General features: G+C 37.5%; 9 protein-coding genes across 17 annotated transcripts in view; 8 read left to right on the top strand and 1 right to left on the bottom strand.

The window, feature by feature from the left end:
* Nucleotides 1-20,048, top strand: part of plcd3a (phospholipase C, delta 3a) — a 36,030-nt gene extending 15,982 nt beyond the window's left edge. For all 6 annotated transcript variants that reach the window (XM_067419229.1, XM_067419188.1, XM_067419222.1 and 3 more), the window contains 13 exons: nucleotides 2,057-2,285; nucleotides 3,507-3,636; nucleotides 3,733-3,958; nucleotides 4,459-4,660; nucleotides 6,099-6,243; nucleotides 6,418-6,570; nucleotides 10,152-10,304; nucleotides 10,575-10,728; nucleotides 12,054-12,170; nucleotides 12,257-12,435; nucleotides 12,572-12,707; nucleotides 16,491-16,640; nucleotides 18,747-20,048. In XM_067419229.1, the coding sequence (XP_067275330.1) occupies nucleotides 2,057-2,285; nucleotides 3,507-3,636; nucleotides 3,733-3,958; nucleotides 4,459-4,660; nucleotides 6,099-6,243; nucleotides 6,418-6,570; nucleotides 10,152-10,304; nucleotides 10,575-10,728; nucleotides 12,054-12,170; nucleotides 12,257-12,435; nucleotides 12,572-12,707; nucleotides 16,491-16,640; nucleotides 18,747-18,877 (2,105 nt within the window). In that variant the 3' untranslated portion in view covers nucleotides 18,878-20,048. The remainder of the gene's footprint in view (nucleotides 1-2,056; nucleotides 2,286-3,506; nucleotides 3,637-3,732; nucleotides 3,959-4,458; nucleotides 4,661-6,098; nucleotides 6,244-6,417; nucleotides 6,571-10,151; nucleotides 10,305-10,574; nucleotides 10,729-12,053; nucleotides 12,171-12,256; nucleotides 12,436-12,571; nucleotides 12,708-16,490; nucleotides 16,641-18,746) is intronic.
* A 135-nt stretch (nucleotides 20,049-20,183) lies between these two features.
* On the top strand, nucleotides 20,184-35,135 carry nmt1a (N-myristoyltransferase 1a). Its single transcript, XM_067419243.1, has 12 exons — nucleotides 20,184-20,337; nucleotides 22,514-22,616; nucleotides 23,889-24,033; nucleotides 24,159-24,277; nucleotides 24,383-24,474; nucleotides 24,620-24,736; nucleotides 26,540-26,710; nucleotides 27,747-27,855; nucleotides 27,939-28,109; nucleotides 30,480-30,647; nucleotides 31,048-31,185; nucleotides 33,776-35,135. The coding sequence occupies exons 1-12, from the start codon at nucleotides 20,228-20,230 to the stop codon at nucleotides 33,794-33,796; spliced, it is 1,464 nt and encodes a 487-aa protein (XP_067275344.1). The 5' UTR covers nucleotides 20,184-20,227; the 3' UTR covers nucleotides 33,797-35,135.
* A 2,539-nt stretch (nucleotides 35,136-37,674) lies between these two features.
* On the top strand, nucleotides 37,675-44,716 carry LOC137053721 (C-type lectin domain family 4 member E-like). The gene is made up of 6 exons (XM_067428971.1): nucleotides 37,675-37,691; nucleotides 42,157-42,258; nucleotides 42,343-42,375; nucleotides 43,828-43,964; nucleotides 44,244-44,368; nucleotides 44,489-44,716. The coding sequence occupies exons 2-6, from the start codon at nucleotides 42,192-42,194 to the stop codon at nucleotides 44,637-44,639; spliced, it is 513 nt and encodes a 170-aa protein (XP_067285072.1). The 5' UTR covers nucleotides 37,675-37,691; nucleotides 42,157-42,191; the 3' UTR covers nucleotides 44,640-44,716.
* A 5,405-nt stretch (nucleotides 44,717-50,121) lies between these two features.
* LOC137053705 (galactose-specific lectin nattectin-like) lies at nucleotides 50,122-57,926 on the top strand. The gene is made up of 7 exons (XM_067428970.1): nucleotides 50,122-50,235; nucleotides 50,343-50,444; nucleotides 56,341-56,403; nucleotides 56,494-56,583; nucleotides 56,820-56,956; nucleotides 57,370-57,488; nucleotides 57,627-57,926. Exons 1-7 carry the CDS (start codon nucleotides 50,169-50,171, stop codon nucleotides 57,778-57,780), a joined length of 732 nt encoding a protein of 243 aa, XP_067285071.1. The 5' UTR covers nucleotides 50,122-50,168; the 3' UTR covers nucleotides 57,781-57,926.
* Nucleotides 57,927-62,752: 4,826 nt separating this feature from the next.
* LOC137053689 (snaclec 27) lies at nucleotides 62,753-66,654 on the top strand. Its single transcript, XM_067428969.1, has 6 exons — nucleotides 62,753-62,842; nucleotides 63,493-63,594; nucleotides 63,705-63,767; nucleotides 64,268-64,333; nucleotides 64,649-64,785; nucleotides 65,095-66,654. Exons 1-6 carry the CDS (start codon nucleotides 62,773-62,775, stop codon nucleotides 65,281-65,283), a joined length of 627 nt encoding a protein of 208 aa, XP_067285070.1. The 5' UTR covers nucleotides 62,753-62,772; the 3' UTR covers nucleotides 65,284-66,654.
* A 2,305-nt stretch (nucleotides 66,655-68,959) lies between these two features.
* Nucleotides 68,960-76,183, top strand: retsat.2 (retinol saturase, tandem duplicate 2). The gene is made up of 11 exons (XM_067418843.1): nucleotides 68,960-69,194; nucleotides 69,629-69,811; nucleotides 69,966-70,207; nucleotides 71,584-71,785; nucleotides 71,944-72,141; nucleotides 72,481-72,600; nucleotides 73,112-73,250; nucleotides 73,358-73,467; nucleotides 73,710-73,876; nucleotides 73,977-74,136; nucleotides 75,539-76,183. The coding sequence occupies exons 1-11, from the start codon at nucleotides 69,038-69,040 to the stop codon at nucleotides 75,682-75,684; spliced, it is 1,824 nt and encodes a 607-aa protein (XP_067274944.1). The 5' UTR covers nucleotides 68,960-69,037; the 3' UTR covers nucleotides 75,685-76,183.
* Nucleotides 76,184-76,531: 348 nt separating this feature from the next.
* Nucleotides 76,532-80,916, top strand: cdk21 (cyclin-dependent kinase 21). Its single transcript, XM_067428968.1, has 8 exons — nucleotides 76,532-76,670; nucleotides 77,158-77,420; nucleotides 77,508-77,640; nucleotides 78,392-78,559; nucleotides 78,638-78,747; nucleotides 79,549-79,599; nucleotides 79,695-79,827; nucleotides 79,936-80,916. Exons 2-8 carry the CDS (start codon nucleotides 77,191-77,193, stop codon nucleotides 80,026-80,028), a joined length of 918 nt encoding a protein of 305 aa, XP_067285069.1. The 5' UTR covers nucleotides 76,532-76,670; nucleotides 77,158-77,190; the 3' UTR covers nucleotides 80,029-80,916.
* A 797-nt stretch (nucleotides 80,917-81,713) lies between these two features.
* On the top strand, nucleotides 81,714-119,781 carry svilc (supervillin c). Of its 4 annotated transcripts, XM_067418837.1 has the most exons (30): nucleotides 81,714-81,764; nucleotides 87,195-87,717; nucleotides 89,015-89,179; nucleotides 91,027-91,203; nucleotides 92,309-92,343; nucleotides 94,379-94,440; nucleotides 99,054-99,199; nucleotides 99,365-99,593; nucleotides 105,379-105,881; nucleotides 107,837-107,939; nucleotides 108,112-108,159; nucleotides 108,559-108,627; nucleotides 109,239-109,313; nucleotides 109,400-109,608; nucleotides 109,813-109,970; nucleotides 110,164-110,265; nucleotides 110,743-110,879; nucleotides 111,117-111,264; nucleotides 111,379-111,524; nucleotides 111,649-111,824; nucleotides 112,220-112,370; nucleotides 112,763-113,069; nucleotides 114,109-114,315; nucleotides 114,398-114,605; nucleotides 114,720-114,853; nucleotides 114,968-115,123; nucleotides 117,895-118,023; nucleotides 118,117-118,229; nucleotides 118,333-118,488; nucleotides 119,347-119,781. In XM_067418837.1, exons 2-30 carry the CDS (start codon nucleotides 87,407-87,409, stop codon nucleotides 119,431-119,433), a joined length of 4,647 nt encoding a protein of 1,548 aa, XP_067274938.1. In that variant the 5' UTR covers nucleotides 81,714-81,764; nucleotides 87,195-87,406; the 3' UTR covers nucleotides 119,434-119,781. The 4 variants fall into 4 exon arrangements, with proteins under 4 accessions (XP_067274938.1, XP_067274939.1, XP_067274941.1 ...); XM_067418838.1 differs by lacking the exon at nucleotides 89,015-89,179; XM_067418840.1 differs by lacking the exons at nucleotides 89,015-89,179; nucleotides 91,027-91,203.
* A 93-nt stretch (nucleotides 119,782-119,874) lies between these two features.
* tmem98 (transmembrane protein 98) lies at nucleotides 119,875-126,980 on the bottom strand. The gene is made up of 7 exons (XM_067418842.1): nucleotides 126,845-126,980; nucleotides 122,905-123,109; nucleotides 122,649-122,780; nucleotides 122,519-122,552; nucleotides 121,829-121,944; nucleotides 121,699-121,758; nucleotides 119,875-121,612 (listed from the first exon to the last, which is right to left on the bottom strand). Exons 2-7 carry the CDS (start codon nucleotides 123,033-123,035, stop codon nucleotides 121,423-121,425), a joined length of 663 nt encoding a protein of 220 aa, XP_067274943.1. The 5' UTR covers nucleotides 123,036-123,109; nucleotides 126,845-126,980; the 3' UTR covers nucleotides 119,875-121,422.
* Nucleotides 126,981-144,179: the final 17,199 nt, after the last annotated feature.

Raw genomic sequence — 144,179 nt, 5'->3', positions numbered from 1 at the left:
CTGTTATAAAATATGTATATTTGAAATGAATGCAAGTTCTTTTGAACTTGACATTCATCAAAAATAATGAAAATAAATGTGGTTTAAACAACAACGATAAGCAGTACAACTGTTTTCAACATTGATAAGAAATATTTCTTGAGCAGCAAATCGTATTAGTATGATTTCTGAAGGGTCACGTGACTCTGAAGACTAAAGTAATGATGGTGAAAATTCTGATGGGACATCACAGGACAAAATGATATTTAAATAATATATTAAAATAGAAAACAGGTTTTTAAAATTGTGATAATATTTCCCAAAATGACTGTTTTACTGTATTTTTTGTCAAATAAATGCATCCATTCATTTACATTTAAATTTTTTTAAAAAAAAAATCTTTCTGACCCCAAACTTTTGAATGGTAGTGTGTAGCATGAAGTTCATTTTATTTGATTGTACTGCTCAACTCGGCAGCAGAGCCGGCCTCTCTTTCTGTTTCTGTCTTGTGCTGTGTCACACTAGGTTCAGGAATGCAGGCTCAGCTGTCCAATCCCAGCATGTCCCTCACAACCCACTGACTGCCACACGCTTGAGGGAATACACATAGTTCACTTACATGACTGTGTGCGTGTTCGCATATCTGTTTGTGCATGTGACATTACATCACGCACCATTTCTCTGTTATTTCGGTTATTTATTAGAATAGATAAAGATAGAAGACTTATGGTTATGGCACAAGTGTCAAATAGGCTGGACTAAATGCCGGTCAGGGTAGGAGACGAGTCTGGGCCCCTCATTGGGCGGCAGATGCAGGGCCGGACCCCTGCAGACTTCATGCTCCCACAGATCTATCGTGCATTAGTGAGGAATGCCGGTGGCAAAGTAAACGCCCATTCACTGCACGTCTCAGCACACACGCTGGAAAAATGAACAAACTTCTTCTCCGTACACGCAAGAATTATGAATGCATGTTTGTCAGATGGCTGTTGGAAGTGGGCAGAGTCTTTGTCATTTAAAAGAGCTTGTGTCTGTCTTTCCTTGTGTCTCTTTGTTTATGTGCAGTGTTGGAGTTTACACAGGTCAAAGACATTATTGTTGTGTCAACTGTGCTAGGATATGATTCCTCATAATAGCTGCCTTGATGTGCACGCTTAAAGAGTATTAGACTCTGAAAAAAAATATTGGGACAAATAGAAGAGAAAAATGTGTGTGTGTGTGTGTGTGTGTGTGTGTGTGTGTGTTTTATCCCAGTGGGGACTTCAACCTGAATGCACACTGACAAATGGGGACTTGTTTTACCTTGAGCTTATAAATCATACAGAATTACTTTTTTTGAAAATGTAAAAATGCAGGAAGTTTTTTGTGATGGGTAGGTTTATGGGGTTGGGTAAGAGGACCGATTGTGCAGATTGTACAGTATACAAATCTTTATGTGATGCCCCACAAAGATAAAGTGTTTGTGTGTGTGTGTGTGTGTGTGTGTGTGTGTGTGTGTGTGTGTGTGTGTGTGTGTGTGTGTGTGTGTGTGTGTGTGTGTGTGTGTGTGTGTTTTAGGAGTAATGAGGGCACATTGAGAACATTTTTTGGCACTCTGTTGCACAGGTCATGTTTTACAAGGGCCGAATTAATCCTCACACACGTCTAGCTTTACACACTGCGATGACGCCTTTGACCTCCTTCTTGCATGGACAATAATAATTTAATAGTTTTCTTTTTTTGCTGTAAGTGTTCCGGTTGCTTGTTTATTATTAATCAGACTGTTTATAGTTTCTTATAACTAATGACAGTCAATTGAAAGAAACATCTGAGAGACTTTATTTAAATAGTTTATTTCTTTTGAATTTTTTTTTTCAGATTTTCTTCTTTTTGTTAGTTTAATTTCTGCGCCGCTAGACACACCACACAGAATTGTAGTTTTGTTTGTTTGAGTGGCCTGACTGAGCCAGATATAAAATCACATCAAAGGCTGATGTTTGAAACTTGTTTGTTTCACTTCTTTATGCTGTTCTATTTGGTGTCGCTATAGCTTCAGCTTGGCCTGAGCACTCATTTGTGTGTGGTTTCTCTCTGTCAGTCTCTGTGACGGAGGTGGAGTGTGTGCGGGAGGGCTGTCAGTCGGAGTGTCTGCGACGGATGGCAGGTCTGGTTCCAGAGACCCATTGCTTCACTGTGGTTTTCCGAGGAGGAAGAAAAAGCCTGGATCTGTGCTGCCCCACACAGGAGGATGCGGAGCGCTGGGTCCGAGGCATCCGCACACTCAAAGACAGAGTCTCCAACATGAGTCAGAAAGAAAAGCTGGACCAATATCCTTAAAGCCATACCTGCAGGGTGAAACCTGAGTAGTAATGCATTACAGCCTTTCCTAACAGCAAGTAATCCACTGCATATTAGTGCTATTTATAGCATTTAATGCACATTTAATTATTGTATTTATACAGAAGCCGTAGGTCAAGTTTCTTTGGCCACCATATTCCAATAAAAGCACACGTAAACACACTCTCTATTACTCACTGAGAGAGCTGACTATATATAGAGCAGAAATAGAAGAGATATCTACACGCACACAAGACCCACATGTCATGCTATCTCTTCTAATCGGAAATACCTTTGTTTAGTTCTCTTTTCCCCAATGTGTTTTATATGCTATCATTTTTTTTTTAACCTGTATTTCCCTTATGATTTTTTTCTCCATTATTTTTGTTTCAGGTGCAATGTTGGTTTCGACTACATGCAGCATCTCATTTTAATTTTAATGCTAAAGTGTGTACATTTTCATTTGTTCAAATACTTTAATCTATCCCTGGTTAATATGCGGAGAGTAAGTCATATGTTGATTACCCTGAAGAAAGAGGGCGGATACAGTTTTTTTATATAATAAGAAGAAGACATATAAACTACTTTGTAAACACATTTACCGAAACAATACCTCGATGCAGAACAAAAAACTTTGTCTTAACAGTGGAAGTGATTGGATAACCGTTTTATTAAACAGCATGTCAAATGTTGGTTTGGTCATTCTGAAATGCCTGAGCAAAAATCTATTATCAGAATAACAGTATTTGGTTTAATTTTCTCCCAGAAATGTTATTGCATTTCATCTGCATGACACAAGTTTTATGATGGTGGAAAAAAGAGCCACATTGGCTTCCCCGATTGCAGCAACTTCCATTTTTATCTTCCATTAGAGATATTTTGCGGCAGTTTGCCAGGAAGTGTCGATTTTGTTCTTTTGAACACACCAAACTGTGCTTTTTTTCGCAAATGTTTATGCGATATTCCAATTTTTCGCACAAGTTAAATTTGCAACTTTGGATGTTTGTTTGAGCCCAACTAGCCTGATGCAATTTAAGAGTGGCAAGTTTTTAAGAAACCAAACAATTCTAATTTTTACAGTTCTGCAAAAATCTATTCAATTAATAAATTAGATTGTTTATACTTATAGATTGTTTTTGTATGCTGTATGGCTGGCATCATGGTGTGTATGCATGTTATCGCTTTGTCTAGTTTTCCCTAACTGTACACACTTGGATTCGAAGCTATCTGAGACGTGCCGATCAGAACCAAGATGGGAAGATGAGCTACGACGAGGTGAAACATCTGCTACAGTTGATCAACATTGACCTGAACGAACAGTATGCTCGCACGCTCTTTAAGGTTTGTGTAAGAGATCCATGTGGCGGGAGTGAAACGTCTTTAAATTAAATGAAGCCTTGAGCAATCTCTCTCTTTTATTCCTCCTCTTGTCTGTAGAAGTGTGATCGTTCCTGTGATGGGCGGCTGGATCATGTGGAGATTGAGGAGTTCTGTCGTGAGCTGATGCGCAGGCCGGAGCTGGACGCGGTGTTCAGGCATTATTCCAGTAACGGATGTGTGCTTACCACCTTGGAGCTGCGGGATTTTCTTGGAGACCAGGGAGAGGATGCATCGCTGGCCCATGCGAAAAGTCTCATACACACCTATGAGCTGAATGACTGGGGTACACAGCCATCTGAACCATACATTATTTGTCATTGAAGGCATGTTTATGGACACACTAGATTTATATATATCAGGGCATATAATATATAGATTATAAGTTTTTTTTTTTTACAGTAATTAGTTTTACAGGATTACTTGATAAATAGCAATTCATGATGAATTCTAGTTGAACAGCCAATTAAAAACTGTTTAAAACGGCTTCATTTTGTTATTGTGTTTGCTAATAATGTATAAAATTTAATCTGTTGAAATCCTGAAGTGAAAACCATGCCTGAAAAACTGACAAAACACGTCTTTCTACTTCCACGAACTAGTGTGAATGCATAGCTTAGTAGTGTGTCATTGGTTATTGTACTAACCTTGGTTATTCCGGGTTTCCCTTACTAGAATTGAGAATAATACGAAAAAAAAGCATTAAACACTTCCTTAGCTAGCTCTATTGAATTGTGTGTGGTAACTGTTAGTTTTTGACCAATAAATGTTCTGTCTGACTCTCAGCCCAGAAGAATCTGTTCATGACCCAGAACGGTTTCACCATGTACATGCTCTCGAAAGAGAACGATGTGTTTAACCCGGATCATGCTCATGTCTATCAGGACATGAGCAGACCACTGGCTCACTACTACATCTCTTCCTCTCATAATACTTACCTGACCAAAGACCAGGTGACCAGCGCCAGCAGCACTGAGCCTTATATCAGGTACAGCACTCACCTACTCATAATCAGCCTCCAGCATATAGAACAAAACACACTTATTCTTTGTTCTGTAAAATCACAATGATTACTTTTGTCTGCATTATATCATTCACTAAGCTTAGCTAATTTTCTAACCATTTATTTTGTGTTCTATTACACTAACAACACAAAGTTTTGCAGGAATTTGTTATGAAAGCAAATTAAACTATTTTTCAGTGTAAAAATGTTTGGTCAGGTCAGGACAAAATTAGCATGAACCCACATCAAGATGTTTGGTCTGGAAACTCACCATAGACAGGGCTCAATCCGAGGGGCGGGATAAACGGTTGTCTTTCAAACTCCATCTGCATGCGATAGGATAGCGCTACACCAACCAGAGCAACAAAGGTGAAACAGAGCTTGTTGATAGATTAAACATTCACCGTATCCGGTCAGCAAAACTCCGAACACATCTTCCCTTTTTAAGGATGACTTCAGTGCCGTTCTTTGTTCTTTTCCCAGAGAAAAGCTTAACTCCAAGTCTTCCAGATTCGCGGTCAAAGCTGATTCGAAAGACCGCCGCCGTTCGCCAGTTTCTGTGTTTACTAGAAGCACGCAAGCGCAACTCGGCCGTCATTATGGCCCCGCCCACCGACTCTATACACGATGTGATTGGCCCGGCAAGAGTTAAGGGAATACAGCTCAGAAGGGTATTGAGAGTTGCTAGAGACATTCGCGGGCAGATTAAATTTGCTGCCGCTAGGGTGCGTCTAGATTTCTAGGCTAGGACAAAATAACTTTAAGAAAAAAAAAAAGACAACAGAAAACTCTTTAAAAATTTTTTTATTTGGGTCTGGTCTTCTGTCAAAAGTGGCTACAATAGTAAGTGCACGAAGGAGAATAACTTAAAGGGTTAGTTCACTCAAAAAGGAAATTGATGTCATTCATGACTAACCCTAATGTCATTCCACACCCGTTAGACCTCCGTTCATCTTCAGACACAGTTTAAGATATTTTGTATTTTGTCCGACAGTGTATCAAAGTGTATACACACTATACTGTCCATGTCCAGAAAGGGAATAAAAACATCATCAAAGTAGTCCATATGTAGGTTGATCCTGATAAGGTCTCATTGTCAATGTTGCAAACATGACAGCTTTCTTCTTCCAGAAGGGAGTTTGAGGTCACAAACGTCAAAAAGACGCGCAGTTAGAAGAGCACGGCACACATGTCTCCCAAAAATCCTGTAGGATTCAACCAAACTCTCATTTTGAGTACCTTATGCATCAGACGTTCAGCTGTGGGAGTGACGTATGATGCTGACACTAGAGGCAGCTATGCAAAATTACAGAACCACTTGATTATGAGATATGACACCCAATGCTAAATCACATACTATGGTGTTAAATATGAAACTCTTTGTTGTGTTAAAATCATAGGTCTTGTGTGTATGTTTGTGTAGAGCTTTGCATCAGGGTTGTCGCTGTGTTGAGCTGGACTGCTGGGACGGGGATAAAGGAGAGCCCATGATCTTCCACGGACACACGCTCACCTCCAAAGTGCTCTTTAAAGAAGTCATCGAGACCATCGCTCAGTATGCCTTCAAGGTGCAGATGCATGAAGCATAACAACAGCCTATAATGAAAATCTTAATTTAATGCAACGATATGGGTTAGTTGTTTCTCTCAAACAATTGTCTCTCTCTCTCTCTCTCTCTCTCTCTCTCTCTCTCTCTCTCTCTCTCTCTCTCTCTCTCTCTCTCTCTCTCTCTCTCTCGATAGGCATCTCCCTATCCTCTGATCTTGTCACTGGAGAATCACTGCTCAGTGGAGCAGCAGGCGGTCATGGCTCATCACCTTCGCTCCATTCTTGGCAAAAAGCTCCTGAGAAAGCCACTCAATGAGCTGCCGCTCAAACAGCTGCCCTCGCCTGAGGTCAGACATGCTTCCAGTTTTCCCCTTCCTTGAATTAATAGTTGATCTATTTGTTGATCAAACAAATTTCTAGGCATACCTGGATTTAAAAAAAGCAAATGAACCAACTTTTCACTTTCATTATGCTAATCAGACACCACTTGCTAAATTTAACATTCCATGTTGTAATTCGTACATGTGACGTCAGTAGCTGTTTCCATCAGCCTGTCTTTATCCGCATTTTTAAGCATTGCATCAGAAAAATTTTTCATGGAAATTATTGCAAATAATGGGAGAGGGAAATGCATTTGCTGAATCACTTCTGACGTAGCAAACATTAAGTCCACGTGACTGTTTTCAGTTGATGGTGTTTTGTTTACTGTTGTTACCACAACAATCCACTTGAAACAACTTGATGGAAACACACCTAATTCATGTTTTGAAGCGCTTAGTGTTGCATATTACTTTTTATGTATGCACTAGGCAGTATGTAGTGTCACTCATTTACATTTACAAATACACCAATCAGGCACAACGATGTGACCACCTTTCTAATATTTTGTTGGTCCCCCTTTTGCTGCCGAAACGGCCTGCCTGAAGCGTCGAGGCATGGACTCCACTAGACCCCTGAAGATGTGCTGTGGTATCTGGCATCAAGATGTTAGAAGCAGATTCTTTAAGTCCTGTAAGTTGCGAGGTGGAGCCTCCATGGATCGGACATGTTTGTTCAGCACATCCCACAGATGCTCGATTGGATTAAGATCTGGGGAATTTTTTTTATTTTTTTTAATTTTTTTTATTTAATAATACATACATTAAGTTATACATAATACATACAGTGAAGGGTAAACAAACAAAACAAAAACAAAACAAAACAAAAAACAAAAAAAAAACAAAACAGAAACAAACAAACAAACAAAAAAAAAAAAAAAAAAAAAAAAATATATATATATATATATATATATATATATAATATATATATATATATATATATATATAATAGATAACTGCTAAATAATAGGTTAAAAAAAATAAAAAAATAAAAACAACAACAGATCTGGGGAATTTGGAGGCCAAGTCAAAACCTCAAAACTAATTGTTGTGTTCCTTAAACCATTCTTGAACCATTTTTGCTTTGTGGCAGGGCACATTATCTTGCTTAAAGAGGCCACAACCACAAGGGGATATCGTTTCCATGAAAGGGTGTACATGGTCTGTAATAATGCTTAGGTAGGTGGTACATGTCAAAGAAACATCCACATGGATGATCAGGACTTAAGGTTTCCCAGCAGAACATTGCCCAAAGCATCACATTGCCTCTGCCGGCTTGCCTTATTTCCATAGTGCACCCTGGTACTACGTGTTCCCCAGGTGAGCAACACACACGGCCACATCCACGTGATGTAAAAGTAAATGTGATTTATCAGACCAGGCCACTTTCTTCCATCGCTCCGTTTTTCAGTTCTGATGCTTACATGCCCACTGTCCACTTTCAGCGGTGGACAGGGGTCAGCATGGGCACCCTGACTGGTCTGCGGTTATGCAGCCCCATACACAGCAAACTTCTAGTCACTGTGTATTCTGACATCTTTCTTTCAGATCCAGCATTTGCTTTTGAGCAATTTGAGCTACAGCAGCTCATTTGTTTGATCGGACCACACGGGCAAGCCTTCGCTCCCCACATGCATCAATGAGCCTTGGCTGACCATGACCCTGTCACCAGTTTACCACGGTGACTTCCTTGGACAAATGTTGATAGATACTGACCATTTCAGACCGGGAACACCCCACAAGAGCTGCAGTTTTGGAGATGCTTTGGTCCAGTCATCTAGCCGTCACAATTTGGCCCTTATTAAACTCGCTCGAACCTTTACGCTTGCCCCTTTTTCTATTTTTGAATATATTTTAAAATGTAATTTATTCTTGTGATCAAAGCCTCATTACTGCAGTCTTTAGTGTCACATTATTCTTCAGAAATAATTTTAATATGATGATTTGCTGTTCAAGTAGCCTGTATTTACCTCGGCATACCATGAGCCTCAAACACCACTGTTTCCTCATTCATATGTAAATCTTGTGCTTTCAAAAGTCCACTGAAAAACAGCATAACACTGACTTTGTTGTAACAGTCACGATCATTAAATATTTATACCTCCCCAAATTTGCATATAAACAGCCCATGTTCAAAGCCAGTTAATTTTTACGTGGACCTACACTGAATCAACAGAAGTTCTGCAGGTATTATGAAGATGAGGACAATATAGTGAAAATGGCAGATCATGGATATAAATGTTATGTTCCAGGCTGTGCAGGGGATGTGAGCACTTTTCATAGCCTTCCCACTGAACAGAAATGTCAACAGGCATGACTGATGTTTATCTGACAGGATACAGGACCAATTGAAATCAAAGTTGTTAGTTGCTCTGACTAGTGTCAATTTTGTTAACGAAAATATGACAAAAATCATTGACAACCTTTTTTTTCATGACTAAGACAAGACGAGATGACACAAATGTCCTTAAAAGATTATTGTGACTATATAAACATGCAAAATGGGAGGGAGGAGATTTTGAACGTCCGTGCTTGTGGTTGCCAGATTCAGTAATTTAAAACCCCCAATCAGAGCTATTCTGCTAAAAGAACAATTATCCTGGGTTTAACTTAAACATTTGCGAGCAAGCTCTCCCATATGCGGGTGATCTGAAAACACCAATAAACAATTAAGCTGCATTTCAGAAATCTCTATTTAAGTCGATCTGTGTTCTGTCAGGACTCATGAGCTGCTTGTGCTGTTTGCAATTGTGTTTGCTGAAAAACTGCACTTGTGTGAGCTACTGAAATAAGCCAATCAGAGCAGAGCTTAACATTTTTATTTATGAGCCTTCCAAAAGGCAAAAACAGCCTTTTTCCTGCTAAAATAAATGTTATTCTATAGGGACAATTTCTAGTGTAATAATGGACCTGTAAAACCATATTTGGACAATGTTTGCTCTTAAATAAGCCACATATACCCTCTATGTAGATATCAGAGAACATTTTAAAAAATTGTTTCAACTCATTCTAGGGCACCTTTAAAACAGTAGTGTGTGTATTTAGGAGATGATTTGCCTAAAATTACTTCCATACATTCTGGAAATCAAACCCAATATTTTGGTGTTGCTAACCCATCCTTTCTTATTCCTGGAAACGTCCTGTTTACTTTCTGAAGATTATCAGAAAAACATCTGACCATTGCTGCTACAAAAAAAAACAAAAAAAAAACAGGAAATGTGCAATTGTATAGTTCTAGGAATCAATTTAAGTCAACATATGTGGTGTAACTTTTCTAACTGTCATGCACTCTTGCCTCTTTTTTCATATTTCAGATGAGATTCTCTCCTCTCTTTCACTCTATGCTGTTTCCAATACTATTTAGTTTTCTTACATACTATTTAAGGTGTGACAGTGTTCAGCCTCTGATATACATTCTTATGTTCACTGTCACTGTGTTATAAAATGGCCATTTTCCAAGAAGGACTAAGTGTTTGTGGTTTGTGATAAGGACAAAGTGTATTGGTGGACATCACTAATGTTCTTTTTCTCATGTGCCTGTTTTACTGTAGGAGTTGATGGGGCGGATCCTGCTGAAGGGAAAGAAGTTGAGCGGCCTGCTGGGGAAGAATGACAGCTGGATTAGTTTCTCAAATAGCTCAGATGAAGATTCTGTTGCGGGAGGGGGCGGGAGCAAAAAGGAATCAAAAAAGGATCCCGGGAAGGTGCGTCCATGTGAATTGCTTACCGGGCCATGTTATTAAATCCTGTTCTCAGTTTTGTAAATTAATGGATGATTATGTGGTTTGATGTGTAATATTTGGGTTTTAACATTTGGCATGTTTGAGATCTTTGGTCTTTGTTTGAGCATGACTGCCGCTCATACAAATATATCAACTATATGTGATACAAGTGTATGTTTATGATTCATGAAAGGCCTAAACGTTCTCTGAAAAATGTTTTACTATGTGTGTACATACACATTGACCCCCCAGTCTGTGAGCACTAAACTGAGTCCAGAGATGTCGGATCTGGTGGTGTATTGTCAGAGCGCTCCCTTCAGTGGTTTCGAGACAGCCAATCAGAGACCTCCAAGCGTGATGTCCTCTTTTTCTGAGAATGAGGCGCTCAAACTCATCAAAGACTCAGGTGAGATGAACAGAACAAATCTTACACTGCATATTCACTCAAGTATCATCATGTTCTCTGTGCTTTTGAACCACAGAACCACTGCAATGAGAAACGCTTCCTGTCTTTTTAAGAAAAAGCGATGGATGGATGGGTGTGTGGGTGGGTGGATGGATGGATGGGTGTGTGGGTGGGTGGATGGATGGATGGATGGATGGATGGATGGATGGATGGATGGATGGATAGATAGAGAGAGAGAGAGAGAGAGAGATAGATAGATAGATAGATAGATAGATAGATAGATAGATAGATAGATAGATAGATAGATAGATAGATAGATAGATAGATAGATAGATAGATAGATAGATAGATAGATAGATAGATAGATAGATAGATAGATAGATAGATAGATAGAATATGTGACATGCAACTTCCCAGAAATACACTGCTGTATGAAAACATTTGACAGATTACTGTGAACTGCATATTGTTTTAATGTTTGCTGATTTTATCAAGACCGGCCTGTTGCCTAGGGCCCCACCAGATGGTTTATAATAAATGAAAAGATCATCAGACCACTTCCAATGCAAAGACTGACAGCCAGGGGAACAACAAATTAACATCAAACTCACATCGTTTCATAATTAGGTCACGTCACACCTCTCAGTTTCAGAGCTACCACACAAACCACAATAACACAATTAGACAAAGGTCAGTTACACTATCCTTTTGGAGAAAACAAAACTACATTGAAACTATAGGCGGAAACTGTCAGCAAAGTAATATTTGCTCTACCGTTCAAACGTGTGGATCATAAAAGAAGTCCCTAATGCCCACCAAAGCTGCATTTTTTTAAATATCAAAAATACAGTAAAAATTGCACAGTGACATTAATATTGTGAAAAAGTATTATAAAAATTTAAAATAACTGCTGAATGTTCCGTCTTTAGTGTCACGTGATTCTTCAGAAATCATTCTAATATGCTGATTTGCTGCTCAAGAATAAAATATTTTTGTTATTATCAATGTTGAAAATGGTTATGCTGATTGATATTCCTGTGGAAACTGGAATGATTAATAGAAATGTCAGGTGTAGAAATGTCTTTGCTACCACTGTTGATCAATATAATCCATCCTTGCTGAATAAAAGTATTATTTTTTTAAATACTAGTAATAGTAAATTATAAATAAGTAGCAACATTATACTAAAGACGAGCAATAATATAGCTGTTTTATATTTATCTGCTAATTGTAAAAAAACACACAAAAAATACATTTATAAATATGTATTTGCTTCTTGCATGAGTATCTGTGTCTGTTCATTGTTTAATGTGTGTCTCCTGTAGGGAAGATGTTTGTTCGACACAACAGTCGGCAGCTGAGCAGGATTTACCCATCAGGCCAAAGATTACAGTCCTCCAACTACGACCCCCAGGACATGTGGAATGGTGGATGCCAAATGGGTGAGCCGAACGAGCACTCGGACATTCCTGTATGTGTGCATGTCCACCAGTAAATGCTTGAATGCAGCATTCTCTCTGTTCTCCAGTGGCTCTGAACTTCCAGACACCAGGAGAGCAGATGGATCTGAACCAGGGCCGCTTTCTGCCCAATGGGCGCTGTGGATATGTGCTCAAACCTGACTTCCTGTGTCACCCAAAGTCCAATTTTGACCCTGAAAACACAGGTGGAGGACCAGGCCATATACCCACACAGCTTACCATACGGGTTAGTAACAGCTCGTTTTCTCTTGTGTAGCTTTTCGTGGTAGTCTGACTGGAAATACTGCTCAGCTTTACATGTACCCTGTAAATATTTATAGTTTTTAACTGTACTTAAACTGGCTGTTTTGTTTCTCCCACAGGTGATTTCAGCTCAGCAACTTCCTAAAATAAACACTGACAATCCCAACTCCATTGTGGACCCGCAGGTTTGGGTGGAGATTCACGGAGTTTCCATCGATAAGGCTCGTGCCAAAACCCAGCGCATTGACAACAATGGTGAGGCCACTGAGATTTTCAGTAATCTAAAAGTATTATGTTGTGGTGTATGATCATTTAATCCATTAAAAAACTATTAAAATATATTATGGATTGGAAATAGGAACATCACTGATGTTTTAATGGTGTGTATATTAATTTTGTTTCATGTATAATTAGGGTTGTCAATAGATTACAACTTTTAATCACGATTAATCGTACACTTGTCGTGACATTAAGTATACTCCATTTATCTTATTAAACACATTAATTTTTAAAAAAATGTTCATAAAAACGATCAGACTGAATGGTGATTCTCAGAAAACAATTTTCTGCAAGCTTCTAGGATCATTGGAGACTCCAAAATGACACCAAATAACCAAATATAAGGAATCCATATAATTATATTATATAATGAATGTATACACACCTAAGCACCCATGAGAAAAAAATCCTTTACGGTTTTCACAGTGTATAGTATGACATCACTAACCCTGAAATTTTAAAAATGTTAGATTATCATGACAGAATATGCTATTGCTAATCAATGACTCTACATCAGCTACATGAATTCATCAACTAACCATTCAAAAAACACCATGTTGCATTCTACATGTTCCTCATCGTTGTCCGACTCCAGTTTGAACATTAAAGGTTTCATTGCCTGTCTGCATGAGATTATCAGAGCTGCTAAGGAGCTCTTGAAGCTCCACCCCATGAGGAGCAGCTTATTTGCATTTAAAGGGGCACACATAAACGGCACCTTTTTGCTCACCCTAAAAAAGTGACAATTTTAACATGCTATAAAAATGACGTGGGGTATTATGAGTTAAACCTTCACATACACACTCTGGAAACATCAGAGACTTATTTTACATCTTGTAAAAAGGGGCAATCAACCCCTCTTTAAAGGGTTAGTTCACCCAAAAATGAAATTGATGTCTCACCCTAATGTTGTTCCACACCCGTAAGACCTCCATTCATCTTCAGACAGAGTTTAAGATATTTTATATTTAATCACTCACATTAATGCACGACAAAGATTAACTGCACATTTGGAAAAAATAGGTGCATTCAATATAAAAATTAGCCTGACAAGCCAGACCCACATCAAGATGTTTGGTCTGGAAACTCACCATTGACAGGGCTCAATCCGAGGGGCGGGATAAACAGTTGTCTTTCAAACTCCCTCTGCATGCGATAGGATAGCGCTACACCAACCAGAGTAACGAAGGTGAAACAGAGCTTGTTGATAGATTAAACATTCACCGTATCCGGTCGGCTAAACTCTGAACACATCTTCCCTTTTTAAGAATGACTTCAGTGCCGCTCTTTGTTCTTTTCTCAGAGAAAAGCTCAACTCCAAGTCTTCCAGAATCACGGTCAAAGCTGATTCGAAAGACCGCCTCCGTTCACCAGCCTCTGTGTTTACTAGAAGCACGCAAACACAACTCGGCCGTCGTCATTATGGCCCCGCCCACCAACTCTATACACAATGGCCCTCATTTATCAAAAGTGCGTAGACCAAATTTCCAGCGTACACCTTGCGTACACCCAAACCCACGGTGACTTTGAGATTTATCAATATGGACGTTGGCGTACGGCACGCTCAAATCCTACGCCAGCTCAGGAGGTGGTGTACACACGTTTGAGTTAGTGGGAAAATGCGCAGAAAAACAATTCCTAACACCACAAAACACACTGACAATATATGCTATATTATGACCCACTGTTAAAAACCACAACAACATTCAGTGTTTATTTTTGTGCAACATGAACGTCAATGTTTAATTTGTGTGACTTTACCAAAGCGTTTGATTTTTAGGCATATGTATTCCTCCAGTCGCGAGCCTGTGCGCTACGTTTCAGGCCCGCCTGGCCCGGCAGCTGCACGGACTGGGACTAAAATAATTCAGACTGACAAAATAATAAAAATTACCTTCTTCTTTTAAATAATAATAAAATCAATAAAAACGACATTCTTCTTCTGAATAACAAGCGTCATTAAGAATAATAATCATAATAATAAGAAGAAGAATCTTACAAATTGTAATGTAATTATTAATGTGAATGAATCTTACTCCACATCACATCATCATCACTATTGTACACCCCAATACATGCCGTGATACGAAATTAAATGCTATTTTTTTCAAAACGTGCTGTAAAATAATGCAGTGATAGTAATTATCATCCAAACAGCTATTTAAACTGCGGGAGTGCGCTTCTCAACCCCCACACTATTAACAGTAGCCTACTCGTTATTTGTGTCCATATTTTGTTATTGTAGGTGCCTTTAATCCCACTCTTTAAACTCCCAAATAAAACAATTTCGGGTTTTTTTTCACTTCCCTGGTGATGGTCTCGATGGGCACGTCTCAATCATCTCACTAGTTCAGTAGTCAGAGCACTGATCAGGGAGTCAGCCCATTGACTTATGCCCTAATCACTTCCCTGACTAGTGGACTAGTGAGATGATTGAGCGCGCCCGATCTCCACGTCGGAGAAGTTTCGCTTCTTTGCCATCTTCTGTTTGTCCATGGCGTAAAATGAGGGCGTGGGAGAGCCGGAGACTTGAATATATAGGGGCGTGTTATTCTAATGACGATCGTTTTCAGCCGCCGCATTTATCAAGGGCAAGTATTGCGTAGACCTGGATTGCAGAGGTACGCACAGCTTCATAAATCAGGCGGTGAGAGGAGTGTAAGCATAATCTTACGCCAACATAAACACCAGTTTCTACGCAAGATTGATAAATGAGGGCCAATGTGATTGGTCCGGCAAGAGTTAGGGGAATACAGCTCAGAAGGGTATTGAGAGTTCCTAGACGACACTCGCGGACAAATTAAATTTGCTGCCGCTAGGGTGCGTCTAGATTTCTAGGCTATATAAAAATAGATCTCTCTTCTATAATAATTGGTATGAAAACAACATTGTGTTAGTTAAACAACTTTTACATTCAAACTGTATTTTATTATCTTATAGTGAATTTTTGGATACATTTGGGTTTCCAGTTACACCAAAACAGTATGCTGTTGTATTTAGTGCCATACCTCAACAAGTTATACAATTTGTAAGAGCGTGTGGAAGTGATTCTTCTGAGGCAGTATATGTTCAAGACAGCATGTTTTTAGGAGACATTGAGATTCTGAAACACAGTTGTACTAATGGATATTATAACAGGTGAAACAGCTACTCATAAAAGTTTATTGTGGAACAGTGTGTTTAGGAATATAAACTGGAATAAAGCTTGGTGTATTTGTGAAGCATACTGCTTAAATAATAAAGTATAAGAAGTTACATTTAAAATTTGACATGGTATATATCCAGCAAAAAATGTTAGATATTAATTATTCATGTGATTTTTGTTCAATAGAAAAATAATCTATTATTCATCTCTTTTGTTAACTCTTTGTCATCTCAGTGTATCTAAGTGAATGCACACTATACTGTCCATGTCCAGAAAGGGAATAAAAACATCATCAAAGTAGTCCATATGTGACATCAGTTGGTTAATTAGAATCTCTTGAAGGATCGAAAATACATTATTACTTTAATGATGTTTTTATTCCCTTTCTGGACATGGACAGTATAGTGTGCATACAATTAGATACACTGTCAGACTAAATATAAAATATCTTAAACTGTGTTCTGAAGATGAACGGAGGTCTTACGGGTGTGGAACGACATAAGGGTTAGTCATGAATGACATCAATTTCATTTTTAAGTGAACTAACCCTTTAAGATAAGAGATGTTCCTTTCAGGACTAAATATAGAGAGTGTGTGTTTGTCTCCCCCTACAGGTTTCAACCCCCGTTGGGATTGTACTGTGAGCTTTCAGCTGCAGGTGCCTGAACTGGCCTTGGTGCGTTTCATGGTGGAAGATCACGATCACAAATCTAGAAACGATTTTATTGGCCAATTTACCCTCCCCTTCACCAGCCTGCGCACAGGTGTGTGTGTGTGTGTGTGTGTGTGTGTGTGTGTTTGTGTGTGTGTGTGTGTGTGTTTGCTTTACACTATATAATGTGTTCATAAGACATATACAATATTTAACATGGATTTGTAGTTGAAGTACTGTTTGTATTTTATATTTTCCAACATCAAATGTAGTTCAAAAGTTTTATGCCATTACGATTTTTTTTAATACTTTTGTCCAGCAAGGATACATTAAATTGATCAGACATATTAATAAAGTTACAAAATGATTTCTATTTCAAGTAAATGTTGCTCTTATGAATCCTGAAAAAAAGGTTTCCACAAAAAAAATATTAAGCAGCACAACTGTTTTCCACATTGACAATAATAAAATGTTTCTTGAGATCACGTGACACTGAAGATAATGTAATGATGCTGAAAATTCAGGCTCTCCATCACGTAAACATTTTTAATATATTAAAATATTTTTAATTATTTACATTTTTACAATTTAATTTGTAATAATATTTATTTTCAAATAATTGCAGCAAAATTGTACTGACCCCAAACTTTTAAACAATAGAGAAAATGATTTTACAGAAGACTGAAAACATCTAACAATATCAAGTATATAAGAAGGATATAATAAAAAGTCAGATTAAACTTTGCCTTCAAAAAAGCTCTAGTCGTTTTTGGAATGTGGTAGTTCAAGACTCTACCTGTAGATTGGGATTTGCACCATTCCTGAAGAAGAATAGTTTCCAGATCACTGAGGAGTCAATGAGATGGAAATATGTTTCAAAGACTGTGGCCTAGATCATGTAATGTATAAAAAAAGGCCTAGATCTGAAGTTCAAGAAGGACATGAAATGCATTTAAAATCTTGATGTTCATGAAACTTTGACTTTGATCGTATGGAAAAACATTGAGAAGAAATTCCAAATTTTAAATTTTTTTAACATTAAACATTTCAAACACACACAAAAATGAAGAATTAATTGTTATAACAAGTTTTAATCATTTTAAAATTATGATTTATTTAGTACATATTGCATCTGCTTGTGACACTGCTTTTATTTTAAAGCAGCACTTGGTAGCTTTTGCTCTCGGGGTCCCCCTACAGTTGGGAAAAAACAATGTCCTCAACTACTGTCGTAAGCTCTGTCATCCTACAACAGGGGATGCCATCGCGCGTGCATTTGTTGACATGACAACCCTGATAGCCCTGAACTAGTAAGGCGCGGGTCGTCTCATAACCCGCGGACCCTGTATGTCTATTTAATGGTCGCGGGTGCACGGCGGGTTGTAAAAATATATACAGTGGTGCGGTGCGGGCCAAATAACTTCATAAAGCGTCCCCGCGGGTTGGTGCAGCACTAACAGTTACCCTGAACACTTCAGGAGTTCACATGCAGGTGTTCTTCTGGCGTCGCGTGTGAAATGTCTTCATCCCAGGTACAGTCAGTGGCATGTTTCAGCATGTCATATGAATATAATTTCATGGGTTTTATTTTTTTCAAACGCCAAATAATCACAATGCTCACGTTTACAAGCCAGCATCATTATAATAGTCTATTGGTTAGCGTTTTACAGAATCTATATGATACTTCAGTTCAATGTTTGAGTGGTAGCTCACCGTAACAAGCAGGACAGCATCGGTTGGGCGCGCCTCCTTCAGCTCACGCCGACGAGCAAACGCTGGTCCAATGTTGATCCTCGTCCTGCCTTTAATCCCATCACTTTTTCGTTTCCTCTTATTGCTTTCCTCCAACAAAACCTTTTCTTTCTTATGTGTCTGTGCTGCTTCGGGCATTACTATATTATCTGACGAACAAAGTTGGGCTCGCACGTCCGAATGTAAGGAAGTGTGGGTGTTGGTGGAAGTGACGTATATGCCGTAAAGCAGTCGAATATTGTAGTTCTTTTTGTTCTCGGGTTACTACCCGAAACCCGAAGTTTAAAAGTACGATTAAAAACGATACAGATCCCATCAGGCTATGGCAGACGTGTCATTCAACCTATTGTAAGTCGATGTATCACCACAAGAGTCTTGAAAATATATTATGAAGGTTGAAAAGTTACCTGGTGCTACTTTAAACTACATTTTTCACATATTTGAAGTGTTTTGTTTTCTGCTCCAGGTTATCGTCATGTTCACTTGCTGAAAGCAGATGGCTCCAGTCTCTCTCCTGCCACCCTCTTCATTCACGTCAAGGTGGTACGGCGGGGAGTTCCTATTAAAACCGTTTCTGAGCGGATGGGCAAAGCCTGATGCTTCTGTCATACAGTCGTTCCTGGAAATGTTTATTTCCTGAATTACTTTACTGAAGGAAAAGCCACTGAGCCGAGCTCTTGAGGTGCTGCGACTCTTCAGAATGAGACCACCTGAAAACAAAATGTGACATTGGAAGTACATTCTGAAGAAAGTCAGCTTTGACCTATTGTACATTTGGCTATTTGATTGTTAATCTGTGGTGTTGTCTGCAGAGCAGAGCGTCTAACTTGTTATGGACAAAACTAACTTGTTTTGGTGGAAGCAAAATATGCTATGAAGTCAGTATTGTTAGAAGTTACAAATCAGTGTTGTTTATAGAATTTGTTTCCATGGTGACAGAATTCTATTGAGTCTCTGTGAGCCTTAAATTTAGAATATTTAACACATTTTATGATAATTTAATATTTGAATTGAATTTAAACCAGATGCTGGACAAGAAGTGTACCTGCATGTAGACAGAAGAGATCTGTCTTTAATTATTTTAATGTTTGAATAGTGTAATTGTGTTTGTGGCTTTGATATGCTAAATATTGACAAGATAAAGTGTAGAAAAACACTAAGCATATGCTTATACTGTACTAACACGTTGTTTAGTGAGGTTCTAATTTTTTATGCAAATGTTTTTATTAATTGAAACATCATCTTGTGTTCCAATTAGATAATTATGAGAAATAATATTTCTAAATATTTTTTAAAATAACTAATGACTAATGATATAATCTGTGTAGAACATAATGTCTAAGACAGAAGATTTTATCATAAAAACTTAAAGCAAGCATGTACATGTTCAGTGTCCTCCTAACATGGCCAAATTCAGCCGAATGACACAACTTGATCAGTGAAGATGCAGGCAATAATAGCACTTGCCCCTAGATATTTAATTTTATGGCTAAGATTGTTGAATCACGATTATTGAGCTATAGAGTTCACAGATGTCTGTATTTTGCACTAGGCTATGATATCAATTTTTATAATATTTAATAATATAATATCAACTGCTTCTTCACAAATGTGTTTTACTTTGATTCACAGTAGAAAACAGACCATCCCTTGATCTTAATGTCTTGTTCTCACAGTTCTGTATGTGTATGTGTGTATACAAGCATAGCCTATTTTCCTAGGTTGTATTACAATAGATAATCAATAAATTAATATTCATATTTGTCTAGCTAATTGTATCTATGTATTGTGTGTTTAGATAGCTAGACAGACAGACAGACAGACAGACAGATTGACTGACCGGTACAAAATGAAAGAACTACAGAGACCATCGGGCTTTGCGACAGTCCACCAATGGTTTTGCGGGGTGTGAGAGCGCAAGGCGAGATCCTCACTTCCTGGTTAAAGATGGCGGATGAGAATGAGACAGCACTGCAGCTGGAGAAAGAAACTGAGGTAGAAGAGGATCATGGACATTGCAGCAATTGTGAAAATGAAGAGCATCACTCTGATGACGGGTGAGCGTGCATGCATTTTATTGTTAGCTCGTAAATGTAAAATACTCTCCCTCACGGCCCGAAAAGACAGGGCCCTTTTTCGGCTAGGCTGGGGCACGCTAACTCCATATCAGCCCGCCCTCAGCTTTTACGCAATTGGTTCACTGCATTGATTAACGGACGGATCTCTACAATAATTGGCTCAGACGCCGTCAATCAAAAAAAAAAGGACGGTTCCATATGACCAGTTCTCTAGGATCATTGGCATTTTTGTGTGATATGTTTAACAGCCTCCTTATAATTCTTGCAATGGTAAAAATGAATAAGCAATCACGTTTAAAGTGTCTATTTGATAAGCTGTTCAGTAAATCATAGACTGACTAATATGTAATAAATACCTACCAAAAACCGGGTTCAAACCTTTATGACCACTAGGTTGTAAGTATGGATACAACTATGGATTTGCTGTCACTAACGTTAACCAATAGCTTGTCGTGATTTAGTTAGCTTGCTTGCTGCTAGTTGCAATTGGAGCATCATTAAACGTTTCATTCATCATTAATCTTACTAACGTTACGTGGTAGTAACGTTAGTGCTCTCGATGGAGTTTCTTTTAGTGCTAAAGAGCTAACCCGTTCACTGAAATATAGTCAATAAAGGCCCAATAACCAGCTACTTATCCCTCAAGGTCATGTTCAGAGACCGAATCGAATAAATTAGGCAACAGAGAGTGAAAATTGCACTTTATTGTCATAATGAAGTAAGAGTACGTAACATGAAATATACACCGCCTGTCATGTCGGTTTTCTCCCTTTATAATAATTATACGTAAATTAATATTTTCATGCACGTTTTGTTTAATTGAGTCATGTCTAACTGTTCTGTGACATGTTAGATTGATTTATTGTTTATTAATCTGGGAAATTACAGTTTTACTAAAAGCATTTCTGGCTGTTCACAGCATTTTCTGTTTTATGGAGTGATTAAAACATTTTATGAATTATGTTTCGCTAATTTAATTAGTGTATATTTGGTTAGATGCTGCCTCATTTACATGTTTAAACATAATTCATAAAACTTAAATGTACTGTATTAAATGTACTATGATTAATTAACTGGGAAAGTATGGTGTTATGTAAAACAGACAATTTAAAATTAAAATGGTCTTTTCTGTTCCTCCTACATTGTACCTTATCTATTGTATATCTATTGAAATAGCCTACTATAGAGATAAAGAAGGGAAGCCCTGGTGGATGGAGGAGGATAGATAGCTGTCAAAGCAATAGTCACAGAGGTGTTTGTCTATCCTTCGGTCTTTGTCATATAACCCACCACCACTCAAACACACAAAAACATGCTTTTTCTGCTGATCATGTGATAGACCATCTGTCCCCCATTAACCAATGTAGCTCAGCGCTGTTACCTCTCTCCCTGTGTGGACATTAATAGGATTAGCTGAGCTTCTCAGTAAGTCGCCCCATTCCATCTCGATTAATGGTGTGGGTTGTGACTCTTGTGCCTGTGTAGTTCAAGCATGAGGTGAATTGCATGGTGACATTAGTTATTTGTTTCAGTATGTCCTGTTTTATCTTTAATTGTTTTGTTTGTTTAAGCTCAGATTCAGCTTGATCTTTTTAATTCACATGGTAACTGAAATAAATAGGTTCGTTAAAGGGATAGTTCAGCTAAAAATGTAATTCTGTCCTTTCATCACCATCACGCTGAATTGCACCAGAACACAAAAGAAGATATTGTAAAGAATGTTGGAAACCAAATGGTTTTGTCATTGTCACTATTGACTTTCATTTCTCAAAATGTTTCTCAAAATGTCATCTTGTATGTTCCCTTGAAAAAGAAAACGCATACAGGTTTGGAATTACCTAAGGGTGAGGAAATGATAACAGCATGTCCATTTTAGGGTTAAATTTCCCTGTAAATATTAAACTCTGGACCATCTCTCTTTTTTCTATGTTTTTGTTTATTTGTTAGAAATGTTGAAATAAAATCCATCCTATTACTTGTTATACCCTAGTGAGAGGTTGTCTTCGTAAAATACTGCTGAATGCATCAGGACCAGTGATGTGTTGATTGAGATGATGTGTGCTGCCCTTTCACCTGCATCAGCTGCAGTTAGTGCTGAATGGACAGGAGCTCTCATTATATCTGCCCATGTCAACTGAGTTCATATGACCCGCAGGGAAAAGGGTGACACAGGTGCTAAGAAGAAGAAAAAGAAACAGAAGAAAAAGAACAAGGACAAGGCTGGAGGAAAAGATGCAGCACAGGATCCGCTGGCCAAAGTGAGTGTGTTTGTATTGCTCTGTGTGTTTAACACATGTTTATTTACATTTAGTTCCTTTGAAGTCAATATTTCAGAACATTAATAATTTAATATCACTGTTAAATGTAATCTTATACCATTCTCAAAAATGAATGCCCTTTTTTAAATGCCTATATCATCCATTTATTGTTATCATCCATAGCTATAATTATCAGCTTACAACTGGAATGCAGATTTTAAAACACTAGGCATCATACACTAGCAGACTTTTAAAATGGTTAAATGGTTAGCCTGGTTCACCCAAAATGAAAATTCTTTCATTAGTTACTTACCCTCATGTTGTTCCAAACCCGTAAGGCTTTCATTCATCTTTGGAACACAAATTAAGATCTTTTTGATGGAATCTGAGAGTTCTGTTCCTCCATAGACAGCTACACAACTGACACTTTGACGCTTCAAAAAGGATTGTAAAACTAATCCATATGAATTGAGAAATTTTCTGAAGAGACTTGATCGCTTTATATGATGAAAAGATTGAATTTAGGCTTTTATTCACACACAAAGCATTGATCAACAAATTTAAACAGAAGCTCAACTGTGCAATAACAGAACTCTTGTGGAAGCTCAAACATGGAAATGTACCCCTTTGCTTCACTGTCAGAAAAAAAGATCCCTAAGGCACCCTAAGGTATAAAACCGTAAAGGTACTAATATGCACTCTTAAAGTGCTGATATGTACCTTTTAAGGTACTAATATGTACCATTCCGGGGTGTGGATGTGCCCCAGTGATAGCACTGCACCTTTATTACTAAGAGTGTTCTTAGTAAAAGTTACTAAGTTAGCCTGTTCAGCTAAAACCAAGGTCCAGCTAAAACCATGTCAAATGAACATGCTTGAGCTTCTGTTTCTGTTTTGGATGTTCTAACTAAGAGAAGAACTGAAGACTATATACTAAACAACTGTCCAGACTGCAAAATTGGGACAAAAGTCATGTAGTGTATTTGAGCCTTTAGAAATTTCTGCCAGATATGTAATATCGGTGAGTCACTACTTTTGTGTTGGAACTTTTCTTTACAAGGACTTATCCAACTGCATGGGCTGCTCTTGTACAGTTCAAATTGTTTAATTTAGACCCATATATCAGTGCAGGAAATTGTTTGGCTAGCTACCATGGTATTCTTTGAAATACCTTTCTAAATACCATTGAAATGATAACCATCTGACAATATCACTGCAAAGTAGAATTGAATTAATTTTTCCCCTTTCCACTCATCTTTGTCTCTTTCTCAGGTAAACTCCCTCCCTGCGGATAAGTTACAGGAGATCCAGAAGGCCATTGAGCTGTTCTCAGTGGGACAAGGTCCAGCTAAAACCATGGAGGAGGCCACACGTCGCAGTTATCAGTTCTGGGACACTCAGCCTGTTCCTAAACTTGGTATTGATCATGCAGTTGTACTCGCAGTAGTTTTGTTTTTGTAGTTGTTCCTTTCTCTGAAATCAGTTTTCTTGAAACTCATGACTTGTGACACAGTGCATTCTGAGTCTGTTGTTTGTTTTTAGGAGAGACTGTGACGTCACATGGCTCCATTGAGCCAGATAAAGATAACATAAGAGAGGAGCCGTACAGCCTCCCACAGGGCTTCAGCTGGGACGCTCTCGATTTGGGAAACCCGGCTGTGGTGCGACACTTAAACTACTAAATTTCTCCCTTGATATATTATACATACAAATATACACCTGGAAGCTTTCATTTTCATTTCAAAGTGTCATTTTTTTCTCTAAAGCTGAAAGAGTTGTACACTCTACTGAACGAGAACTACGTGGAGGATGATGACAACATGTTTCGTTTTGATTACTCTCCTGAATTTCTGCTCTGGTAAGAATGATTGGCTTAAAAATGAAAGATGAGTTATTAAACTTGAGTTAAAAAAAAAGTCTTGTATTTGAAAGGCTGTCTATATTTTTTAGTCTAAAAGTCATGTGGTATCTGTCCTCAGTTTTTCTGTATTTGTTTGTCCCAGGGCCCTGCGTCCTCCAGGCTGGTTGCCTCAGTGGCACTGTGGAGTGAGAGTGAACTCTAATCAAAAGCTAGTTGGTTTCATCAGTGCCATTCCAGCCAACATCCGCATCTACGACATGTAAGCAGCCATACGTGTATCTAAAGGATGGTTTAAGTCAACTTTTAATGATCTCAGACAACGCAAACTATATTGGATTGTCAGATTTCTGCCAAGTGGCAGTTACGGTGAACTTTTAAATTGGTTGTCAATCTGCTGTTATGCTATGCTTAAGCCCAAATTACATTTCAGTTTTTACACTTACTCGAGGGTGTGTGTACAGTGTGCATGATGCAGATTTTGTCACCAGAATAGTACATACTGTAGCACATGCACCAACAGATTTTTGTAACCATGCATACTTTGTACAAGTCGCACATACAAATTGAATTAAATTGAAATTGATGCTCCGATCAGCATTTTTGGGGCCGATTACCAGTCACCAAGATCATGATCTGCCGATTGCAGATCACAGAATGGCAGGGGAATGGGAATCTTTTATCTATAATCTTGCAGAGTTTGCACCATTTGTAGAAATTAAACTAACTCTAAATTAACTGTATTGAGAAAAAAAACTGTAGAAATAGGCTAGAGTCAAGATCTTGAAGAACTACCAAGTGTTTATTTAAAAAAAAAAAAAAAAAGATAACTTAAGGCTACTGTAGGCCATCTTTCCCAAATAAAGCAGAGTCAAATAAAATGATTCCAAACAGAGGGGTTAGGCAGGCAGACCAACACACATCAGATCAGCTTAATGGGATGTAGTCTCTTAAAACACTGATTACATTCAATAATTTGCAGCTATATGTAAAACTTTTTACACTAAAACTGGCTACTGTCACAAAGGACAAAACTATGGCAAGTTTTTTTGTCTGTTATTATTATGAACATCTGATGTAGTTAAGGAAACAAATACATCAGGATCCAAAAAATAAAATAATGTAAGCTACTGTATGTCAATGCCATCCTTTCTAAATAATAAGGGTGCTCCGATCAGGATTTTTTGGAGCCGATCGCCGATCACATGAAGCAGTATCTGCCGATCGGATCACAGATACTGACCTATTTGAAGCCTTCTTTTTATCATATAGAATTATTTATAGGGAATTTTACAGACATTCATTTAGGGAATTGATTATTTCTTAAAATGGGGGAATTCACCCCTTATAGATGACTCTTATATTATCTCACCTAAATCTTTGATTATGTAGTGCATTTTTGTTTTTAAAGACAAGGTTTTTTTCAGGTAGGTCTAACATTAGTATTGAGGTAAGAAATACTAAAGAAATGTAATAAATAATCAAATGTAAATTGGTCTTCCTTACAAAAGTTGCAAAAGCTATTCATTACAAAAAAACAAAAACAAAAAAAAGTTAAGTCCTTACAAAGTTGCAAAAGTAAGCCATTCAAGAGCAGTGAGTTCCATTAAGATTCATTAAACAACACGACAAATAGAAATTGAGAGACGGCAGCAGTTTCTACTGTTTTTACTTTAAGAGTGAATACACAGAGACGGTTAGGCTACATGAAGTTACATAAATGTTAACGTTCACTCGCGAGTCACAACGGGGTTTACGTGCATACACGTCATGAGTACGATCATTAGAATATACTCCAGGTTTTCTACTGATACAAAGCCATATGCTAATCACTGAAGTAACCCTTTAACCATAGAATTGCAAATTCATGTCCAAATTAGTGAAAAGCATAATAAGCATTCTGATCCACAGAAAATGAGTGCTGACCATTTACTGCTGTATAATTTGCATATAAAATTCAAATCTGTCCAATTAATATTTTTCTCATATTGTGCAGACTATATTGTAGAGTACTTGTTTTGATCAATTCTATTGTTGATCCATATCTGCTCTTCAATCCTCCCAGAGAGAAGAAGATGGTGGAGATTAACTTTCTGTGTGTGCATAAGAAACTTCGCTCGAAACGAGTGGCTCCGGTACTCATCAGGGAGATCACAAGACGGGTCAACCTGGAGGGCATCTTTCAGGCTGTGTACACCGCAGGTGTGGTCCTGCCCAAACCAGTGGGCACCTGCAGGTAAGACACACATCTGCCCTCTCATAATATGTATGCCCAGGAGCTGTGCAATGTGGAGAGTGCCATTAGATAGGCTGAGTGGCAGATTATTGCTAGCTATTAACTTTTTTTTTCTCTGACACAAAATAACCTTCCTCCAGGGGGTGCATGTGTTCGCAAATATGCCTTGTGTTATAATCAGAAGGCTGTGTGTATTCTCTCACTGGAGACATTTTGGACACTAAAAGTCTGCATTTTAGAGAGATTTTTTGAGAGAATTTTTTAAATCAATTTAAGTGCCTCCTGACTGAATAAAAGTGACAGTCAAGACATTAATGTTACAAAATATTTCAAATAAATGCTGCTCTTTTGAACTTTCTATTTTATCAAACAATACTAAAAAAAGGTTTTACTGTTTCCAAGTTCTATTCTCACTGTTCCATTCTCACTATCAACTATGATTTGTGTCTGAATAAACTCCTAATTACTGCTTAATATTCTAGTTAGTAAGGTAGTTATGTTTAGGTTGGGTAGGATTAAGGTTTGTATAATATGTTCATGTAGAATATGGTCATGCAGATTAAGGCATTAATATGTGCTTTATAAGTACAAATAAAGAATAGTTAATAGTTAACTGGTCCCTAAATGATTATGATTTCTGAAGGATAATGTGACACAGAAGACTGGAGTAATGATGCAAAAAATTCACCTTTGACCTCACAGGAATAAATTACATTTGAAAATATATTACAGTAGGCAGCAGTTCTTTTAAATTGTAATATTTAACTGTAGTTTTACTGTTTTAAATAAATGCTGCATTAGAGACTTCTTTCAAAAACTTTAAAATATCTTACTGCCTCCAGATATTTGAAAGGTGCTAGTGTACATGCCAACATTCATGTAAAAATAACAAACGCAAAATGGGCAGAAATAATAATTCACACAACACTTGTAATTTGTGTGCTACTGTTAATTGCTGCTCTATTTTAAATCATTTTAATAGCCATTTTTTTAAATCCCTATTTCATACTAATTGCATCAGTTATTTGTTTGATAGATACTGGCACCGGTCCTTGAACCCACGAAAGCTGATTGAGGTGAAGTTTTCTCATCTGAGTCGGAACATGACTATGCAACGCACAATGAAGCTCTACCGACTGCCAGAGGTGTGCGCCGTTTTCTTTCTTGGGTGATATCTGGGAGGTTTCCTCTGTTCCATTTTCTCTTATTGTGCGTTTCTCTCCTGTAGGCTCCTAAGACTGCAGGCCTGAAGCCGATGACTGTAAAGGATGTCCCAGCGGTTCACCGCTTGCTGAATGAGTACCTGAATCAGTTCAACTTGGTTCCTGTCATGAGCCCCGAGGAGGTCCAACACTGGCTGCTTCCTCAGGAGAACATCATCGACACCTTCATAGTGGAGGTATTTCAGCCAAGAATTCATGGCATGTATAATCCTAAAACAGTGGTTCCCAAACTTTTTAGATTGTCTTACTCCCCGAGTCATTTAACATCCTTCTGTGTACCACCTCTCTTCCACCTAAAATGCAGTCACACCTTTTACATTAAGGGACAATATTTAACTTAAATTGATTTTCAGGTGCGTTTTTTACTTTTTAGAAACTTTTTACTTTTACAAACTTTTTGGAACTTTTTCTAACCCTATTAAATGTACCTAATGTTTTGTCAAATTAATTATTAAAATTTCATTTATTTAATTATTAATAAAAATTAATTAAATCAAATGAAATCATTATCAACAAAAGTCATCTTTGCACTGCAGTGACACAAGCTGTATTTACACAGATCAATGCTGCTCAGAGGTCACATGAATTTGAGCCCTGTCCGAATGGAGCCTGCATGTTTTTATTTATTTATTATTATTATTATTATTTTTATCCTCCCTAGGAGACATTGTTGCAGCCATTAAAATAATTCAGTTTGGTTTTTAATGGCAAAGTAGTTATAGTTTTTTTAGTTTCTTTTATTATATTAATTAAAACATTTTTGAGGGGGCATTTTGCCTGCGGAGTCATCCCAACGCTTTAGCTTCTCGAAAAAACTTGACTTGTCTTGCCTATAATAAAATCCATAGAGATCAAACACTTCTAGAAATCACAACGTAAGTTTAAACGTTTAGCTTACTATCACCACAACAGTAAAAAGGCATTTTTGATAAGTTGAGGTTAGGCGAATCATAGGCACTCGTAACCAAAACGGGAAAAAAACTAAAATCTAAACAAATAAGAAACATGCAAGCTGTCTTCCTTACACCTCTCCGCAAAATGATCATAAATCCGATCTTCAATTCCCCCTTGCTTAGCCTTGCTTTAGCCTACTCATTTGTGGCGATGCATTTGCAGTGGTACTGTCGTATCTGACTACATGTGTAGCCTATAACATGTTCTAAAATGTTAATTTTTTTTAACAATTTGCCAGGAGTAAAATTTACATATGTGCTTTAAACAACCAGATGCATTTACACTTGTCGCGTTTTTTCTGAAATGCTTTTAGACCGTCTTCTGAATTGGTTTGTTTGAGTGATCGGATTTCAAGCCGTCTCAAAATAATTTCGGAAGGCATTTACTCCTGATCATTTCACAATTGGATAGATATCTGGTGAAAGAACTAATGAAGGGACCAGTTGTAAAAAGGACATAACTCTTGCAACTGTGCTGTAGGAACGCTCGCTGATATTGCTGCTGGCGTGGCCATGGAAAGTCTTGAAAGTTGCATTATCATGGTCTCATGTTGTCACCAGCACAGCACATCTCATTGTTTATTTTAATTAATGAATGTCTAAAATATAAAACGAAGAAGAAGCCTAAAAAAGGCCTGGCCTGGCCTGGCCCGGCGTTTGAGATATGATGTGAAAATTGGCCCTGAAGCCCAGCCCTAGGGGCATAAAAAAGTCATTGGTGCTCTGTAGGGCTCTAGCCTGAATACAATTACAATGGCATAAATAATCAATCAATCGATCAATCAACTTTATTTATATAGCGCTTTTACAATCACGATTGTGTCAAAGCAGCTTCACAGTGTCAAACAGGATAATATTGCGACAAAATTAGATTTGGCTGTACAGCCGTACTGGAGAAAACAGTGATGTTATCAGCGTATTTTAATTTATCATATAGCGACAATGTTGGCAGATCAGTATTATAGTTTATAGAATTAAATAAGACCAAATTCCTACATTTTATTTGTTTTTATTTGTAAAAGTAATATGGCATAAATAATGATTTAAATGGAAAAAATTCAACATAGTGATACTTTAAAATCTCAAAATAAAACTGCCAGTTTGGTGGCTGTTAGTCACTGTATTAATGAGTGTGTCATGGAGTCTTTCATTCATTCAGTAATGATTTGAGTGTCTGCTTATGAATGGGTCATTGAATCATGGACTCTCCCAATTTGTTCAAAGCCGCTAATTCATTCACTAACAAAACACTGCTCTTCACAAGGCTTTTATTGGAACTATAATTTTGTTGCAACAATATTAACAATACAGTGTTAAAAATATGCATCACTTAATATTACCTTTTTGCTTGTTGAACTGTTAAATTAAATCAATGTCACATTTGTGATCGTGTTAATATTCGGAAAAAAGGCAGTCTTGCTTGTATATATTATCAAGACTACAAAAACAGGCTCAAAGAGAGTTTGAGTTATAATCAATCTCTATGCAATGTCTATATTTTATAACATACAATAATAACAGTGGACAATCAGTTTATTTCTGTAAAATATTTTGCATTTGAACAGCTGGTCCTTTATATCAAATGTGTTGTAGAGTTCAGATGGGAAGGTGACTGACATCCTGAGTTTCTACACTCTGCCATCCACCATCATGAACCATCCTGTCCATCGCAGTCTGAAGGCAGCCTACTCTTTCTATAACGTACACACCACCACTCCCCTGCTGGACCTGATGGGAGACGCTCTCATCCTCGCCAAGTCGGTCAGTCACTCAACGTGTGTTTGTGTGTGTGTGTGAGAGAGAGAGAGTTAGGATGGCAGTTAAAATTAAATTCTAAAACGTGGATATTTTACGCTAACAAGCATTATTTTTCAGTCAAATTCTGTCGATTGTATTCTTTATTGATTTGTGTCTCTTTAGTTGTTGCAGCCTTACTATGAGATTAGTTACATATAGGTTTGGAGCAAATTTCTCAATTTAAAACATTCATAAATGAAATGTTCTAGCAGTGTAGCATCATAGACAAACCTGTGTTCTAGAAGAACATCTGCAGCCGTTTGAAATGTATAATTTCCAGGCCCTACTGGAGCATTAAACTTTCAGCAGATTTGATAAAGCTTGTTTTTTTTTTTGTTTTTGTTTTTTGTCATTCCACCTGCAGAAAGGATTTGATGTCTTTAATGCACTGGACCTAATGGAGAACAAGACGTTTTTGGAGAAGCTCAAGTTTGGCATTGGAGATGGAAACCTCCAGTATTACCTCTACAATTGGAAATGTCCCAGCATGGGTTCAGAAAAGGTAAAGGAAGTTTTCAGATGTCATCCCAGAGTTTTTCTAGATGTAAATCAGTATTTGATATTTCGTTTTAGCATCGATATGCACATAGGGATCATAGTTGATCCGTGATCCGTACGGGCCAGCTGCTCCCCAGTTCAGAACACTTGTGATTCGCAAATTAGTTGCAAAGTTTTACAATCACAGAGTGAAAATGTATCATTTGCTTGTGTTTTTAAGTTGAGTCAGGCATCAAGAGCAAGAGGATTGTAACTGGCATGCTGTTTTCTGTGCGTGTACAGCGTGCAAAATTCTCCTTTGGCTGTGAGTTTGATTGACAGCCGATCTGACCAATCACAACGCCGCATCCTCTGTTTTGTCTGACAAGGCAGTCAGGCGAGTTAGTCGATTAACGTCAGTGGACTTGAACTTGAAAAGCAGTGTGTACTGTCTTTCCACGGTTGAACATGTCTTCTGTTGTTTACTCATGTTTATTTGATGCTATTGATTAGTTTTGTCTCAGCAAAAGGATAGCAGCTAACAAATATTTTGACAATCGATTAATCTGATTAAAACTCACAAATTTTATTTCCATTTATTTCCCCAAAACAGTTATTACATCCTGCCCAATCTTATTACAACCTGCCTGAAAGTGTTGTGAAATTTAAAAACGTGAAAGCGCTGTTGAGCGGAATCGTAAATGCCTCTGACTGGCCATTGTCCTCATGCACTCATCGGATATGTCGGGCAATGATCAACCCATGATAGCGTTTGAAAACACACAGAAGTGTTTGAAAGTGTTTTGAAAGCGGGATCGGTCCACCCATATATGCCTGCATTCAAACGCTCTGTTTTTGAAGCGCTGATCATTGTAGCCAATCACAGACATATTTGATGAGCGCATGAGCACAATGGCCAGTCAGAGGTGTTTGCGATTCCACTCAAAGTGGCACAATTTTTATTTGTACTGACTATGTTCCGAAGTCTGTACTTTTGACAACACTACTATCAGTCAACTAGAAGGAGGAGATGATCAGTTCACGAGCAGCTTTAACTGATGCACTACAGCGATCTTTTAAGAACCACAAAACAGCGTTTGTTTCAGTGTCTTAAAAAATTACAAAATATAGAACGTGAGACTTTGTGTCCTCTTTGCTCCGTGATGTATTTTTCCCTGCGTGAGAAGGTGTTATGAGCATTATGAGCACCCTGGCTTGTCGGACATAGCTTAGTAAGACATATAAAAGACATAGTAACTAAAGGGGGCAGGTCTTTGTGAATGGTCTTTTGAACTTAAATGGACACGTTCAGTCAAAATGCCTGTCTTGGCATTGAGAAAGAAAACGGATGCTTGTCATTTTATATTAGGTCTGTGCATTCGTCTTACAGGGACAGCAGCCTAATGTACCCGCAGCTGTTTGTCACCAATGGTGATCAAGAAAATTACTTTTGTAGCTTTAACAAAGATAAATTATATCAATTAATTATATTAGTTCATTTCATTTATACAGTGAAGACTGTTAGTTTATTTTTGATTATTACATTTCTGCACCTGAATACTTTTACCTGAAAAATGTAAACTTCTTTCTTCTATTTTATTTATCTATGCTTGTAATTAGTTTATGTATGAAGATTCACTCCCCTACAAAATCAACCCAATTATTCTAAATTGATTATTTTCAAATAGAGCTATTCAAGTAATTTAGAAAAAAATGTTTTTTTATATTGCAGTATATATCGAAAAATAAAATATTTCAATGTATGTCTTTTTCTAATATTGTGCATCCCTAATCGGAATCAAGCTGAAGTTAAATTAATTGACTGCTAAGTGACCATATTTCTTCACAGTATGTCTCCCAAAAAAAAGCACCTAGTTGTCATTTTCTCTAGTTTTCTATTTTTCTATTTACATTTACACACACTCACCAGGCTCTTCATTAGGTAGGGGCATTTATTATTGGGTTTGACGCCCTTTTGCCTTCAGAACTGCATCAGTTTTTTGTAACATAGATTCAACAAGGTCAGCACCTAGTGTCTGCTGCTGAAACTGTAGCCCATCTGTGTCAAGGTTCAATGTGTTGTGCGTTCAGAAATGCTCTTCTGTACAAATTGCTTGTAACAAGTGGTTATTTGAGTTACTGTTGCCTTTCTATCAGCTCAAATCAGTCTTGCCATTCTCCTCCTCCGACCTACTGCTCACTGGATCTTCTCTCTATCGGGGCATTCTCTGTAAACCTGAGAGATGGTTGTATGTGAAAATCCCAGTAGATCAGCAGTTTCTGAAATTCTCACCCTAAACTTAGTGATTCAGGTTATATTTTTTATTTCTTATGCATATGCTGAGATTTATTTTATGAATATTTGAATTTCTTTTCTGTGTAAAGCACTTTGTATTCCCATTGTGTTTGAAATGTGTTATATAAATAAACGTACCTTGCCCATCTTGCACCAACAACCATGCCACAGTCAAAGTCACTTTTGAAAGTCTAAGTCACCTTTCTTCCAGCAGATCATCTTAACCATGTCTACATGCCTAAATAAACTGTAACAATGTTAGTATTACTGAGATAAATACTGAGCTGGTATAATTATACTATTTTTTATTTTTTTTTAGGTGGGTTTGGTTCTGCAGTGACCCATTTCACCATCCATAACCTCTGTCTCTTATGACAGCAAGGCTGAGTTTTGACATCACGCACTGACCACCTGACAAATGCTACCAATGGACTTCCTGCTTCAGGAAGGCGAATTCACCGGCCATTTTTAAGTTTGAACTTTGACCTTTTGGACCTGCACTACTGCTGCCAGACTGAGAAGATGTTTTCTTCTCTTTCCTCTCTTTTTTTTTCTCTCTTTCTCGTTCCCTCACTCCTCTTCTTATTCTCTCTCTGCGCATGGACCTAAAGCCATTGTAATTACCATCATCAGAGATGAGGAACCTTAATCTGTTATGATTGTTAACAACGGTGCGCCACACACACGCACGCTGATATGTAACTACCAGACATGCTCATAATGAACCCTGATGCGTAAGAGTCACGCTACTCGCATCGGTAGATTAACGTGATTTTACTCTCCCTATCCAATGGGAGGTACTATTTGCAGAAAAAAAAAAAAAAAAAAAAAAGGCAGAATGAGTGTTCATTTCCTCAGTGTTTTAGAAAAGAACATGCAACAATCAAAAACAGCCAATGAGATAATAAAAATCCCAAGTGGACATGACAAGGGCTGCTGTCAATGATTTTCCTGTGGTCATTCACTACTTCGCACATCTTTTTTTGCCGTGGAAACCGCGTCTCTATTTACATTTGACAAACCTTGACCAACTGATGGATGCGGTACACAGCGACGAGGTCTTCTGTCTTGGTTTTGCTTTGTTATTGCTTTTAATCTGTTCTCTCTAATCAGTTTATTGCCTATTTGTCTCTAACTGCCTGTGATCCCCTTTCATGGTTTTGCCAACAAAGAAGCACCAGAGTAAATAATCAAGGAAACAATGAGAAATACCTACAAGATCCACAAGTTGACAGTGGTTGGAAATACATCATAAATTAGCAATAATGATGTTTTTGAGGAAACGGTATTGAAAGAAATGGGTGCGGGAACTGAAATGTGGTGATTTGTGTCGTGGATGATAGATTATGCTTGCTCATAAAGTTGTACAGCTCTAAAAGTGTTGGAGAATATCCTGAGCGGGGTGTAAGCATATGCCCCAACTCTTATCCATCATATGACTTCATCTGTCCAACACATGGAAGTAAATGTACCAAAGCAGTACAAATTTATGAGTAATTGGCTGTATCTACTTAATTGTGGTTTTGAACATAGTTTGGGTAATTTGAGGAAACGGGTTGTGGAAGCAACTGAAAACGGGTCTTTAGGTTTTTATGATGAGGTGAAAGATGTCAACGTGTATTATTATTAATATTATTTTTTTTGTGCTAAATAAAAAGTAGCAGCTGCTGTGAACATTTGGGGGTTTTGGTTTATTTCTGAATTTGTGGCCTGTGGTCGATCTCACATCGTTTCACATTATTTCTGCGTTCTATAATGCTGTTTTTTCCTCTACACATGTTTTTAGTTCTTTGTGTTGGAAATTAAGTCTAGCCACGTCCAAGATTCTGAGCAGTTTTGTAACATTGAGGTTCAAAGTTTTTGCATTCCATTCGTCTTTGCAGATATGTCCTTTTTTGTTTTCTAAATTGAAAGTCGCAAAATATACACAACATAAAAAACATTACATAATGTTAAGGTTGTCACAGAATAAGAATGTGAAAAACTAAATTTTGGTACAAATAATAAAAAAAAATCTGATAGTCTCTGTATAAGGCTATGCATTTATTTTGGTCTTTTGTGTGCCTGTGACAGTATTAATACAAAATCACTTCTCTCCTTAACAAAATATTTTACTTTCTGTCTAGCTGTTTACTTTTGCATTTTAGTGTAATATTAGCACACAAAAGTGTCATTGTGTAGCGTCATATTTAGAAATTAATGTCTGCAACACTATTGTTCAAAAGTTTGGAGTTGGTAAGATTAATTTAGTGTTTGAGTTAGTGTCTCATGCTCACCAAAGCTGCGTTTATTTGATTAAAATTCTAATGTCATTTAAAATTCTGCATCTCCGGTTCTCAGTCACATGATCCTTCAGAAATCATTCTTATATCCTGATTTACTTATCGATGTTTGGGTTTTATCCAGCATTCTTTGATATAAGCTCGAGAACAGCATTTATTTAAAATACAAATATTTTGTAACATTATAAATGTCTTAACTGTCACTTTTAATGTCTCCTTGTTAAATATAAACAAAACTTACTGACCATTTCCATCAGTATACATGGCAGCACTTATCAGAGACGAGGGGCCATTACTAAATGTGCAACAGTTCAAATATGTTAGAAGGGTATGTACTGTTTATTATTAATTATGATTTCTCACAAATTTACACCACTTCATGGTGTTTATTGGCTGCATGTGAACGTAAAAATGTATTATTAATTGTTTTGCCGTTCAGTTCAGCAGGTGTTTGTGAATGTGAGTTAAAAGAGGGGTTTTGCCCTCTGTTCTACTAGAAACAGAGCAGGAAGTGGTGAGGACTGCATAGACACATTTATAAAAAATAAAAAAAAATAATAGATGTGCACATATTTCGATCTGACGTTAAAATATTGTTAACTTCACATCTAACCGCTTAGAGACAAAATCTGTATAAGTTCCACAGCCGTAATTGTGTGAAAGTGATTTCAGACAGTGCACTGTTTCTCTCTGAGCATTTCAACACCTGCCATCTTTGCTTTAATTCGTCAGTTCGTCACGTCTGTTTGATGATCATGAACAAACAAGATGACTGATCATCTTTACAATAATACTGCACCACTTCCTAAAGAGAGGCCTGAAGAAAAAAATGGAGACCAACATTGAGAAATCAATGTTAAGGGGTCTCTTAATTTTTTTCAGAGCTGTATGAATGTAAGAGATTCCTGCTGTTCTTCGTGTGGGCTTATAAGTGGAATTTAAATTTCGAAATATCCTATAAAAATAGTAAAATGCCATATTTAGTTCTAGTTTATTACTCTTTATTTAGAATATCTTAGATTTATAAATGTAGTTCATAGGTTGTAGTTTTCAAAATGGCTTTAATTTCTGGCAAATATGGGACAATTTTACAATACAGTAGAAAAACATTTTTTTAAAGCAGAAAATTGTTTAAAAAAAACTCCAATATAGTTTCCAATATACTGGTTAGTTGGGGCATGTTGGTTTACCATTGTACTTACACTTCAAAAAATCTAATTGCAAAAGAGTTTTTTGCAGAATTGCAAAAGATATTTTGAGTTTAGAAGGATCAGTCTCATTGGCCATTGTAATAAATGTCTTGTGAGTGCTTCAAAGTGTTGCTGATTCAGCAGAAGTGTTTAATTTCCTGCACAAAAGCACCATTGTTGAAATAAAGTTGGTGATAAACATTCGCATTGGTTCACAAAATAAGACATTTAAAATGGCATAAAGTTCCAGAATGTTTGCCAATTGATTCTCCTCCATTGTACCAGTAAGTGGAGTTAAACTAGTATTTTTTTAGTATTACAGAGCTGTGCAGAGATAGATAGCCTATAGATGAAGTCATAAATAGTCATAGACAATACATTTAGATACAGTATGTTTTGCTGTGGCTATCTATTTCATTGTTTTAATAACTACATTTGGGTGTGTGTGTATCAGACAGTTCTTTATCACACAGACAAACTGTCTGAGCATCGATAAACTGATGTTGTCTCTGACAATGAAAGTTGTTAGAAAAAAGGAGAATAAAATTACAGATAAATTTAAACCGACCCTAAATGCTTTTTATGTCCCCAAACCTAATAACCAACTGAAAGGAAATGATGACAGGAAATGACACGCCTCAAATGCCAAGTCAAATCGGAGCAGTTCTCTATGTGAAAACCAACAGTAACAACAAAATGCCTGAAAATATTTACTTAAATACTTTTCAAAGTCACAAATCAAGATCAACAGAGAAAAATCAACGTAAGTGCCCTAAGTTCTATTTTATATAATCTTGCACTGAAAAAAAATTATTTAGAAAAAAAGTTATTTAAAATTTTGAGTTCATTGAAATTAAAATTTTGAGTTAATACAATGAACATTTTTTGAGATTCGACAACCTTTATTAAAATATTATTAAAAGATTTTGTAAGGATATTGGGTAATTGTGTGTGTTTTATTTCTGATAACGCAGTGAACGTAAATAGTGCTATTTTCATGATTTATCACATTTTTTATGTGGTTCAGATACAATAATATTTTGAGTTTCTATTTATCAAACTAATTTCCTTCATTGTATCAACTTAAATGTTTAATTTCAATTAACTCAAAATTTTAAGGCAACCAGGTTACTTATTTTTTTTAAGTTAAACCAACAAAAAACAACCAAAATTTTTTACAGTGTGGTAGCCTAATCAGTTTGAATTGTGTTTAGAAAATAAGATATATATGTTTCAGCCATTACAAGGTTAACATATTGGTATTGTTTATATTTGTAATTTCCATCAGTGTTGTGAACCTAAAAAATTTAAAGTTTTATATACTGTCAATATTCAACATCATTCACATTTTAAATCTGAGAAGTCATGAAACTTTTTGGTGCTTTCCCCTCCAGAATTGTTGCCCAAATTTATTCCAGAATTATCTACCAACAGGGCTGAGAAAGACAGATATAAATTTTTACAAATACTTTTAGCAGGTGGCAAGAAAGAAATAACTAAGAAAATTGCTAAGTAAAGATTCCCAACATTTGATGAATGGATAGAAATAATTATAGAAATGTATGTTATGGAACATTCGACTTTCTCTCTGAGACATGCGCGAAAGAAATGTAAACGGAAGCATACTGGGGGAAAATTAATATCTTATCGGACTACAAATTGAGATATTTATTTATTTATTTATTTATTTTCCTTTTCTGTTTTACATGATGTTGAGCACTTCTGTTAATCTATGATGATTTTGCCTGATGTCGCTTGGTCTGTCTGTTTGGTTTTCTTTTCCTTTTCTTTTTTTTTTCTTGTCAAAGGGGGGGGGGGGAATTTTTGTTTAGAAGCACATTTGTGAGGTCAGGCACTGATGTTGGACGAGAAGGCCTGGCTGCCAGTCTCTGCTCTAATTCATCCGAAAGGTGTTCTGTTGGGTTGAGGTCAGGAATCTGTGCAGGCCACTCAAGTTCCTTCACACCACACTCGCTCATTCATGTCTTTTGTCCATTGGGGCGCAGTCATGTTGGAACAGTAAGGAGCCATCCCCAAACTGTTCCCACAAAGTTAGGAGCATGAAATTGTCCAAAATGATTCTCCATTCTCCATTTACACTGCATCATTGGGACCCATCATTCAGGCAAATTGCCTCTCATATCATTGTTATGCTGATGACACACAGCTCTACCTCTCATTTCAACCAGATGATCCTACAGTAAATGCACGAATCTCAAGCTGTCTGGTGAACATTTCGGCCTGGATGAAGAAACATCACCTACAGCTCAACTTAGCAAAGACTGAGCTGCTCTTCTTCTCCGCTAATCTGACTCTACAACACGACTTTCTAGGTTCTAGGTTCTAGGTTCAACACCATCCATCTAGGTTCATCTTTGATTTCCCCTTCAGGGGTCGGTCAGAAATCTTGGAGTAATCTTTGATGACCAGCTGTCCTTCAAAGACCCCATCTGAAAGACAGCTCGGTCATGCAGGTTTGTGTTGCACAACATCAGGAAATTCAGACCATTCCTTACAGAGCATGCAACACAGCTTCTTGTCCAAGCCCTGCAATTTCTAGACTTGACTACTGCAATGCACTTCTGGCTGGACTTCCATCTTGTGCAATCAAACCGCTGCAAATGATCCAGAACGCACGTCTTGTCTTCAATGAGCCCAAAATGAAATCCCTTTCCAGAACTTTTTCTTTCACTGTTCCTGGTTGGTGGAACAATCTTCTGTCCTCCATACGCACGATAGAATCACTTGCTTCATTTAAATGGCATATTATATATATATATATTATGATAAGATTATATAAATATATATATATATATATATATATATATATATATATATATATATATATATATATATATATATATTCTAACCTTTCCTCCTTTTTTTCCATTTGGGGGTTTTCCCTCCCTTTTCTGGTTTATGCTACTCTGAGTAATATCCAAATTTCTGTATTTAGGGCACCTTTTTTTGTGCGTTTCATCGCCTCTTCATGACAGATCGCTTCCTGTACTCAGAGACGATCCTGACCTCAATGGGTCCCTAAGCAAAAAATCTGCTAAGGGGCCCTCCTACCTGACCCGTAAGCTATGTAAACCATTTGCCGTTGCCATGCAGTTACACCTGACACCTCAGTGCTCCCAATACAATCGTCTCTCCTTTGAACAAAACAGTTAAAGAATGAGGTTCAAACTAACAATATTTATTGAAAAGTATTTTCTATAGAATCTTAAGATAGTACTTGCTGAAGATGGCTTTACTGTTGGTGAATCTGGCTGTACTGGGTCTGTGCTAGTACTGGCTGAGGCTGGATGTGGATCATCTGGGTCTGTGCTAGTACTGGCTGAGGCTGGATGTGGATCATCTGGGTCTGTGCTAGTACTGGCTGAGGCTGGATGTGGATCATCTGGGTCTGTGCTAGTACTGGCTGAGGCTGGATGTGGATCATCTGGGTCTGTGCTAGTACTGGCTGAGGCTGGATGTGGATCATCTGGGTCTGTGCTAGTACTGGCTGAGGCTGGATGTGGATCATCTGGGTCTGTGCTAGTACTGGCTGAGGCTGAATGTGGATCATCTGGGTCTGTGCTAGTACTGGCTGAGGCTGGATGTGGATCATCTGGGTCTGTGCTAGTACTGGCTGAGGCTGGATGTGGATCATCTGGGTCTGTGCTAGTACTGGCTGAGGCTGGATGTGGATCATCTGGGTCTGTGCTAGTACTGGCTGAGGCTGAATGTGGATCATCTGGGTCTGTGCTAGTACTGGCTGAGGCTGGATGTGGATCATCTGGGTCTGTGCTAGTACTGGCTGAGGCTGGATGTGGATCATCTGGGTCTGTGCTAGTACTGGCTGAGGCTGAATGTGGATCATCTGGGTCTGTGCTAGTACTGTCAGATAATCCAGCATCTCCTCTACTTACAAACTTAAGCATAGCACCTGCAAATTATAGATAACCCATTTTATAAGCTGCATCAAACCCATTCAAACTGGATCCCTCAGATTTCCTGTTATACATTTTCAAACATAAAGTACTATTTATACTATGGCTTGGCTCTAATATTTAACTAGTGAACTGATTCAGATATCGAGAATCTCTGTGAGTGATGACATCATTGTTGATATCAAGAATTCACTTTTGAATATGTAATCCTTGATATCAAAAAGACATTGTTACTAGAAAAATTCCATACCTAATTCCAAGAATTCACATTGTAAATAGTGAACATTTAGTATTGAGTATTTAGGCTTGAGTATTTTGCGGGGCCCTACGCAGCTTGCGTAGTGAGCGTATCTTGTTCGGCTCTGCTTGTACTCCTCAGTTGTGAGTCATTTTGGATAAAAGCGTCTGCTAAATGCATAAATGTACATGTAAATGTCTTGGTATGCTCAAGTATTATGAGTGCCTTTTACTGGAACACACCACAACCCCCCACCAAACTTTACACTTGGCACAATCCAGTCAGGCAAGTACTGTTCTCCTGGAAACCACCAAACCCAGACTCGTCTATCGGATTGCCAGACAGAGAAACGTGATTTGTCACTCCAGAGAACATGTCTCTACTGCTCTAGAGTCCAGTGGTGGCATGCTTTACGCCACTGCATTCAATGCTTTGCATTGCACTTGGTGATCGATGGCTTGGATGCAGCTGCTCGGCCATGGAAACTCATTCAATTAAGCTCTCTACACTGTTCTTGAGCTAATCTGAAGGCCTTATTGCACAGGTAGCAACATATCACGGTACCACGCTTGAATTCACTGAGCTCCTGAGAGCGAACCATTCTTTCACAAATGTTTGTAGAAGCAGTCTGCATGCCTAGGTGCTTGATTTTATACACCTGTAGCCTGAATTCAATAATTTGGAGGAGTGTCCCAATATCAGGTGTCCCTTTGACAATACAGTGTATGTATTTTAAAAAGAACTATAGAAATACATGTGAATTGAATTGAATTGAATTGAATTGAATTGAATTGAATTGAATTGAATTGAATTGAATTTAATTTAATTTAATTTAATTTAATTTAATTTAATTTAATTTAATTTAATTTAATTTAATTTAATTTAATTTAATTTAATTGTTGGGTTGAGTTGGGTTGAGTTGAGTTGACAGTGTTTGGTTGCCCACAATAACGTACAATCCACCTGACAAAAATTCTTTAGAGAACTGTTGATTTGATTATTTACTTATATCAAAGGCTATTAACTTCTCTACTAATTAATGAATGTATTTTCAGAAAAGGAGTGTGTCAGCAATAAGAAAAATGTCTGTATGATGGTTCTTCTCTCTGTTCTCCTCTTCCTGTCTCTGCTGGTGAATGCAGTGTTGGGTTACCTGTGTGAGTATCCTCATGTGTTACACATCAGTTGTGTTAGCAGTCTATCAGTTTGTATCTTCTGTTTGACTATTTTTTGCTTCACAGATTACACCGATGACACATATCAGATGGTGGGATGTGAGTATGTGACAAACAACTCAAACCTAGGTTTGGAAAACAGAATGTTGTCAAATATGTTGAATAGTGGAAATATGATATATATTTATGTACAAGGGAGTGAAGGCTTGTTGATTGCTGTGGTTGTGTTGTGGTTTAAACATTTCTTACACTACAACACAACCACAGCAATCAACAAGGCATCCTTGTACATAAATATATATCATATTTCCACTATTCAACATATTTGACATTATTCTGTGTTCGAATGTATGTGTTTTCGCTCTGTATGTTCAAATTAAAATACAGTATATTTTTAATGTTTTGCATTGTAATAATACACCGATCAGGCATAACATAATGACCACCTTCCTAATATTGAGTTGGTCTCCTTTTTGCTGCCAAAACAGCCCTGACCTGTCAAGACATGGACTCCGCTAGACCCCTGAAGGTGTGTTCTGGTATCTGGCATCAAGATGTTAGCAGCAGATCCTTTAAGTCCTGTAAGTTGCGAGGTGGGGCCTCCGTGGAACAGACTTGTTTGTTCAGTACATCCCACAGATGCTCGTTTGGATTGAGATCTCAAACTTGTAATCCTCAAACCATTCCTGAACCATTGTTGCTTTGTGGCAGGACGCATTATACTGCTGAAAGCCCACCAGGGTATACCTTTCCAAGAAAGGGTGTACATGGTCTGCATCAATGCTTAGGTAGGTGGTGTGTGTCAAAGTAACATCCACATGGATGGCAGGACCCAAAGTTTCCCAGCAGAACATTGCCCAAAGTATCACACTCTCTCTGCCAGTTTACCTTCTTCCCATAGTGCATCATGGTGCCATGTGTTCTCCATGTAAAAGAAAATACCCACTGTTGGTGCTTTCGGTGGTGGACAGGGGTCAGCATGGGCACCCTGACTTGTCTATGGTTAAATAGCCCATTCTTCTTAAGCAATTTGAGCTACAGTATCTCATCTGTTTGATCGGACCACACGGGCAAGCCTTCACTCACCATGTGCATCAATGTGCCTTGGCCGACCATGACCCTGTCACCAGTTTACCACTGTTACTTCCTTGGACCACTTTTGATAGATACTGACCACTGACTAGGAACACTCCACAAGAGCTGAAGTTTTGGAGATGCTCTGACCCAGTCGTCTAGCCATCCCAATTTGGCCCTTTTCAAACTCACCCAAATCCCTACGGTTGTCCATTTTTCCTGCTTCGAACACATAAACTGTTGCCTATACTGTATATCCCATCCACTAACAGGTATCATGATGAATAAATAATCTGTTATTCACTTCACCTGTCAGTGGTGTATAATCTTATGCCTGATCAGTGTATATATATAAATTGGATGTACATGTTTGTATGTTTCTTTAAATTGAAAATGTATTAATTCTGCTATTCAGTAAGAATTAATGCACAAAAATAATCAAATAATCAATAAATGCTGTATAAACTGTCACTTCAGTTTTGCCAGAGAGGTGGATCCAGAACAAGGACAGATTCTATCTTTTCCTCAATAATACAAAAGACTGGTTCAGCAGCAGAGAACGCTGTCAGGACTTGGGTGGAGATCTTGTCATTATCAACAGCATTGAGGAACAGGTACATATAGAGAAATAGTATTAGAGATAAATATTAGAGATTATTAGAAATAAATGACTGGTTTTGTTTAAGCTATTGCTTATACTTAGAGTTTTTTCTACTCTGAACGAGAAGATGCATAGGTCTAAAAACCATAAAAACACTTTATTAATCGCATAAAAGAGTCGGTTGCCCATTATACTTGACCTTACATTACGCATACTAAATTTCATATTTGCTTTCCACATACACTTTACATATTAAAAGTCATATTTCAGCCCTTTGTTTTTGTTTTTTTAGGAATTTCTTGCTCAGCAAATAGTCTCTTCTGATGCATTAGTGCTACACTGGATTGGTCTGACTGACCGCCAGACTGAGGGGACGTGGCTATGGGTGGACAACACCCCCTTAAACATCAACCTCTCGTAAGTACCGTTTTATTTCAAAAACTGATGTGCTTTGAATAACCTCTGTTTGATGGCACAAGTTATTTAAAGGGTCATATGGATTTTTGACATTTATATATACTTATTCTGTCCTGTCAGATGGTGGGTCTTCCCTCCTGATGATTATGATGTACACGATCCCTCGGGTGAAGACTGTGCTGTATTAAATGGATATTTAAGAGGAGAAAAATGGGGAGATATTTCTTGCTTGAAAAAGGAAAGAAGCATTTGTGAGATTCCATTTTCTTGATCAGTGCTAAAGTGTTTTTAATGACTTTCAATATCACTGTTTATGTACATTTCATGCCTTTGTATTACAGTGTAGAATCTGTGTAGCCCTTGATAAATAAAACATGCCATGTACAATGGAAACTGCACTAATGTGTGCTTATAATGCATATGCCAATCATAGCACTATTTTAGCACTATTTTATAAGTTTTTGGGTCAAATTATATGTGCTCGCATTCATTATTCACTTGTGTGTGCTTGTATAAGCGTAATTTTTCATTAAAAATAAGCAAAATTTGATATTTTGTAGTGGTGTCAGAATGCGAATTTTCACAGTTGTGTAAAAATGGCTTTAGAAAGATGGCAGCATCATTATTTAATTTTCACACAGAGATTGGTAGATCTATTGGTTGACATTAGCAATCTTTGTTGCATTATATGCCAACGGTGAACAATCAAAAATGGGAAAAAGCACTTGTGTTTTTTGATCAAAGTTTGCCCGTCTCCAACTCAATTTGAAGATAACTTAATAGATTCTAATTCTTCAAACACTTTTTACTTTTGCTTCCTTAACTTTTAAGGCCCATTCATTCCCAAAGAGATAAAGGATCTCAATGGGGTTCCATGAGTAAATTGGTACACATTTTCAATGATCTTACTAACAACAAATAATGCAGAAAATAGAAATGTATCTTTTTTTTTATATATCATCACAATTGAATATTCCTCTCTAAATGTACCATCAATAGGCTACTATCTTTCCCATATTATAAGTATTAAATATATCTCAATATCCTTCTATATTCTCATTTTTAATAAACTTTTCTTTTGTAACCTTAATTTTAAAGGCCCTATGGTTCAGTCCCATTTATGTTCACGGACACGAATTTCCCTTTTTTCCATGTCACTACAAACGATTTCTAATCTAATGTATTTCAATGGGAAGTACAATTCGTGCATACTTTCGTTCTGCATAGCGCAACCCATGCTTTTTTTTCAGGTTTTTTCTCATTTCTTATTAATTTTTAAACATTAAGCACTACATTACTCAACATTTATTCATGAGATTGTATCCTGTTTTTTTGTTTTGTTTTTTGCTTTATATTCTGTAGGCTACTCACAATTGCAAACAAGTTTCAGTTCCTTCCAGTCAAAATATATGCTAGTAAATATATTATCCCGGTTAGGCTAATTGATGAGATGGCAGTTGTGTTATGGCCATCGCTTCTAAATGTTGCTATTTTAATGTTGCCGTTTTTCCATCAGCTTGGTTTGTCAAATCTTACAGTAAATAGTAGCTACTCATGAGCCTTATCATCAACCGTTATGACCATATTTGTTTTTTGTTTCTTCTTCGATTGTGAGAACAGGGACTCTTTTTGGATATGAATTAGATTCAAATGAATAAGTTTTAATGTAATGAATTAGTGGGCGCCAGCATTACCCATGAGCCTCAGCATCCGCTGCTATGGAAACGGAGCCAGTCAGCGTTGCCATTGGGTGATTTCTTCTGGGATTTCTCACTGTCCAGGTAAGTTATGTGTCTGAGATGCTCATAATGAGATGCCTCATGTTTTTGCTATAATGTTATAATTGATGCTTTATTTGCCATTAGACTCACATGATTTACATGTTAGTGCAATGAAGTGGAAGCCCGAAATGGTTTCCTCCGATGGTTTCCTCATTATAAGAAAAAAAAAACCTTACAACTTGCAGTGCAGGCATGTCATATGGATCGGTCACAAATCCTGGTGGATACCCTTCATAGAATGGGATTTGCTTCATCATACAAGGAAATTTTGCGTTTTGAAAAGAATGTAGCAGATTCAGTTGCTCCAGATATGTTAGCGGATGACATAAATGTGCTGGACATGGCACTTCTTTTTTTTTTTTTTTGCTGGGGACAATGTTGTACAATGTTGACCACAGCATCCTTATATTGATCAGAGGTCTTCAACCTTGCTCCTGGGGACCCACTGTCCTGCAAAGTTTATTTCCAACCTGCTTCAACACACCTGCCTGTGTATTTTTAACAAGTGATCCTGAAGAGCTTGATTAGCTTCACCTTTCTTTGATTAGGGTTGGAGCTAAACTCTGCAGGACAGTGGGTCCCCAGGAGCAGGATGAAGACCACTGCTATTTATGGTAAGGGGACCTTCCATTGAATGGGAATCATAGTAGCAGTCATTCCAGGGTGAATAAAGGACCGTGACAAACGGGTTTCTGCTCCCACATCAAGCAAGGAATGTCATAGAGGACCATGGGACAGGAAATTGCAGTGTTGTTTGGCAGAAGGAGTACCAATTAACTTGCCTCTTGGCGCTACAAACTTTTTAGCAAGAAAATAGTTATCTCTAAATAACTTGTTACCCCAGAATGTCTGCCTCCGACTGAGTCCTCAACCAAATACCACTGCCAAAGAATTTATTTCCAGATCATGGTGTGGATTGGTAAAGGAAGGTGACATGAACACAGTGGATTATGGATGGAAACTGGTGGACAATTAGTTCTTGCCAGTTATGACCAGTAGAACTGCTGCCCCATAAAGCCTCCTAAGGATAAATGTATAAGGCATTTATATAGCACTTTCATATGTACTACTGCACACCCAAAGCGCTTTACACTCATTACAGGGGTCTCTCCTCAACCACCACCAGTGGGCAGCTCCACTTGGGTGATGCGACGGCAGCCACAGTACAACAGCGCTAGTGCGCTCACCAGTAATATGTGGAGAGGAGAGAGTGTGATAGAGCCAATTCAGTGGATGGGGATTATTAGGAATCCATGATTGGTAAGGGCCAATGTAGGGAATTTTTGGCCAGGACCCCGGGGTTACTCCCCTACTGTTTACGAAAAGAACCATGGGAGATTTAATGACCACAGAGAGTCAGGACCTCAGTTTAATGTCTCATCTGAAGGACGGTGCTTGTTACAGTACAGTGTCCCCATCACTGAAGTGTTAGGACTACCATGCATGAGCCACAGAAACCACCAACACTACACATCAAAACCCCAGTGTTAAAGTAACACTCCTCAGAGTTTTTTAGTCCACACCCAGGAGTATTAAAAGTAACACTGAAACAGTGTTAAAGTTAGAAATAATTAAGTGATTACCGTAATTCCTCAAATAAAGACCGGGGCCTTTATTTACCTGAACTGCCGATGGAAACTGGCTTTTATTTGAAGCAGGCTTTTATTTTAGGAGCAGGCTTGTATTTCTAATTCCATCTGTTTGAAATATAATTGCTTTATGTAAACCGTTTTCAATTTAAAGTGATCGTTCCAGTGGACAAATATCATTGATTTTTTTTAAGAAACATTTGCAAAAATATCACCATATAACAAAATAATACGCATTTTTTGTAACTCCGCGCGCAGCTCCGCATCCGAAGATGAACGAGTTCTCGGCGAATCTAGCTGAGCATGACATCTCATCACACCGGCCCCCAGTTTGCACATACAAATTAGGTTCTTATATTTACTGAATGAGCCTACAAAAGCAGAAATAAGCCATTTTAATTAAAGATACAGGTTTAAGCAAATAAATAAATAAATCACAACATTAAAGTTTAGTGAAATTACTAAATATTTAACAGATCGTTAATTTAGTGCATATTTTGTTCTCATGTCACAAATAATGATATCAAGCCACGGTTTACTGAGTTTTACACAATTCTTTTGTAGTGTGGTTTTTGGTGAAATGTACTAAAATAAATGTCATCACCTGTGCACGTTAGCCCACTTCTTCTCGACGCATTGGTTTATAGAACAATTACTCCAAATCGCCCTCTGTTGTTTCAAAGAATAGATTGGGCTAAGAATAATCCCAGTTAACTACATGATGATTATGCCACTATTAAAATATAAGAACACTGAAGACATTTTCTCTGTGCTTTCTTTGCCATAACAAGGTTGTTGTTTTAAACACAGTTAAAAAAGCCAGGAAAAAATTATGTTGTAAAAGTCAAAAGCTCAACTAAAGCAAACACTAATCACCATAATGGGGACTCTTCCCCTCAGCAAATGTTAACAACAGGTGTTCATCACTAATTGTCAATCACCACGCACTCATTTAATTATCTCATTAAAGGTGTACTATGCAATTTTCCGTCCACTGGAGGGCGCCTATTCTAAACAAAGTCGTAGTTTGATGACGCCAAGTGTGAGCGCAGTATCTTGGGACATGTAGTCTTCACCTCACAGCTGGTGGAAAATAGGCGGGCAGAAATCATGTTCATGGATGTGGTTATTAACGTTACTGTAGTGTGAAGCAGAGCAGGACCGGGGGTTGTGGGGCTGAGCACAGCCGCTGGAGCGATTGTTATACAAACACACTGCTAGCGAGTACCAGGACTTTTATTATGACGGGACGGGACACAGTCGCCGGGTGCTCGCACTTCCACTTTTTCCGGTCAGGTAAAGCAGCTCTGTTTATCATATCAGATACATTTAATTCTGTTTAAAATGATGTTATGATGTTCCTCTGTACGTTCGCTAGGCGCTGCTGTGACATGTTCACACTGCTAAGAGAAAAGCACTTCTGCAGAATAAAACCGAGGGTAACGCAGATATGACACGATTGACAAGCGACTCGCTCAAACACTATGCTGACACGTCCCGGTCCTTAGTTAAAATAGCAATTTTTTCAGAATTTACAAATAGTTGGAAACATTTGGGATATTGTAACTGAACAAAATATATAACACTGGCCTAGTGGTTTTTGGATATTTTACTGCAAAAATACTACATAATGCACCTTTAACTTTAACACTGCTTCAAAGTTATTTTTAACACACTTGAGTGTGTAGTTTTCTGTGTAGTCAAAACGATATGAGAAAGGAGAAATAAAAATGAGTAATGGTCATTTTAAGGACCTGACAGCTGCCATTTTGAAAATAGGGACTTTCTTTGGAGTCAAACTTTTAGTATGTTTTTAAGTACATCTGATACTACTGTAAACCACTGAGAAACCTTCCAACCAATACAAGTACAACAGAGAAAACAGAGTAAAAACATAGTAAAATCTGTTACTCCTCATTATGATAAGAATGCCAAGAATGTAATGTTGTGTAATGTACAGTAATGTAACCTTGACCTAAATAACTGGACAATGTTGTCAAGTAATCAATGTATTGCTGAATGTACATTTTGAATTACTGGAGTAACATGTATGTCTAAAGGTCTGTGGTGTCTGCTTTATCACCATCTACTGTATTTGTGTGCACTGTGTACAGCAAGAGGCCTCCAGTTCAATAAGAAATGAATGAGAAAGAAATGCTTTATCTAATGTAACGGATTATGTCAGTATGGAATTAGAGTTAGATTTAAACAATGAGGGAAAACCATAAATATCATGAAACAAAAAAAGTGAGTGTTCAAGAAGCATTGACCACAGATAATCATGAATCATTCATTGTTTGAGATGATAAACCCAACAACAAACTAAGTGACAGGAAATGATAGCAGGAAACATCACTACTAGTGAAGCCAGAATAGGCTGGCTTCTTAACCAGATCCTCTCTTCAGTTCTTATTTCTTTACATACAGAATATGTCTGAAGCCACTTACGGCAACGTTGTTCCGAGAGCCATCTCAAGATCAGCTCATAAAGATAAAAGTAAGTGCTATTTCACAACTTAACTTTTGCAAATTAATTGTTTAAGCAGCTTCATTCCACCTTAACATTTTATTTAATTTATTTACTATTATTATTGTTATTTTTAGATATACATTCTGCCGATAATAGAGATGGTGTCTGTATCATGGTTCTCCTCTCAGTTCTCCTCATGCTATCTCTGCTGGCTAATGCGATGCTGGCTTACCTGTGTGAGTAGGCTATCCTCATGTTTTACATGTACACTTTACATTGCAGTATGTATGTTAACTACATGCATTACATATTATTATTATTAGTGGTAGCAGTAGTATTTTTATTTTTTTTATTTTTACATTTGCAACAATCCAGCTCCATATACAATATATTGTATTTACGTTACATGATTCATTTCAAACATGTTCTTCACTGACAGTATTGTCTCCTTAATGAACAGGTACACTCATATGGAAGTAAAACTGTGCCACTGGATTTTGAATTCTAATTTTTAGCACTGAATTTTTTTACATCGAATTTTTAACACTGAATTTTATTTTGCATCTAAATCAGACTTTGAATTTTAAAAGCCATCGAATTTCTAGCTCTGTTTTTTTTGACTATGACATTTTTTCAATGTTTTAAAAAAATTCAGTGTAAAAAGAAATTCAACGTCTCAAAAAATTCAGTGTAAAAAAATTCAACGTCTCAAAAGATTCAGTGTAAAATAATTCAACGTCTCAAAAAATTCAGTGTAAAATAATTCAACGTCTCAAAAAATTCAGTGTAAAAATATTCAGAGTCAACATCCGGGTAACCAAGGAGAAGCAATCGATCCCTGTATCAAATCATCCAACATCCAGCCAATCATTTACGCTCCATTGGTCATGTGATGCTGAAACAGGAAGGCGGGGAACAGGGCCTTTTCTAGCCTTTCTGGCACCCTAGGCGAGATTCATGTGTTGCACCCCCCCCCCCCCCTTTTTTTTTTACTTCAACTTATTAAGTAAATATGACTTCCTTATTTCATGGGCATATTGTACATGCATTAATAGAATAATGTAGCTAGGTTTATTATCTCTGAGATCACAGATGTTGGGGGGTTCGGGGGCATGCTCCCCCGAGAAAAATTTGATTTCTATGATCTACATTTGTGTATTTTAAGATGTTCTGAAGGCCAAAAAATTAGATAACAATAGCTTGAAAACCATGTCACTCGGCGCCGCTGCGGATTGAAGAACACAGTGACACAAAGACTAAAAGACGGGACGAAGCAGTAGCCGAAGCCTTGCGCCAGTTTCATGTTTTAAAGGTTAATCACATATTTTTTTAGGGGGGGCTGATGCATAAGTTCATAAAAAAGGGCCTAGTGACGCCCATGGTTATGACAGTATTAGCCTACTTGATCAATTTACACTAAACAGCTATCTCTGATGTAAAAAAAAAATTATTCAAATGAACTGCTATAATGTTCTGCACCTGAAATGAGCATGGCGTGTGGTCCGTCCAGTACTAATATTCAGTGTAATGTTTTGCTCAACATTATGATAGAGGGACCAGCTTAGTAGAGAACAAGTAACCAATAAGTAGGCTATACCTGTATATTTCGCTTTCTTTTTACGATACTGAGCCCCTGATGGCTTTGACCTTTTCATGATGATGAAACTAAAGCACGCTGTAACGAGTAGAAATATAGTGTGGCCCCTTTAAGAGTTGCGAGCGCTCCCTGCAAACGAAGTCTGCATTTTGTGTATGTGCGCACTGAGTCTTGAACTCCCATGTGTGGGGATTATTTTCTGTTTTCTGTTGCTAACAGTTATTTTGTTTTATTATGTAATGCTGTGGATGGAAAGGGAGTTTGTGATGAGAGTTCAGCGGGGAATAAAGTGCAATCTGTTTGATGTTAATCGCCTGGTTACCCGGATGTTGACTCTGAATATTTTTACACTGAATTTTTTGAGACGTTGAATTATTTTACACTGAATTTTTTGAGACGTTGAATTATTTTACACTGAATCTTTTGAGACGTTGAATTTTTTTACACTGAATTTTTTGAGACGTTGAATTTCTTTTTACACTGAATTTTTTTAAAACATTGAAAAAATTTCATAGTCAAAAAAAAACAGAGCTAGAAATTCGATGGCTTTTAAAATTCAAAGTCTGATTTAGATGCAAAATAAAATTCAGTGTTAAAAATTCGATGTAAAAAAATTCAGTGCTAAAAATTAGAATTCAAAATCCAGTGGCACAGTTTTACTTCCATACACTCACTTTAATAAAAATGCATTAGTGGCACAACTGAGGGACATTTATAACTTGAAAAAAAAATAGTTATAGGCTACATATAATCATTTTTACATAATACAATAATGTTGAAATGGTTTTATGTTTATTACACTCTGTTGAGATTATAATGGAATTTTAAAAATATTAATTTTCAAATAATTTTAAAAGTCAAATATCAAGCGTCACTCAACCTTACAACCTTGTGCAATTTTATAGAATATATATTAAAATACAGTTCCAAATAGTCTTTTAAGGTTATATTCATATATACAGTGCATCAGGAAAGTATTCACAGCACTTAACTTTTTCCACATTTTGTTATATTATGAACAAACTGAGCGATCAGGGGAGAAGGGAGGTCAACAAGAACCTGACTCTCAGACCATGATAAACAACATTCTCTGGCCTAATGAAACAAAGACTGAACGTTTTGTCCTGAATGGCAAGCGTTATATCTGGAGGAGACACTGCTTATCACCTGGCCAATACCATCCCTACAGTGAAGCATGGTGATGGCAGCATCATGCTGTGGGGATATATCTTTCAGCGGAAGGAACTGGGAGACTGGTCAGGATCGAGAGAAAGATGAATGCAGCAATGTACAGACAGACATCATTGATGAAAACTGAGATTCAGACTGCGGTTAAGGTTCATCTTCCAACAGGACAACAACCTTAAGCACTCAGCCAAGATAACAATGTATTGAGCAAAGACTGTGAAATATGCACATGTGATTTTTTAAATTTTTTAATACATTTGCAAAGATTTAAAAACAAACTTCTTTCACGTTATTATGGGGTATTGTTCGTAGATTGTTTTAGGAAAATACTGAATTTAATCAATTTAAGTTGTAACAAGACAAAGTGAAGCACTGTAAATACTTTCCAGGTGCACTGTACTGTTGGTTTAACTAAAAAAAGTAAGTAACCTGGTTTGCCAATTTTGAGTTTATTTAAATTAAAATAGAGTTGATACAATGAAGGAAATTGGTTTAATAAATAGAAGCTCTAAATATTATTGTATCTGAACCACATAAAAAATGTGATAAATATGGAAAATGGCGTCATAACAAATAAAACACACACAGCTAACCAATATGCTTAGAAATAATTTGAATAATATTTGAATAAAGGTTGTCGATTCTCAAACATGTTCATTGTATTAATTAAAAAAAAAATATTTCAGTGAACTCAAAATTTTAAGGCAACCAGGTAACTTATTTATTAGGGCCCAAGCCCTGAAAGGGCGCAGAGCCCTATTGTTCTTCTAAGGATTATTATTATTATTTATTATTATTTTTTTTACAGACTATTTCGGCATTTTTGGGGCCCTTCCCATGCTCGAAAACTCTTGAAACTTTGCACAAGCATCAGAATGCGCGGCCATCAGGGCCGGGCTGAGGCTGGTACCCGGCCGTGGCAGGGGGGCTCGACAGCGCCCCCCTAAAGTGGGGTGTGAAAACGTGGTCTACAATTCAAACCAATTTGCACGTACATATATGAAACTCGGTACACATATAGAGCTCATCGGGCCGAACAACTCAGCCCAACAGGAAGTGAGCTATTATGGGTTGTTCGGAAAACCCATGCTGTGGAATTTGCGATACTCCTCCAGACGATTCACCCGATCAGCACCAAACTCGGTCAGCATGAAAGACACTGAGGATGCTAAATTGTGAGCAACTTTTTGATATCTCAAACGGTTAGGCCGTGGCCAGGCGATGAATTTATGGCGAGAAAAGGGAAACAGGAAGTGTATTATAACTTCTGCATACATTAATTCATTTTGATGAAACTTCAGCTGTGTGTTCGTTGTAAGAGGCTGATCACATGGATATGACTTTTGTGAGACAAAGTTATAGCGCCACCAACTGGCAGCAGGAAGTGTCACTTTCAAAATTGCTTTAAATCCCCATCTTATTTTCACCCGATTTACTTCAAACTTCATCAGTATAATGTCAAAACATGGCAGATATAGACATATGAATGGATTCCTGATTCTTGACATACTGTTGTCATGGCAACGTGTCAAAGTCCAATAATCTTTTTAGGTGTTTTTTAGACTCTTATCATGCTTGAAATTGCATGAAACTCAAAACACACATCAGACATGCGGTCCAGAAGATGCAAGCAAAGACTCAGAAACGGGCGTGGTAGAGGGGCTCAGTAGCGCCATCTTTTGTCCAAACTGGGGGGTTAGTTTTATGTACAGTCACCAAACTCGGTATATATATTTTACATTTCAAGCCGGACAACTTTCTAATTTACAGTCATTAGCTCTGACCAACAGGAAGTCAGATAATTTGGTTTCAATCTTAATAAATCATAAAAACAAGCTCTGAGTTTTTACCTTCTCCTCAAAAGCGATTCATTCAATCTCCTCCAAACTCGGACAACATGAAGTAAATATACAGAAGATGCTAAAATGCGAACGGTTATTGGATATCTCAAACGGTGTTCCCTTAGCAAAAGCCTAAAAAGACAAAATTGGGACACGCGTGCCTGGTTCATAAATAAGGCTATACTCCCACCTGCTGGTTATTCTATATATCACACTGTTTTTTTTCAACACTTATGATCTCACTTAAATGTCCAGTAGAGGGCAATATTGTATAAGTTTTCAAGCAAAAAAAACTTGCCTCTGTGTGTGTGTGTGAATGGTTTTCTAGCCTGGTGGGGACTTAAACCTGAATGCACACAGACTCATGAGGACTTCCCAATGGGTACAAAAGCTTATAAATCATACAGAATGAGTTCTTTTGAAAATGTGAAAATGCAGAAAGTTTTGTGTGATGGGTAGGTTTAGGGGTAGGGGCAGTGTAGGAGGACAGAATATATGGTTTGTACAGCAAAAAAAACATTACGTCTATGGTGAGTCCCCAGAAAGATAGTGAACCAGACATGAGTGTAAGTGTGTGTGTGTGTGTGTGTGTGTGCGCGTGTGGAGGGGGTCTCTCTCACTCTGTGTGTGTGTCACCTTGTCTCTTGTTTTTTCATAATTTAACCCTTTCATACCATAGGCTATCACAAATATCTATCACTTTATTTTGAAAAATAATTAAAAAACAAAAACATATATTATATCTTTAATTAAAAACTGGTCTTCTGAACTTACAAAATTTTGAGCTGCAAAAAATACATTTGTGCATAATTGAAAGTGATATCCTAATACTTCTAATTGTTTTCTATAACATGGGCTTTAAAGAAGGTTATGGGCTGTGTTTGCAAAGATCACGTATGACACCCCCATTAAACTAATTATTTATTGATAGAATTCAAATGGATGAAAAAAAATTAATTTCACATGATCTTATAAAAGTGGCTGTTTATAATAAACTTCCATAAATTATATGCACGCATATTACTCTTACCTGACACTGATAGTAAAATCAGTGTTGCGGTCTCTGTGATTTGGCTTAATTTATTTTTAAGAGAAGTGTAAGGATAATATAACTTCAGCATTTGGACAGTATTCGGCACTCATTTTGAAATTGACATTTGACATCATCTGACATAAAATTAATGAATAAAAAGTAATTGATCTCAGAGATGTGAGTGTTGTGGTTCCTGGTCATAGCAGCACCAGTTGCTGCAGTTAATGAGGTGAATTCAAATGACTTTGACATAGTCCCTTTATTTATTTTTTTCCCATATTAAATGCCTATTGGCCTGCTGTGCACAGTTAAGCTGATGCCACCGGGGTGACGGTGCCCCCGGCTTGGGCCCGTCATTGCTGCTTGCAGCTTTAATTAAATATTGTTTTTTTTAAATACAGTGTAACCCTAAATTCTTAATATTTTTTAATAGAAATGCTTTAATGTTATGTGTGATCTTATTTGTATTACAGATTACAGCACTGGCCCAGAACGGCAGATGAGTTGTGAACCAGTAACACACTGCTCTTATTCAGGTAGACAAACGCATGTTTTCTCTGTTTACATAATACAGGCACAATGTTTATTTAGAATTTGATTTTTAATTTTGTTTGCTTTTATTTCAGATGTTGACCACAATGCTCAAATCGAACAGATCGTTCACAAGGATATGGAAAACAGGTCCCAATCACAGTCCAAAAACTGTCCAAAAAAAAGCAAGTCAATTTATTTCTCATGTTCTTATGCATAAACACATTAGAACCAAAATGACAAATATTTTAGTAAATACTGAAAATTTTCAAACATGTATAGTCAGCAGCAGAATAAGTCAGTATATGCTAAAAAAAAAAGAAACACACACACACTTCTCATGTTACACAAAAAAAGTCTTGTATATTCCAAAATTTAGTTTAGGGTGCTGATATTAAACATTCAAAATCTGTCACGCAAGATTTCCCTGAGGAGTGGTTCCAGCAAAAGGGCAGATTCTATGTTTTCTCCACTGACACCATGGACTGGTACAGCAGCAGAGAACGCTGTCAGGATCTGGGTGGAGATCTGGTCATCATCAACAGCAATAAGGAACAGGTATAGATACAATCATTAGAACATTTGATTTAAGATGAAAGATGTACAGATAATTTAAATGAAACAAGCTGCAGATTAAATAATCTCTATATGTCTGTCATGACAACTATTGTTTGGCATAGTAATAGATATCCATTGACAATGTTGATATATTTGGTCTTGGTGGAAAAGATCTGCTATGTTGCTGCTGCTTTTATTGCTACATTGCTGCTGCTGTTACTACTACTGCAGAGCAAGTACATGGCTACTGCTAATACATACACAACACACTGCTGTGAGCAAGTAAGACATGCTGCTGCTCTACGCACATAAATTACCCATCATTTGAGGGGCTGGGGAAGGTGGAGGGTTTCTGAAAGCATGCTGCATGCTCATTGAATACAGTTGTTTCATGACATAACTTTTTATTGTAGGAATTTCTTGCAAGGCAAATACGCAATATTAGTGCAAATGCGTTATATTGGATTGGTCTGACTGATAGCCGCACTGAAGGTGTTTGGCTGTGGGTGGATGACACCAAGAATAACCTTAGGCAAGTATTATTTTAAATGTCTGGGTTGAAAAATGTACCCGATGTTTGAAATGTCCCTTTCAATTTAAAACCTTTAAGGATACACTATACTTTTTATGCAGCTTTACAGTGAACATGATGTATTTATTTATTTGTCAGTTTGTGGGCAATGCCCCCTGATGATCACAAATCAGCGGACAATCCTCTGGGTGAAGATTGTGTTATCATGAATGGAAAAAGGACTGATTCGAAGTGGGGAGATGTTTTTTGCTCAAGGAAGGAAAGAAGAATTTGTGAGATTCCATGTACTTAATAAATATTTACTTAATAAAACCTTGTGAAATGTGCTTTCTGCAAGCCCCCAAAGAGGAATATAGACAAAAAAAATAAAGAAAATGATAGAAATGAATAGAAAGGACATTTAAAATAATGGAAGCAGAACAAAAAAAGTAGGCTATATGAAGGGGGGAAAAGCTTGATCACTTTATGAAAATGTAAACAGCCTTAAATAAACAGAAGGAGAAGCCATACGAATCCTAGAAGAAATTGTAATGTACAAAGATGAGTTAATTTATAAATAGGAAAATATTATGGTAACTGTTTGATTTCACTCACGCTGTTTAATGATTTTAAATAAAGGACAATACTCAGTGATTAACTGATGATAATACTATTTACAGATGTTATTCAATAATGGAAAGAATAACCCACAACACTGGCAAATATATTGTACTGAGTAAAGATGAAAGGTGTGTAAGGGTGGATCGCCTACAGTGGTTCAGGCTGCAGGGTTGCCAAACGACTAAAGAAACGTTATCAGCAATATTGTAGAAAACTACATTTCTCATCTTTACCACAAACTGCTGTTGATACCAACTACAGAAATAAGCGCAGTTACAATAGCAAAATATGTGGGAGAGCTTTTCTTTAATGGACTATATGGTATTGCAATAGGTAAAACTTCAGTCAATACCAAATCAAAACTAGTTTGCAAATAATTTGTAATTGAAACAATATAATGACAAAATCTGGTTATGGTTACACTTAAAATAGTTACAAAATAGATGATAAAATCATAAGATGGTAAAAACTTATACCATTAATCATACACAGCATGAATAAAGTGTTACCTGAGAGATAGAACGAGACAAAGAGAAGAGAGCAAAGAGAACATTCAAACTGACCAATCAGACCAAACTTCCCCCACTGTAGTACAGGTGTGGCATCCATTTGGCCTACATGCCTTCAGCATCTCATTGTCTTGAGGAATCCCAAATGGCCCTTCTGATAAGAGAGAGGGGTTTAAAACAGTAAAACAAATGTCAGTACAGTAAAGCAACATTATTTTAAATTCCTTCAGGTGAGTCCAAATGGTTTGACTAAATTTGTCTCAACTGGAGAGTACACATTAATCGGACAAACAAAACACTTCATATACTGAAATATGAGTAGAGATTAAAAACTAAGGTAGCAGTATTTCAGATGCAGCCAATGCTGTCGGACTACCCTTAGGAAAATGAAGTTTATTAAGTGTTCTGTTAGTATTTCTTATAAACAACTACTTTTCAGTCTACTTTTTATATACTTCTCAGAAATATACCTTATGTACTTCTATATGGGAAATATGGGCTACTTTAAAAAATTGCACTTAAGCACTTAACTTGACTCATACTGACAGAAAAGTAAGTATATTTGGTCTATACTCAACCTACTTGTACCCAATCTTTTAATCGAGCTATACTTGTGTTTTGAATGCTTATTATATATATATATAGTTTTACATACATTCTAATTAAACTTACATTGCTTGAAAATATTGATTAGAATTGATAGAAAACATATATGTTCCTAATTCTGTGTATCTGAATTTGTGTATAGGCTAGTCCAGGGGTATTCAAAATGTATGATGCCAAGGACCCCCAAATATGATGAACATATGGGGGACCCCGTTCCTAAAAATATTTTTACGTATGAAAATACATTTAGAATGTTGGTGCACTGACTGAAAGGGAACGAGCTACAAGTTACGTCAGTAACTAAGGGAAAGGGGACCTAAGGGAAACTGACTATAAAAGATACAAAGCAAATATATATACAATTCTGGAAAGTATGTAAACGGCAAACAAGGAGAGAAACAGTTCGAAATTAAACAGTTTGATTGTTCAGTAGACTTTATCCATTTTTGCTTTGTCTTTTAGTTCTCTGAAATTTTCCGGGGATCCATCAGAATCTTCTGGAGGACCCCAGTTTGAAAACCCTTGGGCTAGTAAATCTACTTTACTCTTTTTCTAAATGTTCCCAGCCGGATCTCACGAATATGCGTATAAAGAGTGCGAGTGTGCTATGTCGTGGAATGTATAAGCCAAAACTAATTTTGGCGTGCCTATGCTATGCTGTTTTTCATACTTTAAGATACGCACTTTAAGGCGTATTATACGTATGAACCCCCCACCCCACCCCACCACCCTAATCCTACCCAAGAGCATGTCATATCCACGCCATGAAGTGTGTATCATTTGCACGCGAAAAACAGTGTATCATATGCACGGCAAAATGAGTTTTTGCGTATGCATTCCACGACATTGCACATCAGACAATTTTTACGCATTTACATGTGATGGGTTGATGTTCCAGTTATCCATGTTTTCACTGTTATACGGTAGGGGGTGCTATGACACATCTTCTGGTCCAGATTTTCAGTTCAAAACACAGGTAATATAAGCAGAAACAAGTAATAGAATTTTCTTATATTGATAATTGCTTGTTATCCCCCTGTGGCTGACGTAAATGATGTAGGAGGACTGCGGGAGTGGTGAATGTAACAGGGAGACGAAAAGGAGGATTATTTTGGGAACAGTAAATAAAGAGCACATCTAAATTGTACCCAAAGTGTCAGTGAACTTGTCTACATGCATCTACAAGAAGATTGCTCACGCAAATGTAAAATAACGTGATCATCATGCATTAAACAGCATGTAAATCCAAACTGCCTAATGTTACTGAATGAAATGTCAAACCCATGAAGAGGAAACGACTGTGAAGCTTACTCCACCTGTGTTTTGATCATCTTTCTGAATCTGATCAAGGCGTAGTATTTGACAACAACAACAAAAATTCTCCCAACTTTTTGTTTAAAATGTTGCCTTTCTTTATTAAACATTCAAGTATATATATATAAAGTATGTTATGTTCACTTAAAGGGTTACTTCAGCGATTAGCATATGGCTTTATAAACCCTGGAGTATATTCAAATGATCGTGCTCCCCCCTCTTATATCCCCCTGAGACAAGAGATTTATGCATTTTATTTCTGGAAAAATTCCTCATCTTTGGAATGTTTGCCCAGAGGCTAAAGACTACAGCCAGCCCAGCAGAGGGAGCCATTTCCGCATGTTTTCAACTCGCGATGGGCAATGGGAGATCACGCACAGCACAGCTGGCAGCTACAGGCATTCATTTAAACGGATGCTGAGCAATGTAAGTGTTTTAACTTCTCAAATTAATTTCTTTGAAAGTTAAGCTTCCAAAGGCAAGAACTGAAACGCGCCAGACTGAACACGCGTTGTGAATGTATGCCGCGAATGTGATCGCGATTAGCTCAGCTCTCATCAAGAGAGCTCATCAGCTCATTTATGACATTAAATGTAATCTGACTCCTAATCTGAGTTAGTGCTGTGAGCAGGGTTGCCAGGTTTTCGCAACAAAACCAGCCCAATGGCCAATCAAAAATAGCCCAAAAGTAGCCCAATGGCCAATCCAACTAGCCCAAAACTAGCCCAATACCAAAAAATCTAAATATAACACTCCAATACACATTTTATGGTAGTGTTATGCACTACACACCATTTATACTAAAAGATAATTGTATAAGTAATTATAAACAGTCTATTTTAATTAATAGACTTAATTAAAAATAATGTAAAATAAACATTGCAAGATATTCCTCATTAAATGTTAATTTACAGAAAATTCTTCTGTGTATGATATTTATTTTTTAAATTATTATTTACCAGCAACAACCCTGGAGAGCACGCATTCGGTTACCATGGAAACGAAAACAGCCGGTGCGCGCGCAGCGCGCTGCAGCACACACACACACATTAGCGAACAAGCCCAACAGTGCCACTGTACCTCACAAAGTGTGCGCTTATCAGCACAGTTATGCTGATACGATATTGCTTATGTCATCATCCTAGAATCCTTGTTATCATTGGTGGAATATGAATTGGCTAAAGTAAAATATTTATTTCAACACAACCATTTCAGCTAAATATAACTGATGCAATATGTTAAACCTTTAACCCGCGGAATAAAAAATCAACCCGCGGCAAGTGGTTAAAAGTAGCCCAATTCCGCGGGAAAACCGCGGACTTGGCAACACTGGCTGTGAGACTCACGCGGCAACTCGATCGTTATATTGAACAGACACGTTCAGTATTTTATAGTAATTTCTAAAATCAGACACTGTAATCCAGTAGTGGTGGCTTTGGGAATGGCCTCACAGGGCAGCGAAGCATTCTGGGAATTGTAGTCTTTCATCCCCATGAGACAAAAATATATTTCCTGTCTTTTCTCAGTCTAGAAGGCACCAAATTCAAAAATAATTTCACATTTCTACTACATTAATGACCCAGTTTAAATACAGATTCATCTTTCCAGCGCTGAAGTACCCCTTTAAAGAAATCTTAGAATTATACTTGCAGCATAAAACTACTAAAATAGTAGACTACTGAGAGTACTTAAAAGTGTACAAAATTACTACTTAAATTGAAATATTAAACTACTAGAATGTAGAATGTGCAACAAATGAGAAACCTTTTACTACTGTTACACTTATAGTACACTTAATTGTATACTTTTATATACTAAAAGTGGGCCAACTTAGTCTGGAATAGTACACTTACAAGTTTAATATAGTACACATTGATATTAGTATACTTACTACATAGACTTAAAAATGTATATTACTTAAGTATACTTTATAAAATTAACTTGAAGTATGCTTTTTCACAAGGGTACTAATGAGGCAGTTGTACGAATCTAACTGTGGAATGTATAACTGATAGTTAAGTGAGAAATGGCTTCATTTTAAATATATTAACATAGGAATGTGAGACAAGGATTTTGTGGACTAGATATAGCCATATAGCCTAATATACGCACTGACTTCTATAGAACAACATATCTAGAAAATCTACCATGATAATGACAGGAAATGACACTGGGTATGCATTAGTGTTTCTTCGCTGACAGCCTGATCTCACTTCACTTCACTTTCTTGTTGCAAACTTCTCTGTTTGACAACAATGCCCAAACATGACATGTCTGATCATATTTATGATAACACTAGATGGATGAAAAAGGATTCACTTGGAAGTAAGTACTTGATTATTTTTCTCCTTGGTAATAATTCACTACAGAAATGTAATTGTGGTTCTAGATTTACGGCAAAAAAATCATGTTTCTTTGAGCCCCAAAAAGGTTAAAGAAGATGGTAAAGTCTGCGCTGTAAAAAATATTTAGAAAAAAAGTTACCTGATTGTTACAATGAACATTTTTTGAGATTCGACAATCTTTATTAAAATAATATTAAAATATTTTGTAAGCATATCGGTTAATTGTGTGTGTTTTATTTCTGATGACGCAGTAAAACATGCCACATAGTGCTATTTTCATGATTTATCATTTTTTATGTGGTTCAGATACAATAATATTTTGAGTTTCTAATTAATAAACAAATGTCTTTCATTGTATCATCTCAAATTTTTAATTTCAATAAACACAAAATTTTAAGGCAACCAGGATACTTACTTTTTTAAGTTAAACCAACAAACAAAGTTTTGCAGTTTTTACAGTGTGTATTCTTTTTATACTAGCAACAGTTGTCAGTGTCAATTTGTATTGATAATGTATAACTGAAACAATCTTTGTTTGTGCAAGTGCCGTGTAAAGCTTTAATATTTAATTTTATTTCTATAGATTTTTCTTCCGTATTGTACAATTTTACAATTTATTTTATTTTGTAGGTAGGATATCTGCCAGAGAAAAGAAATGTAAACCTATCTATGCCGTTATTGCTGTTCTCCTCCTCCTGTCTTTGCTTGTTAATTGGGTCCTGGCATACTTGTGTAAGTATCCTCAGATTTTACATAAACTATTATGTTGCATTCAGTATAAGAGGTATATAGATTTACCTAAAGCCTACATTTTTTTTATTTCACCGTTCTTACTTTTGCAGATTTCACTAAAGACAAAAATATGCTGTTGCAATGTGAGCCAGTAACAAACTGCTCTATTTCAGGTAAATCATTCATCTTTACATGCTCTCTGGCAATATCCTAAAGTCGGCATAGAAGTTAATTGGCATGGCCTATATCTGAGTTAAATGGCTTCAGAGCAACAACAAAAATTGGAGGGCGCAACTTGATTTATGATTGTTTTTTGCTATTGCTGGGATGTCGTGTGTTACAGGTTGTCCCACCTTCATGCCTTTTTTAAGATCCACGAATTTCAGTAGTATAGTAAAATTCCATCAATTTGAATTGAATAATCCTTACGTATCATTCATATTACGAATTAAGCATTTTAAATGAGTTAAAAAAAAACCTAGAGCTTAATCTAATATTTCATATATGAATCTTAAAGGACATCATTTAATTTAGGCTATGTGATTCATATTCATAAATGTAAACATTTGTAAATCTTAAAAACAGGCTGAAATATCTTTTAGAGTGTAAATTTTGATCTTTATATTTCTTATAGTAATCCTTGATTTTTCTCATTCTCCACACCCCTATTCAGACCATGAACAAAGTAGTCCAGGGTGCACGTATGAGGAGGAATGGATTTCACTAAACTACTGCCCAGGTAAAACTATATCTTGTTTTTCAACATACACAAGAGCTGGCTGATTACGTATCTTCAAAATCCGCAAAAATCTAGTCAGTCTTTTTCTCTTATTCTTGTATGCTCTGTACTTCTGTCTGAGTCTTCTTGCCATGTGTCTATTTTTGTGTTTTTGACAATGAGTCATTCCAAAATATATTTCAGAACCTTGTTTTAGTATGTAAAGGTGCAGTTCAACAAGGCTTCCTTTTTAATATGGAGATAATGTGCTACTACCTAAAACCACAGGCCTGAAATAGACATACAGTCTGTTTTCTCTAAACGCTTTCTCTGTAGATTTGCCAGAGCAGTGGTTGAAAGGCAATGGCAGCTTCTATGTTTTCTCCAAACACAACAAGACCTGGAGCTCCAGCAGAAAGCACTGCCAGGATCTGGGAGGTGATCTGGTCTTTATTAACAACACAGAGGAGAAGGTACGAAAAATTGTGTGTTGTGCATGTTTTTGCAAGTGCAATTTGGTCACATAAAATATTGTTTTTATAAAATATATTTTCATTGATAAAACCATACACAAGATTTCATGGAAAATTATAAATGAAATGTTTGTTTTTAAAAGAGAAACAAATTAATGAGAGAAATGGGACTAGGTGTGAAAACCCACAAAGGGTGAAAATGTTATATTTATTTTTTACTGTAAAATGGTAACATTATAGATTTCGGTTTGTAAAGCCATACATAAATAATTTTATGATAAAGAGAGAATTTGGTGTGTTTATTCCCAGGATTTTCTTGCTCGGAGACTGTGTGTTACTGGTGAATCTGATCTTTACTGGGCTGCGAAAAGTGATGGGAACTGGGCAGATCTGGATTCCAAACAACACAACTGCGCTGTACTCAAAGGAAATACACAAGAAGAAATTTCTTGTTTGAGCGAAGAGAGGAGCATTTGTGAGATCCCATGCCTTCAGTAGACCTATATTTATGGTTGAATTTTTGTAAGCGGTGTCCTTATTTATATAGAAGGTTGATAGTCGCTCGCCATTATACGTCACATCAGGATGTCACGTGTCAACTCGACCCGGGACCGTTACGGGTTGTGTGTGAAAAGTGCACATATTACGGTATTTCGCTCGCTGGCAGTGTGAATGGACCAAATCTAGCGACCCGGGAACAAATGGGTCGCATTATCCGTGTATTTGCCAGAATCGCAGTGTGAAAGGGGCTTTTGAAATTCCTTTTTGGGACCCACTTTATAGGTGCACCTAACTACTAACATTTAAATTAATAATTTGACACAATGCACTTATTATGCACATACATGTTTTTGCATCGTACTTGCATAAAAAAAATCCTGCATGTAATTACGTCTGTATTCATTCATTTATAATTATACTGCTGATCTTTCCCTTACACTTCAACCATACCCTTAAACTCCATATCACCCATATACCACACCTGTCCCTAATTTTACCCGTATCCCACCTCAATATCAGCAAAAGTCAACACAAGATGTACATTGTACCTATATTTTGATGTAATTACATAGTAGTTATAGCCACCTAATATAAAGTGGGAGCCCTTTTCTCTTCGATCATATTCTTTTCACATTTCCACTAATCCATGTTTGATATGAGGATCTACTGAAATATGTAGTTTTTTGATATAGTTAAATGGCAATTGTGTAAAACTTTTGTGATTTATGTCTATAGTGAATAATTACAGATTCCTCTTTAGTATATTATTATTATTATTATTAACCATGTGAAAATCCTGCAAAAATCTGGTCTGTCTTCCATAGCAATAAAATGTTCTTTTCTAGCTATACTTTATTATGTAATATCTCTTTTTAAATATCTTCATCTGTAGTTAACAGTATAACATTTTTATATTGTTGTTGAATTTGCTACAATTTGTACACATTTTGCACATCCGCGAATTAAGAATATTTAATATCTGCTGCTACAAGTCTCACGCGCAGTTTTTCCGCCTTCAAATGACAAGTTCGGCGTGCTCTCACTTTTGCACCAAATACACTGAGAAATGTGGAGCAAAAGTGATTTGTGCAGCTGAGAGGCAGCGGCAGGCCCTGTGCAGAGAGCAGAGACTCTCAGACAATCAGAGGAGCTTGTTTGCCCCCAATGGGATGTGGTGGTGGAAGATTAGATAGATAAAGGGGAGATTCCATGCTTTCTCCACTGATCCCATGGAACAGCAGCAGAGAATGCTGATCTAGGTGGAGACCTGATCATCACGACACCAATAAAGATCAACAGGTACTGATGGGGAGTAGTGTGACAATGATAACGAGAAAGAGATGCTTATAGTCTGCAATAAAAAAAAATCTCATTACACAAGACAATGACAACTTTTTGTATTTTTTTGTGTTGTGCATGTATTTATTTAAGATTTTTTTTAATATATATTTAGCAGTATATGCAAATATTTCTCTAAATATATACATGTTTTATGTGTATTCAAATATACATAATAATTATAATCAGCAAACACACACATATTATGTAAACAAAAACTTTTATTTTGGATGTGCTTAATCGTTTGATACAGAACCCTTCTCTTTCAAGAATTTTTGTTAAATCTGTTCTTGATCTAATAGGCTACATGTAATGCACTTCATTTTAGATGGGAGTCACCCCTAGAAGTTGAAAATCCCTTACATGGTAAACAGACTGTGCTATCTTAAAGGGAGAGATGGGGGGATGTTTCTTGCTTAAGGAAAGAGAAAAGGATCTGCAAGATTCCATGCTCTACAGTGATCCATTCCAGATATCTAAATTAATAATAAAAAGAGATAACGTTTATTGCATCTATTTAGATATAAACTTATCTTTATAGGCTAGTAAATTTAAACCTGTCGTCATTTTCTGCGAGTCAGTGTTGAATTGTGGAAGATTATTAGACTATAATTAACCAAGGCCCTGTGCCCGGTTGCATAAAACACCTTAAGTGAAAATTTTAGCCTATAAATTCCACACTATGTTTGTAAATAAAGACATATATTTACATCTTGTGTAATGAACATAACAAAGTTGCTGTGTCCAATTCTGTTAGGCCTAACCTATTTTATTTACTTTTATTCCCAACTTGTTTTTTAAATACTGTAAAAATTCTGAAATGTGGTGGCATGAGACATCTGCATATAGAACTTTCACCTTGTTCTGAGCATGGCCAAAATTAGAATTCATATGACAGCTTCAGACAACAGCAGTCAGAATCAAAATGCGATTGCTGAACGATAGCTTCATATTATTGAACAGTAGCCTATAGCTTAGGCTACTGTTTATGTTCATAATATTCATGTTTTGAATGTAAAACAGCTAAAACAGGTCTGTTAAATAACAGGTCCATATCCCTTTTTTTGTCCTAATTAACTGTAGTTGATTAGCTAAACCATGCATTCTCAATTTAGTGATGCAGACTGACTGAATAAAGAAATACATAAATAAAATCACAGGCTATTCCTAATAAAAAGAGAGTAGATTATGTAGGCCTATCATTTGGCCTGTTTAAGAACTATGACAATTATGACCTCTGATAATTTTAGAGGTCTTGATGAGTAGAAACCATAGAAACACGGAACGAGAAAATATTTCGAACTTGCAATATCTAATAATAATAACATAAAACATAGCATATTTGACTAGTCAAAACACCTCTACCATCGGCCTAAAAAAAAAAAGTAGTTTAAAACCAAATATTGTGATTGGCCAGTATCGGCGTCGTCGTCGGAGGATATACATAATAAAGGCTAGAAGTCTCGTGCGCGCTGTTGGTCAGTGGAGGTCGCCGTCCGCAACTGGCGGCCATCTTGTCACAGGCAGCTCGCTCACTCGTAACAGTGTGTTTTAACGGTGCATGTAGGCCTACGTTTAAATAGCCATAACTTGCTCAATTTTCAACCGATTTTCAAACTGTTTCGTTTGTTATAAACGCCAGAGATGTAGTTATGAGACTGCATACTTATGAATAATTATAACCATGGACTTCAATATGAAAGTTGAACAGAACATTGAACAGAACAGATAGGTGCAATAAAAAAGGTATTTATGTTAAATCAATAGGCTACTAAAACTGTGTACCGAATGGCAACATGAGAAATGTTATATATATATACACACACACACACTTTTATAATAAGAATATCACTATAATAAAATAATTAGTTTTTTTAAAATTAAAAAACAAACAAACATGCAAACTAAGTTTATTTTAACTGGACAAAAGATTGGTAGTCATAAAATCGTTATTGGTGTCAATAAAATCTATATAATTGAACAGCTCGATTGTGGTCTCAGCCTTGATAACGTGCACGTAAGTTAGCCGTGATTCACAAGCTGCACGATTTAAGTCGAAACGAAAAGCTGCAATTTCAACGTGTTAAAGCATCCAGATTTGTAGCCATGTTAATAACGTTTGTAAGAAACCAAAGCATTTGTAAATCCGTCAAGATTTCAGCGAGATAAGAGTATTTATGTTCGTACAGATCACTCATCTTACATCAGGTTCAACAGAGCCCGACAGAAAGCTTGCCTGTGAAAAGATGGCTGCCTGTGATGACGATGGTGACTCCGCTGTAAGACTTCTAGTCTTTATATCTATGGTCGGAGGCGTCATGACAAACACGTGGTATGAGGAAGTAGCATGAGTAATCAGTACTTGTCAGCACATAGGTTAGGTTAACAGCATTTTGCACCTCACAAGCACAAAATGTGGATTGCTGTGGTCTTAATTTCTTTGGCTTTAGTGGCCATTGTCTTCAAATATTTGTGGGGGACGCCTGGACCGAACCCTTTTGGTATCGATACGCGCGAGCCGTTGAAGCCCATGTTGGACCGTAAACTGAAGAATAAAGTCCTTAAACAAGGTCAGTTACACATAGCATCTTACGGTCTATTTTACTGTCTATGTTTGACAATAGGATAATATGACTGAGCTAGGCTTAACAGTATTGTAAAAATAAATATTTAAGTGTTTATCTAAATTAATTACCTTTTACTAACCCCTTGGTTCTCAATTTAGTGATGCAGAGAAAGACTGACTAAATAAAGAAGCATGCATTTAAGCATACACACACACACACACACACACACACACACACACACACACACACACACACACACACACACACACACACACACACACACACACACACACACATATATATATATATATATATATATATATATATGTATATATATATATATATATATATGTGAAATAAAAAATTATTTGCTTTAGCTTTATATGAAACACCTTAAAATAGTCTCCACATTACTCCACATTTGTTTCCACATCCAGGCTTCCTGGCCAGTAAGGTCCCCCAGGACTTGGATGCAATAGTGGTTGGCAGTGGGATTGGTGGATTGGCAATTGCTGTTCTGTTGGCTAAAATTGGTAAGAAGGTTCTGGTTCTTGAGCAACATGACCGAGCTGGAGGATGCTGTCACACCTTCACAGAGCAAGGCTTCGAGTTTGATGTTGGTAAGAATAAAATGTGTATCTACTGTATCTTGCTTTGACCTAGATATGCTCATTTATGGAGTCTTATTAAACCATTTATCATAACCATAAACTTCACCTTTAAAATAGCACACATTGTTTTCCTTATGGTCTGAATGCCTTTCCCCTCCCTTAGGTATCCACTATATTGGGGAACTGCTGGATCACAAGCCACTTCGCTGTGTGATTGACCAGTTGACCAATGGCCAGCTGCAGTGGGAGCCGATGGATAACCCCTATGATAAAGTGCTCCTGGGTCCACCAGAAAATCGGCGCATATACCCCATCTACAGTGGACTGAAACGCTACATGGACGAACTGAAGAAGCGCTTCCCAGGGGAAGAAAAGGCCATCGATGAATATGTGAGACTTTCCAAGGTGAGAAACAAGGATTGTGTTGTTTAGTAGTTGGTTTAGATTTTAACATACAAGGGGTTGTCTATCAGGTATCAGTGGATATGCTGGTCATATGAAAGCTGTTTTTATTCATATATTTTATTCACTAACACTACTGTTCAAAAGTCTGAGTGGGAAAAAAAAACGTTTTCTCAAAGAAGTCTCATGCTCACAATGGCTGCATTTATTTGTTCAAAAATACTGTAAAAACAGTAGTATTCCTGTGATTTAAAAGCTGAATTTTCAGCATCATCACTTCAGTCTTCAATTTCACTGAAGACACTGAGCTCAAGAAACATTTCTTATTATCAGTACTTCATCTTTTTGTGTAAACAGTAATCATTTTTATTTATTTATTGATGAATATAAAGTTCAAAAGAGCAACATTTATTCGAAATATTTATTTGTTATCATTATAAATGCTTTAATGCGACTTTTGATATATTTAAAGCGTACTTGCTGAATAATTTCTTTCCAAAAGAAAGGAAAATATGTGACACTTTACAATAATAAGTTTCATTTGTTAACATTAGTTTTTAACTTCTTTAGTTAATAAGAACTAAGAATGAAAAATACTTCTACAGCATTTATTAATCTTAGTTAATGTTAAATCTTACTGACCCGGTGACTCCAAACTTTTAGTTGAAGCCTTTCAGTGATCTAAAAATCTATTTTAATGCCCTTAGGAGTTAATAGAAGAAATGTCTTTATGACTCTATATTTCTGTTTGCATAACCTTTCCCCCACAATCCCAGCCACACGCAGGCAATCATCCAAGATTGTCATGCCATCTCTCTAAAGGGGGAACGAGGACACTGCACGTTTGACGCTTTGATGATTGTTAATGTGCTACATTACATGTCATTAGTGATAAGGCTAGACTTGAGCCGCATTTCCACCGAAATTCCCCGGAACAATTTATCCCAGGAACTTTTTTCCCAGGTACATTTTTTCTTCCAGACATGTTGCTGGCTGCATTCCAGTCATGGTCTAAAGTACCATGAAGATTAGTCAGGTGAAGCAGGACTGCGCCCAATTTTCCAGTTTCCAATAAAATGCTGCATGTAGTCAATCAATAAGCATGTTTAATGCCTGAGTCCCTCCCCCTTGAAAGTTCCTGAACTTTGAAAAAGTACTACCTTTCTATTTTTACTCCGAACTTCATTAAAGCCCTGGTCCCTGTGGTCAAAATCCACTGAGTACCCTCAAAGTCCTAGCCCCATAGCTCCTGTTGTGGAAACACGGCTTTAGATATTGATCAGACCTGAAATCTTCTTTTGCAGAACACACATTAAAGAGTTTCATGAAGAAATGGCTTAAAAACAATCTGTAACCCTGATTCTTAATGTTCCTGTCAGAAAGTTGGGAATGGCGTATGGTTCATGGTTCTGCTGAAGCTCCTCCCGCTTCCTCTTGCAAAGTTCCTGGTGTACACAGGCCTGGCCAAACGCCTCTCTACCTTTTTCAGCTATGCGACCCGCAGCCTGACAGATGTGGTGAATGGGCTCACACAGAATAAGGACCTGAGAGCTGTGTTGTGCTACATCTTTGGGACCTACGGTGAGATAGTCTGGTCTGATTGGAAATTAAGAGATCAGCTTGCTGTTGCATGTCTACCCTTTATAATTCTTGTAATTCTAGTTAAAAAGTATTGGATTTTTTTTTTTGTGGTGCTCACAGCTACTGACTGACCTTTGGTTTTTGTGTTTGGCAAACAGGTAAAATGCCCAAAGAAGCAAGCTTTTCCATGCACAGTTTGCTTGTATGCCACTATATGAATGGTGCCTGGTACCCAAAGGGTGGTTCTAGTGAGATCGCCTACCACATGATCCCCATCATTGAGAAGGCAGGAGGTGCTGTGCTTGTTCGAGCAACTGTCAACCGCATACTCCTAAATGATGCTAAAGAGGCTATTGGTAACATGTTCCACTTCTTTTGAGAATATACAGTAGCACTGCTAGTTTAGTACTATACATTTATTTTGTACTATACATTTCCCTAGCTGTAAATTTTACATTTTACAATTGACTGAATTTTAATGAGAAATCAAAGTCATAGTCAAAGTACCTTTATAGTCCCGCAAGGGGAAATTGGATTTGCAGCAAATGTTCCACATAAACACATAAACATACAACAACACTCATCAACAAAGATCAACCAGCAAAGAAGGAATTCACAATAACGCCCAAATTTGCAAGACGTGCATGTTTAAAGGTGGATTTAATGACTGGATTGTTTTGTTGGACTTTCTGCAGGCGTGAGTGTTCTGAAGGGGCAGGAGGAGGTGCATGTACACGCGCCCATAGTGATTTCTGATGCTGGAATCTTTAATACATACCAGCATCTCCTGCCTAAAGATGTGCAGACTCTGCCTGGTGAGAGAGAGCCTAAGTTTATTCAAAGTTAATTAAGACAAAGTTTCTCAGAGAGCTACTGGATGTACTACACATTGTACATTGTTCGTTATTATTATTTAAGCAGTATCTCAGTACCTTTTTTATTTCATATTTTAAACTTTATACATTATATTTTATTTATGTGAAAGATCCATCAATGTTAACGTAAGAGTACAACAACAATAACATTATTATAACATTATTGTAATTATAATTATTAAATCAGTGTATTAATAATTTTTGTATAACATATTTTAAACATGCTTTATTAATGTGAAAGGTCATCAATGTTAGCATTGCAATACAGTGTTGACAAAAACAACAACATTGCTATTAGCAATGCTAACATCCTTACAAATAAATAAAGCATATTTGAAATTAAAACATGCTATGACATCAGTAAAGTTGAAACTTTTTTGTTGTAACATTTGTACAGTGGTCCTTTTAATGTGAGCATACTGTGTGGTCTTTTTGTGATGGCACTGTGCAGCGATCCAGAAACAGTTGAGTATGGTGCAGCATGGAGATGGTGGGCTCAGTATTTTTATTGGTGTGGATGGGACAAAGGAGGAGCTGGGCCTAAAAGCGGACAATTTATTTATCTTCAGTGAGAACAATTTGGATGAGCTGTGAGTGTGAACCTACCTGTACTAAATTGGATGTAATCACAATTTTGTGTATCCTCAACTATTGTCAGCCAGCTCTCATTATGCGCTCATGTCTGCTGTTCTTCCAGGATGGAGGGTTACATGAAGGGGAACAGGGAAGAATCTTCTAAAAATGTCCCTCTGATTTTTGTGGCCTCGCCTTCTGCCAAAGACCCAACCTGGCCAGAAAGAAAACCAGGTAGAGAGAAAAAAAAAGATTAGATAAAATGTTCACATCTGGAATCAAGCTTTTTGTTGATCCAATCACAAGTGGACAAACGTACATACATGTGTAAATGGAATCCAGTGGTTTAGGTCTGCATTTGACCACACGAGCGTGCGGATGTGATGTAAATAAAACAGTTATTACAGGTTATACACTAAAATAACTGACTATATTCCTTGATGCATCATCAAATTCTAAATATGTTTTGCCTACAGGTAAATCCACCTTGACTGTTGTTAGCTTTGCCAACTATGAATGGTTTGATGAGTGGAAAGATGACAAAGTGAAGAACAGAAGCACAGATTATAAGGAGCTGAAGCAGGCGTTCATCAATAACATACTAGAAACAGTGACTGAGGTCTTTCCTAAGATCAAGGACAGGGTATGAACTCTACAAACATGGTTTTGAATCTAAAATGTATATATTTTTTTCATTTTTATTTAATTCTATTATACACCCCTTTGTCTGTCTCTATCTGTAGATTGAATTTGTGGATGCAGGCACTCCAATCACAAACCAGCATTACATTGGTGCTCCTAAAGGGGAGATCTATGGTGTTGATCACGGAATTCCTCGCTTTAGCGTTGAACTAAATGCCCTCATTAGACCACAGACACCTATTAAAAACCTCTTCCTCACAGGTGAGTGCGTCTAATTCTGCCTGTTTGTCTTAATGCAGGGTTTCATAAAACCGCTTAAGGTAGGGACACACTAAACCATCGGCAAATAACTAGCACTGATAAAAGCTGACTGTGTTTTTGCGTGCCTGCATCAGGATAAGAAAAGAATGTAGGACTGCAGGCGACTTTCCAGAACCCATTTGATTTCATCTTTTGTCAATACACTTAATAAAGCCCGAACCTTGTCGTCAGTCCATCTATCATATTGTTGATTCGAGTAGCATACTACTCTTACTGCACACACTGCAACTTTAAGGTTGAAATAAAATGCTGAGTGAGTTCAACCAGTCAGCATGTTCCGCACCCAAGTCACACTCCCGAAAGTTCGACCTCGTTATGAGGGGGACATTTTTACCCCGAACTTCACTGAGATCCCAGTTTCTGCGGTCGAAACACGCAGAGTACTACCTCAAAGTCCCTAGTTCCCGAGGAAAGTTCCTGCAGTGGAAACACAGCTTAAATAGCCAATCAGAGTTCTTTCTCTCACCAACGGACTGATGCTGATTCTACATGTTGAATCGGCAAAAAAACAACAACTCGTCTGACTAGAGCCAACGATGGCTGACCATAGGCTTGGTGTATCCCTAGCTTAATGTAAAATATTTACTTGAAGTACTCTGTGATTTTAAGTTAACTCTGATGTTGATAATAATAATGATGTTGATTAAAAAAACCAAACAATTATTAGTAGTTATGGAAGCTTGTTTCTGCCACAAAATAAAAAGGTTTGTGTTTCTGCCACAATATTTCTATATATATCTCACATATTCTGAGATAAAAAGTAAAATATATCTCACAATTCTGAGATAAAAAGTAAAAATAGTAAGATATAAATTCACAAATCTGATTCTATTTCTCAGAATTGTTAGATAAACATAATTAAAAAAATCGTTTTTTGTTTGTTTATTCTGTGGTGGAAACCAGCTTTCATAAGTAGTCGTATGATTTAATGCTTATTTTTAGAAAGAATGATATTGTACTGTAAACATTTTTTTTGAACTGTTATAATTAAATTATTACACATTTATAATAATCAAATGATTTATTCACTCTGAAATGTGAAGTACATCAGACTATACATTTAAACTACAGGATTTTATTTGATGATCATCACAGTAAATTACATTGCTTAGCTTTTCATCAACTCATGAACCCCCTCCAATTCCCCCACAAACTCCTGTTTGGGGAACCCTGCCTTAATGCATGTCCAAATGTATACTATCCAAAAGTATATTTTGAGACATGGTCCATGCCTTTTTGTATTTGCTGTTTAAAATCAAGAATAGCTAAAGTGCATTTCAATGAAGGTCCTGAGATTTCTGGTTTGTCCCCTTTCTCTTTCAAATTAAACCTTTCGCTACAGGTCAGGATATGATGTTGTGTGGTTTTGCTGGAGCATTGGCAGGAGCGTTGACGTGTGGTTCTGTCATACTAAACCGTAATCTTCATCTGGATGCCATTGGTCTCGCCAAAAAAATCAAGAATCGCAACAACAAGAAGAAAGAATAAGTATCAGGAGCATATCTTCATAATCATTCAGATATAATATGAGGATCTGTGTGATTGTTAACCAAGTGCCTTACTGTTTTAAAACTACTAAAATGTCAAATCTATCTTTAAAGGGAAACCAGTCATATTCAGTTAAATGGTTTTACTGTAACCTGTAAAATAATGCACTTAATTAAGGGCTTTGTAAAAACGGTGTTGCTGTTAAAATTACAGATGGTTAGCACTGTGCAACTTGAGTTTTTGTAACTGAGTATGAACTGAGATATTGGTTGCTCTTAGATTTGATTAATTATCGTGGATCTAGGCTTCTAGGTCTGTGTAAATTGTTTTTATGCAAAGGCGAAGCTGTCTGATGGCATGGGCACATTTAATTGTGTCTTTTGCTGCCTTTTTAAGTTGAAGTGATAATCAAGACTTGTATAAATCTGTCCATAAATGTGCTACTTAATATACAATGAATGTGTGCGCATGGTGAATAAATGTTTATGTGAAAAAACAATTACTGTGTTTTTTGGGCAGTGTGATTTTTGGAGAAATTCAAAATTTTGTTTTTGTGTTTAATAAATGCATTTTTGTCTTAATTTGTTGTCTAATCATCAGTACACTGCAAGAAAAAAATAGATAATCTTAAAAAATCTATTTTTTTTAAACTCAATTATAAATCTACATTTTGTATGTGTCCAAAATCATTTGCATTGTAACATATTGAGTTTTTATTTATAGCCTAGAATATGATTTTTGACATTCGCAGTGAAAGAATATGTATATTTTCACGTGAGAAGTTTTTCTTAAGTAGTTTAGTGAGGTGGGGGAAATTCAGCAGAAATCCACAGCTGTTCATTGGCTGGTGGTACCGATATAAATCTCACACCCCTGCATGTCGCGAGGTTTTATTAAAATCATGGCAAACAACGCATATTGATCCGTGTCAGTGATCCAAAATAGTATTCTCCTGCTCAAGTGTTTGGGTGATATTGACAGAAAAGGTAAGTCAGTAAGGTCAGTTATTATGCTATGCACAGTTCATATGAACAAACAACACAACGTGCACGCTTACCGCGGTATTAATTAAGATAAATTTTAAATAAACACTATATTTTATCACCATATAAGGATACATTCAGATCATGTCCCCCTTATGGCATCTTGGGTCACTCGACACGACCGTGGAAAATCCAATACAGATAACAATTATGTCAAATCTAATTTATTTTAATCTCGATTTGCAATTGCATTTCATTTTACGCACAACTTAATGTAAATGGAATGCATCCTTAACATTTTTTTTCTCTTCAGAATTCAATAATTTCATAAAGATGTATCATATTTATGTAATAATCATTTATTCATTAGTTTATTTAATTTTAAACAGTTAAATAAACAGGCCAAACAATCTGAATCACTTGAACACAAGCGAATTGAAAGCTTTGACAAAGATCTGTCCGACTCTCTTAATGCCTTTTGTTATTGCAGTAATACGGTTTGACAGATTGCTCTGATCCAAACATGGATGACAGTTGTTGGGAGTGCTCCGATTACGAAATCCTGGCAGAAATCGGCCAGGGCTCCTACGGGAAAGTGTATAAAGCCAGAGAGAGGCGCGACAAGCAGCGCCTCATAGCGGTGAAGAGACTGAACATCCCCGAGGAGCCGGAGACTGGCATCCCCCAATTCGTAATACGAGAAGTGGCTCTTCTGAGAAAAATAGAGCACTTCAACCACCCGAACATAATCAAGTGAGTGTGGAAACGGTCGGTCAAATACCAGAGCAGGTTTGGAAAGTATGTGAGTTGTAGTTTGAGCGTTTTGACCCCTCTCTTTAGGTTGCTGAATGTTTCAGCTGGATGGCAGAATCATAAGTTTGACCTGACGTTGGTGTTTGAATATATCGATCAAGATCTGACCACATTTCTCAGCAAAGCACCAGTGAAAGGCCTGGCCAGGGACAAAATCAAGGTTTGAACTTTTTTCCATTGATTTTGCAGTGACATTTCATATTCAATATAATAAATGAGTATTAGAGGAAACCAGGGCTAGTTACAGCAGTCAATATTTTCTTTGTGAAAATCAGTTTTTTTTTTAGACACATAGACAAAAAGAGTTATTGAACACTTCAACCTTTATTGGCCAGGATAAAAAGATACAGTTCAATAAACATATAACATGCTCCAATGTGTATATCGTCACATAAAGATCTTAAAGCCCATTAACACCAAGTACGATAGCTATAAAGAAAAAATAGAATAGCAGAGTCCACACCACAACTATAACAATAATGGTACATTATAGGAATCACTTTCAGAATTATTTTTTACCAGCTAATGAACGATAAAATATTGACAGCCGATCAGAATGCAGTTTTAAAGACCATTTAAAGTGCCAGACGACTAAACTACAGCCCCTGCTTAGAATAAACAGAATGATACTGTGTTTTGGTGTGGACTTTAATATAGTTATTGTCTTCATAGTTATCGTTCTTTGTGTGAATGAGCCTTTAGATTAGGGGTGTCCGAACTCTGTCCTGGAGGGTCACTGTCCTGTAAAGTTTAGAGGACAAAAAAAAAGTGTGTAAAGTGTGCCTCAACACACCTGCCTGGACGTTTGCCTAGTAAGACCTTGATTAGCTGGTTCAAGTGTGTTTAAATAGTAACATGCTGGACACCCCTGCTTTAGAGTGATGTTTTTTCCCCTCTCTCACTTTATGTAGGATTTGATGCATCAGCTGCTCAGCGGACTTGACTTCCTCCATACCAATACTGTCGTTCACCGGGATCTTAAGCCAGACAATGTGCTTGTGAGCAGTCGAGGGGTGGTCAAGATTGCAGACTTTGGTTTAGCCAGGATATATACATACCATATCGCCCTCACCCCCTGTGTATGGACCTCACATTCACATTCACAGTAATATGTGGAGTGGTTCTGGCATGTGATTTGTAATTGTGTGTTTGTACAGGTTGTGACTCTGTGGTACAGGGCTCCGGAGGTCCTGTTGCAGTCGAGTTACATGTCTTCAGTGGATATGTGGAGTGCAGGCTGCATCTTTGCAGAGCTCTTTCTGTTAAGGTGAGAGGTACTACTATTCATGTTTGGGGTCAGTTTTTATGCTTTTATTTAGCAAAGATACATTACATTTATCAAAAGTGACACTAGAAAAGATTTATATTTCAATTAAAATGCTTCTCTTTCGAAATGTTCTATTTAACAAAGAATCTTAAAGGAAAATGTATCTGTCACCACAACAATATTAAGCAGCACATCTGTTTTCAACATTGACAATAATAACAAATACTTGATTTGAGCATCAAATCAGCATATTATTATGATTTCTGAAGGATCATGTGACATTGTAGACTGGAGTAATGATGCTGAAAATTCAGATTTGCCATTTTAAATAGTTTTTACTGTATTTTTGATCAAATAAATTTTGGTGAGCATATAAGGGACCTCTTTCAGAAACATTTAAAAAATTGCATAGACCAGAAACATTTGAACGATAGTGTATTTGTCTAAAATTACAAAAGTAAGCAAAAAAAAAAAAAGCTAAATATTGAACATTTACATGTATTAAAATTACCATGAACTCAATAGGTTGTATTATCCTTATATTTTCTAACTTTACAGTGTTTATATTGTGGTTGTTTTCTAGTCTCTCTACCCAATATTTTAGCACACCTTGTGAACCTGTATTTAATGTAGTCTAGGTTATATATTCTTTTGTCTTATGGAGTCATGCTTATGGTTTTGAGGATGTCAAACAATCTCTAATATCAGGCATAATATCAATATTTAAGCAAGTGACAGATAATTTGCACTAAAATACAACAAGCTTTTTTATTTTTTTTATCTTTCTCAACTTTTCTGCAGGCCATTGTTTTGTGGATTCACAGAGGTCCAGCAGCTGCAAAAGATCTTTGAGTAAGTGAAAATATATTTGCATCTCCCAAATTAATATTAATTGCACTAATTTCACTACACACTTCTGTGATAACTGTATTTTCCCTCTCCCACAGGGTAATTGGATTGCCAGGTAAGGAGGACTGGCCCATAGAAAGCCCAGTCTGCTACACTCCTGCTTGGGTTGAGACAAAGCCAACAACACAACTATTGCCTAGCCTAACCCATGAGGAGAATGACCTGTTGTCTGTAAGCGTTACTCATTGATTCCTATATCGAAAGAGATTCTCGTGACTGGTACTCAAAATACACCTTTAAATAACTGTTATCTTGTCTGAAACTTCTCTCTCCTTGCAGCATTTTTTGGCTTTCAACCCAGCTCGTCGCATTTCTGCCTGCAGAGCTTTGGCTCATCCTTTCCTGGCTACCCGCAACAGTGAAGATGAGTGACAGATGAGTGAAGAGAGTGAGGTCACATAATTAGCATGGCTCCTCCCATCCATTCGGAGCTGCACCAAGAATTATCCTGCCACAAGAGCTATTAAATTGTTTTTTTTTTTTTTTTAAATAATAGAGGAAATTGCACCATTGGATCACGTTTTTTTCTTTTCTTTTTTTCCTCCCCTTTTGCTTATTTTTGTTTCTCTCAAATGAAAACTTCTTGGTGGAAATATAAAATGTTACTAATGCTTTGTACTGATGATGTTTAAAAAGAAACAAATGCCCTTATGAAACATTCAGCCATGTTTTGAAGCTATATTTTTTTAAAATATTTTATATATCACCACCTTGTTCATGTGTTTACAGCGGTGAGGAATGGGAATTTGTCTTTTTTACTTGTGACATCTCTCTAATAATGACATTTTGTGTATGTTGCAGCACAGTTGGTTGTTTAACAGGTAAGTTTGTTGTTTCCAGATTGTTTTGATGTGCTGCTTTACATTTAATTTATTTTTTGTGCGTGGCTACTTTTAAAGTTCTTTTTGAAAGTTAACTTTTTGTTATACCATGTTGTGCTTGTTTGCCTTATTTTTAAAGGCATACAATGTTTTAGGTTCTGAGAAAATTGTTTGAAGTTTTGTGTTTTCTGTTCCTGATGAATTTGAGGTAGACACAAACTAGAGCCAACAGTGCCTGTTTGTTGTTGAATGGGCTGAGATTAATATTTATGCTTGGTTGACATTATGATTTTTCAAATGAATACAAATCAATTAAATATGTAATTGAATGCAAATTTTACCATTTTCTTTATACTGACCCTCCAGTAATAAAACAGCAATTTCAGCATTGTTTGTCACCCTTGTCTTTTATCCGCAGCCAAGAATATCTAATGCAACAGTAAAGAGCCAAGATGACTACAGTTGTGAAACGTGGCCACTGGGAGGCAGTCATGTGATGCCAGTATTTATTTTTATTTTTTATTTTTTACTTTTTACAATAGCACAACCATTGGAACTGGTTTAGTCCAATAGAATGACATCTGCCGTCCCCAAGAAATGTAATGCAGAGGGATAAGCAAGCCCATTAATTATTTACACAGATTGTTTCTAATAAAGAACAAAACAAAAAGAAAAACACTACTTGTTTATGTTTAGTTGGTCCCAAGTTTGTCTATTAGTAAAAGTTAGTTTGTTTTTCTCTGCATTTTACTATTGTTTTAAATTCAAAATTTCAATTGCATGTGACGTAAACACTACGGCGCCCATGATCGAGGGGGCGACCTGCTTCATGTCGAAAACAGGACTATGTGAATCGTCATCACATGCGAGTGTAAACATTTTAATTATTTTTTATGCTATTTATATGTTTATGTGTAATACTTAAAACTATCCAAAAAAGTCGCTTTTTTATGAAATGAGCTGCAGCTCCTTTGCAATGGAATGTTGCCCCCTATATGGGGGTATTTTCTCTCTCTCTCTTTCTCTCTCTCTCTCTCTCTCTCTCTCTCTCTCTCTCTCTCTCTCTCTCTCTCTCTCTCTCTCTCTCTCTCTCTCTCTCTCTCTCTCTCTCTCTCTCTCTCTCTCTCTCTCTCTCTCTCTCTCTCTCTCCCTCCCGCCTCCCTCACACACGCGCACACACCCTAAAAGGCATTTCACACGCTCTCATTGGCCATAAGGGAACTTTGTGTGTGTGTGTGTAGCTGTCAGTGGTGATCCAAACGCACAGCTGATCCATCCACAGACCGAGTAAGTAACGTTACCGTCATTCATTTCTCTATTTCATTTATCATATTAGTTTTAAGAATAACAACAGTCAGATTTTCATATGTGAAAGTAAACGACAAAACGAACTTTTACGTTCACATAAGTTGCTTTGGCAGTTAATGCTAAACATTTCAATGTTTTTCTCGTGTAATAATTATGGCGCTGCATTTTGCTTGCAGTCCAAATAAAGTTTTATTGTGTTGCGAGCTTTACTGTAAAGTGAAAATGTGAAATCTGCTTCACTATTCTGTAACTACAATCTGCAACCGTGCACCCATTTCCAGCAAACGCACTTCACCTCAAAATGAAAATAACTCGCTTCAACAAGTTTCTAGATCTAACGTAACGCCTCTGGAAATTCAAATGACTTTGCCATTTGTTGATATAGCAAAATCATCTCCGTGTGGTACATTATTGTCCAATTGTGGTCTCATGCATTTACTTTAGCTACGTTTTAAAATGCATACAACTAATTATAGCTATTGTGCATATTGCCATAAGGCTTTATTATAACGTTTTATTCCTACATAATGCTATGTACATTTTAATCAGGCATGTTGTTTATTCTTGTGAATAAATGTTACAGAAATCTACAGTAGTAGCATACAGTAGCCTGCATTTAATTCCTTAAATTATAGCATATGCTATTCGGCATTATGCTATAACATTATTAGGGTTATTGCAGTGTTTGTAGTTATTTATAAAATGGATGGCATTCTAATGTGATTATACAATCTTATGAATATGTAATAGGCTACATCATATGTACAGGCTTCAGGTAAAGCAATTACAGTTTATTATTATTCAAGTTGCGTGCATGATAATTCTCAGTGAAGGATAATGATTATAATTGTAAAAAGGCCATTATTCCTTGTTGCCCTGCCATGAGATTATAAGTGAATGTGTGTCTGGGTATGTGAGGGTTATGAATGTGTGACCCTTGGGTTGTGTGATTATAACCAAGGTCAAACGCTATGTCATTTCTGTCATCTGCTGCCATTTACTTGTTTATAAATTATATTTATGCAGACTGTTCCTACATCTTGTTGTTGTACTCTTTACCACTTGTCTTAAGACTATTAACATACCTGTCATGATTCTGTTAAATATAACCTTGACATTGCATTACCTTATCATAGCTCAGGATGTCTTGCAGAAGAAACATTCAATAGTTTTGTCTTTTCTTGAGAATATCGGTTTGACCAATATTTATTATACACCGATCAGGCATAACATTATGACATTAAGGTGAATTGAATAACATTGATTATCTCTTAATCACGGCATCTGTTAGTGGGTGGGATATATTAGGCAGCAAGTGAACATTTTGTCCTCAAAGTTGATGTGTTAGAAGCATGAAAAATGTGCAAATGTAAGGATTTGAGCGAGTTTGACCTGGGTCAAATTGTGATTACTGTATGACTGGGTCAGAGCATCTCCAAATCTGCAGCTCTTGCGGGTTGTTTCTGGTCTGCATTGGTCAGTATCTATTAAAAATGGTTCAAGGAAGTAACAGTGGTAAACTGGCGACAGGTTCATGGGCGGCCAAGGCTCATTGATGCATGTGGTGAGTGAAGGCTGGCCCGTGTGGTCCGATCAAACAGATGAGATACTGTACATTGGGCACTTAAGCATCAGATCAAGATGAATCATGTTTTCTTTTAAATCATGTGGATGGGCGGGTGTGTGAGCGTCACTTGGGGAATGTGTGGCACCAGGAAAAATATGTGAAGATGGCAAGCTTAGCGGAGGCAGTGTGATGCTCTGGGCAATGTTCTGCTGGGAAACCTGGGTCCTTGGTTGCGTTGACATGTATCACCTACCTAAGTATTGTTTCAGACCATATACACCCTTTAATGGAAAGGTACACCCTGGTGGTTGTGGCCTCTTTCAGCAGGATATTGCGTCCTACAAAGCAAAAATGGTTCAGGAATGGTTTGAGGTGCACAACAACTTTGAGGTTTTGACTTGGCCTCCAATTTTTCAGATCTCAATCCAATCTAGCATCTGTGGGATGTGCTGCACAAACAAGTCTGATCCACGGAGGCCCCACCTCGCAGCTTACATGTCTTAAATGATCTGCTGCTAACATCTTGGTGCCAGATACCACAGCACACCTTCAGGGGGCTAGTGGAGTCCATGCCTCGATGGGTCAGGGCTGTTTTGGCATTTTGACGCAATATGGTCGCATTCGATGTAGACTCAGGGGTCATTTTAGAAAAGCATCCATTATAAAACTGATTGTTATTTCTCATAATTACTGTAATTTCTTTCTTACTTTAGAATGTAATGCCTTTTCTGAAATGAGACAACTCTGTTGCTGTGGCTTTGTTTTCTACTTTTTTCAGTTTTGTTTGAAAATGTAAATATTGCCTTCTTGTTTATTGAATTGTTTATCACCATTCATAATGTCTTTGCGTTTTTGCTTCAATAACTTATCAGAAAGTCATCATTGCTAGTTTCTTTCAGATTAGCAACAGAATCTTTGACACATCTTTAAACTTAACATAATTTCTGGAATCTGTCGTATAACCTTCTAAATGGAACATTGCTAATATATGGCAGTTACACACTCTTTCTTGTGTGATATTGCTCTGATGAAGTTAATCACTTATTTTGTGTATAGAGTTTGCATACATGTAATGTTTTGCATAATAGCCATTAGTTCTCAGAAAGATACATAACAGTTTAAAGGTGCAATAGGTTATCTGGGAAATGCTTCCTTTAGCCTGCTAGCACTGAAAGCATACAATCCCTCGCTGCAAAATGCTGACTTTGACAGCTAGATAGCTAAAAAGAATAATAATTTGTAATAACAATATTAAACAAAATCGCCACCATTCTTATTATAATAGATATAAATATTATTTTTATTATAAATAATATTTGTGTAGTCACATTCTTTATTATGTAAAAAAACAGGAATAAAACAATAATTTAAAGCACATCTGAAGATGTGTACCATACTAAAATTTAACCTGTTCCCATTTTTCTTGTCAAAATGAAAAAACTATTTAATTGGTGTATCTCAAATGCATCTTGTATTACTTGTTTTTCCTGGCAAAAGCTTATTAGACTTATTCTAAATGCAGCTGGATTGTTGTGAATCAACCACAAGAAAACACACCTGCCATAAGCTAAGTGTAGTGCAATTAATCCAACGGCTATTATGCAAGATAGTAGCGTGTGCTGAGAATACCTCAGTCATGATTAGTGAATCGTGAAAGTTGCAGTCTGTGTGTGTGTGTGATTGTTTGAGTAGGCTATGTCTGTGCTCAGCACATGTCCATGTCAGATAGAGTTACTGGATTAAGGACTGATGAGTCTAACTGATCCCAAACGTCAACCGGCTACTACAGTGCCTTTCCATCCCATAGCCTCAAACTCCCTCTCACGTGACTCGCTCCACCTCTCTCCGCTTCTGTTGTCACTAGCTTAGACGGCTTGTTTGGTTCTGCTGTGTTAAGTAGAGGACAACAAGATATTTGTACAAGCAAGCACATTTAAATATTTTTTATGATGCTTTACAAAAATCTGAAATAGATGTTTTTTATTTTGTCACATACTCTTTGCTCTCCTGATTTGAGACTCTTATCAGAGGTCATTTCATGGCTAAGCTTGTTAAATCTCTCAGGAAAGTCACTGTCAGAGTGAGAGGACATTGCTACTCAAGATCCTGTGCAGTATTGCATTAAAAGTCTGTTAAGAGGTTTAAACTAGTATCACCTAATATTGAACTGACTTGTATATAATTTATCTGCATTTCTTTATTCCAACTGTCTGAGGAACCCTAAATGATGCAGTTTTGAATTGCAGAAATTATTTGTTTTGAGCTTTGTGACATCACATGTAAATGTATGTGGTAAATGTATCAACCTGTAATTTCCAGTATTGATAGATGACTGTACATCATGTTAATTGTGATTCATCATGTTATGACTGCTGATTTGAGGGCTGTACTTTGGGCTCCTGAAACACCATATATATAAGGCTCATTTAGTGAAGTTGTACCCCTCTCTCTCTCTGCTGGTGGTACTGTTGGATCTTTGCTCTGTTGTTATATTGGGGCTATTGTGTTTCAGTTGTGAGCGGATCTGACAGAATGCTGATGCTTACAGTTCGCTTATTTTAGAGGAGAGGAGCCCCTACACACACACACACACACACACACACACACACACACACACACACACACACACACACACACACACACACACACACACACACACACACACACACACACACACACACACACACACACACACACACACACACACACACACTCACACAGACACACACAGACACAGAGCAAGGTTTTTGTGAACCTGCACTGCCCCTGCCCTATACCCATCACAGGAAACATTCTGCATTTTCAAACAAAACCAGTGGTCCCAACAATGTAGGTGATCTCAGGTTTATATTACATTGTGGGGACATTTGGTCTCCACAATGTAATATAAACAAACGCGCACGCACGCACGCACACACACACACAAACACAAACACTCAAAGCTCCTCTTTGAGCCAGGTTGTATATGGGTGATAAGTTGATGTAATTACTTATGTATGAGTAAAGCTGTGTTTGTGTTGTTATGGCAGCTTGGTGACTAGGTAACCACATCTGTACAGTCATGAATGATAATGTGGGAAGACATGTTCTGACTGGGCCTGTTTGGGTAATTTCATGCATTACATCTGAATGTGACTAACAAGATGATGGCTTACAGTGTGTGTTCAGACCAGATGATTAGCTTCACTTGTTCTTCAGGTTCCTCATGTTATTGTTCAGAAATTACTTTACTATTAAAAGCTATTAAAAGGTCATTGGTCTCTTTAAAATGAAACGTTTTAATATTTCACAATAAACAAGCATTATTCAGTTTAATCATTTTATGCAGTATTGCCCATACAACAGTCTTGCTAATTTAAGCTGGTCTACGCTGTGTATTGTGTGTGTGTGTTTGGCAATTGTTAGTTGTATTACTGTTTTTAACTTGTGATATTTACTTAAATGTGTCGTAGTATGTCGATACTAATAAACCTGCTGAGACTAAATATACCAAAATACACCTGTGATGGTGTTGATGGATCAGCTTGTCTGATGATGGCTTGCCCTAAAAAAACTGCTGAGATGAGCTGCACTTCAAAGGTGTAGAGTTTCAGTGCAAGGAGGAGTTTCCCAAATGCAGAAGCAGAAAACAGGTCATGGAGTACACTTTCACTGATTAATAGCAAAGGTAAATTTTAATTTTGCATGTTTGCAGGTAGGTTTGAGTCTTTAAAAGATAATTAAACAGGGCCTAAATATGGGTGTTGATTGTTGAATTAAGGTATTTTCGTGTCCACCTCTGTATGTTGAGCGGATGAATATGTCTGTGTTAACCAAGAACTCTTTTATTTGCTTATTGACAGTGTCATGTCCTCAGGGAAGTGATCAGGATGTTACACAGACATATTATTAGAGGAACCTGCTGTAGTCTGTGCTTCTGATTGATCAAACATTTCTTCAGTTGGGACTCCACCCTTGTTTTCTAAATTGAGGCGTTGATATCATTTTGATCATACACCAAGGAATTGTTTTGCCTACTTCAAACATCCAAAGTGACAACACTGGAGTTATTGATATGGACAAAATGGAAAATGTAGCCCAGGAGTCCAGAGCTGAGCGGATAGCTCGCTACAAAGCCGAGAGACGGCGAGAGCTGGCTGAACGCTATGGCAGCCAGGAAGAGGAGCTTCCATCTAAGTGGTCGAGAAGAGAGAGAGAAGGACGCGGTGTCCGTGACTCTACCTATGTGGAAAAGTCTGTTTCAGAAGGAATGAATGGAGGGATGGGGAGGAATGGACGAACACCACTTGAAGAGCGGCCTGTTCCTGCAATGATCTCCAATGGATGTAAGGTGAACGACAGTGGAGAGAACACACACCAAAACAGGTGAGCTTTTCTGAGGCTTTAGAGCATGTAAAGATTTGTTATTCCTCTCAAAATTCATTCTAATCACTTTCTTAAAACACATTCCTGGTTTTATTGTGTACATGAAGTGGGCATTGTGTATTTATGAGGGAGTTATGGAAAATCCTTTGCAAATATTCACTTGATCACACTGGACTTCTATCTTTGGATATATTCTAATCCACACAAAATAAAAGTTGTGCTAAATTTCCCTGTACAAAAAACAAGCCTAACTTTCAGATTTATATATTTGAATTGCATATAAACTGTCCATCCATTTGGAATACACAATTTTGACATAAAAAAGCTAATAAAGTTAATGTGATGCATATTTGTCAGTCATGCATAAATTAAACAGGTAAGATTTCTGCACTCAAAAATCATGCTAGTTAATTATTCAATATTTGCATCTTTTTTATTTTATTTCATTTGATTTAAATAATAGTATTTTTAAAACAAATTCAGTCAAACTGCTTAGAATCAGCACAAATTTATTCATTATGAAAATAATTACATTTATTCAGTTAACACCTCTGGTTAAAATATGGCTAGCTGTGGAACAAGCCATATTAAAGGTCACCTATTATGCAAAATCCATTTTGGATATATAGTAAATGTGTGTTGACAATGTGTGAACACAACCACCCTACAATGAAAAAAATGGCCGCTGACTGACAGCCCTGTATTACCATAGTTTTCGCCCACAGTGAGCTGTACACTGTCTGCCATTTTCTCCAAGCTCCAGTAGCTATATAGTTACATTTTTGTCTGTTATATGGGAGTATATACTTATAACGCAAATATATATTCTTAAGGACATCAACAACTAAAATAAAACCCCAAAAAGGTGTACAATATGGAAACTTTAAATTAGTCAACATGTATGAGTTTTAAACAAATTAGAATTTATTGATAAATCTATAACATTATTGTCATTATGTACACATTCAGTTTATTGTGACTATTACAGAAATATTGTTTAATTTATGCATGACTGGCATGCATAACATTCAGTTTATATATATTTTTTTTTTTACAAAGCACTTTAATCCAAATCGATGAAACATTCATATAAAAGGTAAAATATATAAATCTTACATTTAGGCCTGAATATTTTTTTTAGAGTATTCATTTTTTGCAAGCTACTCTTTCATCATTCTCTATATCTACGCCATCCCTCCTGTGCATGCCTCTCAGCTGTCCCTGCCTTGCACACTTTATTTCCTCCAGTTCTTCTCTCTAGTTGAAGTCTTCTGCCTCTCTCCATCACCCTCTCCAGGGAATGTTTGTTGGGCTCGTCTGGTACAGTGGATGGGGAAAACCCTCCAGACTCCCATGGGCCCTCAACCCCTGACACACCCCAGTTAAACACTCATGTATCAGTAGGCCAGCTGAAGAGCGCTCTTCTACAGCAAACCTCAAGCCCAGCTCCGTCTATTAGAGTGTAGGGACACCTGAGTGTGTGTGTTCATTTCATGCTTCATTCTGTATGTATTTCAACAGGCACATATTTTCAGTTATCTGGCCATTGCTAACTCTAACACCACTATTCTGCATAATAATAATATTTCATTAATTACACTACAATACACCATGTAACTTTGGGCCCTTAGTGGTTAAAAAACAAAGCTGCATGCATTTTGCGGTACAACGTTGTTTTGGTTGTGCGTCGACTCTGCGTGACTGCAGATGAATATGGTTATCGCACTGCTTATAAAGCTATAAGGCTTTATACTTTTACAACATTTCAAATCCCTCAGTTCTCACTATCTCCAAAAAGCCAAGTCAATGTTGATTCTTGTTTTATTACGAGATCTGACGTGTTTTCTTTTGTCAGCAGACTCTCCTCTGTTCACCTTTTTTATTGAGTGATTTAGTGTGCTCCATGTCAAACTTTCCCAGTTGTTGTGACGACTAACCTCATTGTGCAATTTCCGGCGAAAACTATCCTGCTTTAAGCTTAGACTGGGTAAACTTAGACTGGGTAAACCCAGCCTGATCTGCTGGCGATTTGATTTCGCCCAGCAACTCAGTCTGGAAATCTGTACATTCATTTCTACTGCTGCTGTTACACTTTTGTGGGAAACAATTGCAGACACCAATCGCAGAATCACTTATCCACTCTTGTGCAGAAAATACAGAGCAGACTCCCCAGAAGGAGCTTGGTCTAGTGATAGCCAGACCAATCCTGCCTAGTTTAAAATATTTATAATATTTATAATAACTATTAAAACACTTATAATAGTCTTAACATATCAGGGAGAGACAGACATAAGTTTTAGAAGAAGGATTGATGATGCACTGACTCAATGTTTAAATTTGGAATAAAACAAGTACATGGTGTACCTTTAAGTATACACCTATTTCTAATTTGCTACAAAAATTTGACAGATTACACAATTACATTAGAACACTTAAATTCGACAGATCACATTATTTCATATTCATAAGAGCCTAATAAAATCAATTTATATAATATATTTACACAACCATTCAAAAGTTTGGGTTCAAAACATTTATGATGTTACAAAATATCAGCAAGGGTGCTTTAATTTGATCAAAAGTGATAGTAAAGAAATGTATAATGTTACAAATTATTATTATTTTTTTTAATAAAATGCTGTTCTTAAAATTTCTATTCATCAAAGAATCCTGAAATGTTTCAGTTTTACAAAAATATTAGACTACACAACTGTTTTCAACACCGATAATATTAAGAATTGATTCCTGAGCAGCAAATCATCATATTAGAATGATTTCTGAAGGATCATGTAACACTGAAGACTGGAGTATTAATGCTTTACCATCACAGGAATATTTACTCAAGGTCTACTACGGCAATATTATAGAAGAGAAAAATAGCTCTTAGCAGCAATTAATAAATGTTGTTCATCCACACATAGGAGTCACACCATTCAAAATTTAATATAAAAGTATTAAAATAATTTTTTTAAAGTAAGTTTCTAGCGTTTTAGCTTCTCATTGTTGGTTGTATTTTTGCCCTTGCATTTTAGATATTTTTAGGGTTCATTTATCTCTAATAAATTGCATTCTGTGCACATTTTGTGGTGCTAACACAATGCTAATGTGTACCTGTAGTTTTGGCACCATGATGACAGTGTGATTGATGCTGTCTAACATTCTACCGTCTTCAGTGTGCAGTGAGAAATAGTCATGACCTTTTCTAATCTTGTCCTTTGACTCAATCCTTCTTTCTCTGTTTCTGTTTCCCTCACAAACACAAATTCCTCCTCTCCACCATCTTTTCTGGTCTGTGTACTCAAACATCAGAGCCACTGATGATGGCATGGTGGCCTTGACTCTTGACCTAGCGGTTCAGCCAGGTGCCGAGGGAAGTCGTCGCCGTACCCGTCGAAACATGCAAGGGGATCCTGCAGGGGGCCGCAAAAACAGTGAACGTTTCCGTACTCAACCCATCACAGCTTGTGAAATTAAGGAGAGTTGTGGGTATGGAGACCTGCAGTGTGCTTATATAGCATTTGCTTAGTACCTAGACACGCTAACTTATTTGGGTGTTATGATTGTCATTAACCTTTTATCATGTGACAAAAAACATTCAAACATGCCATGCATGCACATGCTTTATATGTAGACAATACATACTGTATATGCCGTTCAGAAGTCAGAAATTAATGATTTTATTCAGCAGACACATTCAGTTAAATCAAAAGTGTCAGTAAATAAATTTACACTTACAAAATATTTCTATTTTAAATAAATTCTGATCTTTTGAACTTTACTCATCAAGGAATCCTGAAAAAAAAAGAGCAAAAAACAAGCAAAAAACAAGCACAGTAACATTAATTAGAAGAAATATTGTTATAAGCTCCACGCATGATTACTTTTGTTATTTTGGCTAGCTCAATCAGATAACGGTGGGTGGAGTTAGTGTAAATAGCCTCTGCTAACAACTCAGGCTACTTTAACTTGGTGTAAATATACACACTTTTAGTACTGTATTTTGAGATCAAGAGATCATAATATATAGACATATTTTAAGTAACATTTAATAACATTCTTTCACTCAATATATTTTACAATTAAATATTAAAATGCTAGGTTTAAACATTATTGGATGCAGGAAAATTACACACTGCATAGCAACAAATAAATGCTTTTTAAGGGCTGTGTGTGTTTGTTAAAATTTAGTCTATTGAGAGTAAAATCCTTTTAATCTCATTAATACCTAGAATACATTAACAGATGCCAGATATCACACTCAGCAGCACAGTCTTTTACTTTGAGTCAGGAAATGAGTTCGGCGTGTATCCCATTTGCTTGATAGGATCATCAAACAAGGTGTGCGTAAGAGCTCATAGTTTTAATAGATAGCATTATGTCATGCAAATAACCTGCACAGATGTGTCTGAGTATGTGTCACAATGCCTGTAGTGCAGGAGAGACTTGTTAAAGCAGATCTGGTGTGAAGTCATCTTACTTTTTTTTTATTTGTATGAGAAAGACAGAGTGAGTGGTTGAATGTGGGTTTGATTTTGCGGTCCTTCTACTTTCTGTTACTTTGAGACTTCACATAAATGTCTTCATTTCACAGAACAATGGACGATGAAAATCAGGACTCCTCACAAAGTAAGTGCTTAAGGTACAATTATACTGTATATAACTTTACAGTAAACATTTAGTCATTTGCTGCCCTTTAATTTAAGTTAAAAAAAAGTGGTGCCAAAGTTAAAGCCTGCAAGTGAGAAGCTAATTGCACATTTTCAACCGCTTTGAATTTAATTACTTATGAAACTCTGAAAGCTCATTAAATTGAGTAGAAATTATTGTGGCAAACTACATTGATGAAAACAACTTATGTTGTCATTTTGAAGCATTTTTATGAAATATTTCAGATTTTTTATGAAATTCAGTATTTATACACTATACTGTTCAAAAGTTTGTGGTCTGAAAGATTTTCAGCATCATTATGCCAGTCTTCAGTGTCACATGATCCTTGCTGATTTGCCGCTCAGGACTTTAAAGTAACGCTATGTAAGAAATGTATTTCAAATAATCATAAAATGGTCCTGATATGTCACTAGACATTAAGAAATCATGTTAATTTCAAATACTTATATCACTGTCAACAGTAGTCCGGCCAGGATATTGTCATTTAAAAGTTGTTGTTGCAGCCCTCAACTGATGTTGATGTTGACATGTGATGTTTTGGCCTGAAGCTCCGCCCTCCACCTATCTGCCAATCCCGAAGTCAGTAGTGTTTCTGCATCCGGGTTGCCAGCTCTGCTCTAGTTACCACAGCTGCAGCTAAAAACGTTACTGCTGATCCTGCATACTATCTGGCAACCTCGAGTCAGGGGGAGGGGGAGAGGGGAGAGGGGATAGTGTTTGCAGTACCAGTTTTGGCCGCAATCTTACATAAACTTCCTTTAAAAGAACAACGTATTTTGTAACAGTGTAAAAAGTATTTACTGTCACTATTGATCAATTTAATACATCCTTGCTAAATGAAAGTATTTTATTTAATTAAAAAAAAATAATAATAAAAAATAATAATCTTACTGATCGCAAACCTTTGAATGGTATTGTATATATTATGTTTTAAGGCATATATGGAGGAGTTTTTTTTGTAAATGGATGTTTAACTGCAGTCTGGGCGCTGGGTGGTCTTTCATAAGTTTTGGAACTCTGCCAGTTCAATTGCAATGCAATAACAATAAAAGTGATTATAAAATGTGTTATGAAACAACTCATAAAAGTGAAACTGTGTATAACGGAAATGTGCATTATACCATAGTAAACCGAAACATAAACATACGTATACGTTTTTACTCATGCTCATATTCTGAGTAAGTGGATACTGTCATAAACAGTTTACTTACTGGTGAGAGGATAAATCTTACAGAGGTGTATTAGAGAAAGCTTAAATAGTTATAAATATAAGCCATGCTTTTTAGGACAGTAATAAGTAACACTCACATAATAATGTTGTGTGTTAGGTTTAGGGTTAGGTGATAGAATATACAGTTGTGTACAAAAATCGTTATGTCCACTGTAAGAATAGTCCCCATAAAAGATGAAAACCCAACGTGTGTGTTTTAAATCAGCCGTAAATCTGCCAGTCAGGAGAAGTACACACAGGTGAAGAATACATTTGCCAGACTGTTCGTGCATTTGGCCAAACACAGAGCAATGCGTTTATGAGTGTGTGAGAGAATATGATATGTTTGATAGTCATTTAGGGATCTCACACATAAATTTAACTATTATGATCCAAGGTGAATCAAATGCGTATAGGTTTAGATAGCTATAATTTGTGGACAAATTAACTAGTCCCCAGAACTGAGCTAAATGTGACATTTTTTAGGGACATCCTTTATTTCAAAAGTCATTCTGGTAAAGCAAAATGCCTTCTAGCGGTAGGGTTTGAATTACAGTTAACTATATAAAACATGAATTACAGTTAACTATATCCTACAGTATGATATGTCCTCAATACGCATATGTGTGTGTATGAAACAGTAGTTCACACTGTGCCACAAGTATACAGTCTGTTATGCTGTGTCCGTTTCGATTAGTGTGGCATTTGTGTTGCTCTAAAATGCATGTGAGACTTGGAGATACTTTTCCCCTTGTAATGTTGTGCTTGCTGTTTTTCTTGCAGTGGATGTAAAGACAGATGACAGAGCCAAGATGAGTGTAGCTGCCAAGATGTCTCTGTTTAAAGTAGGTGAAACAAGAGCCCACCGTATCTCTTTAGCAACTGCTGCAGCCTGAATAGAAAAAGGTCATTGCCATGGATGGAAGACACAGACGCACACACCTTGTATATATTTACCCTTTTGGGGACTTCCCAATTTACTGTTTTTAATAGAAACTAGTTATTATTACTGTAGACTATACTACATCGATTTTTACCATCAAACAAACCTTTTTATGTTTTAATATTATGACCTTTTTGTTTTGTAAAGCATTTCTCATCAGAATTTACATGCATAGAAAATTCTCATATAAAAAAAGTTTTTAATCTTCTAGAATTTGTTGAGGATAAAGTAAATATATGAATTATAAAACAACAACAAAAACAATGTGATGCTGAAACATTTGGAAATTAATTTTGAATGCACTGTCATTTATTTCACTAAGTATTTCTCTCTCTCTCTCTCTCTCTCTCTCTCTCTCTCTCTCTCTCTCTCTCTCTCTCTCTCTCTCTCTCTCTCTCTCTCTCTCTCTCTCTCTCTCTCTCTCTCTCTCTCTCTCTCTCTCTCTCTCTCTCTCTCTCTCTCTCTATATATATATATATATATATATATATATATATATATATATCTTCCTGCTCCAGTATGTTTTTTCTCTCTCTGTTCTTATGTTTTGTCTTTGGGTCCTAGGTGGTAATCGGACACCTGGAGTGTTTGGTTACACTATGACTCACTGGGTTTCATTTGTTACTGTGACTTCCTTACCCAGACTGCCAGCACAGGATCTATTTTATTCATCCTCTATCTCTAAACCATTACACCAACATTAAAAATTGCCTTGCAATTGCTTTTTCTCGACAATAGAGAAAATACAGGGATTGTTCTCCCAAGAATAACAATTATGTCATTAACTTACTTACATGTTGATGTTAAAATTATATTCATTCTTCAGATTTTTTTTTATGTACATCGAAAGTGACACGTCTTCACGCAGCATGCAGTATTATAGTACAACATGAATGATATTTGAGATATGCGATGACTGAATCTTTTGTGTCAAGTGATGCACTTTTATGGTCATTTTTTGAGTTCGATGGCCTCTAGTCACCATTCACTTTCATTGTATGAAAAAGAGCAGCGTGAACTGCTCATAGTGTCTCTATGCAGTTAAAATTATGCGCTGAATTGATACATTTACATTTTTCAAATTAAACTACACTGTTTTTCAAGGAAGTCTCTTATGTTCACCAAGGCTGAATATATTTGATCACAAATACAGTAAAAACAGTAATACTGTGAACTATTAATACAACTTAAAATAACTTTTTTAAATATATTTTAAAATGTGAATTATTTCTGTGATGGTATAAAGCTGTATTTTCAGCTTTATTACTCCAGTTTTCAGTGCCATATATCCATCCATCCATCCATCCATCCATCCATCCATCCATCCATCCATCCATCCATCCATCCATCCATCCATCCATCCATCCATCCATCCATCCATCCATCATCTTCTGGGGCCAGGTCGCGGGGGCAACAGTCTAAGCAGAGACGCCCAGACTTTCTTCTCCCTAGCCACTCCTCTCGATGTGGAGGAGCAACAGCTTTACTCTGAGCTCCTCCCGAGTGACTGAGCTTCTCACTTTATATCTAAGGGAGCGCCTAGCCACCCAGTGGAGAAAACTCATTTCAGCCGCCTGTATCCAGGATCTTGACCTTTCGGTCATGACCCACAGCTCATGACCATAGGTGAGAGTAGGAACGTAGATTGACCGGTGAATCGAGAGCTTTGTCTTCCGGCTCAGCTCCTTCCTCACCACAATAGATCGGTACATCGCCTGCATTACTGCAGATGCTGCACCGATCCGTCTGTCAATCTCCCGTTCCATCCTTCCCTTACTTTTGAACAAGACCCCAAGATACTTAAACTCCTCCACTTGAGGCAAGAACTGCACCAACCTGAAGTGAGCAAGCCACCCTTTTCCGTCTGAGAACCATGGCCTCGGACTTGGAGGTGTTGGTTCTTATCCCATGGTCTGAGGTTGCCAACACGACAACATTATCTGCAAAGAGCAGTGACGAAATCGTGTGGTCCCCAAACCGGACACTCTCCGGCCCTTGGTTGTGTCTAGAAATTCTGTCCATAAAAATTATGAACAAAACGGGTGACAAAGGGCAGCCCTGCCAGAGATCAACATGCACCGAGAAAAAAAATTTGCCTTACTGCCGGCAATGCAGATCAAGCTCCTGTTCTGGTCTTAAAGGGACCGAACAGCCCTAAGCTGGGGGCCCCGGACCCCATACTCCCAGAGCACCCTCCACAGGGTGCCACGAGGAACACAGTCGAATGCCTTCTCCAAATCCACAAAACACATGTGGACTGGTTGGGCAAATTACAGTGAACGCTCCAGCACCCTGGAAAGGATGTAGAGCTGGTCCAGTGTTTCACGACCGGGGACGAAAACCACACTTTTCCTCCTGAATCTGAGGTTCCACTATCAGCCAAATTCTCCTCTCCAGTACCCTGGCATAGACTTTCCCAGGGAGGCTGAGAAGTGTGATCCCCCTGTAGTTGGAACACACTCTCCGGTCCCCCTTCTTGAAAAGAGGGACCACCACCCCGGTCTGCCAGTCCATAGGTACGAGTCCCCCTCCGAACCCTCAGCCACTGCTTCCTCAAAAGAAGACGTGTCAGTGGGATTGAGGAGGTCCTCAAAGTATTCCTTCCACCGTCCAACAATATCCCCATTTGAGGTCAACAGCTGCCCATCTCCACTGTAGACAGTGTTGGTAGGGCATTGCTTCCCCCTCCTGAGGCGTCAAATGGTTTGCCAGAATCTCTTCGAGGCCAACTGATAGTCTTTCTCCATGATCTCACCGAACTCCTCCCAGGCCCGAGTTCTTGCCTCCACAACTATCCGTGCTGCAGTCCGCTTGGCCTGTCAGTACCTCTCAGCTGCCTCAGGAGCCCCACAAGCCAGCAAGGCCCGATAGGAATCCTTCTTCAGCTTGATGGCAGTCCTTACTTCCGGTGTACACTGGAGGTGGAGAACATGGTCCATTCGGACTCAATATCACCAGACTCCCTCTGTATCTGAATGAAGCTCTGCCGGAGGTGGAAGTTGAAAATCTCTCTGACTGGGGGTTCAGCCAAACGTTCCCAACAGACCCTCACAGTACGTTTTGGTCTGCCGAGTCCAAGCTTCCTCCCCCGCTATCTGATCCAACACACCACCAGGTAGTGATCAGTCGATCATCGACCTTCGGCCTAGGGTGTCGTGGTACCATGTGCACTGATGGACACCTTTATGCTTGAACATGGTGTTCGTTATGGACAAGCCATGGTTAGCACAGAAGTCCAATAAAAGAACACCGCTGGGGTTCAAATCAGGGTTCCTCCTAATAACCCCCCCCCCCCCCAGGTGTCTCTGTAACTGCCCATGTGGGCATTGAAGTCCCCCAGTAGAACGATGGAGTCTCCAGTCGCAGTACTTTCTAGCACCCCTCCGAGAGACCCCAAGAGGGCTGGGTACTCTGTACTGCCGTTCGGCCAGTAGGCACATACGACAGTGAGAGACCTATCCCCGACATGAAGGCGAAGGGAAGCGACCCTCTCTTTCACCGGGGTGAACTCCAACACATGGCAGCTGAGCTAGGGGGCTATAAGCAAACCCACTCCAGCCGGGCGCCTCTCACCATGGGCAACTCCAGAGTGGTAGAGTCCAGCCTCTCTCTCTCTAGTGTGGTTCCAGAGCCCAAGCTGTGCATGGAGGTGAGCCCGACTATTTCTAGTCGGTATCTCTCGACCTCCCACACAAAAACCCAGGCTCCTTCCCTGCCAATGAGGTGACATTCCACCTCCCTAAAGCCAGTTTCCGTGTCCAGAGATCAGGTCGTCGGGAGCCTTGCCTTCGACTGTCGCCCATGGTGAACATGGTGTTTACATGTTCACATGCTGTCGCCCATGTGTTAACTTCTTATTCGACCATGTGTTTTATAATCCTTCAGAAATAATTTAATATGAGGATTTTCTGCTCTTCATTTATTATTATTATTATTATAAATGAATGAATGAATGAATGAAAGAGGCTTTTATATAGTGTTTTCATATGTACTACTGTACACCCAAAGCGCTTTACACTCATGTCAGGGATCTCTCCTCAACCATCACCAGTGGGCAGCTCTACTTGGATGATGCGATGGCAGCCACAGTACAACAGCGCCAGTGCGCTCACCACATAACAGCGATAGGTGGAGAGGAGAGAGTGTGAGAGCCAATTCAGTGGATGGTTAAAACAGTTATTAGCTTAATATTTTTGTGGAAAACATTACACATTTTTTCAGGTTTCTTTAGCAAAAAGAAAGTTCAAAAGAATATAATTTCATTTTTTAAATATAAATATTTTATACATTTTAAAATGCCCTATTGTTACTTTTTTAATTTAATGCTTTGTTGCTTAATGAAAGTGACTTTAAGTAAAAGTAAAGTCGTTTAAAAAATTTAAAAAATCGTACTTATCAAAATGGCATTTTTTTGTCAACTTTATCTCTTGGGAAATTATATACATTTGCCGCTATCTCTCATCTTTTAATTCCACTGTTTAATTATTTTTTATTTCATTGTTGTTTTGCTATCAGGAGTTGGAGAAGACAGCTTCCCCCGAGGCGTCCTTGTTCCTTAAACCTCGCTCCAGTAGTTTCCATGAGCGCAGAGTTCGCCGTAACAATGATCCTCGGGCACTCACTCAGCCAATCACCTTTGAAGAAACAGTGATGGCAGCGAGGTGGGCAGGACTTCCTAATCTAGTGTGCTCATTTTTTCTTAAAATCTCTGTCTATGCTTACATCAACAGTGCCAATGCTACTTTAAAGTACTTCTCTGGTTTAAAACAAACAGCATATTTGGAAAAATGAATGACCTTATTTACTGTCTTTTCTTCCTCCTTCAGTCCTCAGTCAGGTGAGGCAGGTGACCCTGAGGCAGAGGTGGAGGTTGATGCTGGTACTAAACTGTCAATGAGTGAGAAACTGGCTCTCTTCAACAAACTGTCTCAGCCCATATTGAGTGCTGTGGGGAATCCCGTGAGAGACAATAGCCCACTAGAGGCATCTGAGAGACGCAGACAGAAGGGTGCACGCTACCGCACACAGCCCATCACTGTGGATGAGGTCAATTTGGTAAGCATATTTGATGTGGATGATCATATAGGTCTGCATGTCTGTGATTACTAGGCATAGTCTTTATTTGCCACTTGTGGAGTAACTATTAAATCTGTCCAGTCAGCATGTTTTGACAGCTTCAGGTCTAGCGACCATGATAAAACATTTTGATGAATTTCCATGCTGGCTTATGCTGATTAGTGCTAGCCACAAATAAGTTATTTTTTTCTTGTTTGAAGGTTAAACATATCATCGTTTACTCTTTTAAGTTTTATGATGAAATTCAATAATTTATTCGGTAACACTTTACTTGAAGGGGTGTGCATAAGACTGACATGACACCTTCATAATCATGACATGACACGTGTCATGAATATGAAGGAGTTTTTATGCATGTTTATGACAACTGTCATTAAGTGTCATTCGCTTAATTATGTCATTTTTAATGCAATGATGACATTTCGGAGTTGTCTTTATTATGACAACTTGACATAAACCAATACATCACAACCTGTCAGTGTCTTTGTCATGACAACTTGACATTACCAAGACAACACAACCTGTCATAAACAGACATGAAATGACATAGCAGATTAATTATCAAATTTAAGAAACTACTTTGCTTTTTGGGTTTACATTACATTAGTTGCTAGGCAACGTGGGGAGAGGATGCTGGCGTTGTCTGTTCGCCGCTTCTCCACCCACAAATCATGTTAACTTTACTATTAAATTTAGATTTTATTTTATTTTCTTAAGTTTGTGACTAGTCTAACAGAGCTACTATTGGGACTGTTGCTGATTGCTGGCAGCCACTGAGAGGACGTTGTTTGCCGTTTTTTCACCGCTTCTCTTCTGTTTTTGTTTGAATTTGTGGTTGGTTTTGGTTTGAAGGACATTTAATGTTGCTCGCTGCGGCTGCTCTCTCTTCTGGGTGTCGCCTGCTCACTGGTGGTCTCCCTCGGGCTTGAACTGCATGGTGGCTGAAGTTTGCTCCATGCTAGCGTCATCAGCGTCCGGCATGATGTTGAGATGTAATTTTTACTTGTTATTCAAGTATTGTTATTTTTTCCCTTTGTTGCACTTTGAGATTCTTCGGAATGAAAAGTGCGTTATAAATAAAATCTATTATTATTATTATTATTATTAAACTGTCATGTGGTTGGTTTTGACAGTGGCTGTCATTAGGCTATTATAATGTCATGATTTTTTAATAAATTTAATTTGTCATTTACATGTCATTAAGTGTCAATACTGTGTCAAAATATTTTATAACATTGTCATGAATATATTTCTTGACCTAAACTACAGTGGTACAAGTTGAATTTGTCATTAACATGTCATTAAGTGTCAATACTGTGTCAAATTATTTCATTACATTGTCATGAATATATTTCTTGACCTAAACTACAGTGGGACAAGTTGAATTTGTCATTAACATGTCATTAAGTGTCAATACTGTGTCAAATTATTTCATTACATTGTCATGAATATATTTCTTGACCTAAACTACAGTGGGACAAGTTGAATTTGTCATTAACATGTCATTAAGTGTCAATACTGTGTCAAATTATTTCATTACATTGTCATGAATATATTTCTTGACCTAAACTACAGTGGGACAAGTTGAATTTGTCATTAACATGTCATTAAGTGTCAATACTGTGTCAAATTATTTCATAACATTGTCATGAATATATTTCTTGACCTGAAATATGGCATCATAGAGGAACTCGTACAGAGTCATTAAAAACTATTAATATAACTCAAAATGATAGAGTGGCATAGACATATACACCTATATGATGATGCCTATGGTGGCACCACTGGTACAGGGTATCTGCAGGAATCCTGAAGTGAATTTCAATACCTTTTTAAGACTTTTTAAAGACCTTCTCAAAATATTTTAAGACTTCAAGTTCTAATCGGCAACAAACCTTTAATAAACAGTTGTAGTCGAATGTAGACTTAAAATCGTAGGCCAATTTCGTATCGTTTAACTGACAATGTGTAACTGCATATGAAAATTAATACTATAAGCTCTACAATGGCTTCCAGTTTTATGATTTTTAGTCCCAACAATGAAACTATTCGTTCTGGCATCTTTGAAGTGTGTTGACAACACACCGAGCAGAACATTGTCAGTAGGGACGCACCGAAATCACAATTCTTGGCTGAAACCAAAAAAAAGAAGAAACCAAAGTTGAAAATCGAAAAATAAAATTCAAAGTAAAATGTTTAACTCGACCTCACTCATGTGTATATTAAATAATAATGTACATGCCTACTGGCCTGCAGAAAGGGACAGAAATTTAATAAAGAAATCAAATGTAAAATAACTGCATACTTAGCTGTTTAAATGAAAGATTAATCCTTATTAAACTTACAAAAGCTATTCAATCAAGAGCATTGTTTAATGTTAATGTTAATTGTTTAAGGACATCACTCAGCAGCAGTAAAGGCTACTGCGCCTTTAAGACCTGATATAGGAATATGCTCGTCTTTCTCGACTGTGCATACTATACAGTTCACTTAAGGCATATTCAGACTATGTCTGCTAGGATACTCATCAAGATCGACATGTTGACATACTTCTTGTGTGAGTTTGTCCGTTTAAGTGCAAGACTTGAAAGAGAACTCAATATTTGCGCACTGTGAGACGAGCGCGCGCTCTCGGATGATGCACAGCGTCAGATCTCACAGAGCGCGCGAGTCTCACAGCGTGTCTTCACGCGAGTGATGACGGAGAAAACGACTGGTTATATGCGCACATACGGCAGCACTCGCATGCATTGAACAAAGTTTACAAAGAGGTGAAACAGCTCGGTAGGTGAAGCGAGTTTACCCGCCACAACTCTAAATCAGCCGCATTTGGCTGGTGGCGGTGCTAATTTCCATCTCTGGCGCGCGCGCTCCGAGCCGATCTCAGACTGAGCACCCCGTTGTTTTTTAATACTTATGGGGATGAAATTAAATATATTCATGAATACTTTTTGGAGTCAAACTCTTTTGACAAAGCTTGAACAAAATACTTTCAAAATGTAAGACTTTATAAAGCCGTGATAAGACTTTTTAATACTTTATAAGGGTCTTAATTTTCCCAAAATTGATTTATCACCTTTTAATACTTTTCAAGACCCCGCGGATACCCTGTGGTAATGTGTACGCTGTAACAGTTGTTGACAGAGCCTCAGTCAGGTTAGTTTGTTTAGGTGTTTAATGTCAATTTAGTTTGCAGTAAGTAAAAACAATTCACAACAACGTTATTTTGGGTTTAATATACTTTATTTAAACTTTCGCTCACTCTTTAACAAATAGTTTGAGTTTATTCTTACCATTCCGTTTGCTATGGTGGAGTCTCGTGTGCTGGTGCACCGTCTAAAGGGGTTCAGGCGGAAACGTTGGCCCTATATATAATGTTCCGGCCTAGGCTCTAGCCACTACCATTCCTTGTTCAGCCCGGGGTGGGGCTCTAAAGACTATTTCTCTTATTTTTATACATCGGAAGATAATTTATAAAGTGAAGTCATTTGACAAAGTGTTATTTTTCTGTGTTTGTTTATGTGTGTATATGATGTTGATATATGTTTATTTTGTGTGGCCATTATTTGTGTACGTGTTTTCCCCTTTTTGCGTTAATTGGTGCTGGTCACCTGTGTATAAATTAATGCCTTGTGTTTTTAAGAGTCAGTTCTGTGAGAGGGCAGGTCTTAAAAATTAAATGATTGATTTTATTTCTCGAACTCCTTTTCATATTTTTAAGACATTTGAAATTGTCTATTATCTAACCTTCTGTTGAAGCTGGTGGAGGAAACTTAAAAAATAAAATAAAACATTGTGAACTGAAAAATATTATTGATGCTGTTATTAAAAAATTATTTGACAGCGTATTAACACCTAATTACATTTTAATGACAAATTAAACTTTTGCCACTGAAATTTTTTTATGACATTATAATGGCCTCAGTCAACATCAAAACCAACCACATAACAGTTTAAGGTTAACCCTATAAGCTAAGTAAGTTTCTTAAATTTGATAATCTGTTATGTCATGTTTATGACAGGTTATGTTGTCTTGGTAATGTCAAGTTGTCATGACAAAGACACTGACAGGTTATGATGTATTGGTTTATGTCAAGTTGTCATAACAAAGACAACTCCGAAATGTCATCATTGCATTAAAAATGACATAATTAAGCGAATGACACTTAATGACAGTTGTCATAAACATGCATAAAAACTCCTTCATATTCATGACATGTGTCATGTCATGATTATGAAGGTGTCATGTCAGTCTTATGCACACCCCTTCAAGTAAAGTGTTACCATTTATTCCAAGATATACAATTTTCAAAAAATTATTCTTATTTTCTTAAGCCATGCCAGACTAGCATAACCATCACAGCTAAAAAAAAAAAGGGGAGGAGAGGTAAAACACACACAAAAAAAATATTTTCATTTATGTTCATGATTTTTATCGTTTTTCAGATAATTGAACATTCTGATAGTTGGTTTGTTTTTCAGCATTTTGGACCCTTTTTCTCCAATATCATATTTTCATTATTATTCATTATATAACATATTTTATTATTATAAAGTTGCTTTTTTTTTACCCTATTGTAAAACAGGGTAAAACATATTATTTAAGCAATTAGCGATACATTTCAATCGAAATATATTTTCAAAAAAATAAATCTTATTACCTTTATAATTTTGCTCTTTTAAAATAATATTGCATGCAAGATGTTTAGATATTTTCTACTGGAAAATAAGGTAGAAATTCTGGATATTGGGAGCAAGATTTTTGCAGTAATACTACTCATCAGCAAAACTTTCATTGAACACAGAAGTGGTGCTAGTTATGTTAGTTAAAGTGTTAGTTCACCCAAAAATGCAATTGATGTCATTAATGACTCACCCTAATGTCGGTCCACACCCGTTCGTTCATCTTCAGACACAGTTTAAGATATTATATTTAGTCCGAGAGCATATGCAAGTGTATGCACACTATACTGTCCATGTCCAGAAAGGGAATAAAAACATCATCAAAGTAGTCGATATGTGACATCAGTTAGTTAGTTAGAATCTCTTGAAGCATCGAAAATACATTTTGGTCCAAAATTAACAAAAACAGTTGTACTTTATTCAGCATTGTTTTCTCTTCCCTTTTTGTGTTCAATCCTCAAATAAAGATTTGAACGAAACGGTCATGAATCAACGGATTGATTCATGATTCAGATCGCGTGTCAATCTGCCAAACTGCTGAAATCATGTGACATTGGCAATCCGAATCATGAATCAATACGCTGATTCATGACCGTTTGAATCTTTATTTGAGGATTGAAAACAAACACGGAAGAGAAAACAAAAGAAGAAGACAAAAGTCGTAAAGTCGTAGTTTTTGTTATTTTTGGACCAAAATGTATTTTCAATGCTTCAAGAGATTCTAATCAACTAACTGATGTCACATATGGACTACTTTGATGACGTTTTTATTCCCTTTTTGGACATGGACAGCATCGTGTGCATACACTTGCATATGCTCTGGGACTAAATATAAACTACCTTTAACTGTGTTCTGCAGATGAACGGAGGTCTTACGGGTGTGGAACAGTCATTAATGACATCAATTTCATTTTTGGGTGAACTAACCCTTTAAGCAGTCTGATGATGACACCAGCATCTAAAACACAACATCATCTGTTTTTCTTTCTACAGGAGATTTTTTTATTTTGTGATTTTAACTTCTAGAGTACATGCTTTGTTTTTTTTCCAGAGATGTTTATAATCCTTTCCTCCACTTTAGCTTCAGAAAGGGCGTGTTCAGCTTCCTCATCTTTATCTGGCGTCTCACCTCTCTGACCGACAACAAGCTGAGTCCACCAATCTGAAGCCCAGTGAAGTGCGCTCCTCCTCCGAACTCACCTCATCGCCCCATCTGAAGCCTACAGCAGGCAGCAACGCCCAGAATGCAGTGCCAATTAAAGGCATCTTGAAAAAGAGCTCTTCAGAGGGAGTAGTTTGGAGGGGTGGAACCAGAGATAGGGATGACCTGAATAGACACGGCCTGGAGAAGGATGGGGGGGAGAGGAGAGAAAGAGATGTGAAAGAGGAGAGACATATGTCAACTGTGGATCCATCTCCAGCTGGTCTCTCCAGTGCTCCCTGGAGGCAGAGGGCAAGGAAGGAAGCTGCCAAGTCCTCCGGCAGAACCCGGAGATCTGTTCCAAAGCCTGATGAATGTCCATCCGTATCAGAAGATCTCCAGATCACAGAACAGAGCAGAGAATCAGCAGCCATCACTCACAGGTTTTCTCCCGTTCACTCTCTTGCTCTTTGTGTTTGTTGTCAGATATAAACTACCATTCAGTTTGGGTCAGTTTAAGGAATTATTTCTGCTTGCTTTTATACAGCAAGGATGCATTACATGTATGAAAGATGACAGTAAAGACATTTATACTGTTTCAAAAGATTTCTATTTTAAATAAATGATGTTCTTTTGAAGTTTGTATTCATCAAATAATCCTGAATATTTGTATCACTGTTTCCACAAAAATATTAAGCAACAAAATTGTTTTCAACATTGATAATAATCATAAATGTTTGAGCAGTAAAACATCATATTATAATGATTTCTGAAGGATCATGTGACACTGAAGATTGGAGTAATGATGCTGAAAATTCTGCTTTTCCATCACAGGAATAAATTACATTTGAAAATATATTCAAATATAAAATTGTTATTTTAAATATTTATTATAATTATTTTATACTTTTTTATGTTTTAGTGTATTTTTTATCAAATTAATAATAATAATAATTATTAATTTGTAACATTTATATAGTGCTTTTCTAGGCACTCAAAGCGCTTTACATAGAAGGGAGGATGTAGCCTTAGTGAGTGTAAGTTGTCAAAAAAATTAAAACAATCTTTCCAAACTAAAACATTTGTGGTTAGGTAGTGCATATAATTTTTTGTGGACATTTGTGGAAACGTATTACCATAATATAAATATAGTACCCCTTCACAGTCAGTTTTTTAAAGATTATTGGATAAAATGGATATCTTATTGTTGGCTGGAAACGTTGCACATCCAATCAGGGTATGGGTTGGGTAAGTTACTCTAAAAAAGTAATTAATTACTAGCTACTAATTACATAATTGCACTAAATACACATTGCAACAGTGTAATTAGATTACTGTACTAATAACTCTCTCAAAAATTATGAATTGCTTTCTAAATCCCTTTATCAACCTCAACTAGTTGACCAATACAAGGACAGATATGAAAATGCTCTTTTAAATCTTTCAAATAAATAATATAAAATTACATATATTATTCTTGAATGGATCAAATTATTTAAAGGAAGAAGGTTACATTAAAAACAAACATTTCATACATACATTGTTAAATGTTACATTTTGATGTTAAGGCCAATATTGTTTTATATAGAATTGTTCTATAATACAGTAATGCAATTACATCAGAAGGATCTGTAACTAAATTGCAATTCAAGGGAAAAGTGATCAAACTACAGGGATTAGTTAAGAGTTATAAAGCCATAGCCTCACTTCCTCTTTGGGGTTCTTGTCAACAAAATGTATACTTTTAATTCATTTTTATTAAATAATATTAATTTATTCAGAAATCATAATTATGTACACCATTTAAAGATCGCAGTTAAAATTATTAAATCTTAAAAAGAGACTATTTTATCAGTTTAACCCAAAAGTTATTCCAAAGTAATGTTTTTTTTGTCCTGTTTTGTGGGATTTTTTACCAGTTGCTGGCACTGTCACCAAAGTGTTTCTGTACCAAAAGCTTTATGCTCATGCCTCTGTGGCAATAATACATAGAGAGTCTCACGTTAATAGCATTGCAAAAGTACTGCCTTCTTTCCTGATTTGTGCGCCGTAAGAATAGCTGGTGCACCTACTTTTAAACAACATAGTATGAGGATTATGTACCTCAAATTAGAATAATATATTTTAAAATAAGAGCAAGCATGGCCTTTTGTAACAGGCAAGGCTCCTGGTGTCAGTCTACACTTTTATGTTCTGTTATGTTGCAAACTGGCATTTGTTATTTTGATGTAATATCATAATCATAAACATGTCTGTAAGGTAAAGAGTTTAACTTTTTACTGTATTTCATTATTCTTCTGATATTTATCTAGTGACTAAATAATCTCGAGTCCCGCACAATGTTTTTGACCAAATTCATCAGTGTTTGGCATCTATGAAGTGAGAGTCTTTTTCACAGGCTGACAGACTCGAGAGTAACTGAAGAAGAAGAAGAAGAAGAAGAAGAAGAGAAGCACAGTGCTAAGGCAAGGTGCAATATCAGTCTAAACAGTGAGCCACAGGTGTGTGTATGAGATGCTGAAATACCAAAGCTTGAATGTTTGATTGTATTTCTGTGCGTAAATAAATACATCAGTGTGTTTGTGGTTAAATGCTAGAATGTAGCATGTGAGTCACTTTAATGTTTCCTCGATATCTTTCTTCTCCCTGGTTTCCACACAATGCCCCCTGTAGGATGAGACTGTCAGTACCACTGAATCTACTGCCCAAACTCAATGCTGGGTAAGAATGCTATGCCAGTTTATACTGGACGAGTTTCAGTTGCTTTAACTGGCTATGTGATCATATATCATTGCTTATTAATTTGTGTGAAAAGTGAGATTTCATCAGTCATTATCTCTTATTCTATTTGACTGAGCATATATTGTTGTTGAATGAGATTGTATTAGTCAGTCAGTCACCCTCTCCTCACTATTGAACTCTCCTCTCCTCTCCTCTCCTCTCCTCTCCTCTCCTCTCCTCTCCTCTCCTCTCCTCTCCTCTCCTCTCCTCTCCTCTCCTCTCCTCTCCTCTCCTCTCCTCTCCTCTCCTCTCCTCTCCTCTCCTCTCCTCTCCTCTCCTCTCCTCTCCTCTCCTCTCCTCTCCTCTCCTCTCCTCTCCTCTCCTCTCCTCTCCTCTCAGGGGCCTGTGTTTTCCTCTGTGTACTCTCGTTCAAGCACCACACCTCAATATGTGATGTTGTTCAATGAGGTGAGAATTTCATTAATGTGCCAGTGTAATTGATGTGTCTATTAACGATTGCTCTAAGCATGTACTTTTCAACAAAAGATTTGTTTTTCTGTCTTCCTGTATAGTGTGTCCTGAATATGTTCATTTGGCTGCCTTGTCCTTTTAAGATCCATTTTGTTTTGTCTGCAGAACTTTCACCTTTCCACAATTTACTGTCAGTAATGGCATGTCAATTATTAAATTTGACTTAGACCATTACAGATTTTCTCGATTGCTAAGACACATTTCTTGAAAGCTGCTCTTGCAGTGCTCCTGAACTGGCTTACTGTATATGTTCCCTCACATCATTAGCCATAAGTGTGATCAATTTTGAGTTGTTGTGTTCAAGTCGTGACATCTGTGCTTTAATTGTGTTTGACTTTTGTCACCTGTGCTCACCATTGTGTGAAAATGTGTTGGCAAGTTGTGTCTAAACAGGTGAAAAGTGCTTATGGTTTTGCCAAAAGAGTGATTGATTCAATCAGTGGGTTCAGGCAACTGAGCATTTTGTTCAGACAATAGGGTTTAGTGTTTTAGCAATTGAGAAAAACTGTAATATCCTTTTCTCATCATCTTTCTCTCTCCCTTTCTAGAGGAGTCTTTCTTATGAAGCTCAAGAGGTTTCCACATCCACTCAAACCCAAGCACAGTTGACGGGGAGAGTCGAGGTAGTTTTAAGATATTCATACCCTACTGTTTAAATTAAGATTTTGTTTAGTCATGATCAACTATTTCATTTTTTCTGTTATTTCAGGCAAGCTGTGTAGAGGAAGGCTCTCCCAAACTCATCTTTACAGAAACACAAACCATTTGCACCAATGAAGTCCAAGAGCATCAGATGTTCGGTACTGAGATGGCTAAAGAGGTCATGACCTCTGAATCCTGCTCACTACCAACGTGTCCTACCACTGGAGGGGACACAGAACCGGACTTCAATGCTCTCTGTCAGACCAACACGCCAATGTAAAGTCAGCGTCTGTCTAAACATGCATATATGTGAGGGATTTCTCAATGTTTGTGATTAGATACAGGTTTAATGCTTTCTCTCTCTCTCTCTCTCTCTCTCTCTCTCTCTCTCTCTCTCTCTCTCTCTCTCTCTCTCTCTCTCTCTCTCTCTCTCTCTCTCTCTCTTTCTCTCTCTCTCTCTGTTTGTGTGTGTGTGTTTAGTTTGAGCTCAGCTGTAGCCGAACACAGGCGCTCAGTACGGCCATCCCGCAGGACTCAGGGTTCGAGGAATCCATTACGTGCTCTTGCTGCTCGAGCGGATATCCAGCAGGATTTCATGCAGCCTGAGGAGGAAAACAGTGAAATGGAGAATAATACAGGTCTAAAATGAAAATGTTTGACCTGTTTTATCTTCCTGGTCTTGTACTTGTCAGCCAGTGTTATCATTTTGTAAATATTGTCAAAATATAGTTGAATATTATAGCACTATTAATCAAATGTTAAGCATATTTAGAAACAACATACTTCTTTCAATCATATTTTTTTGTTTTTATCTCTTTATTTTCCCTAAAGCTATGAAAAACTCTAACTGCATCCCAGCTGATGTCACTTCCTCTGGAAAAGAGAGCAGACCCACAGTGCCATACAACAAACTCATGCTCATCCAGGTTAAAGGTATGGTAATATATCGAATATTCATCTAATGTTCTTCAGAACACATTTAAATAAGTATTTTATGTTCACCAAGGCTGCATTTATTTGATCAAAAATACAGTAAAACAGCAATAGTCAAAAAATGTAATTTATTCATTTGAGGGTAAAGCTGAATTTTCAGCATCATTCCTCTAGTCTTCAGTGTAACATGATCCTTCAGAAATCTTTTTTTTAAGGAAACCATGATATATATTTTCAGGATTCTTTCGTTTACTGTCACTTTTGATAAAATGATGGCATCATTGCAGAATAAAAATATTTAAAAAATCATCCTCTGATCATTTAAGTGGCAGTGTACATTTCAAAATTCTACATAGTTTGAAATGGTCATGGAAGCACACTTTATTTTTCAAGTTTCCATGCTTGGAAGTTCCGTAAAGAAATCCTCAAAATTTCTTGCGAGAGCAATGCAGGTAATGCATGCGTCTGTTTATCCAGGATGGAGGCAGGTGCAGGTGCGGTTGGTGGAGCCGGTGTCACACTCTCTTAACAGTGGCGACTGCTTTCTGCTGGTCACGCCCTCACACTGCTTCCTCTGGACCGGCAAACTCTCCAACACTGTAGAGAGAGAAAAGGTAACATCAGTTTAAGCCAGTGCAAGAATACTGGCATCCTCAACAGTAGATTTTGGGTGTAGAATAAAATGTGAAATGCTCGGGAAGGTTATTAATTAATTTATTTTTACTTAGCTCAGATGAGACTCAAATATTACATTTGACTTCATGAAAAACTTGCATTTCTAAACATTTTCAAATGTTTTTTAACACTGAATGGGATTTCATTCCTGGATGTTGACTAATGGTGTGTTCTAGGCGGCTGAAATGGCCTCGTTGATTGTGACCCAGAGGGATCTGGGTTGTCAAGCAACGGGCATCGTTCACCTGGATGAAGGTGTAAATACAGACAGCCTGCAGGGAGCAGAGTTCTGGAACCTTCTCGGGGGACAGACCCCGTATAAAGGTAAGGGACATACTAAATAGCCCACAGGAAATGCCCCATCAAAAACAACACTTTTATTTCCCTAAATGCTCATATGATATAATTGTATGTTTATGTGGGCGTTTCTCTTTGCAGGTCCAGACAGTGCAGATGATGATGAGCACTATGAGAGAGCCATATCAGAGTCAAACTGTATTTATAGGCTGCAGGGGGACAGACTCAGCCCCCATGAGCAGGGCTGGGCTGCCGTACCACACCTCAATCTACTGAACTCTTCTCAGGTCCTGATCCCAAGCCGTATACTAGTAAAGAATAAATGGCATGCACTTTATATGCAGTTGAGATTACACAACACATTTAAGGTGTTTAGTGAAAATAATTTGACAGTGCTTTTTTGCGTTTTAGACTCTGTTGTTTGACTTCGGTAGCGAGCTCTATTTGTGGCATGGGAAAGACGTCGGCCCCAGTGAGAGGAAACTGTCCCTTCAGCTGGCTCAGCAGGTTTGGGACGGAGCGTATGACTACAGCAACTGCAAGATCAACCCTCTGGATCCCTCTGGTGGCAGTGCCCACATTCACAAGTAGGCTCACTGCAATGGGAGATTCTTCATATATTCAGCTAAAGTGGGATCCAAAAGTCCATTAGCGAAAATACTTTTTTTTTGCATAACTTTTTCTGAATAAAAATGTTATTATCAGTATAATAACTTGAATTAACATTTAACATGACTATCAGATTTCTCAGTATTTGCTTTGTTTTCTTTGTTTTAATGACTGCAGCACTTAAGCTGCATATTCAGCGTAAGTTTGTATGAATGGTGTAAAACACATTTAATGTTATATTAATCCTATTATATATTTTTTGTTCCACTGAAGGAATACAAATAAATTATTAAAAAAAAAAAATTGGATATAAGGAAAAAGAGAAACCCAAGAATATTGCTTGTATTCACAAACAAATGTACTTTTTTGTCAGGCAGGGAACTGGACGGCCAGACTGGGCACTTTTTGGCCGTGTGTTTGACCAAAATGAGACGATACTGTTCAAAGAGAAGTTTGCTAACTCATTTGAGCAGACAAAAGTGAACAAAAATCACGTTAAAACGTTCCTACAAGAGGAGATGCAGGTAAGGAGGCTTATATACGTGTTATAATCACAAACATATCTAAGGTTCCTCTTTTATACCCATAACTTTTCAAGAGGCCATTCACACAGAACACATTTTTATGAGCATCACTTTTTTAGAACACCATGTCATGCACGAGACGCTGCAAGCTATCAAACGTCAAATGTCCGTCTAGCGTGTTTTTACTTAGAAAAATAATCGAAAAGTGGCACAGTGAAATAGAAAAAAAAGTTTTTTGTGTAAACTGGCCCTTATGTTAGTTTTAAGTTGGAGATTAGTTTTAAGTTGGAGTTGGACAATAATACAACATATATATTACAGTCCTCTAGTCATCAGGTTTCAATTTTATGCTCTCTATTTCTAGCTTGATAATGTTTTCCACTTTTCTACAGACCCCCTCGCTCATTTCATCTCCGAAGCCAGTATCAACTGAGCAGTGGTCATGTGATGCCAGAGCTCTCTTTGGTGGAATCTGTCTCTCAGGGGTGTCACAGATCGTTCTGGATGGTGTGGATATACGAAGGGGACGAGACACGGTCACTCTGAGTGATGGTCGACAGGCTGAGTTATGCACACTTGCAGTCAAAACGTGGCTTATTTCAGAGAGTGGGCAATGTGAGGTTGCCCCAGAGAGCTTGGGACAGTTTAATGAGGGCAGCACATACGCTACACGCTGGACATACAGCCTCACAGCGTTAGGTGAGTAAATGCATGTGTATATTCAGTGGGGGCCAAAATGATCAGAACACCTGACAGATTTGAAAATATTGATATTTTTTGCCTCCAAAGCATGATTTCGTTTCATAATGTTCATGAAACATACACATGGTTGCTCCGACCATCAAATATCAGATGAAGTGAGTCGTACTGTTTTTATTCACTTTTAACTTTAATATTTGGTATGTCCACCTTTTGCACATTTCTCTGCCATAGTGTCAGTATATTTCCTCTGAGAATGTCAATACTAATCTTATCCCATGCCTTCTGGCTGTCCATGGCTTTCCTTTGGATGTACAATAGATCTCTCCAGTTTATTTTCCAACTCGCCCCAAATGTGCTCGATGAGGGGGCCAGTCCATCATTGTCAATGTTCCAGCAGATTCTTTCTGTCTCTTTCCGTTAAAAGAATGTTTCGAGTCATTGTCCTCTCAGAAAATAAATCCAGGCCCAATAAGACGACTCTCAGATGACAAGTGTTCTAATCTTGCACATGTTGCATGTTTTATTTTGTTAAAATATTTTGACCTCACAATGTCATAACTGGACCATCCGGTGTAAACAACAGACTTCTCTTTGGTTACATATGCAGGATTTCTCCAAACTTTAGTCTGCTTAAACCTCACTTTTGCATTCTCGCTGTCACGTTCCATTGCAGCTGAGAGCTGCGAAGGCAGGATCTAATTGCAGCAGTAATGTTTATTAACAATACAAACAACAAAACAGACAAGCAGGGAGCTATTCCAGAAAGCAGGTTATGCGACTTACTTGTGTAAGCTGAAAACCTCAAATGTCGGTTCTGAAACCTGAGGTATCTTTGTATGTAAAAAATATTTCACCATATTACAGTTTTTGCTGTATTTTGGATCAAATAAATGCAGCTTTAGTGAACGTAAGACTTATTTTAAAAACATAAAAAATCGTACCAGTCTAAAACGGTAGCGTATAATATATACATAATAAAAGTAATACGTTTGAATATTTAAAAGTTTTGCCTATTTATTCTCCTTTTATTTCACAGGCGATCAGATGGCAAGAGCTCAGGAACAATCTGCTCTTTTCATCTGGAAGGGGCGGCACTCCAAAGCCAGTGGGCGGGACCTGTCACCAGAGCTGACCAATCAGTGTAGTTCTCAGGTGTTTGTAACAGAAGGAGAGGAGCCGCCCAGTTTTCTGCAGTTGTTCCAGGGAGGAATGGTCATTTATAGACAACACAGCAGAGACACAGGTCTGAAAAATCTAGACCTCTTCCCTACTATGGGAATGACATCTTATTACATCTGACAGTGTAGGTTTGGTATGTGTTTCAGGAGGCTGGCGGCTGTTCTGTGTGAGGGGTGATGTGTCGGTGGAGGGCAGTCTGTTAGAGGTGCCGTGCTCCTGCTCCAGTCTGAGGTCTCGGGGCTCATTGGTTTTGCTGAACAGCCAGCAGGGGGCGATCTACCTGTGGCATGGCTGCAAAGCCCACAGCAAAGCGCGTCAGGTGGCCAAAAAGACCGTTCAGTGCCTTACACAGATGTAAGCCACACCTTTAATATTATGTAAAAAGTAACATATAAACCTATGAAACATGTTGAATAATGCACAGTGCCTGATTGTGATCGATTTCATGTGTTTGATTGTAATGATTAGGGTCCCTCCTGAGCTGAGTCTGAAAACTGGCAGCTTTATAAATGTCCAGGAAGTGGAGGAGGGAAAAGAGCCTGCAGAATTCTGGAATGCTATTGGACCACAGGACAGGAAGTCATATGACTGCATGCTACAGGGTGTGATGTATAACAAACTATGAAAAATCATGTGTGAACTTTGCTTAATCATGCATTGAACATTTTTGCTACCTTTTTTCACAAGAGACGTGCTATGCTTTGTATTCTTTTTAGACCCTGGTAAATTTAACTTTACCCCCCGCCTTTTTCATCTGAGTGCCCAATCAGGAACTTTTAAAGGGGTGGAGTTCATTAGCCCCTCCCATGTCAATGGAGTAATTACAGCAATGCCTTTCCTCCAGGATAAGTTATATGCTGTGCCACATCCAGGTGAGAGCTACCAAGTTACACATACACAGAACAAGTGCACATAAAGGCTTTTCAAACTACACTTAACTCTTTCCCCGGAAATGTCCGTAATTTGGGAGAAAACGTTTCCCCATCATTTACGGCTTGCAGTGTTTTATACGCTAGAGGGGTGGTGGTTTGTGTGTGTGTGGGTGGGTTGGGGGGGGGAGAGATAGAGTACAGAATATCTGGAAAAAAAACACAGGAGAAAAAAAAGCAGAAACAAGCAATATCATATGCAGGCAGATAAATATGTAAAATAACATGATCATCAACATTAAGCAGCATATAATTCGAAACTGCCTAATATTACAGAATAAAATCTTGAATCAGGATGAGCTATAGAACTATGCAAGCATTAGGGGGTTTGATAGACTCTACCTACTTCATCTATGTTTTGATCTTCATTCTGAATCCAATCTGGACGTAGTCTTTGACAAAAAATTAGATTTTCTCAGCTTTTTGCTCAAAATGTTTTTTTTTTTTTTTTCAATGAAACATTCAGGTATTGATGAAAAGAATGCATTAAGCTACATATTTTTTTTGTTTAAAAGCAAAGGCTCTGTTCTTTCCTTTGATATATTTCATGATCGAATATTCATATAACCATATATTCAAAATATTCTTGGGGGCATAAACATTTTGCAAAAATGGCGATGACTGGCAACTTTTTTTCAAAAACGCTGGCGTGGAAAGAGTTAACCACAGCATAAATATCAATAATATCAAATATATATCAAATATCAATATCATAAATGTTTCACACAAATGAAAGTGTTAACCTACTGAAATATTGATCAGATGGACAAACATTTGTTAAAGGGGGGGTGAAACACTCAGTTTCAGTCAATCTCATGTCAATCTTGAGTACCTATAGAGTAGTATTGCATCCTTCATATCTCCAAAAAGTCTTTAGTTTTATCATATTTATAAAAGAAATATGGGCTGTACCGAGTCTTTCCGGAAAAAACCGAGCGCCTGGAGGCGTATCGTGTGGGCGGAGCTAAAGAATGATGAGCGCGCAAAGCGGTGACGTCCTCAAGCGTGGAGAAACCCATGCTATCTCAGCTAATACAGATACTGATACACAATCAAATCTGAGGCTGAAATAAATTGAACAGGAGAAACGGCAACATCAGGATGTCCGTCTCTGTGGTATGTACTGTATTTAGGGGCCTTTGTGTGCAGTTTATGAGGACATGATTCGGTTTATGGACTATTGTATGTGACTAGACCTTAGAGGTAGCAAGCAAAACGGTTTTGCACGTCAGAGTCAGAATAGTGTAACGTTATACAGAACAACAATGGAGTAACCGTTAGCGCATTTGAATGACGAAGCACGCGATCGTATCGTTTACTGATGTTTACTCATGCGACGGTAGCCAATAGCAGAGACATTTGAAGTTGATTTACTCACCGGCATCTTCCAAAGCAGGACCGCTCTGTCAAAAACACACTTCTTTGGTATGATTTGGTGAAGTCCTGTGACAGCAGTGACTGTGGAAATCCACTTTGCGACGCGACTGAAGCGATGCCTTGAAGCTTCCCGTCATTTCTGCGTTCAAATCGGTTCAAATGCAGCGCTGCCTTCCCGGAATGCTGTGCTGAAGCGTTGAAGTCGCTCGACGTCACCCAAGTGGAGCGCGGCGCGACATAAGTGTTCACGGACGACTGGATCTGCACCTGAGAGACTGTTTACAGCGTGCATTTCCTCTCTCTCCCTCTAGTCACGCGCGCGCGCACCCTTCCGGGAGAAGAGCCTGTACAGCCCATACAAGGACCTTCCGCTCTATTTAACGTCAAGTAGACCCATACTCGAAAAAAACTCGCCGAAACTTGTGAGAAACCGGAAGGAGTATTTTCAACACAGAAATACTCCATCAAACGTCCAACATTAGTTTTTGAAACTTTGTCTATGTTTAGGATGGGAATCCAAATCTTTAAAGGTGTAAAAAGCTCAGTATGCATGAAACAGCATTTCACCCCCCCTTTAAAGTGCCTCTATCATGCTTTTGCGGATATCAACTTTCATGTAGAGTGTAATAAAGCTGTTTGTGAATAAAAGGTCTGCAAAGTTTCAAAAATCAAAGTCGACAATAAATGGAGTTACAGTCTCCCAAAAGAAAGAACCAGTTCTTAAAGGCCTGAAATGAGTCGTCAATAAGTCGAGCCTCACCTTCTTCTCATAACCTACGTAGGTTTGTAACAAATTTGCATAATGGACTTCGCCTGTGGTCTTCATTAGAAGACTCTGCCCGTGAACAACGACTACTTTGACCCAACCTCAAACACTCTTGTTGAGTCCTAGATGAGTTTGGTTTGTTGTTTTGACATGTCAAGAATATGCTGTGTAATCCACTGCAAAAGCAATACACTTTGCAAGAATTTCTAAAGGATGAGGACTTTCGCTTGAATTGATATGAATGACACCATCACTGTTGTTCTGAAGGAGCCTCTGGAGCTGAAATTCTGATAAATTACTGGCTGTTTTGTTTCCGACACACAAGCTGTAAGCAGTAGACCAATCACAACAGCCTGGGCCATCAGAGCAGATGAAGCTCTTGGAAAGGAAGGGCTTAGACAGACTGAATGCTTTATCGAACATTTCAGACACTGAGAAAACAGGTGTTTGCAATGTATTTTATTATGAGAAAACGTTGGTGATCACAGACAAACAGATAAAACTAGATACAATTAAATGTAATTTGCATGATTCTTTTTCCCTTCACACTTCTGTGCTGTTCTCTCGGCAGCACTTTTCCTGCTGGATAACTATCTGGAGGTGTATTTATGGCAAAGTTGTGAAGCTTCAGTCTCACAGTACCCCCACTGGGACAAGGAAAGGAAGTGTGCCATGGAGACTGCCTTACAGTACTGCAAAGGTGAGTTTAGATCCGGCGAAAAGATATAAGGGAGCACATATGCTGTTCAGAAGCCTTCTGTTTTATAAGTTGTTTTTGGTGTTTTGTATTCAGAGAGAAATCCCAGACGGCCTCCCATGACGTACCTTATTGATGAAGGGGCAGAGCCTCTCACCTTTACTAATATATTCCCTTCATGGGAGATGAGACTGACACAGGGAATACAGGTGAGTGAGGACATATCATCATCATTATCATCATATATGTGAGTGAGTGCTTATATGATTTACACTGAAGTCTCATTTAAATATTTGTTTGTGTTTTTTCCAGGACTGCACAGTGTGCAAAAAGCTGACTTTGGTGCAGGATGCTCTAGCTGCTCTTAATAAGACCCAGTTTCCACTTAAGGATCTGCTAAAGAGACCTTTACCTGAAGGAGTGGATCCTTTACACCTGGAGAATTACCTGTCTCAGCATGATTTCAAGGTCTAACACTAAAGCATAATATGGTTAACTCACAGGATGAGCTTTAAAAGTATCACAATAGCAGTTTTCTCATTGTTGTCAGTTTTTTTACACTTTATTTTGAATCTAAAATTGTATTTTATATCCATATTTCATTTATGTCATGTGAGTCTTGCGTAGCCAAACCTTGACTTACAGACATCATGTAAAGCAAAAAACAAGTTAATTTTTGTTTACACATGTTGTTTAAGAGCGGTTTTATTTTAAATAGATTTTTCATACATATTTAATAAATAATAATTTAAATATATATAGTTAGTTGTTTTAATTCATTGAATAAATGATTTTACAGACATTCACTACCATTCAAAAGTTTGGGCTCGGTATGATTTTGCAATGCTTTTGAAAGTCTTTTATGCTCACAAAAGCATTTTTTTTTTTTACTGACAAATACAGTAAAAACCAGTAATATTTTTTAAAATATTGCTCAAGGAACATTTCTTATTATTATCTGTTTAAAACAGTTGTGGAAACCATGATAATTGTTCTTCAGGATACTTTGATGAATAGAAAGTTGAAAAGAACAGCATTTATTTGACAGAGAATATTTGTATCAGTGTGAATGTCTTTACTGTAACTTTTGATCTATTTAATGTTAACATGCTGAATAAAAGTATTTTAAAAAAAACAACACGTACTGACCCCAAACGTCTTAACAGTAGCCTAGTGTATATTTCAGAAAATAAGGTAGAGTGGTTTCAGAGTCAGCCAATCAAATGAAAGCTCATCTGATTAAGTGATTATCAATAAACTATTAAGTCTAACAGGTTATCTTTCTATCTGGAACTAGGAAGTAACTGCCCTGTTTATTTGTTTTAGGCTGCTTTAGGAATGACATGGAATGACTACAACTGTCTATCAGATTTTGAAAAAATGGACCTGAAGAAAAGCAAAGGACTTTACTGAGCGTCAGCAGCACTGTGACCTAGGCTCAACAGGAAGCAATATTTTTAAAAGATGTGTTTGTAAGTTGACACGTTCTTGACGACAGTCATGTGTATAGTGTAACTGTGAGTGTGTTTAAAAGTGAGTGTCTTTCGGTCTGCTTCTTTTCAGTCTGCTGCTTCTTATGCCTATTGTGCAGCGCTCTTTTTGGCCAAAAGCTTTCTGCTCAAAGCTAGACAGAACCGTTAACTATGACTTTGAGAAATAGCTTCCTTGTTATTCTTTCTTCTTCCCCATCCTCCATTGCAGCTGTTTCTTTTCCCGCTTTCTTTATCTTTTCCTGTCTGCCTTTTATCTCTCCTCTCTACAAAAAGCGGCACATGTGAATATAGGTCTGATTGTTTTACTAAACTTACAGTGGAATTTAGTCATGTTTATTTTAAAATAAAAAATGATGACATCTTTTCAGTGTGAAACTTTTATTTAACTTTACAAATCTCAAATGCATAAACAGAGCAAGAATTGAAGAACAAACAAGAAATGTCAGTAACAAGATTGCTAAAAAACAAACAAAAAAACACAGCAATAGGAATTAAATACTGATAGTCAACAACAAGATGCTGAACTATATTCTTATAATTGAAACGGAATATATGATTGATTTCTGTATTTCAAACATGAATTACAGAGTACTGTATGTGAGTGTGTGTTCATGTTTTTCTATCCCGGTGGGGACTTCAACCTGAATGTGCACATACTCATGGGGACTTGTGCCACTGTGGGGGCATAAATTGAGGTCCCTATGAGGAAACAAGCTTATAAATCATAAAGAAATAGTTTTTTTTTGGTTGAAAAATGCGGAAAGTTTTACGTGATGGGTTGGTTTAGGGGTACGGTTAGTGTAAGAGGACATAATGTACAGTTTGTACAGTATAAAAATCATCTATGGAGAGTCCCCACAAAGATAGTGAACCAGATGTGTGTGTGAATGAGTGTGTGTGTGTGTGTGTGTGGCTGCTGAAAGTGTAAAAAGTGTAGTGGGGGGTTGAGGGAGGGAATTAGTGTGGATTTAGACTTCATGTGACTGGTGAAAAATTACAGGCCACGTCTAGATAGCAGGTGGACAAAAGAATGTGAGTTTTGCTTGCTAAGTAACTGTTCACATCCAGTTATTACATTGCATTAAAATATATTCAAATAGAAAACTTATTTTATTTTAAATTGTCACAATATTTCACAATATTACTGTATTTTTGATCATCAGCCTTTGAGAGAATAAGTGGTTTCTTTATTTTAAAAAATCGAACCGACTTTTAATTGGTAGTGTATATACCATGAGAGAGACAAAATAAGGAAAAATACTCTAATACAAAAGTACTATTTCAACTTAACGTGATTATATTATGCAATGTATCTTCAAATTGGGCATATTTACCATGTACTATATACAAACTGATCTGCAAATGAGACTTAACTGGGAATAAGGAAATGAACCAGAATTTGTATATTTTAGAGAGAAAAAATACAAATGACTATAAATGCTAATAATGATTTGCAAATTATGCATGAAAACATTTCATGTAGATATTCTTTTAAAACAACACACCATGTACACTTAAATATGATACACAAGAAAGGACCTTATTTTGATTATATAAGGTTTAGCTAACAAACAGCAATACAATTTAGCATATTTTGCATTTGGTTTATACATTCATGTTTTTTGATTGTCTCAGGCATTGTTTAGCTCTAGTATCTACATTTGAATCCAGCATGAGGAAATATCAGACAGTATGACCATAGATTAAACTGGAATGTAACAGATTAAATTAAAGATTCAGTAAAAGAGAGAAAGAAACAATGTTTGGAAACAAGGCTAAGTTAAGGTGTCTTTCTCTTTCATACCATGGATGTGTGTTGAGGTATTGCTCCCTAAAAACATATTATTTACAGGTGCATTTATAATAGTGTGTGTACATACAGTATGACTGCCAGAGTCTTGAGAGTGATTCAGATTGACTGCTCCCTCTCTGGCAAACCTCTCTCTGGTTCAGATGCTAAAGCTGCCTCTCTCAACACGACCATGTGATCCTCGGCTGCATGCAGTGATTGGTCGATCCAGTCCAGGCTGCCAGACATGTGACAGGCGTTTCGTGTCACCAGTACCAAGTGACTGACCGACAATAGTAATGCTGTGGCCCTGGTCCAAAAAAACAAGTTGACAAAGTCAATGCACTTCTTTGCAGAAACCTAAACATACAATTGACCCTGCTTGCATGAAGTTACCTGGCATCCAGAAGAATGGGGTCCAGCGGAGGGTACATAGATCGAACCACGTCATCAACCCTGTAATGGCACAAAGGGTCAGTATGAACACTCTCATATGTGTGTCATATCAACTCCTCAAACTGTTTACCTTGGGCTGATGCGTTTGGCCACGGTGATAATGTCGTTCAGGCTGGCAGGTGCTTTGACCTTTGCTCCAGAGCCCATTGTCATGGCGACTAGCTTCTCTGTGAGTGTGTGGCATATCTGTACAGAACCAGGATGCTCAAGTGCTGTGTATTATTATACTTACACTACATTACTTTTTAAATGTTTGTGGTCAGTAAGAGTTTTTTCAACAAGGATGCATTAAATTGATAAAATGTAACAGCAATGCTACAAAATATTTACATTTTAAATAAATGCTGTACTTTTGAAATTTAAATTAATCAAAGAACCCAATTATTTTATTTTCTTCAGTTTTCACCAAAATTGTAAGCAGCACAACTGTTTTCAACATTGATAATAATAATAAATGCATCAAATTATCATATTAGAATGATTACTGAAGGGTTGTGTGACCCTGAAGACTGAAGTAATGATGCAGAAAATTCAACCTTGAGTAAAATAGAGAACTGTGTTTTTAAAATTTTAACAATTTTTCACAATATTACTGTTTTTATTTCATTTAAATAAATACAGCCTTGGTGAACCTAATAGACTTCTTTCAAAAACATGTAAAAATCTTACCGACCCCAAATTATCCATGTCTTTAAACATTAATTATATTATAAGATTAGATTTCATGTATTTGGTCTTGAAATTTGAACACAAAATCTACCTTCAGAATTGCAATGCAGTGAGACACAAGACCACTGAGAGAAAGAGATATCAGTGAAGTGTTAATAACAGAATATTATTATTAATACAAATAGTATGGTTGTGAACATGAATGTGAAGAGAAGGCATACGAGGCATCTTCGATCCAGTCTTCGTTCTCCAGCATGGCCTCAATATGAGGATTAGTGATGACAACGTCATCCAGCTCCAGTTCCGATTGTTCGCTCTGAGTCTCCATTGCTCCGATCAAATCCACTGTAGGTCTAAAATATAAGTAGAGGCATTTTCATAACTTAGAAACAAACTGTTAGAACGCTTAACCCTGAGTGTGGGACTGAATGAGGTCATGTCCTAATCTTATTCTATAGTGTACACTCAGGTACATACTTGGAATCAAACTGGTGCAGAAAGCCTGGAGGGTGGCAGTAACGATGGCGGCACACAACCACCAGTGCCACAAATGAGGCCAAGAAGATGGTAGCGAGCACACCGATGGCCACGATCACCACCGTCTCCATGGCTGTGATGATGATGAACAAGGATTGTCAAAAAGTTGCTTGTCTGTAGTCTGTATCTGCAAAGCTAGATGTTTCTGAGGAAATAAAGATAAGAAGACTTGTTTTTTACCAGGATAATATATTTTTATTTTAAAAGCTAATCTATCTATCTATCTATCTATCTATCTATCTATCTATCTATCTATCTATCTATCTATCTATCTATCTATCTATCTATCTATCTATCTATCTATCTATCTATCTGTCTGTCTGTCTGTCTGCCCGTCTGTCCGTCCGTCCGTCCGTCCGTCTGTCTGTCTGTCTGTCTGTCTGTCTGTCTGTCTGTCTGTCTATCTAAAATGAATATTAGTTTTTCTCACTCGCTATGGTGCATTTGTCACATTACTATTTACATTTGCACAACAGTTAATGCAGTTCCCTTAACAATCAGTACAAACTCCAAAAGTTGATAACCTGCAAAAGTGCGTCACTTGCTCAAAATGGATAGCTCATTCCTCAAAAGCAAGTTTTCCTGTCAATGAAATTCTCAGTGTCATCAAGATGAAAAGTCCTGACACCATTGTTAATGAACAAGATAGTCAAATGGCTTTGTCATGTTTTCATTATGACAGTTTACTCTGTAAATGTTTTCCAATGCAAAAAAGTCAGATTTTGGAGACAATACCTGAAAATGCTCAAGACAGCACTATGTACTATTTGCACAGCTATTCGAAAATACAGTAAAGTTACACATTACTGTATTTATTGAGGTAACTGAGTACAAGACACTGAATATGTATCTTTCACATTTTTACTGCATATGCTCTTTGCAATTCTAATTTGTTCACAGCATTGTGCAAAAGATAAAATACACCCTTATTTACAACAAACATAAACTCCTTTTGGGTAGAGCTGTGCACAACTGTGAACAATATTGTAGTACATATTGGAACTGAACATACAACATAAATAAAAATTTTAGAGATACAATTTTTAAAATTTAGGAGACATTTTCAGGTGAAAAAAAAAAGATTAAAAAAACTGTGTTAGCTTGACAGATTTTGACAACTAGTTCAACATTTTTGTATGCAATGACTCCAGCAATGAAATGAGGACTCTGAAACAGGGATTTTTGCATGAAAGCAACTGATGCATGTCCGAAAGCATTTGCAATTTGTTAGAAGTAATGAGAAGCGGCTACTATGATGTCACAAAAGAATTAAAGTTTGTAGAGGTTGAACTAACTGTTGTGCAAATGAATATAAATGCACCAAAGCGACTGAGAAAAACTGTAAGTACAGAGCCATCAGGTTAATAAAGATTTTATAATTAAGGCTTTGGTTTTATATCTGTGTTGCTAAAAGGAGCAAATATAAAACATCGCAATGAGACTTCAAGTATGTTTGTAACATGTTGAGTAAATAACATCTTGTTAAAAACATTTCCTTCCATTTACTCTCTTTACGCTTTACTAAATATAGAGATAACAACTTGATTTATACACCTATCTTGATCATTCCACTCTTATCTAGACCCTTATCCGTCTTTCGGATGAGACGTTAAACCGAGGTCCTGACTCTCTGTGGTCATTAAAAATCCCAAATTTGCCTGTCCATCATGGCCTCCTAATCATCCCCCTATTCTGATTGGCTTCATCACTCTGTCTCCTCTCCACCAATCAGCTGGTGTGTGGTGAGCGTTCTGGCGCAATATGGCTGCCGTCGCATCATCCAGGTGGATGCTGCACATTGGTGGTGGTTGAGGTGATTCCCCCCATCAATGTAAAGCGCTTTGAGTGCCTTGAAAAGCGCTATATAAATCGAACACATTATTATTATTATTATTATTATTAGACTATAATCAATTGAATATGTCAAGCTTCATTCAGATTATCCTCTCATCCTCTCTCTATGGCCTCGCTAAACACAGCAGTCTAAGTGTTATTTTTTTTTATGAGTATATGAATGTAAAATCAATGCAATGTGTCTTTGTAAGGGTCACACCCATCAGACCTTTGATCAGTCAGCCATTAACCTGCTCACAGTGTATGTGTTGGTCTGGCACCACGTGTTTGATGTATCACTGTCATTAATTCTGTATTTGTATGGTGTGTTTGCCTTGCCCTTTTAACAAAAAACAGGTAAGAGTGAATATAATTTAGGCATGAGAAGCCTCAGTTTCTTTAAACATGTTTTTGAGATGGTTTTAGGGTTACACTTGGTCCTATATCATTTAATTCCCCCAACAATCTTTCATTTATTGTTAACAAGTGAAAATGTATTTTCTATTTAATTTATAATCGCAAAAACAACAACCCGAGAAATTATTATTGTCCATTTAAAACATGTATGCTTACTCAACATGGGCAGTAGTTACAACATACGAGTTACAAGTAGTATTTCGATCAAGATGATTATGTGAAATTGTATTTTGGAATGCTGTAATTCCCTAATCAGATTAATTTGAACTCCCCTGGCCGTGTCATACTGTGCATTCTCCACAGGCACTTTTTCAAATTCACCCTGGCATTCACTTGACACTTGATGAATACAATTTATTTTGGGGACACAAAACAGTTATGTTATCACAGATTTTACACCACATGAAAGGAAAGCCTTTGGATTTTTAAGCATCGTCTTTTTAAGGAAGCTGGTCTTTAGTTATTGATACACAGCAGACTTGAGTTCATACAGCCTGAGTAAAGCAATTAATAAAGAAATCACTGAATCAAAGAAGTTCTGGGTTTGTTATCAATGACATGAAGTGCATTAAACATTACACAGTGTTTTTCACTCATGAAGAATTGGCAGTTGTCGATGAAAAGCTAATCATTTATATCATATTTTTTAAATTAAATTATCAAATTAAAACTCTTACTAAAAAATATAAAATGTTTACCTATTTATTGTGACCATTAACTGATATCAGATGATTATTGAACATGCAAATATGTAGGTAAATTTGAAAACTTTCCAAACATTTTAAGCAACAGGCTTTAAAAAAAAGGTAGAATAATCAAATTATGAATAATATAGTGGTATTGTGTGAATAATGTAATAATGTAACCAGTAAAAAGAGTAACTGTGGTCTGAATAACTCAATATAATATAATCTAATGTAATCTGTATATATATATATATATATATATATATATATATATATATATATATATATATATATATATATATACACTCTCTCTCTCTCTCTCTCAATTTATATTATGAATTTCATATGAATTTCTAATGAAATGTGATTTACCAAATTAGAAAAGAAAGCCAAATATAAAAACGTTTTCAATAGTGTTCAATTTTGGACCACACTGTCTATGAATGTATTGATTATGATAGAGGATCACTATGATCTAATGAACATTGTGTAAGTTAAAGACTTTTAAAAGTCATTATTTGTCACCAAAGCATTAACAAAACACAGTATTATGTGAACTGTTATTGGGCTACCTACTCTCCTCCATTTTCCTCCTAAAAGCCTAAATGATTTGATGTTTATGGCAAAATGCAGCATATGAACAAAGAAGGCTAACCTACAGGCTATTGTAAATTCACACTGATACAAAGAAAGCTCTAGTGGGCTCTGTCTGAAAGTTGGTGTTATTTAATTTCAATTTCAATAAATTCAAACAAAGAACAACAGAGAGCCTTTTTACATGAGTCTGTCACTTTTAGAAATGTCCTGTAGCTAACTTACCTTTGACTCACCAAATTCTTTCAACGTTATCACAGTAAGTTACAAATCCCTTAAGTATACACACATAAGTCAATTATACATTTAAAAAAGTATATATATATATATTAGTTGTTTTTTTAGCTTACCTATATATATACTCCATTTTATGGCGTTCGTCCCACGAAACAATGCGCGTTTGGGCTAGACAGGCGGAGACGGTACGGAGATCTCCGGCGCGGGGGCGCGCCGCAGAGCAGAGCAGCGCTGTGAACTTCGGTCCTGCCCGAGTCGCGCGCTTAAGTCCAGAGACGTCAGCTATTAAATTTTAACCACCACCAGGTGTCATCCACGAGCCGTGTTGTTTGTTGAGCCCATGCGGGTTATTCCCCCCTGCACATGTGCATACCTTGGGGCTGTTAGACGCGTTTGCACGCAGGTAGGCTTGCTTAATTTGTTTTAAGTGTGGGGCAGTGACAACGAAGTCATCTAACTTTATAAAAAAAGATTCCGCACCCATTTGCTCTGTTAATTGATATTTAAGTGCAGAAACACTAAATTTCAAATACAATCCTAGGTCCAAGCAAGCCGAACAGATATAGCCCTATTTTTTTAAAAAAAATTTTACAGAGCAATTTCCTCATTCGTGAGCATTTGTTGACGTTAAAGACAAACCACATCCCATTACTAAAAGTGATTTAATCAACTCTCAAAATAAACTAAAAATTTTGTAGAGATTTCACATTACAGTCTCAAAGTTGTTTAGAAACACAAATAAGACTACTTTTTTTTTGATAATATGAAAAGCAAGTAAAAGTTGTACAATTCCAAAAAGGTGGTAGCTACTAGCTAGTGAACAAAAAAGGAATGCAATCATTTACAAATCTCTTAAACGTAGGCCTATATTTTATTCACAATAGAATATATTAACCACACGGGGGCAGTAGCTCTTTAAAGATGACCATGATACAAAAAAATTAAACGATTTATTAACAAACTAAAATTATGATGAAGATTTTGGCATTAATAACAGTATGGACAATTAGAGGCAAATGCATAGTACCGGATGAACAAATACAATTGAGCGAAGAACCTGTCTATTGTTTTGGATGTGACCATGGTTAACTGATGAATAACACGGCAAAATAATAATAATTACACGTCTGAGGTCTCCGTTCAGAAAGCGGAATGCTGCGAGTGACAGTTACATGGAGTTCCAGCATACAGTGGTGGTCCTTCCCCACCGAGTGCACGGGTTTCAGCTCAGCTGGATTGCTGTTGCACAAAGGGCTTCTTGGATCTGGCAGGGTTTTGTTGAACAGTCAAGCGTGTCACTTGTCACATGAACAATAAGCTGCTTGAGCACACTTCATCTTTTAGAACTGTACTTTGTCCACGTTTCCGACCCCATTCCAATCATATTATATCTGACGATTCTTTTACCCAGGCAGGAAACAGATGTCATTTTAAGAGCAATTTCTGTTCATTTTGCCTTTGCAACTATGAGAGAGATACGACATAAGTGATACGATGGTAAAAAATGTTCTCTTTTAAAAATCATTTTGAAGCATCAAAGCCCAGCAAAGTGAGCGTGTATCGCTTTTTGTGTTTGAGAGAAAAAGAAAGAGAGTGAAAGAAAGCACCAGAGACACAAGGCTAAAAAAACATTCCTCTCAAAGAGCTGCATGCTTTGTTCTCCCACCATTGGTATATTCAGCTGTTATCATCCATTTTCCTAATAGTTGGCCTGGCTTAAAAGGTGCCTTAGGTGTTAAATAGTCATTTACCGCCACTACTTGGATATTAGATGTTTAAAAAGGATCACAAAGACCTTATTTACCAGTAATCAGATTTCCTAAGGTTGTTTTTTTGTGGTATTTTCAGGACGTGTGCCAGTGCATGCGGGGAGTGATTGGCAGTTGTGCTTAAAGATTTCAGAGCACGATGAGCTTGCCAGTCTGTAAGTAGAGAGCCAAGGTATGTTACTCACCTTTTTACTGTAAGGAAAAACACACATTTGCACCCGCACGTACACACACATGCATGTGTTCATAGTGATGAGCAACATGTCTTTTTTCCTCTCTTGTTCTCTGTCACATACACAATTTAACAACAAAGACAAATGTAGACATATAAGCCATTTCTTAGATGCCTAATACAAGAGAATGGGATGTTATGGCTGAAGTGCACATAATGCTTTTCTCTCTCTATCTCTCTGTCTGTTTTCTGTGCTGAGTCATTAGGGCTTTCTTTAATGATGGATGTTTACAGACAGCCGTCTTCTTCTTTTGCCATGCAAAACAACAGAAGATGCAAGCTATGCACGGCTGTAACATAGAAACAATACATTTATTTTGTGTCCTGTTTCGGCAAGGCAAGGCAAGTGTTGTATAGCACATTTCATACCCAATGGCAATTCAAAGTGCTTTACATAGAAATTAATTAAAATAGTTATTACATATGCATGAGAAATAAGAATACCATGTGTATGAATTAAAAAAAAAGAAAACAAGGCTAATTAAAAGAGTTGTAAAGAGAATTAAATTAAAAAAAAAAAAAGGTCAAATACACAATGGTGGTCTGAAACAAAAATAAAACATCCTTCAGTTTACAGTCTACATACATGTACCATCTTAATTAATCTTAATTTAATCTTAAAACACCTCGCCTTCATTTCTTTCTCAAACTTGTTCATAACATCCATTTCAATCACTATTCCCTGATTTTTACTCAAGAACCTTTTTGCTAAACCCATTTTAACTTTTAATCTTTCCACAGATTTCCACCTACTCAAACCTTTTTGTCAAACTTGCTATTTGCACCAAACCCAGTTTTTGCATCATGATTTTTCACTCATCATATTTAACTCAAATGAACATATAAAATAACAATAACCAAAGGTAAGGTTTACAAAGGTAAACTAAAACAGTTATAAAAAGAAATATAGCTGCAAGCAGCCATTATCGGGGCCAAGCGCAAAGAAGAAGACAAGACATGCCAGCATGGCTGGAAGTCTCAAGCCAACTGCAACAATGAGCCATTAAGGACCTATTAAGTTGATTTTAGGCAAAATAGCAGTCAAATTTTAAATACAGTCAATAATAATGGTTTAATGGTTTATCACTTTCGACCAATAGGTGTCACTGTTACGAAACTGATGTGGTTTAGTCAGATTGAGATGACAATGACACATGCAAAGTTTGGTGTCAATATGTCAAAGCATTGCAGAGATACAGCCTCAAGAGTAATTTTTGCATCATGGCTCAACTCTGTTGCAGTGGTATATGAAAACTGTTTTGTCTATCAATCCGAAATCCATAAGTATTTGTCAGCATGGTCTGAAGACGATACGGATCAATTTTGGTGAAAATCGGACAAACGGTCTAGGATGAGTTTGAAAAAGTAGATTTTTAACAAATAACAAGATGGAGCACAGATAGGTTTGCAAAATATGGCAAAATTGGTATCTATCTTCTCGGCATGAGCCAATGAATGTATTATGACCAGTCTCATTACAATAGGCTAATTTAATCAAAAGTTATTAGCATTTTTGTACATTTTATTACAACTTTTGACCACAAGGTGGCGCTGCCCCGAAACTTTTTGAATATCTTCGGGACATAGAGCGGAAGACACATACCGAGTTTTGTAACGATACACTAGTGCATTCTTAAATTATAGCATTAGCATTTTAAACCGTAATACTGCATTGAAGTCAATGGGAATTTCATGTTTTGTTTTATTATAGCGCCACCAAGAGGCACAATCCCACCAATTTTTTTATGTGTCCTCGTAGTGAGCCCATACATATGTGTGTCAAGTTTGGTGAAAATATTTCATTTTGTTTTGGAGTTATAGACATTTATATGAAAAAACACGTAAAAAATGACTGACACCTGACTTTGATTGGATTTTACTACCCCTTACTATCAATATTTTGAGATTTGGGCATTAGCGTATAGCTATCGACCTATGTTTCCGAACTTCTGAGGCTGGTTTCGTCTCGATCGGACTAGCGGTTTCGAAGATATCAGCAAATGTTTTTTAAGCACTAAATTACAACTCTGCGCAAACCATATGCCGAAACCTGGCAAGTCTGGTATCGTTGGAGTCGGCAAGGATTCAGGAGACCAAAAAACACACTCCCATCAAAATATGTCAACCACACCCAAAGTTATAAGCGTTTGAAAAAAAAAATTCTCCACTAGGTGGCGCTGTTTCGAAACTTCTCAGGCTACTTCAGGGCATCGTGGTGATGACCCATACCAAGTTTCATAACAATCTGTTCATGCGTTCATAAAATACAGCATTTTTGCACATAATTCAAAATGGCCGACATCCAAAATGGCCGACATGGTAAAATTGGATATCAGTCGACTCGGCATGACGCCCTGAATCTAATGAGACCAATTTTATGATTTTTGGATAAACGGTTCAGAAGTTATAAGCCAAAATAGGCATTTTTCGTATCTCCGGACAGGTAGGTGGCGCTGCGCCGAAACGCTGCATGTTGCTTCAAGTCATGCTTGTGATGACATGTACCAAGGTTGGTTTGAATACGATAAAGCGTTGCGGAGATATAGCCTTTAGTGTGTTTTTGCAACCTCCACGTAAAATTTGTTTGTGCGTTTATTGAAAACGATTGGACGAATCAACTTGAATTCCATAACTTTTTGTCAACATGCTCTGAAGATGATCTGTTTCAATTTTCGTGAAAATCGGAGCAACGGCCTAGGAGGAGTTCGAAAAAGTAGGTTTTTCAGAAAATTCAAAATGGCGGGAAAATTTGCATACCGGAAAATGACATCATAGGGTGAAATCGAATCGGCTTGAGCCAAGGAATCCGATGAAAAAAGAATTTTGTTTCTAGCCCTTAGGGGTCAAAAGTTATAAGCATAAATATGAGTGAAACTTTGGACAGGTGGTGGCGCTAGAGGGATTGAGTTAGAGGCACCAAATTTGCTATAGTGACAGCTCAGACTGGCCTCTATGAGTGTGCCAAATTTCACAACTTTTTACCATACGGTTCTATGGGCTGCCAGAGACTCCTATGGCGGAAGAAGCAGAATAATAATAATAGGAACACTAACGATTTCAATAGGTGCCTCCGCACCTTCGGTGCTTGGCCCCTAATAAAAATATGATGAGATATGGTGCAATCAGTGGGACATACAGTGCTCAGTGCTCATTCAGTAAATGCGCAGCTAAACAGATGTGTTTTGAGTCTGGATTTACTGTTGGAGCACATCTGATCTGTTCAGGAAGCTGGTTAGCATAACAGCTAAAAGCAGACTCTTCTTGCTTTGAGTGAACTCTTGGTATTTCTAACTGACTTGATCCTGATGATCTGAGTGATCTGTATTTAATCAGCATATCTGCGATGTATTGAGGTCCTAGATCATTGAGTGATTTATAAACAAGTAATAGTACTTTAATCCCAGATGTAACTGGAAGCCAGTGTAAAGACCTGAGGACTGGTGTGATATGGTCATAGTTTCTGGTTCTGCTCAGAATCCTGGCAGCAGCGTTCTGTATGAGCTGCAGCTGTCTCATGGTCTTTTTGGGAAGGCCGGTGAGAAGATCATTACAATAGTCCACCCTGCTGGTGATGAAAGCATGAACGAGTTTCTCTAAGTCTTGCCTGGAAACAATCTAAGAATCTAATTCTTGCAATATTTTTCAGATAGTATGCTGATTTAGTTATTGCTTTGACATGACTACAGAAACTCAGGTCTGACTCCAAAATCACTCCAAGATTCCTGACTTGATTTTTTTGTTCTTAGACCTTTAGCCTTAAGATATGGATTCATGAGAATTGTATCTTTATTTCAAAATGTAGTGATTTCGGTTTTGCCTTTGTTTAACTGAAGATAGTTTTGGCACATCCAGTTGTTAACTTCATTAATGCATTTGCACAGGGAGTCAATGGGGCTGTAGTCATTAGGTGATGGTGCTAAGTAGAGCTGGGTGTCGTCAGCATAGCTGTGGTAAGAAATTGTTCTTTTTCATTATTTGGATCAGTGGCAGCAAATACTGTTTGAACAGGAGTGGTGCAAGAATTGACCCTTGTGGGACTCATGTCATGGACGTCCACTCAGACTTATGGTCACCTATACTCACATAATAACCTCTCCCTTCTAAGTATGAACATTTGAGGACCATCCCTGAAAGCCTGACACAGTTTTCCAGCTTATCAAGAAGTATGTTGTAGTCAACAGTGTTGAATGCAGCACTGAAGTTGAGTAGTACCAGAATTGATGTTTTGCCTGTATCAGTATTTAAGCAAATATCATTTATAATCTTTATGAGCGCTGTCTCTGTGCTGTGATGCGGACGGAAACCAGATTAAAAATTATCCGTTCGAGCTTAAGAATTTGTTCAGCTGATTCAAAACTCCTTTTTTTTAATGATCTTTCCTATGAAGGGGGGATTTGAGATTGGTCTGTAGTTGCTCAAAATGGTGTTATGATCCAGATTTCACTTTTTCAGAAGAGATAAACTACTGCGTTTTTTATAGAGTTTGGAAACGCCCCATAGAGAGGTGAGGAGTTTACCACATCTAGGAGATCTGCTTCTAAACAATTGAACACACTTTCGAAAAAAGAAGTGTGAAAACTAGGGAGTGTGTCAAGGGCGCAGGTTGATGTTTTAAGGTGTTGTACTGTTTCTTCTAAAATGTTATCATCAATTTCTTACTGACATATATGACACTGATAAAAAAAAACTGATACAAAAACTGTCACTGGGTTGGTAACCATTCAAAGGAACACATTTATACCTTGTTTACCAAGCAAGTAAAATACAACCAAAGCAAATTAATAACTTTGCATACAACATGCATATTACCAGTTAATTTTAGTACCTAAATTCTATATATATTACTACCTTTTGTTTTGAAAGCGTATTGTCTCAGTGACAGAGGGTGTGTGTTTATCTGAGTGTGTATGTTATAGTATTATAGTGTACTATATCCTACTGATAATTATTGACCATAAATGACTCAGGATACTTAAGCCACACATCAAAATGTACGAATTTGCATATTTGCATTAGATAACGAAATATCAAAACAAGTGACATCAGAAAAAATATGCTAGATGGATTTAATCTTAGTGGATGTATGAATTCAGTTGAGATTCGTTGAAACTCTTTTGATTCTATTTGCATTATATTTTTTGCACTGATCTTTATTCTGGTGTTCTTGTGCTTGATTAGACATGTCTTCATAGATTTACTGAATTAACAGAGACATTAAAAGTCAAGTCCCTCTTATTCACTGATTACGTTGTTTCTAATGTCTGCTCTCTTAAGTGTCTCAAATAGGGCTCACCTCCCACTAAGTTGTTTGGACTAATTGATATCATGCTTGAAGAAACTTTTCTGGACTTTTTAACAAAGGTCAGAGCTGAGAAGGAGCACATGTTCAGCTTCAGAAAATGTAATAAAGAAAAAATGTCTGCCTTAATCATAAGTTAAACATGATTTCAAAAATGAAATAAAAAGTCTGGGTTACAATGGGGCACTTACAATAGAACACATTTTTAAAATATACTCACTAGCCAAGATGTAAACAATATGCATGTCAAAATTATTTTAGTGTGATAAGATCTCTTACTAACCTTTTCTTTGTAACGTGATAACCAATATCCAGTTTTACATCTATAATGAAATATAATCTTAAAACGACCACAAAAGAAGGACCAGAACAACTCTACAGCTCAAATAATGCTAAAATCAACAGAAGAAAATCTAACTAATGGGAGGGTTCACGTCCAGGGGACAGCCTTCAGTATTCAATTTATGTGTAGTGCTTCATTACTTTTAGAATGGATGGTTGCACTTTTTTGGCGTTTAAATTTTGGGCTTCCATTCACTCACATTGTAACACTTGGATTAGCCTGGACATTTTTAAATATAACTCTGATTGTATTTGTCTAAAAAAAAGAGTGTCATATACACCTAGGATGGCTTGAGAATGAGTAAATCATGGGTTCATTTTCATTTTTGGGTGAACTATCCCTTTCAATTTCACAATTCTGCTTTTAAATTCTCCCAAATATTATATATATATATATATATATATTATAAAAACAAGGGACTAGTCAAAATATTTTTTGTGCTAATCAACATTATGCAGCAAATGTTGTCCATTAAACCCAATTTACATAATCTGAAAACATTTTTTAAAGACCTTTTTTCTGTTAAATAGTAAGATTTTGCAAGCTGCTAGATGCTGTGACTCAGGGGTAACGTTAACCAGTCAAACCTTGACTCCTTGCGTCACAGAAACAGGAAATGTGACAACCTGTAGATGTCAGCTGGCCTTTTATGGCTGTAATCCGACTAAGAAAAGCTTCTGATTGGACATGGCGAGAGCATCATTGGCTTTTCTCTTCCATGCGCTTCTCTCTTTTTTTTTCCACAGTGAAGTTGTTTGTGTATGTGTGCTATGCGTGCATGTGTGTGTTTGTGCATGTGTGCGTGCGTGTGTATGCAACATTTTGTGAGCCTCAGCAAATTAATTGAGCGCCAGGCTCATGTTTAATCAGACACATGTCAGTACGAGCAGAACTGCCTGCTGGCTAGCATGTGGCAAACATAGCGGCTGAACATCATCAAATGCTGAGCTATTTACAAAAAGTATATCAGTATTATCAACAGAATTGCTGTCTTGCAATTCCTCCTGGAAGCACATCTGGTTGTACATGTCCACTCCTTAAATATGATGATTGGCCAGTTTATACTCTAAATATGCAGATTGACCATATGCTGTTTTTAAGATGTATGAAGTTTTAGTTGATTTGCAAGCAATGATAGTGTCTCAGACTTTTTCTTTCTGCAGAATAGCAGGTTTAACAAGACTTTAGTTTAAGATTTAGATTTAGTTCCCTTGAAGCAAATCTTGTAAAAATGAAACGTCTGAGGTTATGTATGTAACCATTGTTCCCTGAGAACAGGAAACGAGATGCTGCGTCAGTTGACGCTAGGGGGAACGCCTTCAGCGTGACAGGTGTCTGAACTACTATCGAATCACGGCAAACCTATTGACCAGCGACAGCCTATGATGTCATCAAGGTGCGACCAGGAAGTATATAAGGGCGCCTTGCAAACATGACACCAGCTTCTTCGTCTAAAGGGACTGTTTGGCAGGCAGGCCCCGAGGCATGACAACAAGACGCAGCATCTCGTTCCCTGTTCTCAGCGAACAATGGTTACATACGTAACCTGAGACGTTCCCTTTTGAAAGGGATCTTGTGCTGCATCAATTGACGCTACGGGGAACAATATACCCACGCCGCCATGCTGAGGGGAGTGTATGCCCACTGGCAGTGACAACTGTCAGGACAAGCAAATTCAAATGCCTGAACCACTCCCCCTCTAGTCACACTAGGCTGTCAGTGACAGCATTCCCCATGGTCATAGCCCAAGCTATACGCCTAAGAGAAGCAGGGGAGCATTCAGGGGAGCATCTGACCAACCCTCGCGGAGCAGAAGGTTTGCGAAGTACCGCTCGACCTGAGCCCTCAAAAGGTGGAGCAGAAGACACAGAGCAAGAAGTGAAGCATTCAACACATACTACCAACCGGCTGTCCCTCCCAGGATGAGGCCAGGGGTCGCCCGAAAGTGGCAGCCACAATAAGCTCTGGGAAGCGGGCTTAGCAAAGCTAGTCTAACTGCGCACAAGCGAAGAGACGCCTACCCCGCCCCACGACCATTGGCCAAGTCGCTATCCATTCTGCTTTACACCAACCTGCATTACTAAACAAACCCCACAACGCAGAGAAGGGGGCGGGCCTTGGCCGGACAACACTAAAATAAGAGGAGGCTGACTAGGGATGCAAATAGGAAAGCCCTGCAATATTCAAAAGAGGGAATGGGGCAATCATTACTTTCCATCTCTGGAAAGAAGTGCCCCCCCATCCCAAAGCAAAGCCTAGGCCAACAGATACGGTGCCCTGGAGAGGGCCAGCCTGCACACAGGTGTTACCCGAGGCTCGTGAAAGCGAAAAACCTCAGGAAAACCCCTCTGAGCCCCACGAGGCTGGACATAGATCTGTAGATCACGCGTAAGCCTGAAATCACCCTCTCGCCTATAAGTTTCCACGAGGGGGAATGCTAACTGCTTTACCTTGGGGTGGCTAAGAGCTTTCCTGTTTAACTAGTAAAATACACTTACCGAATACAATGCTACATGCCCGCGGGAATGAGCGGTGGCCTCAACTACTTGCTTCATCACACAAAGAGGAGGTATTAACTGTTACACACAGCTGTTAACACAACAGCGGATCTCTACTAGCGACGCTAGTTCTAAACAGACCACATAATGTGCGTCTCAGAAAATCGTTCTAGCCACCGAACAGAGGAACTACAGGGCCCTATGGTGTCCTCCAACTCCCGTGATCCCCAAACCCTCAGAGGGGAGCATGAAGTCTCACACAACATAAAAAATGTATGTTTCCCTCACAAGGGGGGCTTACCAGCTCACCTCCGGCACGCGATGATATCCACACATAAGCTTTACCCACAGCATGCATGCTTAAGAGCGCTACCGCCTGAGGCGGCGCTTCTCACAGACAAGCCAGGCAGAGCCTCGAGTATCATTGTCACAGCCCCACCCTGCCAGATGTAAGAAGCGCTTGGGAAGATGATGAAGAAGAGGAGTAAAAGTCAGATTAACTCACCGACCAGGGAGGACCATTTCATCTACGCCAACCGAGTTGTGATACACCTCTTTTCTGGGAGTCCACCTCTTTGTGCCCCGCCCTCAACCGCGGGGCGTACGAGAGGCAATGTTGGCCCTCAGGCCCCGTCACTGGTCTATGATCGTGATGCCTCCCGCCTACCTGGGACCCTGGATCTCAGTGGCGTGCGGGTCCTCAGACACCGCCGCACACGCTTTCGCAATGCTGGCCCTCGGGACCTGCTATTGCTGCTTTGACGCATGTCCAGCGCACTGCATTATTTTTTAATTTTTTTTAAATGATTGAGACCCCTCAGCAGATTCTAGTACGCTTGTAACACCCACATGGTGCATAAAGTAGCACCAGGCTGACCTGCTACCGTGTTAGCCCTGCCATCTAAATGAAACATTGTTGAAGAAGCTCAGATGGCAGGACTGGAGCTCTCAGTGTTCCCGCCTGCCTGGACCGGAGATTACTCTTTAAAGAAAATCCGTGGCGAGAACACATACCCATATACACTCATTCTCCCAACATCAGCGTTCACAACCCGCTGATGTCAGTGAATATACTGCATATAGGTTCTTCCATGCCCTCCCGATCTCAGAAAGAAGATTAGAAAGGAATGGAAAGCTCAACTGAGCCGACGGTTTTATGGCCAGGAGAAATCGATCATTCGGTCTAATATGAGTGAGCTCTCCTATAACGCGCCCACATGGCAGCCGCAGCCTGCTTGCAGCGCGTTCCATAACATTCATCAGCTCCGCATACACGGTCAGGATGGCTGAGAACTAGTTTCCCTTCTCACCAGCCTTCCCTAAAAGCACTTCTGATAGATCTCGTCAGTCACCAGATCGCTGGAGGGAACCGCCCACTCTCGTGACGATCGCCGAGCCCCATCCGGGGAAACCATGAGACATGTCCGTGCTTAGCTTCGCCGCCGTGAGCGGGACCACATCACTAGTCTCAGATGCAAAAACCCTCTTCCCTCAGGAAGAGAGTCAGACGAGAGCGGAGCGATCTCAGATTAACAAACCGCTCACATTGTACACAAACAAACAACTCCACAAGAGCTTGACTGTGCATGCTCCCAATCCCAGGCAGAAAGCAAAATAATTTGGATTACATTTTGACTCGAAGCATTCAGACAAAACAGTTCCTGAAGATGAAAAAGCTGGTGTCATGTTTGCAAGGCGCCCTTATATACTTCCTGGTCGCACCTTGATGACATCATAGGCTGTTGCTGGTTTTGAATATCAAAGGGCAATCAATGAGTGAATGGTTAAGCCAATGGTAACCAAAATGTTATGCACTGCTGTTGTCTCTGAGAAAAAGCTCCCATATAAAAAATATAAAAAAGTGTGCATCAAGCATCATCATACAGCATCAAGTGTGTGTGTGTGCATTTTATGTGTGTGATGTAAAAAAAAAAACTGATCACTAAATTGTGACATTACCTCATTAGTTCGAATGAGGTAATGTAATGTCACAATGTAGTGGTCTATTTTTTTTTTTACATCACACACATAAAATGCACACACACACACTTGATGCTGTATGTCTAAGTCTATCCACAGGCTCTTTGTTTTAATGCAGTCACATTTAATTTCCGTAAGGTGTTAAATGACCTTTTGAATCAGACTCCTCTAGGTCCGTCTGACATACCAGCCTGTCTACTGCATTTCTGACTCTGTAAGTGCACATCAACAATGTACATGACTTGTACACACAAAGATAGTAATGTGAAAACAGTAGGAGTGCTTTGCTAAATCTTCTGCGTTTTCACTGTGAGTACCTCCAGTATCACTCCCAGAGAGCCGGTATTTGGGATTACACTCTTGGACAAGCTGATCCCTTTGATGTGGTAACATGCTCGCATGCTAAAATATGATGAGCAGAGGAGAAGAACAGAGGGATTGTGTGAACAAGAGACCCTCTGCGTCAGAGGCTTAATCTGAACAGAAAACATGTAATAAAGTAACAGCATGAAGTTTCCTGGTTTTCCTCATGCTAATGAATAGTAATGACTCTTTCAGTTGCAATAATTATACGACTCCTTTACAGCAAAATAATAAATAGCTAAATGTCATATACAAATACAATGATTTCAATAGTTGCAGGCCAACCATGAAATAAAAATATTTACTAAATCAATTACAGTCATTTGTGTTCCCGCCAAAAAAAGGTAATAGTTTTGTATTTTAGAAAGTTTTGAATTTAAGAAGCAAATGTTAAGCTGAAATTTAAGACGGTAATGCATTTTAACGTGGAACAGGCAATAACTTAGTCTTAAAGTCAAAATGTGTTTTGTTATTTCTTCAATACCCTAGCTGTTCTTATCACTGGCAAATGCACAATTAAATTTGTTCTTTGGATTTGGATCTTTATTTCATTGCTAATTAATTCACAAACCATCAGTGTTGCAACAGAGTAATTTAACGCGTTATAATTTCCAGTATAGTAATTAGAGTATAGTTCCAAGCCCAGGTCACTATACGTTACAGCTGCGTCTCATCATTGCCAACAGAATGCGGTGCTTTATCATCTACATTGTAAAAATGTAAAAAAAGCTTTTTTCAAAGTAAGTCTCAGTTAGTCCTACACGTGGCATCATCAACCTGATAATCTAATTTGACTGCTAAGCACAGCAAGGCAGGTAACTTAATACCAACACAATTATTTCTCTATATTATATTATTTATAAGCCACTCTTTATCTGTGAAAAAATAACAAATTTCAGGCTCATAACAATGTTGCTTTTGCTCTTTTGTTTTGCTAATTTAATCACAAGAAATTAATTTATTCTGTTATAACAATTGCAAGGTTAATAAATTAATCACTATTAAATGGATCGATGATGATGAGATGGATGATAATTATTATCAATCTCCAACTCATCCTCTTCTTTCTCATCACTGACAACAACAGCAGCAAACAAGCTCCAAAAAATCCCTCCATCTCTAGATATTGTACTTTATAAATATGGATATCTTTTTCTTATACAAACCCATCGATTCGCTTCACATTTTAGGCTGCCATTCACTCCCATTATAACGCTTGGATTAGCCTGGACATTTTTTTTCATGGAGTCATGAATTGAGAAATCAACTTTCCCTTGAGCTTTTGATATATAAAATAACCAGTTTCAGAGCTGTAAACTTCCTTGTTAGTCAAAGAAAAGCTTTTATAAAATTGATAGAAATCAGAATATGCCTCACCTTGACCTCACCGTGCTGCGAAACACGCCTCTACATAATAATAAACACACTGACTCATTGAGCTGTTCGGATCTCACTAGCCAGCGCCAATAAACATGCCGAAGAAGATAACAAGATATTTCACTATTCCTGGTTGTAGAAGAATACAGTCGCTGCATAAGCTTCCTTCGGATCTTAATATTAGGAATGTGTGGTTGAACTTTATTTTTAATGAAGTTCCAGCTCACATGGGGAAGACATTGTACGCGTGTTCACTTCATTTCACTGTGGTTTGTAAACAAGCCGCAGGTCGAGCTGGATATTGATGTACTGCTGACATATTGAGATTAAAACACAATGCTGCTCCTTCTATATTGGATTCGACAGGAATGGTTCAACACACTTATTTTTATATGTGTGAGCGCATTGCAGTCCCAAAAAACAGGTTACAAAAAATGCCAAACGAGTACATGTGAACCTATTTCTCCTGCTAGACTAATATGTTTGATTTGCCATGGCAGCCAGTTCCTGTGTGCAGGCTAATAAATGTAACCCATTCATTGCCTTACTTAAATTCAGCAAAACATGCATGTTTTCTTCAAATTCTGAGTGATTTGCAGATCTCTGCGTTGGACAAAAACTCAATGCCACATTTTTTGCCATTTCAATGCCACACTCATTTACTGATTACCTAAAGTAAACCTACTTTTAACCGCTTAGAAATCAAACCTTTGTGTTTTCAAAACGAAATAGCGAAATTTGGATTTCCATCATGGAAATCATCCTACCCCTTAGATTTCTGTTTAAAGTGTAGCCTGTATGTATGTATGTATGTATGTATGTATGTATGTATGTATGTATGTATGTATGTATGTATGTATGTATGTATGTATGTATGTATGTATGTATGTAGTGAGGAGATTTCACAAATGGACTTATTGCTCAGGTGGCAACCTATCATAGTACCATGCTAGAATTCAGAGCCCCTGAGAGTGACCATTCACAAATGTTTGTATAAGCAATCTGCACGCCTAGTTGCTTGATTTTATACATCAGTTCAGTTCCATAACTGTAAAATTCATCAGCTGTGCATACATACAGTGCATACAGTGTAATTGTGCACATACACTGCACTGAATGAGACAAAGACACAAGAGAGTAGTGTTTTACATTTTTTCACATCTGTGCGCGAACCTCAAAGCATTTCTCACCAGACCGCTTTATTAACCGAGGGTCAGTAAGTTATAAAGCAGGTTTTGCTAAGAAGCTGCTCCTGGAAAAAGGATGTCAGCTCTTTGTGTTCCTGCTGCCCCTCCAGAAGTGAGTGTATTTTAAAGGGGGGGTGAAACACTCAGTTTCAGTCAATCTTATGTCAATCTTGAGTACCTATAGAGTAGGATTGCATCCTTCATATCTCCAAAAAGTCTTTAGTTTTATTATATTTATAAAAGAAAAATGGGCTGTACCGAGTCTTTCCGGAAAAAAACGAGCGCCTGGAGGCGTATCGTGTGGGCGGAGCTAAAGATTGACGAGCGCGCAAAACGGTGACGTCCTCAAGTGTGGAGAAACCGATCGCTATCGATCTCAGCTAATAGATATATGATCCAGAATCATTCGGAAGCTGAAATAAATTGAACAGGAGAATTAGCAACAGCAGGACGTCCATCTCTGTGGTATGTACTGTATTTAGTGACCTGTCAACATTTGTGTGTGTTTACTCGCAGTTTATGAGGACATGATTCGGTTTATGGATTATTGTATGCGACTAAACCTTAGCAGTAGCAAGCAAACCGGTTTTGCACGTCAGACTAGTGTAACGTTATACATAGAACAACAATGGAGTAACAGTTAGCGCATTTGAATGACGAAGCACGCGATCGTGTCGTTTACTGATAATAACTCATGCGACGGTAGCCAACAGCACAGACATTTGAAGCAGTTTTACTCACTGACTGCTTCCAAAGCAGGACCGAACCTTTATCGCTGGGACCGCTCCGTCAAAAACACACTTCTTTGGTATGATTTGTTGAAGTCCTGACAGCAGTGAACGGTGGAGATCCACTTTGTGATGCGATTGAAGCGATGTTGTGAAGATTCCCGACATTTTTTGGTTCAAATCGGTTCAAATGCAGCGCTGTTTTCCCGGAATGCTGTGCTGAAGCGTTGAAGTCGCTTGAGGCGCGCCGCACGTGACATAAGTGTTCACGGACGTGTGGATCTGCAGCTGAGAGAGTGTTTATGGGTGTGCATTTCTTCTCTCGCTCTAGTCACGCGCGCACACCCTACCGGGAGAAGATCCCGTACAACCCATACAAGGACCTTCCGCTCTGTTCACGTCAAGCCGACGCATACTCGAAAAAAACTCTCCGAAACTTGTGAGAAACCGGAAGGAGTATTTTTGACACAGAAATACTCCATCAAATGTCCAACATTAGTTTTTGAAACTTTGTCTATGTTTAGGATGGGAATCCAAGTCTTTAACAGTGTAAAAAGATCAGTATGCATGAAACAGCATTTCACCCACCTTAAACACTTCACGATGAATGCGGCTAAAGTGCTAGTGCATGCTTTCTATGTATGACGTTCTCAATATAATTCATAATCCTACGTTTATAATGAACAACGCGTTATGGTTATTGTGTTATTACAAACTTTTTACGCTGGTGATAAAGTTAACATGGACGTGGTAACATGCTGAACAATACGAGTAAACATACAAAACGTGGTGCAAGTAACAACAGTTAAGCTGTAGTTGTGACATGAAATTAGAAAGTGTTGTTAGTTGATTAAATAAACATTTTACAATTACTGTAATAATTGTATTATAATTGAGCTCCTCCTTTCCTGTCGGCGCCGATAAAATGTTTGCACAACAAGGACGTTCATTTGGTGAATTTGCCTCGAGTATAGTTGGTGCTGCAGATAGTAATGCCATAATATTAACATTATTGGCAACGATGCGTCTGTTCATTCATTCTTGTCAAAGTTACCCGCTGAATTGACAACACACTGACGTCAGACGCACGTCCGCTAACAAACCAATCAATGTTAAGATGCAGCCCACATAGATGATGACGACAGGACGCCAGTGCGTCATGTAAAGTTCTTTGGTGCGCAAACATAACTGCAATGTGAAAGCAAACCAAAAAGAACCAAATGTCCAAACACAAACTTTGGTTCGGACCTTGGTGCGGACTTTCAGGTGTGAAAACGCCCTTACTCACCCCTAAATGGTACATATTAGTACCTTAAAGGGTACATATCAGTACTTCAAGAGTGCGAATTAGTACCTTAAAGGTACATAGTAGTACTTTAAAGGTACATATTAGTACCTTTTTGGTTTTGTACCTTAGGGTACCACCCCAGTGACAGCAATGTACCTTTTTTTCTGACAGTGTAGGGTTTGGTTTAGGGTTAGTTATTGGTAATTATGAACAATTTACTGTTATTACTAGTACATGTAGTAACGTGTAACTATGTCACCTAAAATGTAAAAAAAAAAAAATGTTTTATGTTCAAATATATTCAAATGTAATTGTGACGGTCACGGAAGGACCACATCGCTAATATGGACTGGAAAGGTGGAAATGAACTCTCTCTCTCACGTG

This window comes from Pseudorasbora parva, chromosome 2 (assembly GCF_024679245.1).
Source record: "Pseudorasbora parva isolate DD20220531a chromosome 2, ASM2467924v1, whole genome shotgun sequence".
Lineage (NCBI taxonomy): Eukaryota > Metazoa > Chordata > Actinopteri > Cypriniformes > Gobionidae > Pseudorasbora > Pseudorasbora parva.
Note: the sequence above shows the minus strand (reverse complement) of the source record. Positions and strands in the feature narration are given on the sequence as shown.

Coding starts and splice junctions, on each gene's coding strand:
- retsat.2 (XM_067418843.1), top strand. CDS start 69,038: ATGTGGATTGCTGTGGTCTTAATTTCTTTGGCTTTAGTGGCCATTGTC. Junction 73,251..73,357: donor GAGAACAATTTGGATGAGCT/GTGAGTGTGAAC, acceptor CTGTTCTTCCAG/GATGGAGGGTTACATGAAGG. Junction 73,877..73,976: donor TTCCTAAGATCAAGGACAGG/GTATGAACTCTA, acceptor CTCTATCTGTAG/ATTGAATTTGTGGATGCAGG.
- LOC137053705 (XM_067428970.1), top strand. CDS start 50,169: ATGTCTGAAGCCACTTACGGCAACGTTGTTCCGAGAGCCATCTCAAGA. Junction 56,584..56,819: donor CAAAAACTGTCCAAAAAAAA/GCAAGTCAATTT, acceptor CTGTCACGCAAG/ATTTCCCTGAGGAGTGGTTC. Junction 56,957..57,369: donor TCAACAGCAATAAGGAACAG/GTATAGATACAA, acceptor TTTTTATTGTAG/GAATTTCTTGCAAGGCAAAT.
- nmt1a (XM_067419243.1), top strand. CDS start 20,228: ATGGCGGATGAGAATGAGACAGCACTGCAGCTGGAGAAAGAAACTGAG. Junction 24,278..24,382: donor ATTTGGGAAACCCGGCTGTG/GTGCGACACTTA, acceptor TTTTCTCTAAAG/CTGAAAGAGTTGTACACTCT. Junction 26,711..27,746: donor AAACCAGTGGGCACCTGCAG/GTAAGACACACA, acceptor TTTGTTTGATAG/ATACTGGCACCGGTCCTTGA.
- LOC137053721 (XM_067428971.1), top strand. CDS start 42,192: ATGATGGTTCTTCTCTCTGTTCTCCTCTTCCTGTCTCTGCTGGTGAAT. Junction 42,376..43,827: donor CACATATCAGATGGTGGGAT/GTGAGTATGTGA, acceptor CTGTCACTTCAG/TTTTGCCAGAGAGGTGGATC. Junction 44,369..44,488: donor CCCTTAAACATCAACCTCTC/GTAAGTACCGTT, acceptor CTGTCCTGTCAG/ATGGTGGGTCTTCCCTCCTG.
- cdk21 (XM_067428968.1), top strand. CDS start 77,191: ATGGATGACAGTTGTTGGGAGTGCTCCGATTACGAAATCCTGGCAGAA. Junction 78,560..78,637: donor ATATCGCCCTCACCCCCTGT/GTATGGACCTCA, acceptor GTGTTTGTACAG/GTTGTGACTCTGTGGTACAG. Junction 78,748..79,548: donor GCAGAGCTCTTTCTGTTAAG/GTGAGAGGTACT, acceptor ACTTTTCTGCAG/GCCATTGTTTTGTGGATTCA.
- svilc (XM_067418837.1), top strand. CDS start 87,407: ATGGACAAAATGGAAAATGTAGCCCAGGAGTCCAGAGCTGAGCGGATA. Junction 118,024..118,116: donor TGCCTTACAGTACTGCAAAG/GTGAGTTTAGAT, acceptor TTTTGTATTCAG/AGAGAAATCCCAGACGGCCT. Junction 118,230..118,332: donor GACTGACACAGGGAATACAG/GTGAGTGAGGAC, acceptor TGTTTTTTCCAG/GACTGCACAGTGTGCAAAAA.
- tmem98 (XM_067418842.1), bottom strand. CDS start 123,035: ATGGAGACGGTGGTGATCGTGGCCATCGGTGTGCTCGCTACCATCTTC. Junction 121,945..122,518: donor ACTGCATTGCAATTCTGAAG/GTAGATTTTGTG, acceptor GGTTCTGTACAG/ATATGCCACACACTCACAGA. Junction 121,759..121,828: donor GCCAAACGCATCAGCCCAAG/GTAAACAGTTTG, acceptor GTGCCATTACAG/GGTTGATGACGTGGTTCGAT.
- LOC137053689 (XM_067428969.1), top strand. CDS start 62,773: ATGCCCAAACATGACATGTCTGATCATATTTATGATAACACTAGATGG. Junction 63,595..63,704: donor TTGGGTCCTGGCATACTTGT/GTAAGTATCCTC, acceptor TTACTTTTGCAG/ATTTCACTAAAGACAAAAAT. Junction 64,334..64,648: donor TTCACTAAACTACTGCCCAG/GTAAAACTATAT, acceptor CTTTCTCTGTAG/ATTTGCCAGAGCAGTGGTTG.